The sequence below is a fragment of the Hippichthys cyanospilos genome, chromosome 21 (assembly GCF_059441005.1).
Source record: "Hippichthys cyanospilos isolate Australia breed blue-spotted pipefish chromosome 21, RoL_Hcya_1.0, whole genome shotgun sequence".
Taxonomy (NCBI): Eukaryota; Metazoa; Chordata; class Actinopteri; order Syngnathiformes; family Syngnathidae; genus Hippichthys; species Hippichthys cyanospilos.
Window position 1 is genome coordinate 13,269,315 of NC_142389.1, and position 144,179 is coordinate 13,413,493.

General features: G+C 38.1%; 5 protein-coding genes and 1 long non-coding RNA gene across 12 annotated transcripts; 3 read left to right on the plus strand and 3 right to left on the minus strand.

Annotated features, from left to right (window-relative positions):
- Positions 1–23,446: 23,446 nt before the first annotated feature.
- Positions 23,447–28,832, minus strand: e2f3 (E2F transcription factor 3). The gene is made up of 6 exons (XM_088405148.1): positions 28,391–28,832; positions 27,462–27,567; positions 27,104–27,335; positions 25,344–25,477; positions 25,151–25,263; positions 23,447–24,231 (listed from the first exon to the last, which is right to left on the minus strand). The coding sequence occupies exons 1-6, from the start codon at positions 28,595–28,597 to the stop codon at positions 24,037–24,039; spliced, it is 987 nt and encodes a 328-aa protein (XP_088261274.1). The 5' UTR covers positions 28,598–28,832; the 3' UTR covers positions 23,447–24,036.
- On the plus strand, positions 28,033–33,565 carry LOC148406660 (uncharacterized). 3 transcript variants are annotated; one of them, XR_015864011.1, is made up of 5 exons: positions 28,953–29,028; positions 32,392–32,485; positions 33,060–33,074; positions 33,161–33,301; positions 33,393–33,565. It is a non-coding gene; the product is annotated as an uncharacterized LOC148406660 (long non-coding RNA). The 3 variants fall into 3 exon arrangements; XR_015864013.1 differs by lacking the exons at positions 28,953–29,028; positions 33,060–33,074 and adding an exon at positions 28,033–28,086; XR_015864012.1 differs by lacking the exon at positions 33,060–33,074.
- On the minus strand, positions 33,367–38,411 carry srfbp1 (serum response factor binding protein 1). Of its 2 annotated transcripts, XM_088405145.1 has the most exons (4): positions 38,331–38,398; positions 37,424–37,675; positions 36,439–36,897; positions 33,367–35,230 (listed from the first exon to the last, which is right to left on the minus strand). In XM_088405145.1, the coding sequence occupies exons 2-4, from the start codon at positions 37,454–37,456 to the stop codon at positions 34,055–34,057; spliced, it is 1,668 nt and encodes a 555-aa protein (XP_088261271.1). In that variant the 5' UTR covers positions 37,457–37,675; positions 38,331–38,398; the 3' UTR covers positions 33,367–34,054. The 2 variants fall into 2 exon arrangements, with proteins under 2 accessions (XP_088261271.1, XP_088261273.1); XM_088405147.1 differs by lacking the exon at positions 37,424–37,675 and having other exon boundaries at positions 38,331–38,411.
- A 75-nt stretch (positions 38,412–38,486) lies between these two features.
- Positions 38,487–50,653, plus strand: maco1a (macoilin 1a). The gene is made up of 11 exons (XM_088404446.1): positions 38,487–38,715; positions 39,419–39,560; positions 39,649–39,775; positions 39,930–40,053; positions 41,576–41,754; positions 41,893–42,415; positions 43,428–43,586; positions 46,717–46,899; positions 46,974–47,094; positions 47,161–47,335; positions 48,210–50,653. The coding sequence occupies exons 1-11, from the start codon at positions 38,636–38,638 to the stop codon at positions 48,410–48,412; spliced, it is 2,016 nt and encodes a 671-aa protein (XP_088260572.1). The 5' UTR covers positions 38,487–38,635; the 3' UTR covers positions 48,413–50,653.
- Positions 50,654–50,796: 143 nt separating this feature from the next.
- On the plus strand, positions 50,797–62,058 carry LOC148406663 (low density lipoprotein receptor adapter protein 1-B-like). Of its 4 annotated transcripts, XR_015863942.1 has the most exons (12): positions 50,797–51,043; positions 53,991–54,133; positions 54,279–54,391; positions 54,467–54,581; positions 54,687–54,794; positions 54,959–55,031; positions 55,140–55,220; positions 55,887–56,002; positions 56,081–56,115; positions 56,331–56,362; positions 56,614–56,745; positions 61,575–62,058. XR_015863942.1 is itself a non-coding variant. In XM_088404447.1 (11 exons), exons 1-11 carry the CDS (start codon positions 50,959–50,961, stop codon positions 56,658–56,660), a joined length of 948 nt encoding a protein of 315 aa, XP_088260573.1. In that variant the 5' UTR covers positions 50,797–50,958; the 3' UTR covers positions 56,661–57,970. The 4 variants fall into 4 exon arrangements, 2 of the variants coding, with proteins under 2 accessions (XP_088260573.1, XP_088260574.1); XR_015863943.1 differs by lacking the exon at positions 56,331–56,362 and having other exon boundaries at positions 61,575–62,054; XM_088404447.1 differs by lacking the exon at positions 61,575–62,058 and having other exon boundaries at positions 56,614–57,970.
- Positions 62,059–62,325: 267 nt separating this feature from the next.
- Positions 62,326–75,986, minus strand: fndc5b (fibronectin type III domain containing 5b). The gene is made up of 6 exons (XM_088404449.1): positions 75,690–75,986; positions 69,556–69,674; positions 68,180–68,378; positions 67,569–67,658; positions 64,242–64,439; positions 62,326–62,567 (listed from the first exon to the last, which is right to left on the minus strand). The coding sequence occupies exons 1-5, from the start codon at positions 75,754–75,756 to the stop codon at positions 64,300–64,302; spliced, it is 615 nt and encodes a 204-aa protein (XP_088260575.1). The 5' UTR covers positions 75,757–75,986; the 3' UTR covers positions 62,326–62,567; positions 64,242–64,299.
- Between the last annotated feature and the right edge of the window lie 68,193 nt (positions 75,987–144,179).

Below are 144,179 nucleotides of genomic sequence, written 5' to 3' on the forward strand. Positions count from 1 at the left end.
CTGCCATTGTCTGGTGGGGCAGACTAAGCAAGTAACGCTCAGCTAACTTTCTTTTCTTTGCAAGGCTAACTCTCTTAATTGCAAACAGATGAGATATTCGGGGAAAGAAAGGAAGAAAGAAAGAGTTAATATTAGAATGGGTTGTTTGGTATCACAGAATCAAGTTTTGAAGGCTTTGTTTTCACTGCAAGAACTGCTTCTCAACTTGTGCTGACTGAACCAAATCTCAGCCACTTTTTATCCCTTAATTTGGGTACACAAATTAAGGGATAAATTATTATTATTTAAACACATTTAAATAATTGTGCTTGATGACCCTTGTGTAACAATGAAGCAATCAGCTCATTGTCACACAGGGCTGAGCTGACCATTGGGCATATAGGGCAGATGCCTGGTGTGCTGGCACGTTTTTTGTGCTGGTTAATCATTTTCCCCCATTTTCTCCCAAACAAGCAGTCTATGAATGGGTTTACAATATAGACAGCTAAATTAACTCATTATCCTCAATGGTAGGTGGTAGTCAGGGTTGTACATCAGTTGTGTCTGAATAAAAATTCTACAAGAATCTGTCTTTAGAACAGAACGTTTGAGTTTTGTCACTTGTATACGGGCACAATGGGCGCAATTCTCCACTCTTTTACCTGCAAGTCCAAGTCAAGTCCCAATCTTTAGTTTCTAAGTCCAATACAAGTCTTAAGTCTTTGCCCAAAAGTCAGAATTGTTAGGCATTTCATCAAAATTCCTTGAAAACCTTTAGAATTTTACAATATGTTATTGTTATGTTTCCCGAGTCACACGTGAAACATAAGCCAGACTCAAGCTCGTAGTTATTTCTAATTGATAGTACTCAAACAGACATTAATCTCTCCCTGATGATAGAGAATATGAGAGCAAACCACAACAGAGACTCGCACTGTTCACTAGTCCCAAAAGAGGAGTCAGAGTCAAACCTTGATTCCATACTGGACGAGTCCGAGTCTAGTTGCAAATCTGAAATTAATGACTCAAGGCTTTCACAAGTCCGAGTCATTAGACCCCATCTCTTCTATACAGCTGTAATTTTCACACCATAATCAAGTAAACAGCATGACGGAGAAGTAGGCCTGTCGCGTTACTATACTATTACTATATGAAATAATTCAGTGAGAAGCAAAAATGGACACAACATATTTTTGGACTCAAAAAATGGTCATACGGTGACATGCTGTTGCAATAATATTAATGCTAACCATTGTTCGGCCAACAGCAATGGTCGACATTGCTCTTTTCACAATTGTATTCCTTATTTTTGCCTTTTGGGTTCTTAGTGTATTCGCGACAACCGTTAGTAACTTAGAGAGACCCGTTACTGGCGCCAGATACCCATTTTGAGTGCCAAAATTGACAGCAAGTCATTGCAGCATAAAAAGTCTGTGATTACAGGCAGCTAACAAAAAAGTAAGTCTATGTGCATCGGTATCAGACGTATTTAATAACTTTAGCTTATAATTAGAAGAGTTCACATATTCATACAGTAATACATGAAGAAAGTTTCCATATTCTTACTTGGGGTTCCCTAGTATTTGTAAACTTGTGTATGCAAACTTATGAGCACAAATTGTAAATGTCAGTTGATTCTTTTTAATGCAGCTTGATCCAACACCAAATGTATTTTTTTTAGGACCACCTGTCTAATCTAGCTAAAAAGCTGCAAAAATCAAAGCCTTATAAAATTTTGAATGACCATTAAAAATACCAAGATATACCTCTCAAGCAGATTAAACATACATTATCATTCTCAGAAGATTTAGAAAATCACCACTGTCAAATTAATTCTTCATCCTAAGCCTGTCGGTGGTTGTGTCTGATTGGTCTGTAATCTAGTGAATTTAGTGTGGCAGAGGAGTGTTAAAAAACACCGAAACTCAGGAATAAAAAGGGGGATCAAGCGTGTGACAGATGACAGAAGTTGTCCATTAAACCAGCGGAACAGTCCTGGCGTGAATATTGCATTTCCATGTTTACCACAATTACAGGCCTGTTCACCGGTTCACCTCCTCCAACGGGCTCAGAATAGGGCGGGGGGGACAACAATCCTTTGGGAGAAGCACAGGCTTGACCATGTCATTTTCACACACACTTTTCCGTGGTGTTGTCTTTAAATGTTGACTTTCAAGTCACATATGATTTATGTTGCTTTCGCTGAAAAATTTCCCAGGCAATGCAAGAAGTGGAACTAATGAAATAAAATAAGTGAACGGGAGACTTTTGAAAAAGGACAAGACAAAGGCTGTCGTGCAGAGGCTAACTCCTACACAAACCTTGCAAGACAAGGAATGTCCAAGTAATGGGCCTTTTTCTTGCCACGGAAAATCAAGACAGCTTTAGAGATATACACGCAAGGTCCGACTTAATAAGCCCTACCAAAGGAGCCCGTCAGGGTCAAAGGGCAGTTGGATGACAACTTTGAACCTAAGGCCAAAATACCCTCGGCCCCCTGCTGTTAATCCCATCTAATGATGTCCTCCTTTCGGGCTGACATCCATTATGCCAACTTTATTGTCCTAGTGTGTGCTGTATTTTTGCTCTGTTGTGACAGAATGTATGATTCGCATGGTTCCATCTTTCAAAAGAAGCTTAATTTCCCACATGTGCTTCCAAAGTTTGCAAGGAAAGTGAAGTATGATCAATACGACAGTTGATGTCTGCAGTTCTGCAACTTCCTCCTCATCTCGGGTCAAGATAAAAATCAAGGCCATTTGTGTTTTCCAACTTTAGATCAAACCGTCTGAGGTGCTGATGATGGTTAAACTTTTGAGATTATCTCCCATTTCTTTTGAGATGCTGTCACATAATTATCATTTTAATTATTTTTGACCTTGTGTTTCTTTACTTTTATCTTTCTAACCTTCCCTTCACGGTTTCCGTTTGTACATTGTGACATTTGTTCTCGACCGTTGCTTGTGAAACCTGCCTTTAAAAAAGTCATTAATGATGAACAAACTATTTGGGGCGCAGATAGTTAGAACATTCAGGCTGTGATGAAATACTGAGTTTATGTCCTTCTGAAAACCATCTTGTTCATTTTTGTCCACGGTTGTGCCAATTTAGTCTCAACAAGATGGCATTGTTAATTGCACCCTAGACAAACACATGTGGAATATTTGTGTCAAGATTGAATTCAAATCCGATTTTCTGTTGTATGAGTCAAAATGAGTCCAAAACAATTTGAATCAAAATGGTTTGGTTAACAATGATTTCTGCATCAATGTAAAGATTTGCAAAGAATCGTCATGATCTACTAACATTCTGCTTAGATTTATTTATAGATTGATGTATTTATTCATTTTGTCAGAGTTTTCAATAATAAGAGACTGGAGAAAAGGCAAAGACTGAGTCAGAAAACATTCTTTTGCAAAAGAGAGAAATAGCACCAAGGTTGGTAGAGACATGTTTTATTGGCAATAATAACAGTTTTGAGGAGTAAAGCTAGCTGGTCGTCACAGCCGCTGCAAAAGCCAACTTAAGAAGGCCGACGGGAGGCAGACTTGTTTGTTTCGATGTACAAAATCAATTTGGGGACATTTTATATCGATTCTGAATCATAGTAAAGGAGAATCTTGATGTGAATTGATTTTTTTGGCACGCCTTTACTTAACAGTGTAGCTTGAATGAGTCAAAAGATATAGACCAAAACAAATGTTCACTACAGTGGACACAAATGAATAAACTGCATCTTAGGAGTATAAGGGGGAGAGTTTGACCACAGTTACAATAGTGAATAAACAAGCCAATTCTGTTCTTGAAGTAGCCATCAATAGAATCTGTAAAAATGATTGTTGGATATTTTTAAGATTAGTTTTTTGAAATTAATGTTTATAAGTCATGGTTCTTTTTTATTCGGGGCTTTATAGATTTTATTTATATACCGTATTATGCACTATACGAAGCAGTTTCAATTTATATGTTTTATTACAATGACAATAAATACATTCTATTTTTACTACATCCACTATCACGTTGCAATTATAGAAACGATCAATACTATACAAACAATATAACAGCATGCCAAGTATATCATCTGAAGAAACTCAGAATCAATATGTATCTAATGACATGACAAAAAAAGACAATTTAAATAAAATACATCATATCCAGAGGTTTTTTTTTTTTTTTTTTATGAAACGTGACAGAAACTTTATCCCATTCGGGTAATTCTATTGTCATAGCAGCAATATTCACACCAGTTTTATAAAAAAATAATAATAATAAAAAGTCTAATACAAGATCAGCGTTTGGGAGGTACTAAACATAATTAAGTCTCATCTAGGTAGGAAAGGAAAAAAAGGGAGATTAAGGTGCTGCCTGTTGGTCTTTGGTAATTAATAAATGTGGTCCTACAGCCGTGTTTATACAATTATTGCCAAAAGGGAGTATAATATTGACAGTGATAATGGCATATTGATTCATTAAGATGCACCCCATGTGTGTAGAATAAAACCTGCATACACAACATGGCACGTAGAATATTACATTTGAAAAATTAGTATACATTGGGACGCATGAATATGGATAGTATGCTAATATGCACAATATTGGTTTCATAGCCGACTGAGACCTACCTTATTCCTTTGTGTCCACTGAAGTGGACTTTTGTTTTTGGTCTATATTGTTTGACTCATTCGACCTACTATATCAAGTCCTCATGTGCTCAGTAGGAGGACATTCAGGCCTTTCCAGTCACACCTCTCATGTCTGGATGGGATGCAATGAATTGCTCTCTTGGTGAGACAAAAAATGACACAAAGGTGGACACAAATGAATAGGCTGGGTAGTATTACGGTAGTTGTACAGGAGTATTTTTGTCACACACAGTGGATAATTGCTATACTGTATACAGTGAATATATTACGTGTACAACGAAAGAATTCAATGTCAATAACGTCAACTATATTGCACTGTTATACTTTGGGCTGAGTACTGATGCTCTTGCCTACTTTGCATACTTAATAACATGGGGGCTTCCGAATTCACAGCATGCTGTTGGTGAAAGAACCAGCTGCTTTCTAGTATGCGTGCGCCACACACACACTTGCGCACAAGCACACACGTCCATTGCCAGGAAGAGGTCATATTAATGGCTGACTTTGCAGCTCTCGGGCAGACGTTCAAACACACAAACACAAATTTGTGCACACACACTCCAACACGTGCGCGCAATAATTTCCATTTCACTTCTCCCTCGTCTCCACCCTTCTGCTCACTGCCACAGTCGGCTCCAAACCCCTCTCGTTCCTAATTTGCATAATATACTTTCTCCTTCTTAGGCTCAGCGTGCACAAACACACTCAGACACACACAGATCTGACAGATGGCACCACTGGCTCCAGAAACAGTAGAAAGCGGGAATATGAGGCGACTCAGATGAAGAATGTTCTGGTAAAGTAAACACACACACACATATACACAAAACAGCATAATTATCCTGGGCACTGGCCTTGGCACTAACCTGGGGAAAACCCTGATGTGCCAACTCACTGCACTCGATGACCTACTAAACCCAGCAGGGAAGAAACACACATCCATGAAGCGCAAGACTAATATTTATGCAAAGACACGCATATGCAAAGTCAGTAAAGGAGGATGGAAATGTTGTATATATGAGGGAAAATAAACTCATCCGCTTCTCCCAATCAATCCCTTCCTCCCTTCCTCACCACCCACTTTCTCGCGATTGCTTTTTAAAATTCTTTAGAAGGGATGGCGATGGTCGTTAGAGCGTGTCTGTGCTGTCAGGCTGAGTTATCCTTGTACAGCTCTGGGCCTGATTATCCTGTGATGACTCATCCAGGGAGAAGCAGAGGTGAAATCAGTGCACAAGAACCCAACAACCAGGCCACTGATTACATAGCAGAGGGAACGGATGAAGTCCACAAGCATGGGGATTCCAATGTTGAGTAAACATTGTTGAATGGCAAATATGTTCAAACGTATTGCAATTTCATTCAAACGTACTTGCAAATACATTCAAACATATACTTGCAAATATTTTCAAACATACTTAAATACGTTTAAATGTACTGCCATTCAAATGTACTTAAATGATAAATGCTAAAAACATAAAAGCATTTTCTCATAATGTCAGGGGTATTAAATTGCACGTGTCCAATTAAGTACAAAAAAAATACCTTAATTCAATATTTGGCCTACTTTAGCAAAACAAGTTAATTTGGTAAAATTTCAAGAGCAAATGTTATTTAATTTAGATGGCTCATGCATTTTTTTCACATAATTGCACAGGGTATGTGTATGTGCAAGTCAGCATTCAGTGGCAAGTAGTTTAGAACATGAACGCAAAATGCTAAAAACATGTCATGTTTTTCACATCATTCCGTAAGATTTGAGTATTATGGTGAAAAAAATGCTACGTTTTTAGCATTAGCCTTCAAGTACTTCCGAATGTACTTGAAGGCTAAATGCTAAAAACATAAGACTTTTCCTATAATTCCATGGGGTACTGACTTGCGCATAAGCAAGAAAATGAAAAGGTTTTCTTTTTGTATTTTTATTTAGCATTTGGCCTACATTATACCTGTATGTTCTAAAATTAGAAAAGCTCGTTAGTTAATTAGTCACTCGGTTTTATGATGTCCAATGTTTTTGTCCCTTGATGCCACAGTGTTTGTGAAAGGACAAATCAGTATTCTGTGTCATTGAGGAAAAGCAATTATGTTTTTATCATTTACCCTATGAGTAAATTTAACAAGGCAAGTATGCTTAAACATACTTGTAGTCTAAATGCTAAAAACATAGCATTTTCTGTGTAATGCCACAGTAAAGTCAAGTCAGTAAAGCATTTGGCCTGCAATATTACAAAACATTTCAAAATTGAGTATGTAAATGTTTATTGATCATTTCTATAGTTTTAATATGATGTCCATTTTTAGTTTTTTTTCCCCATAATGCCAGGTATTTGTATGGGCAAGTCAATACCATGTGGCATTATGAGGAAAATGTTTTTGCATGAAGCATACGAGTAAATTTTTGCAAGTACTGTACATTTGAAGGTATATGTAACGACTTTTGAAACTACTTGTTTGCTAAATGTTGATAAAAAAAAAAAAAAAACTTTCTTAGCATTGGCTCTACATATACCAGCATGGCAAATGATTAGGAATTGTCTGGTTTTAATGTAATGTCCGTTTGCCTTTTTTTCCTATAATGTCACAGGATATGCACATGTTCAAGTCAATACCCTGTGGCATTACGGGAAAAAATGCTGTTGTTAGCATTTAGCCAACAAATACACGTACATTAAAGCATACTTACATACTTGTAAATATGCTCAAATGTACATGCAACTACATTCAAACATACGTGCAAATTCATTCATATGTACTTGCAAACATGTTCGAATGTACTTACAAATACATTCTGAAAAACCTGAAGGTAAAAAAAGTTGGCTCCACATGAGGAGTGTCACGATTCCGTTACTTAGAGAACGGGCTTTGACGGGCTATTCTTGGCTGTCAACTGTGACAGCTCGACAAGAACCACCACACGTTTTTTGTCCCCTCGTATGGAGACATTCGTCATTCCGCCAACTTCTTGTTTGACTCGTTTATCGTCGCAGTGCAAAAGCGGGCTCTCTGGCTTTCAAGCCGCAGCGCTCTCCGAGCGGTTTCTCACCAAGCGGTACATGTCATGTCATATCATATCATTAGCTTGATAATGCAGTCAAAGATTCACAGCACCATGGAGGAAGATAACAAAAACAACAGGCCCATCTGCAGCCGCCAGCCTTTGTTGACATGCTGATGTCGTTGGTTAGTCGGAAAAAAAAAAGTTGCATAACATATACTGCGCTATTCATAGGGAGGAGGGTGGTGGGGGGGGCTGACATTTGGGATAGGCCAATTGGGAGGGGGTCCTCGGTGGTGACAAATCCATTCTGATGTGAGCATACATAAATGTCTCCTGATTAATTATTAAATTTCATAGACTGCATATACTTTGCGGCCCGAAAGCGTCTATTTTTGCATTGTGGCAAAACAGCAGTCATCGGTGAAGAACATCACACACGCATATCCACTTAAGCTTTCACAGCTGCATTCTTTGAAACTCAAGATTATATACATTGTGAGGCACTTCAGGTCAACTTATAGTTTATCAAGGTGGAATATGCACAATTTGAGCTGAATGTTTCAGCCAACCTTCCAGTAATGTGCACAAACAAACACAAAGACAAGAAAATGCACACACACCTCTTGAGCCTGATACAATGGGATTGGGCAGTGTTCTCGCAGCACCAACTGTCACCGCAGTGAGAGGTCAAGCAGAGACAGTAACACAGCTTATATAAGTCACAATAATGGGGGTGGAGTGGCGATGGGGGGTGTTTGTGTGTGGGATTTTTTTTTAGCAGGTTATATATTAAAGTTTCTTTTGTTTTGTGTTAGTTTTCTTGCTGGGACTAAGTTTAAGGACCTACACATTAAACTTTGCTGAAAAAAGATGTGACTAAAGAAGAGTGGATTGGGAATGCTAAATTGTTAGAAAAGTTACATTGTAATTATTTGTTAGATTCTATTTTCCTGGGCTGCCTAGTGACAGCAATAAAAGTCACAAATCCATTTGAACTGGGCTAGCAGTGAATGAGTTAATATCTGTGACCCATTGCCTTTTAGTGATACAGTATTTTAAAAGCAGCCAAAATTTAAAGGCCTGCCAAAAAAGCATCAAAGACAGATGGGTTGAATGATCCAAAAATCATCATCCAGGATGTTGGGAAACAGAGAAGAAGAAATCAAGACAAGACATTAAATCCAGCAGCATGACCCAACAAAGTTAGATTCGCTTTACAAGAGGATAGCTCTATTGGAAGAAAGTTTCAGAGTTTGACAACGGATTGGAAAGGGGATGCGACGTCACATGGAGAGGACATAAGGACAACAGAGCAGGCGAGAGGGAGAAACGAGGAGGGAAGGAGCTTTTCTATAAGCAGAAGCTAAAGAGGTCAGACTACTAGTTTCTGGGTCACGGCGCATTAAACAGGCGACCGCGCTGAACTGTCGTCCTCGTCCCTGTGGCGACACAGCAATGTGGACAGGCCTCTGCCAAATGTGACCACACATTAGGCACTTACTGGAAGCTATACAAACACGGCTCTGGGCGTCAACACATAAAGTTGCCCTTTACTCTAATCCTCAGCATATAGGGACGCACATAGACCTACATCTGAGAAGCCGACAGCTAGAGTGTGTGGGCGCTTATAGGCGTGCGCACGAACTGTCCCAAGAGAATAGTAAAGGACCGTGTAAACATATAGCAAGGTGTAGGTAACAGCAATGATATATAGTTCAAGTATTTAATATAGTCAAATAGAGCAATTATTGCAAAGCTTAATTAGCCTGAAAATGAGAAGCGTGCTGGAAAAATGCCAGCAACCCTAAAGTTTAGCCCAACTGCAACTAATGGTCAGTACAGAGCAATCCATATGTGGTTAGCATGAAACCTAAACGGTATCCGTTTCATATACGGAAGATCATTTGTGAAGACATTTGGTCAAGTGTATAGGGCCTATTTCAAGCAGGGTCATTGCTCCTGGATGCAAATTTTGTGACTCATAGTAGCTGTGATTTGGGTTTGGTGCTTTGTGATGTTGATGCATTCGATTCTTTATTTGTCATCAATGATTTGGAGAGGGAAGTCTAGGCTTTACTGCTGAAACTGCTGCCCCCACAACCTGACTCCAGATTAAGCCGCAAATGATGGATGGATGGATGGATGGATGGATGGATGGATGGATGGATGGATGGATGGATGGATGGATGGATGGATGGATGGATTTCACTTGACTTGATGTTGGTCAGAAAGTTCAAATGACTTCCAACGCCTTTCTGTCAAACTGCCTAGTTGTCGTCCATCCCTTCTGCATTCATCCTTGCTCACTGCTGTAACTTTAGACTTTTGTGTTTTGCATCCAATTCTGCTATCTGTTTTTACTTTGGATTCTTGTTTTCTGCATCAAGCCCTGCTCTTGATTATTACTTTGGATTCTCATATTCAATATACAGCCATGCTCTCTGATGTTATTTTGGATTTTAATGTTCCGCATTCAACTCTCCTCACTATTTTTTATTTTGCATTTTTATGTCCAGCAGACAGTGCTGTGTCTTGTCTGCTTCTGGGTCCTGCTGGCTGTGATACTTTGAATTTGTGTGTTCCGCATTATGTCTTGATCTCTGTTATTTTGAATTTTTGTAAGAAAAGATTTCTGCTCCTGTTTATTACTTAGGATTTTTGTGGTCTGCATCCCAACTTGCTCTGTTATTTTGGATTTTTGTGTTAAGCATTAATTCCTGCTGATGTTACTTTGGATATTTGTGTTCTGCATACAGGGTTTCTCTGTTTGGATTTCTGTGTTGTGCAACCGCTCCTCCTCCAAAATACTTTATGTCGTATCTATTTTTTTTAAAAAAGATGTTTCACCTTTCCACGTCTGTGTCCTATCTATTTCTGCTACTCACGCAACAGAAATTTTACACATATAGTAATGTAGTGGGTGTTATATGGAAGCATGATATTTAGGACAATTATAGCTTTTGTGTATTTTACTTTTTTTAACAAAAGTAAAAATAGCCAACGGAATATTGTCATGTCAAAATCTTGAGCTGCAGGTTTTAACATAAAGCTCACTGGTCGTCATACCAGCTGAACTTGACTAAGTCCTATCAACAGGATGAATGGCAGTCTTTCTTTTGTATAGAGATATAGGCCTATACACAGTTTTATGTTACATTAATGTGATTACATCAAATTGCTGACGCCTTGCCTCTTACTTTTTTCCTCCCGTTTATTTCCTTTCACAGCCTGTGGTTGATGTTTGAAAGGCACAACAAGAAGTCCATAAACCAAGCACTCCTAAAGAGCCAAATTATGATTGGGAAAACAGGAAAATAATCTTTCATGGGCAAGTAATAGTTCCAGCTGAAGCAAATGCAGCCATTAGACAAAAGAGACAAGAGAAAGCAATAGAAAATGGGCAGTATCTTTCCAATTATCAGCATGGCGCATGTTCTTTAGAGCGAGCTGAAAGGACAGGTTATTAAGCTTTAATGCTTCAAAGCATGAGGACCATTCAAGGCCTTCTTTCTCATTAGACCTACCACCAGGCTCACCGTGTGTGTGCGCAAGTGTGAGCGTGTGCACCAGTGAATGCATAAGCACACATGTGCAAGTGCATGTCCATGGTTAAGCACCTCACAACATGGAGGCACAAAGCCTGGTAATGAGAGTGTGAGTGCTGGTTAGTCAACAAGGGCATTTCCCTATATACTGTATATGGCATTAATGCACTGGCAGAGAAAGAAGCCTTACTTTCCTCATAAAAACACTGCACAGAAAAGATGAAGCATTCTACAAATCCTTGAGCAAAGGAAGAACATTGGATTTGATTGATTTTTTTTTTTTTTTCCAGGACGTACAATTCTTTGAATGTGAGGTAGAAAAGCGCCTCTAAGCAAAAGTATTCCTAGTGGAAAATGGCATGGTAATTTTGTTGCGATGCACACAAACAGCCAAATGAAATTTTAGCTGTAATATACTGCACTGCAGTGGCAGAGTGGTGCTCAAATAGGGGTACCAGAACCCCTGGGGGTATTAGAAGTCATTTCAGAGGTTACGTGGGATTTTAACATGTATCTAAAATGTAGTATTTGTGGAAAAAAAATCTTTTTAAAAAATACATTTTAAATTATGTAAATATGTACAGAAAAACAAAAGTTCATAAAATGAATTTTATTTTGAAAAGTGTATAAGTCTCCCCATACCTGAACGGTTCAAATCAACCTGTCAACCCAGAATCATCTGCCAATAAATTGATCATCATCTTTATTTTCATTACTTGTGGGGGAAATAGCTTTTTGTAGTGACCCCAATGAATGAGACCTTATGTTGATAATCTTTATATTTTTAACCTTTTTATATTTTTATATTGATTACTGTCTTTTGACCACCTGAATTGATATAGTTTCTTTGAACTTTGAGTGACAAAATAAACATTTTATTGAGAACATCTGACCTCTGAGACCCCCATCTGCCCTTTCACACCTCACGGGACCCCACAATATATATATATATATATATATATATATATATATATATATATATATATATATATATATATATATATATATATATATATATATATATATATATATATGTGCATTGGTGTGAGCTGAGCCAGCAAACTAAGATATGCAAACATATGTGAGCTAATCCATCTGCTCATAAAGCTTTCTTACTCCACTATAAATTAAACAGGATAAGAAATGAGGATTGCAGACGATAGTAGAGAGGAAAAACTGCGGTCTCCACGGAAAAGCAGGCACAGCTAAACGATTTGGCCCACGCACGAGACCATTCAGTCAGGTGCTGCCATGCAAGCACATTAGCGGGACAGAACACTGTCTAACAGCCAGTCCAAGTTCCTCGGATCAATGAAGAAGTATTGGCTGCGGTGCTTCTGCTCAGTCGGCCACTAACTTCCCTTCTGTCCATTTCTACATCCGCAGTGCGCACAAGCGCAAAACACACAGCTCGGCCCCAATGGTCCGATGAAGACGATTTTCCATAGATGGGATGATTAATGTGCTTGCCTGAAGATGCTGATGGAGATTGATGCTGCCTGCTATAGTCTCCATGCCTAATCTTTCATCCTTACAATAAATGTGGCACAATGTCCATATGTATGCAAAAAGTGGCTGATTACAAACAGCTTGCGAGCCGTCGTCCCTTTTAACGATTACATCCAAAGGCACTCTCTCTTGTCAAACGGCTGTTTCCCTTAATGAAATTAGCCCATCTCGCCGTCTGCGGACTACGCGGACAAGGTAAGGAGTTTCCACGAGGGTCAGCCATCTAAGTAACCCTCATTAAGTAACTTGAATGCAAATGAGATGCAAATTGGGCTAAAACAGAACACTGCTTAATTTGCCCTCCTGACATTGCAAACAGTCACATGGGGACGGGATGCAAATGACATGCAAATTGCCAATGACAGCCCTTTCTTCCTTTGGCCAAAGGCTGCAGGTTCACGCCTGGTTCTGTCTATGCAAATATTTGATGCATCCGAGTGGAAGGAAAGAAAGTAAATACCCTCTCCAAGAGGAGAGGGTTGGAGTGGTGGCTAAAGGTTTAGTAGAGGCCTCACAGTGCTGTCAGCGCCACCGCTAATGCGGCGGCCTTGAAGAGGGAAAAGTACAAACCGCAAATGCGAAACAAGAAGGAAGTCTACGTCACATTCCAAGCTCTCCGCATTCACCCAAGCCAGGGCCCAGCCGCGTAGAACTCAGCCAAGTCCACAACATCATCTGGCTTCTCACATTCTCTCCTCCAGAGAGTAGTCCTTTCAAGCTCATACAAATGTGCAAAGTTGACAGAGGGCACATCTTAAGCCAACGACTCCTATGAGGAGGTCAAATCTTTGTACAGGCAAACCTCTAAAGAGCATGTGACGGGAAAAAAAAAAAATCACTTCCTCTAATGATCAGCCCATACACCTACAGTATGGATTTGTGCTCTTCATTGATCCCCTCTTTCAAGCATCCACTGGGGTGGAAGGTAAATGAACCACAGCTTCTGCTAAGTACATTACATTACTATCACTGCTTATCTTCTATTCCGAGAGCAGTACATTGCAACACTTTGGTTTCTTCCCCTTTGAGATTGAAGGCAACATAACCAGCTTTTATATTTTAAAGTGGAAGTCAACCCAAGCATTTTCTTTAAAATGGCATTGTCTATCAGGCCTCAAAAGTCTATTGTTGTGTTTACTGAATATGAATTAAGCAGCAAAATCCACTCGTTTTTAATCACATGGGGTGGCCATTTTGTCGCCTACCATCAACTGATCATTCGAAATTCTTCACTTTTCAGTTTACAACCAATCCCGCCTTTCCTGTTTTCTGAGTTTAGTCCCGTGATGTTCGTTAGCTGAGCTGTGATTGGTTGTTACTTAAAGTCTGGGCAACTGATGTCTTTTTTTTTTTGTGAAAAGCAAGTGTCAAAATCGCCGTCCATTAAAATGGATTAAAAATGTGGATTTTGCTGCTTGATTTTCAAAAAACTCAATAATTATCAGAACACAAAATTTAGACTATTGGGGCTGCATAGTACATATTATTGTACTTGAACAAAATCTGCTTGTTTTTATTCATCTTGGTAACAGTCATATATCACAATGTGAACGGCTCTCACACATGAAGGCAGTCATCTTGCCTTGCCTCACTGACAATTTTTATATTATTTTATCCAGCGCATTTTCTTTTTGTGGACCAAGAGGAGCAAACTTTACGGGCAGCATCGACCTTTCAGTCTATTATAATGTATAAATTAAGTTTATAGTTCACAGCGATCATTTTTCCTCAATGAACTTCGCTTTTATTTAATTATTTGAGATTTTGACATCATGATGGAACTAAAACTTTGAGTAGGCTTTACATGTCATTTTTACTTTAGAGATAGAACATAACATGTAAGTTCCTTGTAAAATCAATGTATTCAACTGAGTTGAACTTGGTGAATGGCTCTCTCAAGATGTGGCTAGTTTGCCACTTGCTGTGGATTGAAAATGACAAAATAGGTGCGCAGAACTCAGGTCATGACCAATCGCGGCTCAGTTTGCAAATATCAGATGTCTAAACCTTGGAAAATATGTCAGCCGTGATTGGTCGTTACCTATAACTTGAACACTGATGTCATTTTCAGTCGACAGCAAGTGAATGGTCGCCCCTTGAGATGGATTTTGTGGTAAAATTCATATACCTTTAACACAAATATTAAATCAGAATACTGTGTTTACATTAGTGGAACCACTCATATTATTGTTAACCCAAATCAGGCTTTTTGTTGCGTGATAAACGAAAAGCATACCAACCCTAGGAGGCTAAAATGTTGCATAGTTTGTCAAAACATGACAACTTTCCATATGCCACGCTGCCGTCCCTTCCAAATGCTTGCAGTCGAGAGGTACACCCTATAGGTGTCAAATTTAGCCCTTGTGGGGCTCATTGACTGCAATTCAAAATTGGAAATATTTTCAATCTTGGACATATTGAAAAAGCAATGAATTTTTATGCATGTCCCCCAACTTTTGCATTAATCCTTTCAATGGCAACTCATGAACGGGATGCAAAAGAAATGTTTGTATTGTATTGTAATTTATATTTAACGATGTTATGACCCTTTTAAAGTCAGCCCACGTTGGGTGATAATAAGGCCAGGCTAATGAAAAATCCACGGACATGCAGGGGTTAAGAAAACTTTTGGGTTGACTTGCCCTTCAAGAACATATCATGTTTATGTTTTTTAGTATCCCACATGCTGCTGCACGTCTTTGCAATTTATGTTGTGGTAAACCCCATGAAATGAAAGAAAGAGAAACAACCCCTACAGCCTTCATTTTCCAGATTCTCCCTCGCTCTCTCTCGTGCTTATGAGATAAATTCTATGTACAGAATGAGTCATCAGAATCGTACCTCATATAACTTCTATTCTCTGCATGCTCAAACTAAGGGAATACTCACTTGAAGAGTTCTTAAAATTAATTCGACAATGTTCAATGGGAGAATGGAAAGATAATGATCGGATCATTTTCAATTTGCCGACTACAACTTTTAACTTGGCCCTGCGCGTCTTTCTTGTGGGCATTGATAAATGTTTGTTAACATTCCAAGGAGTTTTTAGGGTCTATTTCAGCAATCGTATGTGCTATTGGACCATTTTTTAAAGGCAGTATTCTCTGGTAAGGCAAGCAGAAAGGAGCGAGAGATGAAAGTGCAAAACCTTGTCTACATTCCCAGCTCTACGCAGGAAGCCAATTCCAGCATGAAGTGGGTGAGCTAGCGGGATCATCTGTTTCAGGTCAAGAAGTTTCAAGCGCTGTTGGAGAACACTTAAGGTACTTGGTTTCAGGCCGTCTTGTCCCCATCAGGATGCTTTTTGACCCCACATTCTCACCACTGCTCCACACACATGCATACCTCAAGTGTTTAAGGGAAATCTTACTAATCTAAAGTTGGCATTGTGATTAATACTGCGTACTCAGGTAATGACCAATCACAGCTTGGCTTGAGAATATTACAAGATGAAACTGAAAAAAAAAGCAGGTGAGTTGTGATTTGTTGTGCAACTGTGATGTCATTTTCATTTGACAGCAACTGACAAAATGACTAGCCCACCAAGATGTTCAAGTCCTTCATCCATATGAAGTATTTAGGCTGGTGCAGCCTCAAACATTATTGTCATGAAACGTTTTTTTTTCCACTTCTCGTTTAACTGTTCAATATACTGATAAATAGGTTGTTGTTCGACAACCACTTTTTTCTGTTTTGTCGTCTCACCAGATACTACAGCATACAACACTATTTTTCAACCTTTAGGAGGCTGTTAACTCATTATTGCCTGCCCTGTAAAAACAATTTGATGTCTGTAGCCATATGTGGCAGTGAATAAAGTGAAATGATTTAGACTTTAGTTTATGCCTTTTCAGATGGGACTTCAGACTTTTTTATACTTGAGTAACCATGCTACCTTTCTCAATTTTAGCCATTCTGCCAGGGTTTTAGGCAACTGATTAATTAATAAAACTTTTATTTGATTAGTTTCATCTTCATCTCATCTAAAACTTGAGGATAAACCCTCATCCAAATGTTTTTTTTCTCTTTAAGATATATCTGCAGATCAAAAGAATGATGTAACATTAATATGCCCTCTTTAAAAAACTTTAAGAAATAAAGTTGTGAACTTTTGTCTTCTGCTGTATTTGAGAATAGTCCCAAGTACGGCCTGCAAACTTTACTTCCGACCATGAGGAGAATTGGTGCTGTTTTTTTCTTCTCAATTACCATATAATTAGAAATTACCTGTAAAATAAAACATAATTTTTTTCCTGTCCAAAGAATTTTGCAACCTTTTTTAGCATTTTTGTTGTTATCGGTAGCGCATTGTTGGCACCAGTGGCGGGTCCGTACATTTCACACTTAGGTCATCAGTGATTCGGCTCTCTCAGAAACACACATACGCATTGCAGGGCTACACAAGCTATTTTCCAGAGCATTTAAACATCAATAAACCCGCATCAGCACTTGAAACTTGTACGTGATACTGACAGAAATTAAAATAATTAATAATCATTTTAAATTATTTGTCCACAAAGTTTTATGAAGTCCACCAAGTGTCATGTCGGTGCGGGATGTTGGCGACGGATGTGGTAAGGTGGATGCAAAATGCAGTGAGGCAGGATGAGATGGGATCAATAAAACAATTTATTATTCGCAGAAGCTGGGCAAAACACAAAACACTAGAGCTACACTAGAGCTGGAACATGCTCAAGACAGGTGACACAAATTACACAAACAACAGACGCCAGGGAAAAACAATACGAACCCAAAAGCAAAATAAGTCAAACTCCACAAAAAGCCACAACAGGAAAAACCCAGACAGATCATGACACTGAAAGCAGGCAAGCTTTAACAAGATTGTGGGGTCACACTTTATTAAAAGAACATCATTTTATTTCTTTACCACTAATTGAATGTGAACAAAATAAAATTCCGAAAACATAATTAAAATGAAAAAAATAAATGCTCAACTCACCAAAACGCGTGTCTCCCACTTCTTTCAATACAAAATCCATTCTTCTTTCTCTCCTCAGAAAGACTTCAATGACTTGCTTGTAGAGTTTCTGCGTTTCATTTCCAATAATAGATCCTTTTGTATTGACATGGATGCCAATGCTGTTTTGTTCATCTTCAGCCATTGTGGGTTAAAAAAAAAAAGAAAAAGAAAGTTGATTTGAATTTTCTGCTAAATGTCGGCGGGTCTGGCTTCGATGTTCACTACACCTAATAGTTGCCTCTAGCTTATGGTTGAGCAACATGTTTTTTCTTTTTTTTGTTGTTTTATCAATAACTTTATTTCACTACTTCCACCATTAAACATGGTGGATCAATATGGTACCGCCTTCGTGCAGTGAGCATTCAGTCATGTCACGTTCAACGTGAGGCCTCTAGATGGCGAACTTATGGCTTAATTGACTATTACAGCTGTCTATTAAGCATTAGGGTCACTGACATATCCATCTACGCTTGTGCAGAAGCCCGTACCGTGTTGATGCGAATGCCCTGGCTTCTGGCAAAGGCAGACATCACACAGTATAGCGACACAAGTTAGCTGAATTCTAATTGGCTAAAAATTCTAACATAAAACTAGAGCACTGCAAGGGGCGTAACCAAATGGACATAAAATGACACGAAAAGAACAGAATATGGAGAATAAATGTATATATAAAACATATATATGTATTTAGAAAAAAATATATGTCAAATGAAATTGGCTTTTATTATAGCTATTATAATTATTATAGTTTATTATAGTTATGATAATATCAGGTTATTTTAAGGTAGCAGAGAAGCCCTTGCTGTCTCTGACATCCCACCACTGGTTGGCAGAATCGCAACTGGATGTGAAGTAGAAGGCCAAATTTGAGCTGCTTCTGTTTTAAGCAAGCGGAATGTAGCCATTGGGCTTTTTTCAAAGTTACATTTTCAATTCCTTGGACAGAAAACCCTCAATGTGCTCCTCATCATCTTGGACTAGCCCTTCTACATACAACAGGAGGCAATCAAGTTATGCCAAACACAATAACAGCCAATTGGTGTCCATTTCAGGGTGTGATGGACTTTTGTTTTTCGTTCTCAAACAACTCAAGCACATGAAACTTGATGCATAAAAATGGATGTAGTCAGCAGTCAGAAGGCACAAATATAGAGATTCGACAGCGGGTCGACATGACTTAAAATAATAAACACAATTACTGCTCGTTAGTTGTGTCAACTGACCACTTGTTGATCTCAGTGAGCTAAAGTGAACCACACTTCATCCAAAGTCACTCGTGTTTGGAAATATTAAATAATTTTAATGCACTAACAGTCATTCGTGGCAGAATTAGTTTTTGTAGAGCGCCATAAGTGAAGTGTGAAAACAGAAGCGACAGGTTTTGCTGAAGCAGACGTTGACAGTCATAGGCCCTCCAGAGGATCTTCACTGAGCACATATTTCTTTGGTGTACTCAAGCTTGATGAATCAAACTACTCCCTGTCCTGCTCTCTCACTTTTGGCTTCATTCACAAACCCAAAATATTTGTGAGGCAGCCGATTGGTCAGCATCATGGCACGCAAAAATACGATGCACTCTTACTAACCAATGCAAGGCGAGTAGTACGTTCTCTCCCACCCTCTCTCTCGCTCGCTCTCTTACTTTCGGGCTCACACTTTCACACACAATCACTTTGTTTGTGCTGTTTCACCCACTGCATGCATGCATTTCAGAAGTCGAAACAACAGGCCGGATTTGGGCACATGTCATCTTTGACCCTCAATGAGACTATGTTTTTGACCACGGGGGCAACTAACATGAACTACATCATCAAATCCCATGAGCATCAATCCTAAATTGTGACTAAGTCCTAGTTTTATTTTGAAACCAGGCTGCGTGTGTACTTTCTCCCCTCTGTGAGATTTGTTTGTTAGCAATGAGGAGATGCACTCTAAAAATGCGACTTCATTGGCAGATTGATCAGGTGATTGACAGCTTTAATGAATGATCTTTAATCATGTTCTCTTGAGGCAGGGGGGCGAGGCTGACGTTAGGCCTAATTCAATATGAGCAGGTTCGATATTCACAGTTGTTTTTGTTTTTTCGTCCTCTCATGAGAAAGATCTTCACACAAAGAGAGACAAAAAACTGAAACACATAAATCAATCACTGCAGTGATCCAGTGACTCTGTGAACTCAAGTATGTTTATAGGGAACTAGGTTGATTGGGTTTAGGGTGGTTTTGAGGAGCAATACTGCCATCTATAGACGAGGGTGGATACTTAAGTCTCCCAATTGATTACATCATCGGGTTGAGGTTGCTTTTTATGTTGACGTTCTTGTTCAGACAAAGAGGAGCAGGAAAAGAAATCTTTGGGTTTTCAACCGATAATTAAAAAAAAAAAATAAAAAAAACAGGTTCGAACATATAGTGTCAGATGTTACTAAATTCCAAATTTACATGAGCACAAAACAATTCTAATCAGACCATTTTAAATGTTTTTTCACTGTCACTTGTGTTTGTGTTTTGCATGTGATTCCTTTATTTTCAACGTATGGAAAACAATGTATTTATAAATGAACACGTATCAACTTATTTGTGATTGTTTATACACAGGTTTTTTAGATTTCATTTCCAAAGTATTACAAGCAGTAGTTAATAACATGTCACGTTCTCACTTTCACAAACTCGCCTGTTCACCATGGTAGCCAAATAAAGACTTGATCCATCATCTTAAAAAAGGGCGCCGAGAACTTTTGCAGTTTGAACGACGAACTGCAAATGAGAGGGTGGGGTTGTGGTTTGCACTTGCAAACAGCAGCCTTGGAATTGTACTGTATACTGTACGGAGTCAGCAAATCTATGGGGTTACATTGCCATCTAGTGTCATCACAGAGACGTATAAAATGCGAAATACCTTTGCTACTCATATATTCTCCAGTTCGTTATTGTTTAAGAGAGTGACCAGCCCAGGCTATGTACACGAGTCCAATTTCCCATATTTTTTGCCCTTTACAGACTAAATGCCATAAACTCTCTTTTATTTAGGTATTTCCGGTTATTGGAAATTAATCACAATTTAAATGAACATAAAAACAACAAACAATAATAAATACAAACAAAATGTTTGTATTTAGATGTATAAACAAGATAATTGAAATTGACAACTTTCAAGTTAAAAAAATTGTATTCCAAATGTGCAGAAAAATGAACATTTTCCCTTTGCGGCCTAATGTGTTAATTTCAGCAAGTCGCTTTACTGACTTGTGTGCCGTCAACTTTTCGTGGGGGGGGTGTTGCGCTCCAATGATCCAAGGAGCTAAGTTGTCTGGGGCTTTATGCCCCTAGCAGGGTCACCCATAGCAAACAGGTCCTAGGTGAGGGACCAGATTAAGTACAATCCATCGACCTCTAATGCAGAATAAATGGAGTTGAGTTTCCCCCGCCGAGACGCGGGTCACCGGAGAACCCCTCTGGAGCCAGCCTGTAGGTGGGGCTCGCTGGTGAGTGCCTGGAGGCCGAGCCTGCACCCATGACGCTCGGCCAGGCTCAGCCTGAAGGGGTAACGTGGGTCCCCCTTTCCATGGGCTCACCACCTGTGGGAGGGGCCATAGGGGTCAGGTGAAGTGCGAGCTGGGTTAGGGTGTGCGGCTTTGGTGGTCGCGGAGCCAAAAAACTCGGGTGTGGTAGGAGTTCGGTGCGGCAATGGAAAACGGCTTCCGGACGCTTTCGAGGAAATTCCGGTCCACCATCTGGTGTCTCAGGGGGGAAAGCAGTGGACCATCAAAACTGTGTACAGTGGGGATGGGGCGCTCCTGACCTCAACTCGGGATGTCGTAAACCGCTGGGCAGTATACTTCAAAGACCTCCTCTATTCCACTGACGCGTTTTCCTCTGAGGAAGTGGAGTCTGAAGGCTCCAAGGTGGGCGCTCCCATTGCTGGGGCTGAAGTCACCAAAGTGGTCAAAAAACTCCTGGGTGGATGAGATGAGTTTCTAAAGGCTTTGGATGTTTGTAGGGCTGTCCTGACTGACACACCTCTGAAACGCTGCGTGGAGATCGGGTACAGCACCTCTGGATTGGCAGACTGGGGTGGTGGTCCCCATTTTTAAGAAGGGGGACCGGATGATGTGTTCCAACTACAGAGGGATCACACTCCTCAGCCTCCCCTGTAAGGTCTATTCAGGGGTGTTGGAGAGGAGGTTCCATCAGGAGGTCTAACCTCAGATCCAGGAGGAGCAGTGTGGTTTTCGTCGCGGCCATGGAACAGTGGACCAGCTCTACACACTTGGCAGGATCCTCGAAGGTGCATGGGAGTTTGTCACAGATTCTGTTCATTACCTTTATGGAGAGAATCTCTAGGTGCCGTCGAAGCGTTGAGGGGGTCCGGTTTGAGAGTTTCAACACTGCATCTCTTCCATTTTTGTGGAAATGTGGTGCTGTTGGCTTCTTCAGATCGTGACCTCCAACTCTCAATGCGGCGGTTTGCAGTTGAGTGTGAAGCAGCTGGGATGAGGATCAGCATCTCCAGATCTGAGACCATGGTCCTCAATCGGAAAAGGGTGGAGTGCCCTCTTCGGGCCGGGGAAGAGGTCCTGCCCCAAGTGGAGGAGTTCAAGTAACTTGGGGTCTTGTTAACAAGTGTGGTTAGGATGGAATGAGAGATCCGACAGGCGGATCGGTGCAGCATCTGCTGTAATGGTGACTCTGTACCAATCTGTCGTGGTGAAGAGAGAGGTGAGCCAAAGGGTGAAGCTCCCTATTTACCAGTCGATGTACGTTCCTGCCCTCACCTATGGTCATGAGCGATCGGTTGTGAAAGAAAGGATGAGATCCCAGATACAAGCAGCCAGAATGAGTTTCCTCTGCAGGGTGTCCGGGCCCTCCCTTAGAGATAGGATGAGAAGCTCGGCCATCTGGGAGGGACTCTGTTGAGCCGCTGCTTCTCTGTGTTGAGAGGAGCCATTTGAGGTGGTTGGGGGATTTGGTTAGGATGCCTCCCTGGTGAGGTTTCCAGGCATGTCCCACTGGGAGGAGGCCCTGAGGATGCCCCAGGACATACTGGAGGGACTATGTCACCCAGCTGGCCTAAGAAGGACTGGGGATCCCCCTGGAGGAGCTGGACGAAGTGGCCGGGGAGAGGAAAGTCTGGGCTTCCCTGCTGAGGCTGCTGCCCCCGCGAACCGACCCTGGATAAGCGGAAGATAATGGATGGATGGGGTTTACAGAAAATTATCCCAAAGACTTAGTCTTATGCCTAGTCGAAGTCGTGCAAAGTAATCTTTATTTACATTTAACGCAGTCACGTCGAAAGATTAGCCTTTACGATCAAACAGGATGCTAAACTGACAATAATGAACGTAATCAACCACTCAGCTGTTTAATTGATCGTTGTTGAAGAATAATACTCGTCAATACTATCCTTCAATTATAATGACAAAAGGAACTGTAATGAACACAGTACAGTATATGTACTGTATCATACTGTATCGTACCGTACTAATGTATATACTAATGTATACCCTCTAGTCGTCGAGTAGCAAATCACAGGTCGGCATGCAGTTTCTCCAAGTGGAATTAGAAGTACACACAAAACAGGTGCATTGTCAAATTGGAGGCTGACACGAAGTGGGAGGACTTAATTCAAAATCAAATGATTGCAAACAAAAATACTCTATCTAAAATATTAGTGGTTGAGGCATGTACTTCGCCGATCCCTGGTGTAGTTTCATTTCATTAAAAGAATCTGTCACTTTTAAATGTGGTTCATTCAGTTAAACTGTTTATGTGGTAAATAAAACAATGAATTATGTATGTCAAGGCACTTTATATTTTAAGCAGGTGCATGGTTATACTATTTGTACATTAGAGACATGAAACATCCATAGTAACGGTCAAAGTCAAATGAACATCTGTGAGTGAACCTGAAAGAGAAAATCAACCGTTGAGGAAAAAAGTCATTTTGAATCTTTCCACATTGAAATATTACATATAGACTGGAAAATGTATACAGTGGACATTCGGTACGATTAACGGTTATGACTTGAAGGCAATGTGTTGACTTTAACAGCAATTTCAGGATAAAATCTTGTACTCATACAACTATTAAAATTTTATGGCAATGATGATATGAATGTGTATAACTAGTCATTTTGATATAACAATTCAGACAACTACAAATGTGATGGAACCCACTCTTTAAAATTGCTAGTCAAACCAGTAACTGCTTTCAGGTACATTCAGTGTCATAGAGGTAAATAAATGTCTCATTTTTCAGTGTATGTGTGCACGTTAGATGGTAATTAAAAAAAAGGAGGCAATGTTCTGTGGATCTTTGGAGTGAGTTTGTTTAAATAACTAAGGTGTTTTGAGTGTTGTTTTTCTAACAGTGGCGTCCTTAAAAACAAGGTTCACTTTTAAGGGGCATCTGAACAAGCGACGTGTATGAGTCATTGGTAGCGCTGTCGGACGTGTGGTTGCTATTGGCTTCGCTGGCCACGATGCCATCTGTGACTTCCATTGGAAGAGGCTCATCTGAGCAGATCAGCACATCAATCGGTCCCCGCGTGCTCTTGAGGTGAACTTGGTAGCGCTGAGGACAGACAGAAGGCAATACAGACAAAAGTATTAACACACCTATTGATAATTTACCGTGTTTTTCAGACTATAAACCGCGACTTTTTCCTCATGTTTTGAGCTCTGCGGCTTATAGTCCAGTGTGACTTATCTGTGCTTTTTTTGTGTTTGCTAGCCAGCAGCAAGCAAATGTGTGTATCTGTTGAGGTGTCGATTTATGCAACAACTGTCAAATAGAACTGAAAAGATGTGAATCAATGGCTGTACTCAAAAATAATTAAAACAATCAATCATTTAAAATATACGAATATGTCTAAGTTTAATAAGAGAATGTATAAAACCGTGGGTAAATTTGTGATCCGTAAATTTTATATACAGTACACAGTATATGTGATTTTATTTATGTATTCATGATTGTATATGAATTATGTACAATGTGTTATTATGTTAACTAAAATAAACTATCAAACAAAGGGAGATAAAAAAAAGATGCTATTGAAGCACTGTTTTCAATTTTGAACTGCTATTTAACTAACAGATATCCATCCATCCATATTCTATAAATATGTTGGGACTAAACATGCAGGCACGTCTAATCTGTTTAAGAGAGGATGTTGCTGTTGCCATACAATTACAAAAAAAAAATTAAATGACTAAAAATCATTATAAACTTCATATACTACATTTTAGCGGAGAAGATCTGATGTTATTACCTCCGGCTTATAGTCCAGTGTGGCCTATCTATAACATAAATCAATATTTTCCTCATATTTTGCTGCTGCGGCTTGTATACCAGTGCGCCTTATTAGTCCAGAAAATACGGGAATCACTTTGTAGTTGGTCCACACATTTTACTCTGCTTTTATGTTTGCTTTGACGTAAAAATGAGATGTATTCTTTGCGCTCAGTAGTACAAATGGGGTTACCAAACGTACTTCTTTTGGATGCGTAACATCTAATGTTGTGTCTTCGGGGCCTTTGATCACAAACACCGTTTGCTCTCTCATTATTGGAATGTTTTGAACATCCTCATAGGTCACATAGGCAAATGTGAAGCTCTTTTTGTCAAGGAACACAAATCAACAATGCAGTGTGGGAGAAAAATTATAACAAATTGTTTTTAAGGATATTTGCAGGTCTGCTCAGCCACACACATTTGATGAATCTCTCCTGTGCAACTTTCGATCAGTTCATCCAGCTTCTTCTCTTTTTCGGCAAGGTCATTCATCATTTCAATTGTTTCTTTGTGCAGCCATCCGCCCCTATCAGCACACGACCACAATAAAAAACACACACACACACACACAAAACACACAATAGAAACCAACTTGAAGAATTTAATAGGTCGACACATCACTTATAAAAAGTTCAACTTGATCAGATAACAAATTCACTCAAAAAGCTACTTGAAAAAATGGATCATAGGCCAAAAAAAAATGTCAAGGAATATCCACTAGAACAGTGGTTCTCAACCGTTTTTCAGTGATGTACCTCCTGTGAAATGTAAAGCGTCAGATCTGTTCTCAAAAACAAATAATTACAAATAAATATTTGTCCACAGAAGAATATTAAATATAAAGTTTCCTCTTTTGAGTTCACAAAAGAAATCTATTCACAAAAATAAATTAACTTAATTATTCATGAATATTTGTTCACATCAAATAATCAACAAAAAGTGTCAGACCTGTTCTCAAAAAAAAAAAATTATAAATATTTGTCCACAGAAAAATGTCAAACATAAAGCGTCCTGTTTTGGGATCACAGTAGAGATGTTCATAAAAATAAATAATTAACTTGACAGGTAATGAGAAGTGGCACATGACAAGTTGGGTCCAACCATTTTGGTATGGAGGAATCTAGGTTTTTACAATCATTAAATTGAATAACCGACCGAACATAATATTTATTTTATGAACTTATATTTTCCTGAAACAATGAATTAATTCAATTATTATCTTTAAAAGATTTTTTCATGTTTGTTTATTTAATGTCGAGTACCCCCAGGGGTACCAGTTGAGAACCACTACTCTAGAATATCTGAAATATTTGCAGTTAACCAGAGTCATTTTAAATGGTGGCACTTGACAAATCTGACAAGAGTTTTATTATGATTGGCTAATTTGAGAGGTGCAACAACTAACCCACGACTATTCAAATTACCTACAACTTTTTTAATAATTATTTAGAGGCAGAAGATTTTCCAAATCTTCGCAATAGTCCCAAAATTATTTGGTAAATGGTAAATGGACTTTCACTTATATAGCGCTTTTCTACCTCAGGTACTCAAAGCACTTTACACTAACTAGTCATTTACCTACTGATGACGCAGCATCAGGAGCAACTGGGGGTTCAGTGTCTTGCTCAAGGACACTTAGACATGGTCTTGATGGTCGGGGGATCGAACCCATGGCCTTTCGGCTGGGAGACAACCACTCTACCACTAAGCCATGCCGCCCCTGGTCTTTGGTCTTTGATTAAAGCAGACTGATAATCATTGTGTTGACTCAAAAGTCATTTACAAATGTCTGATCTCATTTAGGAAAAAATAACAATATTTCAAACCTTTTTTTGATGAGCAAATAAGAGAATAAATCAGATTAAAAATATTTTGTTAGTGCACTTTCTGAACCGACAATCTAAAAAAAAAGGTACTGTTTTTAAATAAAGGACTGGACATTCAAAACATTTTTTAACTGAAGAATTGAGTAATCACAAAATTAATTGACAGATCAATTATTAAAATAAATTCAATATAATTGAATTTTCAAAACAGCCACAGGGTCTACTTATAAGAGGGTACGCACACTTGTGCAAAATCGAATGGCATTTGAACAGGAATTTGTCTTTTTATATCCAATATACGTTCAATCACACATACTTGTACTTACGTCCACTGGATGTGATTTTTATATATCTTTTTGATGAGGTTGATCCCCTCCAGAACATTTGTGACATCATAAATGCGTCTCTTGGAAGTCTTGAGTTCATGGCTCACAATGTTCAGGTCCAAAACGCCATCTTTCGACTGCTCCAGTATGTTCAAAAACTTCTTTGTCAAGTAAACAAGCGAAGTGTCGTTCCGCGACTTTCTTAGCAGCTGTACATCATCATAGGAAGATGCTGTAAAGGAAATAGGAAGGAATGACCGACAAACAATATTTTTTTGACGAAATTGCTATTTAAAACTAGATATAGATATTTTTGTTGTTGTAAAGTAACGGTCAAAAAGTATTAAAAATAAGTTACTTTCTTCGCCTGTATGTGGAGGTATGAGTCTCGTGGGCTCGTTGAAAGCTGGCACCACGCCATCATCATTCTGAAAATCTGGGTCACCATCATCTTTCAACTCCTCCTTTTGGTATGAGAAAATTACACATTTCAAAATGCAAACAAAATATTCTGGAGATAAATGCCAACAAACTCATTTCAATGAAAAATTGCTGCACTCGTAGGAAATGTTATGATATTCCTTGTGTCATAAAAGTTCCAGAACTGATGTCACAAAAAATATTTAAAAACCCAATTTAAAAGTGAATTGTATTGTTCTTAGCCACCAAGAACTGCTTATAACGCAACACAAAACTCAAGTCTCACATCTTCTCGTGCACCGAACTAGGGCTGCACAATTATAATAATGCAGGGGTCACCAACCTTTTTGAAAGTTAGAGCTACTGCTTTGGTACTGACTAATACGAAGGGCATATTGTGCCCCTAAAGCCCCCAAAGGCGCATGCGAAAAATTACACATACTCCTACGGAATATGTGTAATTTGGGGGTATTGCGGTAAACGCAGCAATAAAAACTCCTCCTCCTGCTGTTCGTAGCTACAACAGGCATGGCGATCTCCGGAGATTTTTAATGAAAAACAGTGTAAGTCTTAGTGTCACTTAAAAAAAGGGCAATAAATAGACATGGTTGACCAAACATGATGAATAATCGTGGTTTCAATATCGACCAAAATAACCGTGATTATTATTTGTTATAATCGTGCAGCCCTACACTGAACGAAACAAGACGTTTTCGTAAATCACTCGTTAATACTTTTGAAGATGCATTGTGGGATATGCTTCCTCACACTACACATTCGAACATAATCAAAAGCGATCTCATAATACGGTATATGCAAATTGTAATGACTTAAAACAGCCAATTTCTTGTTTACTTGTTAGTTTACCTTGGCTTTTCCATCAGAACTTTGCTTCGGCCAAGTTATCAATATCAACCGTTGTTGGGGGGCCTGCGGTGCTTCTTGCGTCTCTTCAGACGACTTCGATGGCTCTTGAGCCGTCTCGGATGAAACAACAGATGTCCCATTATCTAAACTTCCAGATGTCTCTTTTGCTGCCTCAATAACTTGTTCAACCATTGCGTTGCTCAGCATGTCCTCGAGTTTTTCAGCAGTTAGTGTTAGCAGCTAACGTGCATAACTAGCACACATGTACAACCTACTTTGACCATTCCAAGCCGATTAACAGCAAACGCGATCGAATATATATTTACAAAGCGCTACTTCTTAAAATTTAATTTTAATAGTTAACAACTTTCGTTTTTGTTTTTTTATTTATGACCTCGTCTCCTCAGGTTTGCGAACCACAATAACCAACGCAGCAAGAAATTAAGTGACGATACATAGTGACGTAAAACTACACACCAATGGGCACTGAGATCTACAGACACGTGACTTTTTTTTTTTTAAATCTTGAGGGTACCCAGTCTCCTCCGATTCAAAGGCTGAAGAAACATTAAAGCTTGACTGTGATTTTTCATTGATGGTAAAAGTACTTAGTGCAGGGGTCACCAAACTTTTTGAAAGTAAGAGCTACTTTTTCTTACTGACTCATATAAAGGGCACCAGATTATGTGAAGATACTGATTATGTTAATGATTTATCAAAATAATTAAGGAACAGCTGGAGTGAATATGTAAATAAAGTACAATATGTTATGTACATGTAATATATGTATAATTGTAACATTCCCAGAAAATCAGAGTGTCTTGTGAGCAATTTGCAGAACAGGCCTGCAGGCACAGGCTCCACGATGGTGACCCCTTATTTAGTGTGTATGTGCGTGATATGATGGTAAATTGACTGTCACTTAGCGTATATAGCGCATTTCTACCTTTGATAATTGAAGCGCTTTGCACTATGTGTACATTATTTACACTTTATTTGCACTATATGTACATTATATACACTATGTATATGATATAAAGTGTTGAGCAAGTTACTTCAAAACTGTAATGCATTACGTATTAGTCATTTCAGAGTAATTTGTTACATCACATTATTACTGTATTTGAAATGTAAGGCATTACACTACTATTGCACTACTTTTATATTACTCTCACCACCATGGAAATATGGATTTGGAAATATGGATTTGACATTCTAAATGTAGCTCATTACACAGCCAATGAAAGGCTGGTTTAACCCAAAAACCGGTAAAAATCATTTAATCTGTACTATATTGTAAACCTTTAAAGACAAGATACAAATCTTTTTTTTCGGAAGAGGGGGGTATTTTAATTCCTTTATAACTTAGCTTCACATCATAGTGATGCATCTTTTAGTGCATTTCACATTGCATTCAAATTCTAGATCAGTTGGCTCAGAGACATGTTTCAAAAACAGATGGTTTCAGTGGGGCTAACATTAGCAGATAGCCTACATCATCGTTCAAGGTGTTCAATGTACTGGCTAACATGAGTTTTGTGTGCTTCATCTTGATACACAATGACCAGAACTATTTATAGACTATTTTTAATAGCAATTTTACAGTCAAAATCAGAATTAGCTTACCTTGTCATTATTGCTAGTTGTGACAGGGATCTTGCTGTCAAGGTTTCCCAATGCTGGTGAATCACTGTGGGAAGCAGTGGAAGTGGAAACCCTCCGCAAGAGAGTGAAATCCTCTGCATGTTTTCTTTTCAGGAAGTTCACATAAATGTGACACCGCTCATAATGGTTTGTCAAATTACTGGTAATATTTGACGAAGTGGACAGCTCTTTAGGTGTCACCCACAAAATGCGCCTATTATATTCTTCTTCTCTTTATCTCTGACGAAACGAAAGTAATGGGCGTACTGTACGTCCATCTTGTGTACATAGTGTCTATGTTCAACCTATCATCTGCTGCTGCCACATTAATTTTTGCTGTAGTAGATACTATCAACACCAAGTAAACATTTTGCCCCGGACTTTAGTCCTCCGATCTTGCATGTTTTTGGCAAATTTGGTGCAGAAAAAACACCACTTTCAGGCTAAAAATGCATGGTAATGCAAAACATTACTCTCTTTTATAACAAGTAGAATATTACTATTTTTGTGTGTGTAATATATTACGCTGGTGCATAAAAGGTAATCCATTACAGTAATTACATTACTTTTGTAATGCTTTACTCACAACAGTGTATATACACACGTGGACAAAATTGTTGGTACCCCTCAGTTAAAAAAGGAAAAAGCCACAATTCTCACTGAAATCACTTGAAACTTACAAAAGTAACAATAAATAAAAATATATTGAAAATTAAATAATCAAAATCAGCCATCACTTTTGAATTGCTGATTAACATAATTATTTTAAAAAAACAAACTAATGAAACAGGCCTGGACAAAAATGATGGTACCTCTATAAAAGATTGAAAACTATTTGACCAGACTGACATGATTAACTCAGGCGTGTCCTTTAATAGACATCACAGGTGTTTCCAAACTCATAATCAGTCAGTCTGCCTATTTAAAGAGAGACAAGTAGTCACTCTGCTGTTTGGTGAAAAGGTGTGTACCACACTGAACATGGACAACAGAAAGCAAAGGAGAGAATTGTCCCAGGACATCCGAAAAAAAAATTATAGACAAACATCTTAAAGGTAAAGGCTATAAGGCCATCCCTAAACAGCTTGAAGTTCCTGTGACAACAGTGGCTCATATTATTCAGATGTTCAAGACCCACAGGACAGTAACCAACCTCTCTGGACGTGGCCGCAAGAGGAAAATTGATGACAAATTGAAGAGACGAATCGTTCGAATTGTATCCAAAGAGCCCAGAACAACCTCCAAAGAAATTAAAGGTGAACTCCAAGGCCAAGGTATATCAGTGTCAGATCGCACCATTCGTCGTTGTTTGAGCCAAAGTGGACTTCGTGGGAGACGACACCACTGCTGAAAAAAAAATCATTAAAAAGCGAGACTGGAATTTGCAAAAAGGCATGTTGACAAGCCACAAAGCTTCTGGGAGAATGTCCTTTGGACAGATGAGACCAAACTGGAGCTTTTTGGTAAGGCACATCAACTCTATGTTGATAGTCAAAAACCAAGCATACGAAGAAAAGAACACTGTCCCTACGGTGAAACATGGAGGAGGTTCAGTAATGTTTTGGGGCTGCTTTGCTGCATCTGGCACAGGGTGTCTTGAATGTGTGCAAGGTAAAATGAAATCTGTAGACTATCAAGGCATTCTGGAGAGAAATGTACTGCCTAGTGTCAGAAAGCTTGGTCTCAGTCCAGGTCATGGGTCTTCCAACAGGACAACGATCCAAAACACACAGCCAAAAACACCCAAGAATGGCTGAGAGAAAAGCGTTGAACTATTCTAAAGTGGCCTTCCATGAGCCCAGATCTGAATCCCATTGAATATCTGTGGAAGGAGCTGAAACATGCCATTTGGAGAAGACATGCATCAAACCTGAGACAACTGGAGCAGTTTGCTCATGAGGAGTGGGCCAAAATACCTGTTGACAGCTGCAGAACGCTCATTGACAAATACAGAAATCGCTTAATTGCAGTCATTTGCCTCAAAAGGTTGTACAACAAAATATTAAGTTATGGGTACCATCATTCTTGTCCAGGCCTGTTTAGTTAGTTTTTTTAAATAATTATGTTAATCAGCAATTCAAAAGTGATGGCTGATTTTGATTATTTAATTTTCAATAAATGTTTATTTGTTACTTTTGTAAGTTTCAAGTGATTTCAGTGAGAATTGTGGGTTTTTCCTTCTTTAACTGAGGGGTACCAACAATTTTGTCGATGTGTGTGTGTGTGTGTGTGTGTGTGTGTGTGTGTGTGTGTTTGTATATATGTGTGTATATATATATATATATAATCAGCCTATATGTGTGTGGGAGAGGGGTAAGATGAAACGCTGTGAAAGTTGACCCACCCCTTGTATCTAGGCAACCATGCCATGTGTGGTCATGTGATCACAATGGCAGGAAGCCCTCACCATTGCAATCTTGCTGTGGTGAAAGGAAGGACATTGGAAAAGAGGTAAGCCTATTTTTCCTAGAAAAGTTTTTTTGACAGTTTTTTGACAAAGTAAGTTTTCTGCATTTGAGGTAAAACGAGAGTTATGTCAAATAAGATTATCTGAGCCTAAAATTATATGTTACACACATTAGTGTATTTGTAAAGTGTAAAAACATGTGAGTCACTTACCACAAAATTAGACAGGTTTTTTAAGAATACCTGCTTTTCACAAACTGGTGGGTATGGGTCAAATTGAGCTTAAGGCTTTGGGGTAAATTGAGCCTGTGGTTCGATTTACCTCATAAGGCACTGAAATTCATATGAATCATTGATGTAATAAACGCTATTTTTCTGAAGTACGCTCAACTGATTTGCTGTGTTTATATTTTAATCATTGGTTACAAGAAATAACATTCTCACCCCTAACAACTGGACAGAGAAAGGTTTAGCCGGTTTACCTCATAAGGCACTGAAATTCATATGAATCATTGATGTAATAAACTATTTTTCTGAAGTACGCTAAACTGATTTGCTGTGTTTATATTTTAATCATTGTTTACAAGAAATAACATTCTCACCCCTAACAATTGGACAGAGAAAGGTTTAGCTGGTAAGAACTAAAAAAAACATTTCCTCAATAGGTTAAGACCAAGCTTATTATTTTGTGTTACTCAAAGCAATAGTTTCTCTTTGTAGGTGAAGACTGGTTGAGGTATTTTTTGACACGCCATCACCTCTCCTGCCGTACACCGGAGGCAACATCTTTGGGAAGAGCCACTGCCTTCAATAAACAATGGTTGGGGAGTTCTTTGACCAACAAGCTAAGGTGATGGACAGGTGATAGATTTAATATATTTGAAACTATTAATAGCTACTGTAATAATTCATGACAACTAATAGCATCATTGTTCTGTTCTTTATTTTACAGGCACAAATTCCCTCCAAACATGATTTATAATTGACGAAACAGGAGTTACAACCGTACAGAGACCAAAACAAGTAGTGGCAGACTAATTCTTTCCCAATTCTCAAAATACAGTATGACCATTTAAGGCTTAAGGTTGGTCATCTTTAAGTAATTTTACATATTACTTATATTACTTTGTGTGTGTATATATATATATATATATATATATATATATATATATATATACACACACACCGCACACCGCACATAGACAAAGTAACATGTAAAATTACTAAGCCTTAAATGGTCATACTGTATTTTGAGAACTGGGACAGAATTAGTTAATAAACTATGTCCAGAAACCTCTCTCTCATTTATGTACCTTAAAAAATAAGAAAAAATAATAATTTCCAAAATACAGGTTAATTCATAAAAGATTGCCTGACCTTCGACTAGTAAAAAAAAGTTTCTGTATAATCCTGCTTTTCATTCGATGAATATATGAGCTTCCCAAATAATCACAATTTTCTTCTGTTTTGCATTTTACCTGATTTTTTTTTTTTTTTTAAATAATCCTACAACTTAGATTCAGTCATTTTCTGGAAATACAATGCACAAATGAATCTGGAAGGTCCTCACAATTCATTCCACAAAAAGTCATTAAAAATTAATTAAAAAAACTCTTAATCATTATCGTCAAATTTAATTTTCTTCCCTTGGTAAGCCAGAATTTGGCCTTGCTGCTCTTTTCTTTTTTTACTGGCTTCCCAAGATGGATGCAGTGTCTGTTCTGGTGCCTGATGGAGACGGCGACGATCCTGCTGATTTCTAGCATCGCCTCGGCCACGCCCCCTTAAGTTTTTTCCCTCAGAATCGTAACGTCTGCTGTCAGGCCTGTTGAACTTCCCTGTTGGTCCTTTCTCTTCCTTTTGGAACTTGGTCTTTTCATCCAAATCTACATGACCTCTGCCCATCGGTTTCCCTTGACCCCGAAGGAACTTCCCTCGATTTGGTTTAGTTTGCGACAAAGAGCAGAAAACAGTCTGAAGTTTGGGCGGTTTTGTTTTTAACCGCTTTTCGAGCTCATCGAGTTGGCACTGAATCTTGTCGGCAGGCTTTAATTTCCCAGCTGAATCCTCTTCAGTCGTGTCTTCAGTGTTTTTACCCTTTTTCTTCTTAAATTTGCCCAGTTTCCCCACAAAAAAGTCATTATCACTGTCACTCTCCTCCTGGGACGACTGCTTGTGGAATCTTTCCTCAGTACTGTCGTCGAAATATGGGTTGTCCTCGTTGTCTGAGAGTTCTAAATCGCTTTCTTCTTGTTTTGTAGGCTTGGCTGCCATTTTTGGTTTATGTTCCTGGGCCGTAGCTTGCACAACTTTTGGTTTGTTTTCTTGAGTCTTACCTTGCGGTTTCTTTATTGCATGTTTTGTTGGTTCACTCTTTTTTAGTGGTACGGGTTTGGCAATTTTAGTCCCAACTGCTAATTTCTTTACCATTGTGTCCTCAGCTTCAGAAGTAGTAACCTCATTTTTTGAGTTTTTGTCATCGTCCTTTGTCATTTTCTCCACTTCTTTGGAGATATTTTCTTCTTTTGGCTTCTTTTTCTGTTCTACTTTTTTAGCCTTGTCATTCGGTGGGCACTGAGCTTTAGTTCCTTTCTCCTTTTGTCTTCTTTGCTTCTCTGCGTTGCGTCTCTCATCACTGAATGCTTTCACAGCGGCCTGGATATCCTCGATCTTTTTCTTGAACTGGGGGTGAGAGGCAATGCGAGCTAAGGCTCTGTCGGACATCGTCGACTTTGGGTTCTTGCACACCTCATTGAAGTCGAGTGTCTTCTGCAAGGCGGTCTTTGTGACCTACAGATGGATAAAAAATAGATGTTTTACATTTCTTGTAGTTACAGTAAAACTTTGCATTGCAGTTGGCCTTCATCTATATGTCCCAGAGGCATTATTTTTGACAGGGGATGCATAACTTCAAACCTAGACAAGTCCAAAAGTGCCGCAGGCACCGTTAATTGACGTCAAAATATTAGTCATCATCCATTTACTCTTTTATTAACTCTTTTTTGTGCCAAGCATTATTGAAAAAGGAAACCTCTAGAGGGCCAGTATATTTAGCATATCCACTGAGTTTTTAAGGCCAACGGAATATTGTTAGCTATGTCTATGTAAACATGGGTGCTGCCGTTGAAAGATTGACTTCCATTCTTCAGTTACACTTACTGTACATGTAAGTTACAGCTGTGTTGTAAGTGTGGAAACACTGCCATCCAATGATCATTTATCACTACAGTGCTCGACTGGCTTATACTGTATTAGGTAAGCATTAGTCATGTGTGTCAGCTCCTATCCATAAAAAATGTATTTGACCAGAATTTTATGATTTATTATTGCTATTACTATTTTAAAAGATGAGAATTCTGATCCATGGCACTGAATAAGCAAAACTTGATCACTTACAAACACGTTTGACAACTTCATCCGCCAGGTTTTTTTTTTTTTTTTTATCTCGCAGGGGGACGTTTTTTTTTTTTTTACCCAAAATCTTGTTATCTATCTTCACATGCAGGATGTCGTTACGTGAAAAAAATGCGCTCTATAAAAGTGCTTTATCCTTAACAATGTTGTAAAACAATGATGTAAAACAATGTCAACTCAGCAATGTATTTCGGATCAGTGACAAGTCAAATATTACACAATCATGTAACACTGTGCCAGAATGTAAAAGGCAAAATTGAAAGGCTTCGAAAGATTGAGAAGCAGATCAAAACAGACATATTGAAGTTAAACAAATACTCAAAGTAAAAAGCAGACTTTTCTACCAAAATGGACTCAGTTATATCAGTGCTTGCAATATGGAGATGATGATGGATGCTACATGTAAATGTAAGTTCATTTGTTAATATCTGCTGTTAGTTTTTGTTCACATCTTATAAATACAATTTGAACCTTAGACTTAGTTTGTCTATTTTATTGTGCAATAATTTCTGCTTTTTAATATTGAGAGTCCCCAGGATCCAACAGTTTCCAGGGTTAAAATGAGCACTGTTGCATATACATACAAGGTCCGGTCGTAGGGCTTTCATTGTGTGGATCTCCTCTAATAACCTGTTGATCCTCCTGTGATTCTTCTCAACGGCCGCTTGTGTCCCCTTTTTCTTCTTCAGCTCAGCAATCTGACGAATTATTTTCCTGCTGAGTAGGACCCTCACTCTCCTAACCTCTTTTCTCATGTTCACCACTTCATTGTTCAAGTTCAAGACCTTAGGCTGTGGTTTTACTTCATCCTGGTCAGGCTTTTTCTCCGTTTCAACTTTGGGCTTTTCTATCTCCTTCTCTTCGTTAACTTTTCCTTCTGAATCTTCTTCATCTTGTTCCTCATCGTAGACATTTTTTACATCCCCACCTGATTCTCTTACAGTCTCCTCTATGTTGTCTACATTTCCATTATTTGACTCTTCTCCTGTTTCTTTCTCCTTCGTATAGGATGCCATTTTCTCTATGTCTGTAGAACTAGTCATCTGTTAAAAAACAAACACATTAAATCAGAGAAAGAAGAAAAAAAGCCAAAATGCACAAATAACTAGAGCCTGAAAGATTATTTCTTTTTTAAGAATCCCATGATTCAAGGTGCACTGTGTTTGTAGTTTTATATTTTTCATTTTTGTTTGAACACATTTTTTTGGTTGTGTGTAATTACATGTAAAAATTGCTTGTAAAATTTAGCATTTTGAAAGGCAAGTCCACAGAATGACCTTATCAGCAATTTCATGATATAAAGATAGAAAGTTATGACATAGATATGTGTATTAAAATACACCAGTTACTTGTATACAACTGTTGTAAATGGTTATAGTACATTGAGGTAAAAAGTTACAATAATCGGCAAATATCAGCAATTTGGCTAATTATTTTTGGCTGATGTTTTAACAGCCAGTATCAATTATTTATTTGGCCAACTGATTCATCTGTCAGTCTCGACAATTAACACATGTATGAATCATCTATCCGCCAATCGATTTTTTTTTTTTATCTGCTAACCCTCACATTCAGCAGTCGTGGGTTCGAATCCGGCTGCATGCCATGGAGTTTTCATGTTCCCTTCATGCCCACAGAGGTTGTCTCTGGGTACTCTGGTTTCCTCCTGTATTTCTAAAACATGCATGGTCGGTATATTTGATGCTTCCAATTTTTACAGCACTCCAAATGGTTGTTCATCTGTGTGCCCTGGAATTGGCCGGCAACCAGTTCAGGGTGTATGTCATGTCATGTGGGATAGGCACAGGCAATCCCATGACCCTTGTGAGGACAAGTGGTTAAGAATATGTAACGATGGATATATCATTAGTGGAAGTCTAAACATCTGACACTAGTGGAATGCTGTTAAAAAAATGTCATAAGTTAAATACCTGCCATAGCTCAATAAAAATTGGTAGAGATATAAATAGGCTGCAAATGTGTACTCAATTATATTCTTTGAAATAACTCATGACATTTTTAAATCCATTTTGTCTCTCTATTCCAACGATGTTATTTATATTGACAAGCAGAATAATTACATTTAATTTAATTATAGGGTATAATAAGGAACACATTAGGAACATATAATTGGTCTCATATATAAATAACAATGAATTTAAATGACATTGGTGTTACTGCGTGAGTTTCCTAACGGAAATGTTGATAAAGACGGCTGGTAGGTGTTAATGATAAAAACAATGTCTTAGTAAAAATCTTAAACAAAATGATATTTGGCAACGCCCTAGTATTTTAGATAAGAAACATCGGCGAAAGCTATGTGAGCGCATAAACGTGGCGGCGTGAGCATGGGCACGTTTTGCCGGACTGTGTTAAACACAGTTGCTTAAATAAAGCGTGCGGACGACGCTAAAGTAGCAACCGCTTATATTTAATACAAAGCAAAAAAAGCGCATCTAGCTAGTGCAAGCCTTACCGTAAATAACAGGCATTAAGCTCATAACGTGAAGCGAAAACATCCAACGCGTTAGGAGGCGGCCATGTTTGACGTCGCCCCGCCTCTGATGTCGTAATTACGTCAGACGTCGCGAAAGGGAACGCAGCGTGTCGTGAAAAGGGGAGGGGCCTCTCGCGCACTGTTATTATTTATTTCTTTGTTTCGTGTGTATTTAACAATAACAACGGTGGCTAATTTACGACCTGTGAATTTTTGCGTGAGCGAATGACAGTCCCGTGCCCTTGTTACAGCACCGACACATCGGGAAAATCTTCTGGGGGAGGATGAAGCGGCGCAATGCGGACTGCAGCAAACTCAGACGGCCGTTGAAACGGAACCGAATCACCGAGGGTATATATAGCAGGTACAGAAAAAAATGGATTGTAAGGGACGCGATTGTATAACAATGGCGCCTCGCTCAATGTCGACATTGGTCGTGCCCGTTGTACATCATTCGCGTATAACGATCATGTACATTACGAGACAATGCAAAAGCGAAATTTACGTTACATCTTGTGGGGGGCCCAAACGTGTTTATTTTTCTGGTCCTGGCTAGCTAACGTTAGTTCATTCAAATTTGGCTCCGCATTTAATGTAATGGTTGCTAGAAATTACCCGGTGACTCATCCTACAGAACATGTCTTTTTTCCTTGTTATTTTCTCTCCCTATTTTAGCATTTTAAACGAATTTAGCTAACAGAATAATCACAAAAGATGAATGTTTTAAGACGCACAATCAAAGGTCTGAAATTGTTTCGTAAAAACGTCAATTGCAATGCTGTGTAACACCTGTTTACAAAAAAATATATATTTTTTTTACACAGAAATGTAGCTTCCATTATATGTAGTGATCCCCAATGTTTTAAGTAAAACGTTTTGAGCATACAAGAAACACAACATAATCATAATAATATCATGTTTTTATCTAATGATTTACAATGTCAAATAATTCTGATCACCATTTGGTCCAAATGCACATAGAAATCCACACTAGACAATTTTAAGCATCGTGTACTTGTACCAAATATAATTATCGCAGAATGTTTTATGTCTTTATCTCCCTGCAGTACATTCCTGTATCTGAAGTTCTTGGTTGTGTGGGTGTTAGTTCTGCTGGCTGACTTTGTGTTGGAGTTCAGGTTTGAGTACCTGTGGCCCTTTTGGCTTTTTCTTCGCAGTGTCTACGATTCCTACCGATATCAGGGATTGGTAAGGGCATTTTCTTGTGGTTTCGATAACAGATTAAAAATCAGTGCACATTGATTGCATGATTAACTTTCTCTTCTTTGTTTTTCAGGCGTTCTCATTCTTTTTTGTGTTTGTGGCACTCACGTCAGATATCATCTGCCTCCTCTTCATCCCTGTCCAGTGGTTGTTCTTTGCCGCCAGTACATATGTATGGGTCCAGTATGTGTGGCACACAGGTGAGCTCTTTGGGTTATTGTATTTCTACCCTTTGTTTTTGTGTAGAACACAGATATTTGTATTTGGAATGAAGGTCTGGCCTTAGACATCTAAAGAGTCGTGTTTTGTGCCAAAACAAAATCTTGACGTTGCATCTCTATGTGGTCCACCCAGAGAGAGGAGTGTGTCTCCCCACTGTGTCATTGTGGATCCTGTTTGTGTACATTGAAGCTGCCATCCGCTTCAAAGACCTGAAGAACTTTCATGTTGACTTGTGTCGACCTTTTGCAGCTCACTGGTAAGTCCTTTCAGTTACTCTGCAATGCATCCATATTCCAAACAGAATGGGCTCTTCAGCAGTTTAGCTTTACTGCTATCAAGTGCAATAAAGCACACACAAGCAAGAATCCTCAGTGCCAGCAATTTTTCAGACCCTCCTTTACACTAATGCTTGAAAATAAATACATACGTGAAAAAAATACACAAATAAATCCCTGGAAAACAAAACACAAATACATGAAACAAATTCTTGAACTATACTTAAAAATGTCTTTCGGATTGAAGGAGTTCTTCAGTGTAATCAAGGCACAACTGAGCACAATGAACTTTTGAAGAACAGTAAAAAATGTCTTTGGGGTTGAATGAGTTGGCACTTTGGTGTAGTAAAGTTGCAAAATTAAATAAAACATCTGAGAAATAAATGAATAAACTAAAATAAATACCCGGTCAAATGCCTAAACTCTTGAAGGATATGTAAAAATACATTTCAGGTGATTGAATGATTTATCTACAGTGTATAAAAGGGACAAAATTAATTGTAAATTAATTTACAAATGCCATCAAAATCTTGGTCACTAAAGGACCTTTGGTGAAAATAGACAAGGAATCAAGTATTACAGCAGTCTATATGACATTGTGTTCTGCATTGTACTGAGAATGAAGTAGACAAATGCAGTATCATTCAATTACTTAGACTTCACATACCGTATTTCTCGGACTATAAGCCGCAACTTTTTTCTCATGATTTGGACCCTGCGGCTTATAGTCCAGTGCGGCTTATCTGCTGTTTTGTTTTTTGTTTTTCCCACCAGTCAAGTGGTCAAGTGTTTATCTGTTCAAGGAGTCCGTTCATGGAACAACATAGAAATAGAACTCAAAAGATGTGAATCAATGGCTGTGCTCAAAACGTTTTAAAATATATCATTACAAATATTTAAAAAAATGTATAAAATGGATAAGATCTTGTATAAAAGTTTGTGACGTGTAAATTTTATATATGGTATACAGTATATAGGACTGTATTTATAATATTATGATTGTATATATTATTTATGTGCAGTGTGTGCAATGTTCACCAAATTTATTTATCAATTAACTAATGGGAGACAGAATGCTGTCAAAATGTTGATTTCAAGTTTGACCTGCTATTTAACACTGCAGTATTCTATTGGTGATATGTAGGTAATATCGTTCCACCCATTTTCTATAAAAATAATGGTGGGATTAAACATACAGGCATGTTCAGTCTGTTAAAGAGAAGATGTTGCACTTGGTAGACCATTAAAAAACTTTCATATACCACCTTTTTGCATAAATATCTGATGTTATGACCCGCAGCTTATAGTCCAGTGAGACTTATCCGTGGCATAAGATGTGTTTTTACTCAATTTTTGCTGCTGCGGCTTATACGCCGGTGCGGCTTATAGTCCGGAAAATAAAGTAATTTGTCTCCCATACTTTTTGATGGAATCAATAGTGATGATTACAAAGCAAAACGGGTGCACTTTCATCTATAAATTGTACTTTTTGCTTTATGACAGTATCGGCTATCCAGTAGTGACACTGGGCTTTGGCTTCAAGAGCTACGTGAGCTACAAGATGCGGCTTAGGAAGCAGAAGGAAGTGCAAAAGGAGAACGAGTTCTACATGGAGCTACTCCAACAGGCGCTGCCCCCTGAGCAACAGATGCTGCAGCGGCAAGAGAGGGAAGCAGAGGAAGGTGAGATGTGCACACAAACTGGATAATAAAAATATTGACATAAGCCAATGAAAGTTTGCAAAGAATGAAAAAATAAAAACATTTAAAAAAAAACATTTTCGTATGTAATGTTACTTTTCTCTGTTCCTCTTACTTCAGCCAAAGCGATTTCTGAAACAGAACCTTCCATCGGGTCTCAAAACGGAGGAATCCCCAATAAGAAAAGCAACTCAGTCCCACTACCGGAACTGGAGTACAGGGAAAAAGGGAAGGACAGTACTCCAAAAGAGCGTGAAGGCAAAAAACAAAACACAATTGGAATCAATAACAACATTATTCACTCAATGGACTCCAAACTACAGGAGACGGAATATATAGAGAACTACATCAGGGCAAAGAAACTGAGCAACGACATGGCGGGAGACAACGCGCACAGCGACTCCAATTCCCTTGCCTCTTCCAAAGAAGAAGTGGCGACAAGCGGGAAGAATTACAAAAATACCTCCGGCGTCTGCAACTCATCGCCGAGGAATCACAGTTTTAGTAATGGCAGCATTCCCACGGCTGGTTCATCGTCGAGTAAAAATGACAAAAGGCAGAAGACGGGTGGGAAAAGTCCAAAGGATCCACTCGAAAACTGCATCCCCAACAACCAGCTTGGGAAGATGGATGCTTTAGTACGGTAAGAAATAGAGATGTTGGTCAGGGAAAGTGAACCCAAAACCTTTTTTTTTTTCTTTTTTTTTTTACATTGTGTTCTATGTGTTTTAATAGTCTGAACCAGGATTGTCAAACTCACTTTTGAAATCAAAGGCCTGTAGAAACTGATCAAAGGGTGATTTTTTTTTATTATTATTTTTTTAATTTGAAGACAACTTGCAAATTGAGCATTTTAGCACTTGGAAGTCATAATTAGCGTTGATGTTGAGTTTGACACCTGTTGTGTAAATATTTTGTTCAGTTTTTTTTTTTTTGCTGGAAGCCTTATTGAGGAGTGCCAATCAATTAGTTTTTTTTTTTTACTTCTTTTTTTTATTATTATTATTTTGAGGAATGGACCAAGAAAGAGCTTGGGAAAAAAAATAACAACAAAAAAATACACTTTAGTCACAAAGGTCGAAATTGGCTGTCAGGCTTTCTTTTTCATTAATCTGGCTGCCATTAAAATGTTTCATATTGTGTGTGTGAAATATGAATTAAAGCAGCAAAATCCACAGGTTTTCATCCATCTCAGATGGTGGCCATTTTGCCACTCGCCTGAAAATGGAATCTGAGTTACTCGGTGATCGGGTGGCAAACAATCACAGCTTCCTGGTTTTCCAAATTAGGTCATGCGATAGCAAGCTGAGCAGTGATTGTTTGTTACCTGAGCAACTGTCATTTTCGGTCATCAACCAGATGGATAAAAAAAACATGCTGCGTTATTTATATTCCACAAACAATATCAATCAAATTTCCAGGTATAAAATAGTGGGGCTGCATAGAACATTATTGTGAAGTAAAAAAAAAAAAAAAATGGGTAGACTACCCCTTTAGCTCATTCAATGCAATTGATGCTTATAGACATCAAAGATCCATATTAATTAAATTATTCATCACCAGTGACCGCTAAATGAGTCAAAAAATGCGCGAGGGATGAATGATCATGAGGATATGAAAAAAAATGAATAAATACCTGTCCCTTGTGTGAAAAGGATGGAGCAGGACGTGAAACGCCTCAAGGCGGACCTTCAGGCCAACCGGCAGGTGGAGTCAGATTTGCGGAGTCAGCTGTCCTCTCTGAGCAGCCAAGACCGCAGCCTTCGCTCTGAACTGGGCCAGCTCCAACAGGACAATGAACTGCTCCAGAACAAGTGGGTCAATGTATAGACAAGCTGTGCATTACTCATTTTACAGAAAATGGCGTGTTCAAATTCGAAATGTTTTTGAGCCTGGTCAAGAATTTTAAAATAATTGTCCATAGTAAACACTGAACTACAGTACAATCTATGTCTCACAATAATATGTTGTTTAACTCAAACTGGAGAGTTTCAATGCATTTACTCACAATTTGTGAGGAGGTCAGGAGCCAATAAACTATATTTATCTCAAAGCTGAAAAAAATGTCTAATAACCTTTTGAAAGACCTACCCTAACCAGGAGTCCGGTTTTCATGCCAAGTCAATTGCCTCATTGTCCACACACAAGACTAAAGTGTCCATCTTGCTTTTAACCCTTGACTGGAGCTAGGACTGCACACCTGTAAACGTAGTAGCTGTACATTGTCAGCGGGGCATGCTAAATAATATGACAAACTATAGGCAAAACATCAACCGAACTGTTGTTCTTCATGATAACAAATCAATTACCGTATTTTTTGGTCTATAAGTCGCGACTTTTTCCTCATGTTTTGAGCCCTTCGGCTTATAGTCCAGTACGGTTTATCTGTGTTTTTTTTTTTTTTTGCGCTAGCCACCAGCAAGCAAATGTGTATATCTGTTCAAGGTGTCAATTTATGGAACTATCAAATTGAATTGAAAAGATGTGAATCAATAGCCGTGCTCAATAACTGTGAAAACAATATATTATTAAAAATATATATATTTCTAAATTTAATAAGAGAATGTATAAACTTTGGGGTAAATTTGTGACATGTAAATTTTATATACAGTAATCTTTTGTTTATCGTGGGGGTTACATTCCAAAAATAACACGCGCAAAATGAAATCTGAGAAGTAGCCAGCTTTATTTATTTTTTTATCATTTTACAATGCAATACTAAACTATAGAATAAAACCAAAAATAAAAACCTGTTTTAAAGCTCCAAATGTGTTTAAAACAATCATTTTAATATCGTAATACAAAGTTGGAAACATTGTCACTCACGTATTTCACAGTCCCAGCTATGCCTCTTCCTCCTGAACCTGCACATTGTTATGCATAGTTGTTGAGCTCTTTTCTTTTCTGAGCAAGAAGATTTTATAAACGGATATGCCCGGACATTGAACTAAAGTGAAGCCTCTTATATCATAACAATGCACTTGAAATTTCAATTTATTACAAAAGAAATCTAGGTAAAGGTCAGATTGCGCATTTCTCCGTTGCTCTCGGTAGAAACACAGATGTGTGCATTTCCTCTCGGCACACCTACGAATCACGTGATTGGCTCACAGAGACCAAGCTATCAATCAATGTGCTTACTAGCACGTTTGTAACGTGTGAGCTGAGCTGAGTGCAGACGGGCACACGAGAGACACAGGAGAGATGAAAGCAAGCTTTTGGATCCTCTTGTCTTTTGTAATAAATTGACAAGTGAAAGACCAATACAGTATAGCGTCTATTTTATTTCGAGACAACAGTAAAGCCCCTTAGGCAATCAGGATTCAGAGCACAATGCGCTGCAAAAAATATCCACACTGTAAAAAATCCGTGAAGCAGCGAACCCGTGAAAGATGAACCGCGATACAGCGAGGGATTACTGTACAGTACACAGTATATGTGATTTTATTTATGTATTTATGATTGTATATGAATTATGCAGAATGTGTTATTTTGTTCACTAAAATAAACTATCGAACAAAGGAAGACCAAATAAAGATGCTATTGAAGTATTGATTTTGATTTTCAACTGGTATTTAACGAACAGATTATCCATCCATTTTCTATAAATATGTTGGGGCTAAACATGCAGGCATGTTCAGTCTGCTAAAGAGAGGATATTGTTGTCGGCAGCCAATTAGAAAAAAAAATTAAATAGCTAAAAGAAATAATAAACGTCAGATGCCTTCTTTTTGCGTAAAGATCTAATGTTATTACCTGCGGCTTATAGTCCAGTGCGGCTTGTCTGTGACAAAAAATCGATTTTTTTTTGCTCATATTTTGCTGCTGCGGCTTATGTACCATTGCGGTTTATAGCCCTTAAAATATGGTACTTTTTATTTTGCATACAATATTTCTTCTGAGATATCAAATACTAACAAATGAAAAATGCAAACATTTATGGGGCCTGTTAGTATACTACCATTTATAAGTAAACCAATTGAAATTAGTATACTACCATTCAATAGTAAACCAATTGAAATCTATTTATTCAAATTAGAATCATTTTGACGATCAATACGTTTTGAGAGTTATATTTGTTCTTTTAGTTCTTCATGAATCTTGTGTTCAATGAACATTAAATATTTGGAAATGAAATGTTTTCAAATGATTATTCAAGACAACAGTCAACAGATTAATGTGTTACTAGAGTAATCATTAGTTGCATTTTAGTTCTTCATGAACCTTGTGTTCAATCAATATTAAATATTTGGAAATTAAATGTTTTTCAACATATTATTCAAAACAACAATCAACAGATTAATGTGTTATTAGAGTAATCATTAGTTGCATTAGTTTCATTTACAACTAGGAATATTCGATAATCAGTTTTTATCCGACTGAGTTTGAGTTGTCACTGACACCAAGAACTGATACTACCAGTATTTTCAATAAACATAATCTACCCAAAAAACAGCTCATTTTGAGAAAAGACATTTTCCAATACAGAAATTCCACTTAAATTTCATTAAAACAATGACAGTTTTGTATTAGAATTTGTAATGTCTAGTTTGCGATCATAAAACTGAAATAAGGCCAGGTATTGGGCAATACTGCTAGATGAAACAAGTGGGAAATTATATTTACTTGAATAAATGTGACACATTTTTTTGTGCAGTATTTTGTCCAATCCTTTTGATCTTTACAAAGGCGCTTTACATCAAAGGAAAAGCATTGAAAGAAATGACCCAAAAATGATCAAAATACTGCACAAGAGTTAAATTACTTCACATTTTTACAGTGAATGTGGTGTTGGTTTTTGCACATACCTATTTATTACACTTTTAATTGAAACCCAGTTTAGTATTAGTATCAGATTTGACTTTTGTGTATATTTAGCAGGCTGAAAAAAAAAGGACATCTCACATGTTTTTTAAGGTTTCATGTTACACCTTGCTCCCACAGGCTCCACAGCTCAGTCCAGGCCAAGCAGAAGGACAAGCAAACCATATCCCAGCTGGAGAAGAGGCTCAAAACTGAGCAGGAGGCGCGGGCCCTGGCCGAAAAACAGCTGGCTGACGAGAGGAAGAGGAAGAAGATGGAGGAGGCCACGGCTGCCAGAGCCGTGGCGTTAGCTGCCGCCACAAGGTACTCATTCCTGAAAAAGAAGCATTCTAAGCCGTAAAGAAGCCCACAAAGTAAGATTTTGGTTTCCCTATCAGAGTGGAGTCGACAGATTCCCTGCGAGGTCGTATCAGAGAGCTGGAGACCGAGTGCAAGAAGCTCAGCGTGGACATGAAAGTCAAAGAGGAGCAGATTAGAGATCTGGAGGGAAAATGTCAGGTAGGATTCAGTTGTATTCAACTGTTATCATTTAACATAAATTGACTGGATGTATTTTGTCTCCAGGAGTTGCGCAAGTACAAAGAGAACGAGAAGGACACGGAGGTGTTGATGTCGGCGTTGTCGGCCATGCAGGAGAAGACGCAGCACCTGGAGAACAGCCTGAGTGCTGAGACCAGGATCAAGTTGGATCTCTTCTCTGCACTGGGCGACGCCAAGAGGCAGCTGGAGATAGCACAAGGTAGAACTTTGGAGTCTGTTTTGAAATTTAACGGGGCTCTAACATGAATAGTCAACTTTTTGGAGCTTTTAAACTTGTTCCAATGTTGATTTCTCATCCTCAACACTCCTAATGTGTAATTTTCCTTCGATGATGAATTTCTAAGCATTCCTTGTTTATTCTACACTCTCACACTGGCCCCGCCCACGCAGATGAAAACGGCTTGAAGTTCGATTATGACAAGTAGAGCACTTTTGATTCCGGAGCTGAGGAGGAGAGTTTTAGCACCAAGTCGGTCATATAGACAGCAATGTTCCATTTATTAGCTACAACGTTTGAATGTAGAAAATGCTGAAGTGGCCAAAATTTGTGTAAGGGAGCACACAGCCTAACAATCAACGTCAGTAGTAAATAATTCACCCGTGGGCGGAACTATCGTTGAGAATACTGGGTTCCCACAAGGACTGATTTGATAGGGGGAACGCATCTTTAGTGTGAGCGGTGTATTGATGCCATTGTGTATCTGTCAGTAAAATGGCTGTTTTTGGCTCCCGTTATTCACACTATTGGAATAGTTTCCATTAGCCGCGAGCCTCAAGAGGATGAGTGGTCAAGATGATGGATGGATGCATGTTGCGTGGCCTGCAGGCATTGAGGAACATTATGAAGGGGGCAAGGCAGCCAGACGGTAAGAGGTGCAGTCTCTGCAAACAAAGCATTTTATTTCCTGGTTAGAAATGTCGGTACAATAAAATTCATATTTTAATCTGAAATTAAATCGCAGGTGTGCCAAATGTAATTTCGATGCAAATATTTTACTGTGGAAAGTATAAAATATTATGTTATAGGCCATTTAATCCAACGCTTTCAACTTCTGGCTCTCCTATCTATTCAGGCCAGATCCACCAGCGGGAGCAAGAAATAGCCGAGCTCAAGCAGAAGATAGCCGAGGTGATGGCAGTGATGCCCAGCCTGTCCTACTCCGCCGACAGCAGCAACTTGAGTCCGGTGACCCCACACTACTCCTCCAAGTTCATGGACAATAGTCCCTCCTCCCTGGACCCCAACGCCTCGGTCTACCAGCCCCTCAAAAAATGACTGGACTGATGTGTTTTTCTTTTCATTTTCTGTTTTTTTAAATGTTTTTTAAAGATCTGTTTCAATTCGGGTCATTCTGAGTTTACAAGCCTCTGACAGCACTGAGGGACACAGCGCCTGCATACATATCAACATTTGAAGGTTTTTTTTTTTTTTTGTGAGGGGTTGTGAGGTTTAACTACAGAAGAGGATTAGCAGGGCAGGAAGAAAAAAAAAGCTTGGCAGGATTCATACATGTGTCTCAGAATTCCCATGGAAAAGTCAGGATTCTGACTATATTTTCACACAACTTATTTTACTCAGAATTCTGACCTGTCAAAGCGATAAAGTATGACCAGAATTTTATTGAATTGGTTTTCTAATGAACATCTAAACAGTACGAGTGAAAAGAATAAAATAAATTAATAAACATTGGAAAAAGAAAGAACGTAAAATAGTAGAAGTAACTGTTCAGCAGTTTATATGTTAAAAGGGAGTAGGAAGAAGTTAAAAAACTTTGGGTCCTACCCCATGTAAATTTTGTCTAAAATCAGACAGTCGGTCACACCTTTTCAAATAAGAATTCTGAGTGAAGTCACAATTCTTGCTAATTAGTCTAAGAATAGTCAGAATACAGAGAATAAAGCCAGAATCCTGACTTCAGAATCAGGCAGAATTGAACTGGATTATGAATTTCAATTGAGAATTCTGATTATATTAGAATTCTAAGAATCGTCGAGTTCTGAAAATAGTAAACATTCTGAGGGGAAAAAAAAAAAGAATTCTGAGGAAGTCAGAATTCTGACTAAAGCGGTACTTCTGGACTTCATTTTGAGATTAATCACAATTCTCAAAAGAGGAACTTGTCATTATGGGGTCGCAATTCTGGCTTAATGAAACAGAATTTTCTTTTAGAATTTTCAGAAAGGCAAAATAAACACTCAAATAAAGTTTTAAAAAGTCAATTTTGTGACCAAAAACAATTGTGTATTGCCAACTTTTGTTTCCTCATAAAGCCTATTTCATCATTCAAGCAGATTGATTAAAATAAATGGTGAGAAGAGGAATAGTTTCTTGGCCAAATGAAGAGATATTTGTGTGTCACTTTTTGTCACTGTTTTCCTCAGGTTTTTGTTTCTTATGAGTCAGTTTAGGCTTTAATTTTTCATATTTGACGTAAAGTCACCTAAGACGTTTGAAAATACATGAATGTAAAACATGCTTCGAAATCCCTAGTGTTTGTTTTATAACCCTTTCAAAAGGATAAACATTTGTAATTTACCCCCTCAATTAATCGAAATGCTGTAGTTCAGATGGCACTGCCCAAATATCGTGTTTGCTGCAAATGTTTTTCCTTTCCGTGTGGACCAAATTGCAACTTTTCAGGCCATAACCAATGAATTTAATGATGTCTGGGTAACTGGTTGCTGCTGTTTTTTTGTTGTTGTTTTTTTGCAGATTTCACAGTGCCTTTCAATTCTGCAATTTCTCTAAAAGCTCAGCTAGATGCTTTCAGACATTTTTTGAGGATCTGAACTCAAATGCTATTGTCACCAGCTCAAACAATTTGTTTTGCGATTTCCAAACTTAAATGACAGCCTGAGTTTTATCTTAAAGGGAGAAGGATGTTGTTTTTTTTGTGACAGTCTTGGTTTGCCAAACAACCAAACTGATTATCTCTCCATGTCTAAAAATGGCATCTCTTCGTTTACTGCAATGTACATTAACTTACGGAGGAATGTTGCTTTGTTTAGTTAAGTGCCAAGTGTTGTGTGTATTCTCCATTCTTCGATCTATGTAATTAGCATAACGTTTTTTTCAAAAAGGTGCTGTTCGATTGTTTTTGTGTCACTAGAACGTATCTAGGTGGTGTAGCTTTTACAAGGCTGATTGTGATGAAGCAGCAGGTTGTCACTTTGATTGTGTTATTTCATTCATGTATTTATTTGTGGATTTAATTATGAGACGGTATTTTTGTATTTCTTATATTTACTTTGCTCTATTTTTCAACCAGGCGGGATTTTGTGAATGTGAACTACAGTATTTTATTCACGTTTGTGTTATCATTTGACCTACCTGGAACACTTGTTGTTGTGGATCACGCTGGCTTAGTGAAATCTTTGTGAGAAAGGAAAAAAAAGAGGTAACACTGATCTGTATTATTTTTGTTCTCTTTTCCCCATATTTCATATGAGTCAAATGTGGCGTTGTCACAATTTTCAGTTTCCCATCACGATTAAATTCTTGCTGGAGGCAGTGCAAGCCGTTCAGACTTATTTTTGTGTTGGCAGTTTCAGATAAACTGCACGAAAACAGTTTGACGATGTTAACTCGCTCAAGTAAAGATGACTACCTAAATATAAAAACGTATTTTAGACCTCAAAGTAAAATCCAGCTCGAGTTCCCAACATATTTACCCAACTTTACCATCTTTGTTTTGTTATTTCACGTGAGTTGTAAGATTTCGGCCAGCCCCTGAATGCACCACCAGAACGTACTGGCCCTCAGCTGCTCGCTGGTCAACATTTGCGAGACTTCTCCGGACTTTCTGCACTTAGTATACAGATATGGATGTCCTGAAGTCAGCTGGTAGAGCCATAATCCGAAGACCCAGTGCGGCGAAACAGTCTTGGACTGCTAGAAGACATAGAAGTAAGCTGTACATGTTTTACTTTTCATTCGAATAAATGCCATGATCATGATTCATTAAGCATGTTTCAATCAGCTTTTCTTTCATTGCGTAAAATCAATTATTCTTCCACTTTAATGCTTAAAAAGCAAATCTCAACGATTTTATGTTAACGGTGTGTGTCCCTTCAAATAATAAAATGAGTTTCCTGATTAAATCACTTGCTATTTATTACCTAGTTGGGATTTGGTTTTCAATTGTAGATACATTTCCACTTTCGATTTACGACTAAAAGTTCAGAGGTTAGGGTCTGAAAGAGCAGGCGGTGATTTTTGTGCCTTACACTGAGGCCTCAGTCCAGTGTTTTGGGGTCTTAATCTCCATCAAATTCATAAAGCCTCAGTCCTCCTTTCTTGCTTTTCAGAAAATATATAAGAAAAATAATCACATCATGTCAGTCCTTATGTTATCATTTTACTTTAAGTGGCTACATTGTTTTATTCATTTCTTGAGACATTTTATGGCTACTATGTTGCTCAAAGTGATTATTAGAGGAATTAAGGCTTCCTGGTAAATGCGACTACTGACCCACTTGTTGTAAAAGCAGCACATTGTGGTATAGATTACAGTACAGGATTGAATTTTTGGTAGCACATTCCTCACCAGCGCCGACCCATATTGACTGTCCTGACTGTATTGACGGCCCATTTGATCCACTTTCACTGGTTAATTTGCGCATGTTAATCAATACTTAGCTGCATACATTTACTTTTGGCTTATGGTATGTTTGAATGTTTGTTTAAATCAGAAACATTTGGCTTGAGAGGTGTATGGACACAGTTGCTGGTTTCCATGGCAATTGTGTGTTTAGCCAATTGTCTGCCCTTTTGGACCAGCATGGAAATAGATGCTCCAGAGTCTAAATTAATGGATAGATAATAATCGCTAGCTTCTATGTCACTCTTTTTTCTTTTTTTTTTTTGTATAGTGTTTATTTTAGCTGCTAGCACATTCATGTTTATAATTGCTTGTTTTGGTCTCAGTCCATGCTGTGGTGTTGCTGACCTTCGGTTTCCTGTAAGCAGGATGTTATCGAAATGTTTCCGTTAAAATAAACTGTTTAAATATACCACACAACTTTCAACCATCCGTTTCCTAAAACCCATGAGATACTGTATTTTCTGTCACAAATTTTTACAGTTAACTTTTTAAGGTTTCTGACAAAGCTTATCATTTCTCCTTTCTCCTTCGGCGCCAGCTGATATTCATGACATTAGTACTTTCTAAATGAAAAACACAAGGTCAAGATGCTTAATTTGTACTTGAGAGAGAACATGTGCCTACATGCATGCAATTGTGGTATGCATTGTTCCCCAGTGAGGAATTGGTAATTTCATGGTAATCGGGTTGTTTTTCTGCTCAAGCCTCTTCCCACTGAATGCCCTTTTCGCGTCCATTCTTGCTCGGAGGAAATGTATGTAAACACAGATCCAGGGTCAGGGTCGGACGGCACCACAACTGATAACTACTCAGCTGCTCCTTCAAGCTGTCTCGGCATGCTCTTCACTCTTTTCTTGGTTTGATCGTGTTATGTTGCTTTGTGAGATGTACTTAGACACATATCTTTCATGCTACTGACTCTCTACCTTTAACTACCAAGGATTGCAGAATTTGTTGTTTGTGGAGATGATATATTGACTTTACAGTGACAGTACCTGTGACATACTATAGATATGATGTCCCTGCTCACTCGCCTCGATATAGACGTAGCAGATAAATTGTTATGTACATCTATTTACTTTTTAAATGTTGATTATACTTGAGATATACTAGAACAGTGGTTCTCAAATGGGGCTACTTGTACCCCTGGGGGGTACTTGAAGAAACTTCAGGGGGTACTCAAGATTTTAAATGAAACGAACAAACATCCAAAAATCCTTTAAAAATAATTATTGAATTAATCAATTGTTTCAGGAACATACAAGTTCATAAAACAAATTTTATGTTCAGTAGGTTAGGGTTAGTAATTTAATTATTTATTTTTATTGAACAGATCTCTGCTACTTTTAAGTTGAGTATTTTTCTGTGAATAAATATTTATTCATAAGTATTTATTTTTTAGAACAGGTCTCACTTTGACTATTCTTTTGGGGACAAATATTAATAATTAAGTTAATTGTTTATTTTTTGAACAGCTCTCTACTGTAACCCATAAACAGGACACTCTAGGTATTTTGGGATTTTAGGTATTTTAGGTGTATTTTTTTTTTTAGAACAGGTCTGACACTTTAAATTGATTAATTTTTAGTGGAAAAATATGTATTAAAAATGAGGGAATTTCTTTTTGATAACAGATTTCTTCTATGTGGACCAATGCAAATGAAGTTTAAAAGGGTCTAAAGTTTAATAAATCAAACACTGATGGTATGTATTATGTTGTTCTTTTTTTTTTTAACCCCAAAACACTTTACACTGGTTCAGGGGTACTTGGCTGAAAACATATTTCACAGGGAGTACATCGCTGAAAAAAGTTTGAGAACCACTGTAAAAGATAGTAAAACCAGTAACCATAACCAGAAATGGATAACTTGAGTTACATGACTTGACTCTGTTCAGAATCACGTCACCAGTTTATGCACTTGAGTCTGGCTTGGCAAAAGAAAATCAAAAAGATCAAAATATCTTCCGATAAATTATATTTTTCTTTTTTTGGCATTAGGCTTGATGTGTGTGCGCAGCTTCATGTGTTTTCATGCATTTTTACACCATCTAAATTAGCATAATTTGATATGTAAACAATATGTTTCCACAGCAACAACGTTGAACAAAATAAAAAGTCTAGCTGCTCTTGCCCAAATAAATAGTATGAAAGCTGGTTTTGCACCAAAACATCTGACTTATTCCCACTTCTTCCAAAACATAATCATTCATTAATTTGGTTGGACGATGTCATTATTTTACATCCAAAAGAGCTTCCAGAAAACTGGACAGACACAAGAGAGACCATACTTGAGGGGATGACCTTTAGCCTCCGTCATCTCGGCATGACCTTAGTGGACCAGCCCAAAGGCGAGGAACTTGCAGCAGCAGCAGTGAAGAGAATTGTTGCCACGGTACGTGTGAAATATTAGAAAATAATCCCAAGATTTGAGTGTGTGTGATGTGGTTTTCTAATGCACTGCAATGTTTGTACACAGAAGACATGATGCTGAAAAGTTCTATTTTAAAATGTAAATTTCAAGTTTCTTTTGTTGATAGGCTAAAATCAGTGGGAAGAAAGCACAGAAAGTCTACCTTAAAGTGACTCCTCAAGGGATCAGTCTCTATGATAGTTCCAACAACAGCTTCGTGGAAATCATCTCCATATACAGGTGCAAAGCCGTGCAAATTGTCATCCTGTGGTATCTATGTGTGTCTTCACCTCTCATCGCTGGTTTATGTCCCAGAATATCCTATTGTACTGTGGACAAAGTACATGACAGAGTGTTTGCATTTATCGCCCAAAACACCCTCAATGGGACGCTGGAGTGCCATGCCTACCTGTGCTCCAAGAGGAAAGAGGTGAAAATGGTGCTCTCATTACTTTGTGAGTCATTATATGGTGCCGTGAAAAAGTATTTGCCCCCTTTCTGATTTCTGAAAATTATGGTGTGGTGGTGGTGGCAGTATGATGGTCTGGAGCTGCTTTGCTTCTTCAGGACCGTGACAACTTGCTGTGATCAATGGAAAAATGAATTGTCACGTTTACCAGGACATTCTGAAGGAGAACATCTGGTGATCAGTTTGTGGTCTCAAACTTTAGTGACATTGAAAGGGCAGTTCATGCTTGAAAATGCTCCAACATGACAGAGTTGAAACTACAAAGAAGAGATGAAATACTTTTTTACACCAATGTATTTGGTTGGTGTCATTGTTATTCAAGTGTTCTTCTTCCTCAGGCTCAGGCTGTTGCTTTGACAGTAGCTCAGGCCTTCGGAGTGGCCTTTGAACTGTGGCAAGTGACCCGAAAAGGTAAGTCTTAGACTCAGGATCAAATATTTTTAACTCATTCACTGCCAATGACGGCTATAGAAGCTCCGTTTCATCTGGGCTGTCAGTGAATTCTTGTCCGTGTTTTAGAGAAAGGAAGGGAAACCGAGCCCGGTTCAAGTGATGAGCTCAGCAGTAGTTCGCAGTTGGAAGGATCTTCCAGCCCCAAAGGTAAAATTGCTGCCACCTAGAATCCGTTTTGTTAAATAAATACCGTATTTTCTGCTCTGTAAGGCGCAACAAATTATAAGGCGCACCCTTAATTAAACACATTTTTAAACGTTTTCCATATATAAGGCGCACCGCATTATAAGGCGCAACAGTAAAAGCAGTCAAAGTTTATGAGTAGATTACAAACCATCTTTCTGACAACTGCATTCACTCCCAAAATGAATAAACAACTGTCTTATGTTTTATTTTATTTGTATTTCCGTGACAGTTTATCTTTTAACAGCAAGTATGTTGCATGTAGTGTAACATTTATACCAGTAAATTGTTACTCCAGTGCAATCACAATATAGTAATACTCAAAGTAATAACAATAATAACTCAAATAATAACTCTAAACTCTTAAGAGCATAATAACTCAATGTCAATATGACCAATCTTGTAGAAAAAAAAGCTTACTTTATCAGTTCATTCCCCATCTACAAATCCCAATCTCAATATTGATCCATATATAAGGCGCAACGGATTATAAGGCGTACCATCAGCTTTTTAAAAAAAATGAAGGCTTCGATGTGTGCCTTATAGTGCGGAAAATACGGTATCTCCTTGACAGTATTCTTCCAAACTGAGCATTATTTTGTATATACGTATTGTTGTGAACCATGCAAGATTTTACCACGGTCACCTTAATGGACATTGAGGACAAGGTGGTAGTGGAGAACAATGGAAATGTTGAGCAGATGGAGGACCACAAAACATCTGACATCAATAATACTCCAGCATTGGTAAAATACAATGACACAACTATACACAGGAAAATTGTGATGACTGAAAATATGTATATATTTTTCCCCCCAAATTAGGAACTAGAAGATGATTTGGATGAAGCCTTCTCCAGGTAAGGTTAATGTGTGAAGTATTTTTATACTGTATATGGCAAAACTAATTCTTGTTGATCCACTCCAATAGAATCTGCTTAAAATTTGAAAATATTCTCATATTGTAGTTTGTGGATATTTTGCTGGGCCCCTTGCACTTGATTCTCTGTTTTTATATAATAGTAGTTAAAAGAATAATTTCACTAGCTAAATATTGGTATGTTTGTGTCTTCAGCTGCGCTCTGGACAGCTCTGTTTCAGTTCCAGGTGATGATGAGTATTGCTGTCAACAGTTTAATCCCAGTGATCAACCCAAATCATTTTGAATCACTGACATAAATTTGCGCATGTCGTCTTTGCTCGCTTTTATGCTGTGATCCAATTCATTTTAATTTCCTGCAAAATGAGAAAAATAATCTGTCACGTCGCGAAATATAATCTTATTTGAGTTCCAAAGGAACAAAATATGTTGCAATCAACATTTTCTTTAGATGTGACTTTTGATTTCTCCACCTCAGACTGGCCATGTCACGTACTAACCCCCAGATCTTGGACATTGGGCTGATGCTCCTAGACTGACTGAGTGAACCTGCCAGGGACAGCGCCAATGGAAACAGTGTCTCCGTGATCACCTTTTTCACAAGGATCAGGTTCACATACAGTAACATCATGTGACTTTATGCTTTATTATAAGAGCTAATGGGAACTTTACTGCGTTTTTGGCTGGGATGATGATATTAAAACAACAAAGTTACAGTATAATAATGGTGCTATAACAGCCATAAATATCGATTCCCACCAGTTTCAATGAAAACTAATGGCTGTAATTAAGTGTGCAGAAGTAAATTTAAATTTGGTGAGCTCAATGAAATTCCTTTTCTCAATATAGTTTGCCTTATTGCCTCCTGAGACGCAGCCTATTTGTTTCCACTCCAGTCGAAACTTCTTTTTTTTTTTTTTAATCGCAATTTTTTTGACTCATTGGAGCTACCCTACTAAGTCCTACTGTGCTCAGTAGAGGACATTCCATCCTTTCCAGATGTCTCATGTGATTGGGTGAGATGAAATTCACTTTGGTGTCTTGCAGATTTAGCAACATCTAGTGGTATACCAAAAAATATTTTAAAACCCGCAATAAAGTTCAATCTTGTGCCAAAAAATATGTTCTATTAAATCAGTGTTTTTCTTTACATACAATCATAGGTCGAGTAATCTCTATTTACAGAGGTTTACATGTTTCACCACCATTTTCGTGCTACAGTTACCTGAAGAAGAAAAAACTTTTTTGAATACAGTATTACTGCAGTGGTAGTAAACTTGCAAAATGTGGTCTCTCTGAGGCCTTGTCTACATGTAACCGGCTAATTTAAATCCGCATAGACTCCCCCTCGTCGTCTTTGTTTGTTTATTTAAAAAAGTCGTACTGCGGTTTCACATTCATGTACAAGCATGCCAAGCTGCTAGGCGGCAGGAATGTCGCAAATTCTGTCCAATCAGAAAAAGTTTCCGCCTCTGACTTGTCCTATCAGAAATAACTTTCACCTCTGATGTCACCGGTATCCGCATCTTCGGCGGGAAAAAAAGTCGCGTGATGACACAAATCCCCGATTAAGCTGGTCACACGCAACCACGAAACTGGAGGCTTGAACAAATCTCCTCTTTCTCGGGAGGTTTTGAAACATTCGGCTTTGGTAAAAAAAAAAAAAAAGGCCGGCCACGTTTCGCAAATAGGGCAAAACGGGAGACATTTACTGCCGGTTTGCAAAAACCCCGGCTCGGTGTCGATGACGCCTGAGACACAGTTCGTGTGCATGCTTCAAAATTGTTGCAGTCTCTTAGTTCACCGTTAGATGGCACTAAAGTCACCTTTTTTTTTTTTTATGACGAAACACTTTGCAGTAGCTGACATCTGCGTGATACTAGTACGACAAGTGAAGCGCTAATGCAGTTTTATGTAAGGGCAGCTAGTTAAATGTCATATAGCAGTTTATGGTAAATAAATTACTATTCAGGTTACCTGCGGACTAGTAGGCCAAAAGTGGCACGAGCAGTCAGTAGAAAATCATTGTAATTTTATTGTTGCACTCTAGTCAGTGAGAACAAAGAGCAATCGGATAAAATGATCCTTTCCAGATACACACGTTGTCTTTTCACGTTCTGCAATTCTGGGAGGCTCAAAGTCACGTGGTCCATGCCTCACACATGCTCAGTCTCAGCCAATCAGTGTGTCAGGGACATTGTGTGCCACCCATCTTACTTAACCACCTGCATTATTAAACATGCTTCCTTCATGCTTAGATTCATGGAAGCGTGCATGCATACCGAGAAGAAGGAAAGACAAAATGGTCACTTTTTTGTGTCGAGAATATGGACAAATGCTCATGACTCTAGCTATGTGGTACATTTAAATGTTAACAAAGGACAAGAGGCCTCAAAAGTCAAGTGAGAATTGTGTTAAAAAATGGTATTGAGGCAGTACTTGACCCCTTCCCGAAAAACACATAGGCCTAAGCGTACACTGAAAATATTTATTTCTTGATAATGTAATATTGTACATACATGGACATTCACATTTTCTTGGAAAATAGGGTGAACTTTTAACTTCATTTCCTCACTTGACAATGGAGAAAATTAATTAAATTGTTTTATGGTGATGTTTTAAGTTCATATAGCTATGTTTTTTTTCAACAACATGTTTTACAATTATTTAAACGAGGTATGGGATGGTACTAACAACATGTACAGACCTTTTCTTGACATATTGGGTGATTTTATGGATGCCGATACCAGTTGCCTTTACTACTAAGTCTTTCTAGTTGATGCTGCACTGCTGTCATTTGACACATCGGTGAATCATCACAATTCACTCATTGAGCTAACTGAAATTTTATGATATAGGTAATTGATACAGGTGAGTATGCAAGAGTGAACATAAAGTACAATACTACAATGTTTTATGCCATGACATGAATATTACATTTGTCTTTTCAAATTAAGAGTACCTTAATTGGAACATGAAGTAACTTATTTCTAAATTGCGTCATAGTGACTCCTTTGCAACGCTGAACGACTTTTTTTTATGTTCTGTAAAAATTGAATTTATTGCTTTTTAATGCCATGGCAGGAACAGTTTAATTGTCTTTTAAATTTAAAAACAAATAATTGGAAAAGGAAATGGCATGTGGCTTACTTTTGTTATAGTGACTCCTTTGCACAATATATTACTTTAAATGTTAATCATATATGATAAAATGTAATTCAGCGCTTTTTACTGACATGACCGGGATATCTTTTTTCTTTTCAATTTGAGAGCAAATTGATTGGAACATGAAGTAACATGTTTCTAACGTTTGTTATCGTCACTCCTTTACAAAATGTTTTATTATTATTATTAAGTGTTTAACATACATCTGCAAATCAAAACGAATGATTTGTTTAATGTCATGGCAAGAATAGTACAGTTGTATTTACAAATTAAGTGCTGATCAACTGGAACATGTAGCAATGTATTAAATGCGATACTACTACTATCGTTCTGGGAAAAAAAAGTTGAGCATCCCCAGTTTTAAGCAAGTGAACATTGCGGGAAGTGATTTCTCAAAAAGAAAGGAAAAATATTTTACACAACAATGGAATCAAAACAATCGACAATCGATGTTACACAATAGACACTATTTAGGGATAAATTTTTCAACAGCTTATACCCCCAAAGTTTAGGCTCAAACTGAAACATTGCTTTTAGCCTTAGCAGAATTTGTTGAGTAATACTCAACCAGTCCTAGCTGAGGTCAAGTCCACCAAAGTTTGGCGGTGAGGGCAAATGAGGCAGAAAAGCGCTGATGCGGAGGCGGCTAATGGAAGTCGCAGCCGAGAGCGGCTATAATGAGAAACGGGATTGTGGCCGGGCTGAGATTGGAGAGGGGTGACTCACAGAGACGCAACAAAGCAGGAGGTGATGCTAAGCCATTTCAGCCTTTGGTGGAAAACCTACTAGTGCTTTTCCATGTACGAGTATACTCTTTGTCCTCTCTAATAAGACAATTTGGCACTCAAGTGGAATGGCTAGGGGGCTCTATTAGAACTTGCTTGTGCCATTTTCCCTCTACTTTAGGACATTTATATGGAATGACTTGTCTGCCATTGTGGGAATACTTAGGTGCGCAAGAACAGTGGTTCTCAAATGGGAGCGCATGAAGACACTTTTGAATAGATTTTAACACTTGTGCAGTATTGTGTCCATGTTTTGGACACATTCTTGCACTTTGTGATAACAAAGTGATCGTGCCATGTTAAACTTTGGACATGTTGTCAGAATCGGGGTGACATTGCTCCCTTGTGTGTTGTTCCAATGTGCTCCCTTTGATGTGAAATGACTTTTAGGTAAAGATCAAAGGATTGGACAAAATACTGCACGAGGGTGAACAGAATTTCTGCAGGTGATGCTGAATTAAAGAATGTAACATTGTCCTTTTGTATTTCTGCTTGTTTTCCAGAGAATTATGCCACGAATGGCAATGTATGCATGTAAAGGCACATGCAAAGGAGTCACTTTAATGCAGTTTACCAAAAAGTTTTTTCATGTTCCAATCAATTAGCTTTTATCTTGAAAATACAAATGTATAATTCTTCCACGGTATTATAAAGCATTTCTTCATTTGCCAATTTATTTGCTCTTAATTTGAAAAGACAAAATCCGTTCCTGTCATGGCATTAAAAAGCATTGAACTTCAAGAACAATTAGTGTCCTCATGTTCCAATGAATTTACTCTTAGTTTGAAAAGACAAATGTACTCTTCTTGCCATGGCATTATAAAGCATTAATTTGGATTTATTGATATATGTACTACTTAACAAAATAAAGACATCCAACATTGCGCAAAGGAGTTGCAAAACAATTTAGCAATGAGATAAGAGACATTACTGTGATGGCATTAAGTAGCATTGAATCCGATTTGTTGACATATGAATAACACTCAAAGGAATGGAATATTTTGCAAAGGAGTCACTATTACAAAAGTTGGCACAATGTTGCTCCATGTTCCAATCAATTTGCTCTTAATTTGAAAATTGAAAACATAATTTGAAAACATAAACTGCTCCATCCATGACATTTAAAAACTTTTAGATTTGCTGATATACAGAGTGTAAAAATTGAATGCTTATGTTTTTTTTTGCAATTTAGCAAGAAGATGATTCATGTTCTAATTGTTTTATTATTAATTTAATTTCCTCTTAATTTGAAAAGACAGGTGTTAAGTTCCTGTTATGGCAAAAAGGGCACATTTATTATTATTTAGATATGCAAATAAATGTATAAATGTTAACTAAAGGCATAATATGTTTTTGCAAAGGAGTCTAGATAAAAACCTTACATAAGTTGCTTCATGTTCCAATTAATTTGCTCTAAATTTAAAAAGACAAATGTACTGTTACTGTCATGGCATTAAAAAAAAACAAAAACATTATATTCAATTTTCAGATACCTGCAGAAAACCTGTTGAAGTCTCACACAACTTCACATACCCCCATCTGAGAACCACTGCCCTAAAAGAATGACTTGGACACATGAAAAAAACAAGTAAATGTTATTTTCTTTTTTGCTGTCAACATAACTGTATTTTTTTCCTCCATCATATAAGTGAATATTAAGTTGGGATATTATTTGGGATAGAGTGAAATTCTTTCAGCACAATTCCCCATCGGCTTTTGTAAATACATTTTGCCTCACTGAAAAGCAATAATTCATACACAAATATACTGTAGATAGTATTTTATCATCTCATTGCCACAATAAAAAAACACTGAAGAGCAACCTCAAATCTCAAGTTTGTTATGTGTACATTATTCTACTCCATATACCTATTGCATGCCCAATTTACTTATTATTCCATTATTCTCCATCCAATGTAGGCCATTTAATCATTATGCGTGTAGAAGTTAACTTCTGGACATCAAAGTGCATGGAAGCTTGTTCAAAAATTGGTGAGGCGTCACTTTTCAAATCTATATGACGGATTCCCGTAACGATCATCAGAATGTGCCATTATTGGACAGCGAGGCAGTGCTCGTAGGAGCAAAATACGTTGTGCTGTAAGAAAAAAAAAAAAAGTCACATTTTATTCCTGAAATGTCAAGGGCACTCACAAGCCAGAAAGATGGCGAGGAGATGCATTACAAGTGGTGACACAAAGTTCAAGCGAGGCCAACAGCGCCCCCCCCCCCAAAAAAAAAAAAAACCACAACAGATGGAACAAGCAGGAATCCGATTTTTTTTGCCCAAAGTCAAAATGTAAGCACAGAAAGGGCTACTTTTGATCACAACAAAATATCCTCCAATATCCAATAAAATATCCTCTTCCCTTTTGTAAGCGTTTGATTCCACTTTTTTTCCAGCGATTCTTCTTTGTGCCAAGAGGAGTTAAACGTTGAATCTGTATTCCAGCATGTTTGGCTTCAAAATGGCTCTCAGGCTCTGAAGCAAGAAGAAAATGCAATGGCAGCAATTTTATAATCATCTTTTGAAGGCTTATCATGTTTTTCTTCCCTCTTAAGCTTATTCAACGATTTACCATTCATCCTGCTTGCTAAGATAACTCTGGAATATTTATTAAGTCGACAGTGACGGATCATATTACCTCACCCAAGGAGATTGTTTCCCTCCCCATTTGCTCGTTAGCTGAATTATTGCCCAAAGTGGATTTAAACAAAACAGGAGGAAAGTAAATTTCATGATATTTTGCTGCAGATCCAAAAAAAGGTGAATGTTTCTTTTTTTTTAATCCACTAATGTTAACAGAATGATTTTTCATAATTTCTTGCACACATACTTGAGTATTTCTTTACATAAAGTGGATACACACATAGTATAATTACACTACCAAAAAATAGTTTGGAAACACCCATTGAATCTTTTTTTCGTTTTGTTTTGTTTTTCTTGTTTTAAAGAAGAAGTCAACCACCAAAATATCCATGTTTTTTTCCATCTCAGGTTGTGGACATTTTGCTGCTTGCTGAATCATTACAGATGTTCAAAGGCTCAGAATATGACCAATCACTGCTCATTTGTTTACTGAGCCTGGTCATGTGATGTTTACCCAAGCCCTGAGCAGCTGTGATGTCATTTTTAGTCGACAGCAATAGACAAAATGGCCGCACCGGCGATGCATAAAAACAGGTGGGTTATGCAGCTACTTTCCACAAATGCAATGTTAATAAAAATGCCATGTTTACAGAGGAAACATAAATTATTGTAAAGAAAATTTTGGGGTTGACATCCCCTTTAAGCCTTACCCTAACAGAACATATTTTATAATATTGATTCTTAAAAAATAGGCCTAGAAAAAATAGAAAAAAATTTTCCTCATGATTTGAGCCCTGCCCCCTCGTCCAGTGTGGCTTATCTGTATTTTTTTTTTTTTTTTTTTTTTGCCAGCCACCAGGAGACAATGCACCGGTCGAGAAAATGTTGAAGGTCTTAATTTATATAACAACCATGAACTAGAACTGAAAAGATGTGAATCAATGGCTGAACTTGAAATAGGTTTTAAAAATAAATCATTAAAAATATTTTAAAAATATGTCTAAATTGAAAAAAGATTGTGTATGAAAGTTTGTGATGTGTAAATTTGATATAAGGTATATTTGATTGTATTTAAATATTTATGATTGTATGTATGAATTATCTGCAATGTGTTTGTATGTTCACTAAAACAATCTAGCAATTAAACATTGGGAGACAGAAGAAGATGCTATCGATGAAATTGTTTTGTGTTTGAACTGCTATTTAACGCTGCAGTATTCTGTTGGTGTTATGTTTAAAATAATCCACCCATTTTTGCATAAATATGTTGGTGCTAAAAATGAAGGCATGTTGAGTTAGTTAAAGAGAGGATGTTGCTCTTGGCAGGCAATATATTTTTTTAAATTAATTATAAAAAATTAAAAAACTTCCATACAAGAAGCATTCCATACATCCGTGACAAAAATTGTTTTTTTGTTCAATTTTTGGTCCTGTTCTTTATATACCGGTGGGGCTTATAGTCCGGAAAATACAGTATTTTTTTTAGAGCATATGTATTGTATATACATATATTAATTTCCCTCTCATTCAATTGTTGTGTATGGGGAAAAAGGCACGAGTCGTCACCTGTCCTGAGATTGGACTGGGTGTCGTTATTGCAGGGTGTGCAAATGGCGAGCGGCTGTTAAACATTACTGCGCAGGAGTCCTCCCTGCGGATGCTCGGGAGTGCTGCACTCCGATGAGTTCTTGGCCTTGTCTTTATTGTTATTGGGCTCGTTGTCTTTGATGATGTCATACTGACGACAGAACAGCGCAATCACGCCTGGCAAACAAAGAAAGGGTTGATGTGTCAAAAGCCAGTCGTGTGGACAGACGGGCAAGATTAAAAACACAGGGGCATAGAGAAGAGAGGATGTGTGCAGAGGAGATTGACACAGGCGGCGAGGCAGAGGAATAATTCATGATATGGATGGTGGAGGCTGGAGGCCATGTTTCAACTGACGTTGCCATACCTTGAGGTCCAATTAAAGATGGAAAAAGAGTGTGTGTCCTTAAGCAGCTCTTCCCCTCCAAGATACTGGGTATCTTGTTTTGCTTTTACTGGCACAGTTAGCCTTGACATTAGGGTTTTAATTTGTTCCGCGACCACACTTTTAACTCAAGACACATTTATCTCAAATAATCATTTGCCATCGAAATGACTGGAGATGTCAATAATGACTTTCACACACACACACACACACACACACACACACACACACACACACACACACACACACACACACACACACACACACACACACGCACACACACACACACACAAACAATGTAATGTACTGCTTAATTAAAACATTTCCATTTTATATTTATAAAAATCTACATACCAGTCAAATGTTTGGAAATATCCTCTAATTCACTGTTTTTTTCCCTTTATTTGTTAATACTGAAGTCATTGAAATTATGAAGAGATTTTGATGTAATTATGTGGTTACAAAAAATTAAATATGTTTTATAATTTAGATTTTTGAATCTGAATTCAATGACAGTTTTGCATTTATTAATATTTTCACTTTCATGATGTGGATGATGCTTTATGACTGTACTGGCTTTCAGCTCATTTTGATTTGAATGATGCTTTATGTTTTTTTTTTTTTTGATGTGGATGGCGCTTTATGACTAGAATGACTTTTAGTTCATTCTAATGTGGATGATGCTTTATCGTTTGGAATGACTTTAAGTTCCTTATAAAGTGGATGATGCTTTATAGCTTCAGGTGACTCAGTTCATTATGATAGAAAATGATGCTTTATGGTTTGGATTCACTTTCAGTTTATGGTGTGGATGGTGCTTTATACAGTAGTTTGAGGTGTCTCAATTCATTATGATATAAATGATGCCTTATGCTTTGGAATGACTTTCAGTTCATTATGATGTGGATGATGCCTTCTAGTTTCAGGTGACTCAGTTCATTGTGTGAAGGCGAAAGCCTTCACACGTATGTTATTCCTCTTTTTTTATCCCGCCCTTTTTTTTGACACATTTCAACTCATTCCCAGTTCATTTTCCTTTCAATATTCCAACATTCCAATATATCCAATGGGAGATTTAAAATTTCACATTTGGAGCTTTCCCATTACACATTCACATCGTTTAACTCATTCATTTCGCCTTAGGGACCATTTCCACCGATCCAAAAATTCATAAATATTCAGATTTTCCCATAATTCCATATTTTTCACCTATAATAATCCATCATTCTAACCCTTCCCAATGTCATATTTAACATTTCACATTTGAAGCTTCCCCATTTCATATAAACATCATTCAATTCATTAATATCACACATTCCAATAATTCATAACTATTTTAATATTATTATCCATAATTCCTCATTCATTCCCACTGTTCTCACCAAAGCTTTGTAACCTTTCTTCTTTGCTATTACTCATCCGATTTACACCGCTCCAACTTTAATCGATTCCCCCGATTACCGACATTCCATGGGTGTATCCGTTTTCCTCTTCCCACAATTCAATTTTCCTGCAATGTTTACACTTTTATCAGTTTTTCCCTTGTATCGTCTACAATATTTGGCCTATTCAAATTGATCCAACGGTGTAATATTCAGAATACTTCACAGATTTAAGCCATTCAGACATTCCACATCATTCCACCATTCAACGCATCTCCTTTCAGCGTTTTCCCCTTCATATGCAATTTCTTCAGGAATTGCACATTTTCTAGTTATAATATAAAATTATGATTCATAGTTTGTATTGACTTTCGGTTTCTTTTGATGTGGATGATGCTTTATGGTTTGGAATGACTTTGAGTTCATTATGATGTGGATGATGCCTTATAATTTCAAGTTTCTCAGTTCTCTACAATATACTGTAAATGATGCTTTATGGTTTGGAATGACTTTCAGTTCATTATGATGTGGATGATACTTTATAGTTTCAGGTGATTCAATTCATTATTATATAAAATGATGCTTCATGCTTTGGAATGACCTTCAGTTTATTATGATGTGGATAATGCTTTATAGATTGAGGTGACTCCGTTCATTATGTTATAAATCAGTGGTCCCCAACCTTTTGATCACCGCGGCCCAATCAACGCATTAAATTTAGACTGAGGACCGGGGTTGCTTTAAAAACCACATCACAAACGTACTAAATATTGTGCTGACAATGCTGCGCTATCGTTAGCTTAGCACAGTAACTATGGTTCAACAACTGTTAAGTGAAGCAAACGCTGCACATACCAATTGTCCCAAGTTCTCGCTCCCGCCTTTCGACAAGCCAGGTGAGGGCTCTTGCTTGGCTCTGTTTCGTATTGAAAGCTCCGCGGACCGGGGGTTGGGGACCGCTGTTATGAATGATGATTTATGGTTTGGAATGACTTTCAGCTCACTCTGATATGAATGAAGCTTTGTGACGAGGAATATATTTCAATTAACAGCTGTGCATTTTCAAGAGAGAATAAACCTTTGACTATTTCAATTTGATGGTGTGAGGTAGACACATTTTGGCCAAGATTTGCACATCATAATTATTTCTCACTCAACTTTATGACAAGAATGTTAAATTATATCACTTCACCTCTTAATGACTTTGAGATTTTAATTTATTTCCAAACTTTTAACTGGTATAATGCGGGTGTATATGAAGATGATAGTCACAACTTCTCTTGGACTGTTTGTCGACATGTGTTGCCCCAATCTTTCTGTTGCTATTTCTTAGCGATGAATTTTGCATTATTTAGTAGCATTAAATTAAATAGATTTTAATAACGCAAAAGTTTTAGGATTGTTTAAAATGTGTTATTTTAAATTTAGTCCATCTACCAAACTGCTGCTTGTTGTGACATGAGTTTAGTTCTACCATACATTGCTTGTATCGTATACATTTGTGTTGAGTGATGATGCTCATGTGTGTGAAGTGGTTACCTGCCCACATGACAAGAACCACTGCGATGATGATGACCTCGCCAGCTCTGAGCTGAGCAGCCTGGCCCATTTCTTCCAGTGTGAGCTCATCTAGGAAGAAAACATAAAGAGATGACCCCAAAGTGTTACATTTCCTCAAGCACATGATACAGACAAAAGTATTGAGTCAGTGGCTCATTTCAGAAAGTGAAAAGGATTCTGTATTTACACACATCCTTTATAGTATATTTGAACCTTAAACTATTCCTCCTCCTTGGGGATGTTTCTTTGAGAGATGTTGCTCCCCACTTCACTCTCTTATCACCCCGCTGCTGATGAGCGTTTAATATCAGCAGGGTTCCTCTCAAGCGGCCGCTCTTTACGTTCTAACTGGGTCGGGCCTGATAAAATTGGAAGCACTGCATGCGGCGTCTGCCGACAAAGCCTTTCCTCTGCATTCGAGAGGAAGATGAGTATGTGAGGGCGGGGGTTCGAGACAGCAATTATGGAGCAAGGGAGTGGTCAAATAGGCTTCCTATTTACAACGCAATGCAAGTATCAGGACTCTTTCCGTCTCCAACTGTATTGGTAAAAAATAATTTGCATTTATGATGCAATTTTCTGTCTCTCACCTGGACTCTTGGATGCCAGCTTCTCGGATTCTTTAGGGGTTCGGAAGAGAACAGGCTCACTGGGGGGACTGCTGCCTCCCATGCTTATGCTCTGCACATGAACGATGTATTCCGTGTCCTCATCCAAACCCCACAAGGCACACGAGCGTGTGGTGGTGTTCACCTCTTGGATGAACCGCAACATGCGTACATCCTTTTTCTGGGGAGCAGGATACAAGTATGAGGTTCTTATACAAGGGTGAGGAAAATTATTGCGTCAGGACACAAGGGGACTTTTTGACATGCAACTCCTTCTACATAGTTCATATAATTCACATCATTTTAGTTTTTACATGTTTCAAAAATGCACACAATGCAGGCTAGTACTTTTCTTATTCTAAATATGAACGGTTTTCCTCACATTTAAATTAGGTCACTTAAAACTTCACCATTCATTCCCATTGTCACATTTAACATCATACATTTAGATACTTCTCATTTGTAATTTGAATCATTCAGCTCATTCAATTGACCTTGTGAATGATTACCAACATGTCAAGATTTCAAGTTGACCAAAACTTCAACATTTTCACTTTATGAACTCCTTCAATGTCAGGGACGTATTTTAACTTTTTTTTTTTAAGAGTCCAGGCATTCAATCCCATTTACAAAACTATTGGTTTAATACTTAAGTACATATCTGGAAATTAATGCCCTTAATGTACTTAAGTATCGATTGTCCGGACTATTAAAAAAACGTGAAAATACGTCCCTGGCGTTGAATGAGTTTTAAAAAAAAAAAATCAACAATCAACAAAGGAGATTCACTTTCTTCTCATTTGAAATTTAAAATCATTCAGCTCATTAAGTTCACCTCTGAAACAATTTTCAACCTACCTATTTTTTTCATGTGCCAATAATTCACAATATTTTCAAAAGCCCCAAAATAAAAAAACGCTCAGCAACTATTGTCCTGCAGTTTTTACAAATATTAACCAATTCTAACCAGCTCAATGAGCTCAATCCAGCTCAATCAATATTATTCCCCACCATTCCAAATCATTCGTGAACTTCAGTGTTTTTTATTTCAGCTTCCACGCCTTCACACACATTTTCTCCAGAAGTGGCAAATGTCTATTTCTCATCATTGTACTCAAAGCGACCAGCTACTTAACTTAAAACTGTCAAAATAAGATACGGGAATAAAAAATTACATTACAGTGAAATTCATTCTTTACTTAGAATCAGTACTTCTACTCTTATGAGAATATTTGATATTTCACTCAAGCATCTGTATGAAATTCTAATCTACAGTATCTGTGTGTGCATACTTTTGTCATCTCTGCCAAACTGCCACGCTTGGCTAAAAATTTTAAAGAAATTGTGGCTGGATAAACCTGTTGAGTGATGGCAAATCCGATGACAGGGTCTCCCTCCAGAGTCTCCCATGTGACCACGGCCGAGTTGACCTCAATCTCCTTAATGGTCACATTAAGTGGAGCTGACAGCAGGCTGTCTGATATGGCAAAAAAAAAAAAAAAAAAAAAAAACAAGTGCAAAACGGATTGAATAATGACATGTAATATTCATGCATGTAATATTCATTTTTCTGTAATTTATATTTATATTGTTTCTGTGTTCGGTACATGCAGCATCCACTTCAACCTGTGGGCCTGGAAGGGGGCTCCTCCCACCTGTGGTCCCTTCTGGAGGTTTCTGATTTTCCCCAAATTGGGGTTTTTGAGTTTTTCCTTCCCCTTCTGGGAGCTTTGACAGGGGATGCTGTTGTGTACCTTACATTGAAAAGATGTCTCTGTATGACCTCTTTTCATTCTGTGAAGCCCTTTGAGACTTCGGTGATTTAGGGCTATATAAATAAAATTTGATTGATTGATTGATGCTCAGTATGACCACATGGTCACTCAGTGTGTAAAATTGTAACTTCTCTGCCCCACCGGGTGATCTTTCATTTCCGTTAATATTGAGCTTAATGAACCACACCAAGACCTTTTGGTGAGTGCCAGCTTTCTCATTAGTCTTTTAATCTTCCTGCTTCAACATGCACATTTCTTTACTGCTGTTAAAGAACCATGCTCAACAGAGAAGATTGTGCTATAAAGTCAGCGTACTTTCCCAAAAGCAATCATATGCAGCAGTTGTGAAAAATAATTGCTTGACGCACTCAACCACACTGATGTGAAGTTTATAGGGACCAGTTCTGCTTTTTTCTCCCCTTGTATTGGCATATTAATGTTTCTACTCTTTTTTTTTTTTGTTTGTTTTTTTTTGTTTTTGTTCTTTTTTTTGCATTCAAAGTGCGTCTATAGGGGCAGCACTTGTTTTACAATACATCGCTGCATCGATGGGCAGCGAAATATGGTAAGGTCAATGTTCTACAGTACCGATACCAAAAGGCCTGTGAACAACTAGGAGACCATAAACCAGTTGTTGGGGACCATTGTCATAGAGCAGTGATCCACAATAGGGGGTATGTGAAGGTACTGTGATTTATTGAACATATAAACACCAATTTCATTGAATTAAACAAAACTAAAAGAAAGGATCAATACATAATAATTTGTAATAAATTATATGTTCAAAGGAGTAAGAAGAAGTTCACAACTTATTAAGTCCTACAAGCTTGTTCCCTATGAAAGAAAAAAAAAATCGTATCCAGTCATTGTAAAGGTGACGGATAAATATAATATATGATCCAAATAAATAAAAGAAATATTATGGATGGAAATTAAAAATGAAGCATGAAGATTTTGTACAATTTATTAGGTTTACAATTGCTGATGTCTTTGTAGCATCGTACTTTTTTAACATTGTTTTTGACGTAGTAATACTCTTTAATTATTTTAACTGAACATTTTATTACCAGGGGTGTCAAACTAATTTTTATCGTCGGCCACATCACAGTAATAGTTTCTGTCAGAGGGCCAGTATGACTTGATTTTAAGTATGTTCGTCACACATTTACCTAGTTTTGAAATCAGAGGCTGGCAAAAACTGTTCAAAAGAGAGATTGGTTTAGTATTTTAGCCAGGACCCTGAAGTCAAATTAATGGGCTAATTTCATGGGTCACATAAAATTTTTGTGGTGGGCTAAACTGGCCCCTAGGCCTTGTGTTTGGCATCTCTTCTTTATACTGAAACACAGGGGTCTCAAACTCCAGTCCCCAAGGGCCGCAAACCTGCATGTTTTCCCTACTGCTCTCTTAAACACACCTGATTCAAATGATTAGGATCATTTTCAAGCTCCTGCAGAGCTTGCTGATGAGCTATTAATATGACAAAAACATCAATAACATGCAGGATTGCGGCCCTCGAGGACTGGAGTTGGAGACCCCTGCTGAAACACATGCAGTATTTGGTTTGTATTTGTGCTTGTCTTTGTTTTATTGGAAACACCTTGGCCTCTTAGCGCGTAACAACTCTCCCTAATCTTGAACAGCTTTTGGACACTGCGACAAGATTATTTCTTGTACACTTTGTACATGAATTGAGACGTTTTATATTCAACAAGGTCATAGACTTTAAGAAAATTTAATTTGATAAACAAATGGTTTGTTGGCTCTATATAATTTGATTGGTTAATAAGTCAGGGAGTATACAAGATTTCCACAAGGTTCTTTCAAGTATCAGAAACGCTATTTTGTTTTCAAATTAAGGGAAAATTAATTGAAACATTAAGTAAGTTATTGCTGGATTGTGTTGTACTTCATTTGTGTTCACTGTTGTGTCTATTCTGCCTCTGCAAGACAGCGAAGTACAGTGGGCCCCCAGTTTACGAACCCCCTGTTTTACGTATTTTTCATCTTACAACGTGGACCGCGGCGTTTTTTTGTCCCGCTCTTATGCACAAACCTTTCGTCTTACAAACCATCCAACATGCCGGTCAGTGTGTGCACACTATTTTTTTCGCTCTGCTGCATCAACAAAAACAACTTTTCTCGCATGTCACGGAAATGCCGATATGCTATTGGTCAATTAAGGTCACAGTCACGGTCTCAGTCACGGAGATCCTGATATGCTATTGGCCGGCGTCACGTCAATCACAGAAATGCCGATATGCTATTGGCCGAACGCCCTCATCTAGCTTGATGGCACGAGCTGGTCGCTGTGTTGTGAAGACTTTGCAAACTTTATCTGTTAGACATGGCTTCTAAAATTCCAAGTGGCGGTAAAGGAAGAAGTAAGAGGATGATGACAATAGAAACGAAGCAGGAGATAATAAAAAAATACGAAGGAGGCGCACGCATAGTTAACCTTGCTAGTGAGTATGGCCGTAATTGCTCGACAATCGGTACAATTCTCAAGAACAAGAACGCTATTAAAGCAAGAAAGTCTTCTATGGGCGTGACTTTCCGTGCCTTCGGACGGACCTTGGTCAACATCAAAATGGAGAGGCTTCTTCTATTATGGATTAAAGGGAAGGAAACCGCCAATGATATGTTCTCGATGAAGAAAAGTTCTCGTTTAAAATTAAAAAAAAAAAATTCTGCGGGTTCGCTGCTCCCCTCCGCCTCCACTCACCACCATCTCAAGTCATGTCGCCCCAAAGGTAAATGTCATTTTTCCTTTGTATATTTATGTTATTTAATTTAACTGTACAGTAGATTATGTTACTAATTTTTAATATGGATATAAAGTCGTGATGTTTTTACCTAAGCTTTCTGCACACGTTGCACGCATTCACTAATTAACATAAGTTTGGATTGCCCGTCATACGGCAAATTCGAGTTACGAGCCTAGCCGCTGAACGGATTAAGTTCGTAACACGGGCGCCCACTGTAATTCCTTCAAACCTGAACACCTGAGCCATCATTGGAAAGGATCGAATGTCCTCTCCTGAGCACACTGGGACTTAGTATTGTAACTTGAATGAGTCAAAAGGTAAATACCAGCAAACGTCCACTACAGTGGGCAAAAAATTAATAGGTCAGATGCTACATACCGTATGAAGAGCACTCAAATTTCCTGACAAGGCCAAGATGGTCCTATAATGGTGTTCTACAAAGACAAATGTACTAGTCTCACAGTTTCTTTTCTCAGTTCAATACTAACACCATCAAGAGGAAAACTGCATTACATAACACACACATAATTGAATTTTTCAGGGTGATAAAATGCTGTGTGGCCATCATAAGTCTTTGACTGTTAGGATGCAGTGTTCAAACATCATTGGGAGTGCTGGTCTCAGCACGTATACAATTGAAAGAAGGAATTGCCTCACAAATCACACACTCCTAGAAAATTATAGCCAGGAAGGTAACATTAAAGACATGTGACATTCCTTTGAAATCACCAATTGCTGTGAACTGTGGAAATTGTCTGTTTAATTGTGTGAAAGCTGAGCTCCAAGTCATTCATAAGTGAATGTTCATCAAAAAGTTGTAATCCCAGACTAAAAGAACAAAATGTGTAGCTCATTCTAGATGAGTCAACCGTTCATATATTAGGTTTAGCAATTCAGTTGTGACGCACACAGCACAAAAAAAAGTGGTATTAATTAGGGCACAGCTGATTAAATCTGCCCTTCAACCATTAGCCAAAAATAATTGGAAAATATTTAAGTGTTTTCATTTCTAACCATTTACAGCAGTAGTATAAAAGTAACATTGTTATCACTATTTATTACAAATAAATCCACACATTAACCTTGTATCCTTCATCATATATCATAGAATTTATTGATAAGCTCATTCCTGTTATTCAATATGAAGCAAATCTTCATTTTTACGATGCTTAGCTGAGCAATGCAAGGACCTTGTGCAAAGAATTGATCTGGATGTCATTACTTGACCTAAAGTCACAGCTTGTTTAAAAAAAATCATAAAATACATAGTGCAACATAAATGAAGCATAAACTTGTTAAATATGACACCCATTCAACTATTTATGACAAGGTTTAATGCTCTTATAACTTTATTAATTGCACCAAGCAATGCATTCTGTAAACTGAAACTTATTTTTCAACAAGATATTCTCTGATAACACTGCTTTTTGTGACCAATATGCGAATCATAAAATCCCGCATATGACTGGAAGTAGATGCTGTTTTACTCACAATAACTTTTTTAACTCATCCAATGCCAGGGACGTATTTTCACTTTATTTATTTATGTATTTATGTATGTATGTATGTATTTATTTATTTATTTATAAGAGTACAGACATTCAATCCTAGATACTTAAGCATCTATTTAAAACTTAAGTATCTGGAAAATAATGCACCGTATTTTCCGGACTATAAGGCACACTGGTACATAGCCGCAGTTGCAAAATATGAGCAAAAAAAAAAGATTTTTGTCACGGATAAGCCACACTGTGCAATAAGCGGTAAGTAATAACATCAGATCTTTACGCAAAAGATGTTATTATGAAGTTTATATATATATATATTTATATATATATATATATATATATATATATATATATATATATATATATATATATATATATATATATATATATATATTTATATATATATATATATATATATTTATATATTATTTATTTTTTTTAGTTATTTATTAATTTGTAATTGTCTGACAACAGCAACCTCTCTTTAACAGACTGAACATGCCTGCATGTTTAGTCCCAACATTTTTTTTAGAAAATGGATGGATGGATGGATGGATGGATGGATGGATGGATGGAGATCTGTTAGTTCAATATCAGTTCAAAATCAAAACCAATACTTCAATAACATTTTTTTCTCCCTTTGTTTGATAGTTTATTTTAGTGAACATAACACATTCTACATAATTCATACACAATCATAAGTACATAAAAAAATCACATATACTGTGTACTGAATATAAAATTTACAGATCACAAATTTACCCAAAATTTTATACATTCTCTTATTAAATTTAGACATTTAACTCTTTTTGAGCACAGCCATTGATTCACATCTTTTTAGTTCTATTTGATAGTTGTTCCATAAATTGACACCTCGAACAGATTCAGAATCGGCATTGGCCTAAAAAATCCAGTCGGGTCCTACTATTGACAAGAAATATCACATTAAATACTCGTCAAAAGTTGAGAACCACCCTTCAATTATTATTATTATTATTATTGTTTTTTTCATTTTTCAGTCAAAATAGAATAGGTTTTAAAATTAGAGCCTTCAAAGTAGGCACCATTTAGCCTTGATTAAGGCTTTGCACATCTTGGTATTTTCTCAGTCAGTTGACCTCTTGATGTGTTTGAGGTTATTGTCACAATTACCTTTTTCATTCTTGTTTTATGCCACCGTGTCTTCCTACCAACCACCCATTCCAGTTTTTTATGATATCTATGGTGTTTACAACCTACAGAGGGCATATTTGCATAATATCCGTGGACTTGAATGCATATGGTGACTATCATTTACTTGAGCTTCTCAAACACTGATTACACTTGACATTCGCTGTACTCGCATCTTCGGAAAATCTATTTTGAGCAGTTGACATGTGCTCCCTCGAGCAACACGTGTTGTAGTGGTGCACAAACGTCTGCATGTGAGGAGCTTACTCACCAGCTCGGATGGGGGACACGCACAGGAAGCCGAGCAGGACCACAGACGGCCACAAAGACCCAATCATCCCTCCCGCGTCTTCGCTCTTTTTTAGCGCGTCTTTCCACGCTGTGTGGTAGAGGGTCCCCTGTGGGACGCAGACATCATCCCGGGCTCCTTGTGTTTGCGGTGGAGATGTTGAATGTGGTTCGCCGCAGCAGGAGAGTAGCAAGGTGCATAGGAGAAGGATGGTGATGAGGAGGAGGAGGACGAGGAGTGTCCAGCTGTTGGAACGTAGCTCAAAGTAAATAGGATCGAAGTGGTGCAGTCTCTTTCTCCCTCTGTCTCTCTCTCCCTCTGTCTCTCTCTCTCTCTCTCTCTCTCTCTCTCTCAATTGGTAGTATGGCATTCATATTAGCTTATCATTCATTTATGATGGAAGGAACAGCTGCGTATATTCTTTGCCTATTAATTTGTGTCCACTGTAGTGGACGTTTGTTTTTGCTATATATCCTTAGACTCATTAGAACTGAGGGGTAGTCTGTCCTCCATTAGGGGACAGTGTTTCATTAAGTACATTGTCTTTTGGTACAGGAACAAAGCACAAAGAACATTTTTCTCTGTGCCACTTTTGACAAAGAGGTATGTTTATGTTGTGGCATTGTGACCGTTGTAATACTGATTATTTGTCTTCACTGTGTTGTGTTAAGTATTTATGGTCGGTTTGCTTTGGTGCGGGGCTTCCCCATCTTTATCAATAAAAGTTATGTTGAAATAGAGGAGTATTATTCGTCAAGGACTCCCTTAGCAAGTCCTAGTGTGCTGAGTGAGGACATCCTTGTCTCCCATGTGTATGGACTTAACTTGTCTTTCGGAGACAAAATGGACACAATCTTGGGCACACATGAATAGGCTAGGTTTTAGGGGGGTATGCATTATGCGTGAGAAGACAATAAAGAAACATTTTAACATTTTAGAATATATGACGTTTGAAGTATTGTCTTTGCACTTGTAAAAATTCTGCCAAAATTATACGTAGAGTGGGCCCCTGCTTTACGAATTTATTCTGTTGTGGGGTTGGGATCGTCAGGCAAAATCGTTGTATGGCGGACAATAGAAAACTTTGGTAATTAGCTAATACATATAAAACCCCAGGTAAAAAGAAATTGTATATACATAATAGAAGTTGGTAACAAAATAGTACAAGTGCTACTAATATATAATATACATGTATACAATTAAATAACATCATAAATAAAAAGTATATAAATAAAAAATGACATGTTATTTACCTTTGAGTGACGTTGACTTGAGCTACTTACGCCATAAACCCTAGCGAGGGTAGGTTAGCCTAGCCTAGCCTAGCCTTCTTGATTATTAGCCTTCTGGATTATCTCCAGCTTCGTTTCCATATAAATCATCTTCTTATTCCTCACTTTAACATCACTAGCAATCGTGGGACCAATGGCTAACCAATTAAAGTTTGAATTCAGCACTAAAATGCACAATAAATATGATGTTGTAAACATGCACACTAGATCACGTGACAGCATCTTTGTGACACTTATGACACCGACCAATCTTAGTGACGCGTTGCAGCGCAGGAAGTTTGAAAATAAGAGCAATTACCTAAAAATGCCAAAAGAGGGAGGCAACATAACATAAACACAGCCAATCCCACAGGGCATGACAGATTTTGATGCCGGGAAAAATGCTGTAAAGAGGGGACAAAAAAAAACCCCGTAGTATTCCACTTCGTAATGTGAAAAAAACGTAAGCCAGGGACGCCGTAACTCGGGGGTTCACTGCACATTGAAATACTCATAGCTCACTTCCTGTACATTTTAGGATATGGCTACTAAAACATGTTTGTACGCCTTGGGTTGCTGTACGTTTGTCCCAATTATAGGAGCCCTATGACGAGCTAATCAATATTGAATCTTTCTAGAGGGCACTACAGATCGAGTTGATTTGTACTTGTGTGTGTCATGTTTAAAATACATATTTTTTTGCTAGTAAGTTTTTAAAATGTTTTAGGCATTCGAGAATTCAATTGGTTATGAATATTAATGATAAACACAAGGTTAATTATACTTTCAGTAGAACCTAATGTCAGTGATGCATATTTAACACTGTATGTGTGCAGTATACAGTCTCCTCCTGAGACCCAGGCTATTCATTTGTTTCCACTGTTGTGTCCCATTTTGCAAGACAGCAAAGTGAATTAAATCCCACCCAAACACTTAAGTCCAAATTGGAAAAGCCAGGATGACATCTACTGTGGATACTAAGACTTAGTAGGGTAGCAATAATGAGTTAAAAGATAAAGACCAAAAACAAATTTCCACCAATGAACTGTTGTGTCCATTTTGTCATCAAATTAAATATCATCTGACCCAAATGCAGGAGATATCATAATAAAGGACAGTGTGTCTTCTATTGTGCACGATAGGACTCAGTAGGATAATGTAAATGACTTAAAAGATGTAGACCAAAATCATACTGTCCACAACTGTGGACAGTGTTCTGAGACACATGAGACATCATTGGAAATTAGGGGATGTCCTCTACCAAGCTTCAATGAGTCAAATACCCAAAACAAATGTCCACTACAGTGGACACAAATGATTAGAATGTGTCTCATAAGTCTATTCTATTCCCATCCAAACACAGGACATAATTGGAAAGGACAAGATATTCTCTACCGAGCGCACCGGGACTTATTCGGGTAGCTTCAAACAATATACAGTAGACCCAAAACAAATGTCTACAAGAGTGGACAACTGTTGTTGCAAGAGAGTAAAATGCATTGCATCCGACCCAAGCACATGAGACATCATTGAAAATTAGGGGATGTCCTCTACCGAGCCCACTAGGACTTAGTCAGGTGGCTTCAATGAGTCAAAGACCCAAAACAGATGCCTACTACATTGGACACAAATGAATGGAATATGTCTCAGAAGTCTAATAAAAATGCCAATATCTTATTTGTTAATATTGTATATATTTTATGTAAATATGTGTCAGTGCACCCGGGAAGAGAGTGAGAGTGATTCTTTTTTTGTTTCTTTTAAAATAACAACACAGCACTAATTGCTAAATCAGTGGCAACAAAAGCGGCTACACCCATTAGTGAAAATTTCCAAATGAGCCATTTTCCACATGATGTTACAAGGTCTCAGAGAAAATGTGGAGCAAATGTATTAAATGTGATGCTCATTCTGCTCACTGGAAGTTCATTATAACATGTCCAGTATGTTAGAACTCTAAAAGGTCATGGGTTTTAAAAACAAAGGGTACGTGTCCTCCTGTAATGTGAACGAATGACCGTCATTGCTCTCACGTACACAGGCGGGGAAACCAATTCCGCTGATCGATAAATGATTAACATTCCTCACAGAGTATGTGAAAGTATGTTGGATGGCCTCAAGGAGAGCAAAGGAAGCAGAGTTTCTCTTTCTCAGTGCCCTCAAGGTCAGAAGAGCCATTCCGGACGAGTGCCGTGATACGTCTTCACTTTCCCGCTGACGGTTTTATGACTCTTATTTCAAATCAAACGTGAAAATCTCTATTAATGACCGCCGCCAACAGCACCCCGCCTCCCACTCAGAGCCTTCCAGCATGCAAATTCCACTTTGATGTTTAAAGTCATTAGTTGTGATAATAGGGCATGTTTATGTTTCAGTATAAATGTGACTTTACAGACATTTTTATTTGAAAGCAATCCTCACCGCCCGTAGGCGTAAATCAGGAAATCACATCAAGAGAAAATCTAAAAGCTGATTCCTTGGGGCAGTGACAATGGAGCAAAAGTAATCTGAATCTGACTGAATGCCTTGGCAAAGGCTTCAAAAAACAAAAAAAAGTATTCAAAGATTCCAAAGGATAGATCAGATTATTTATGGTTCGTCAGGCAAAAATTTGTCACTAATGGCAATGCACAGCCATAGAAACTTTAAAAAAAAAAAATACAATGTTTTGCGAAAGAATTGATAATAGAGTTTAGCAATACGTAGCAACATGCTCCCATTATTTTTCCCTTCACTCACCCCATTTGAGAATCACTGTCTCTAAATGATTGCAAATACATTAAATATGCTGTTACTTTTAAAATAAAAAAGGCATCTGAACGAGTAATTGAGTATAAAATCAATTATTTGCTTTAATTGATTAATTTTTTTGGTTATAACAAATTGAGATACAGTGGACCCCCATGTTACAACATCCCTGGCTTATGTTTTTTTCATGTTGCGATGGAGAATACTGATTTTTTTCATCCCCTCTTTATGGTATTTTCTCGGTTTTGCGACATAAACAACTGTCATGACCCTAGGGGCTTGGCTGTATTTGTGTTATTTTGTCTCCATCTGCAGGCGTTTTTAGGTAATTGCACTTATTTTCTGTCAATGCCTCCATCCAACGCGTCATTACAATGCTGGTCTGCCATTGGTCGGCATCTCCTCACGGAGATGGTGTTCTGCTATTGGTCGGCCTCACTCTTGTCAAAATGGCAGAATGGTAAAGCTTTGTTCTATCATGAGTGAATACAAAGCTGTATTTGTAGTGCATTTTACTGCTTAATTCGAACTTGAACTGGTTAGCCATAGGTCCCAAGATTGCTAGTGATGTTAAAAAGAGAAGAAGATGATTTATATGGAAACGATACTGGAGAGAATCAAGAAATATAAAGCTAACCTAGCCTAGGCTACCCTTTCTAGGGAATATGGGCATAGCAAGCGCCACGCATAGGTAAATAAATCCTATCTATATTTTTTATTTATGATGTTTTCTGATTGTATACCTGTATATTATATATATATATATATATATATATATATATATATATATATATATATATATATATATATATATATATATATATATATATATATATATATATATAGCACTGACTATACCGTTTTGGTACCAATTTTTAATATGTATGTACAATTTTGATGTTTTTACCTGGGGTTCCAAACGCATTAGCTATTTAACATAGGTTTGAATTGCCCACCATACGGTGAATTAATTTTACGAGCCCAACCACGGAATGGATTAATCTCGTAACACGGGGGCCCACTGTATTTAGTTCAGATAAGAATGCCGCTACAAAAGCTTCCATTTTATATGAAAGGCCCTGATGACCATTTAAGTCATTTATGAGGGATCCTTGGAAATGAAGGGTTCCCACTTGATAAGATGCTGGACATAAAATGTGCAAGAACCCTTGTTCTCATTTAACCCAGCTTGATGAATGACTCAATTGTTCATTTATGTAGCTCACTCGACATGGCTGTTGCATTGTGGGAAGGTGAGAGTGAGAAGTTGGCAAGGACTTATTTTCCTAAGTGGTCCCAAAATGTTGGCATCACTTGGTGTGACTGTCCTCACCAGGAGTAGAGGACAAACCTACAAGCTGAGTGGCAAAATAGAAGCAATGCATGTTTGTGATGTCAACTTTTATTTTTTAATAGCATCATCTTACAAGGTCAAGTACAGGTACCCGATATTGCAGGTCCAAACGTTTGCTACCTACTGATAGTGCTTCTTTCTACAGTAATATTTTGACAACAACTAAGTGGACAGGACTACTTACAAGTCTCAAACTACATGTACTGGTATTTTCCATGTGAAAAGTGATAACGGAGTAATAAATATTATACCATATTTTTTGCACTATAAGGCGCACCTAAAAGCTTACATTTTCTCAAAAGACAATGGTGCGCTTTACACAGCGAATAAACCACGAGTTTCCACTTTTGAGGGACAAAAGAATAAAATAACTTAAACACCATGTAAATTCTTCAATGTTTCACTCTGCGTTTGAGTTCTAAATGTATATTTTACAATTGAAGATTTTATAACACTCTGTTTGAAATTTTGGTATGCTCTATCTATCTATCTATCTATCTATCTATCTATCTATCTATCTATCTATCTATCTATCTATCTATCTATCTATCTATCTATCTATCTATCTATCTATCTATCTATCTATCTATCTATCTATCTATCTATCTATCTATCTATCTATCCCCCTCTTACGCACAAACCTTTCGTCTTACGAACAATCCAACATGCCGGTCAGTGTGTCCGCACTATTTTTTTCGCTTTGCTGCATCTACAAAAATAACTATTCTCGCATGTCACGGAAACGCTGATATGCTACTGGTCTATTAAGGTCTCAGTCACGGTCTCAGTCACGGAGATGCCGATATGCTATTGGCCGGCGTCACATCAATCACAGAAATGCCAATATGCTATAGGCCGAACGCCTTCATCTAGCTTGATGGCACAAGCTGGTCAGTGTGTTGTGAAGACTTTGCAAACTTTATCTGTTAGACATGGCTTCTAAGCGTGTGGCGGTAAAGGAAGAAGTAAGAGGATGATGACAATAGAAACGAAGCAGGAGATAATAAAAAAAATATGAAGGAGGCACACGCATAGTTAACCTTGCTAGTGAGTATGGCCGTAACCTCTCGGCAATCGCTATAATTCTCAGTAACAAGGAATCTATGAAAGCAAGCAAGTCTTCTAAGGGCAAGACTTTCCTTGTCAGGGGACGGACCTCGGTCAACAACAAAATGGAGGCTTCTTCTATTATGGATTAAAGAGAAGGAAATCGCCGGTGATATGTTCTCGTTTAAGAAAAGTTCTCGTTTAAGAAAAAAATCAAATAAATTCTTCGTCTGCTCCCCTCCGCCTCCACCCACCACCAGCTCAAGTCATGTGCAAGGTTAATGTCATTTTTCTTTTGTATATTTATGTTGTTAAATGTAACTGCACAGTAGATTATGTTACTAATTTTTAAATATGTGCATAAAGTCATGATGTTTTTACCTAAGGTTTTTGGACGCGTTTTCACTGAAACATGGCTAAATAGTAACATTCCGGACTCCGCTAGACAACTAGAGCAGATAACATACTACAGATCCGACAGGGCAGAAGAGCTAAAAGATGTTTTTACAGACATCTTTAACACCTCCCTGAGGCAAGCCATCGTGCCATCAGGCTTCAAACCTGCCACCATCATACCTGTGCCAAAGAAATCCTCCCCATCCTGCTTCAACGACTATCGTCCGGTGGCACTGACACCCATCATCATAAAGTGCTCTGAACGACTAGTCCTGTCACACATAAAATCCATCCTGCCCCCCAGCCTGGACCCATATCAGTTCGCCTACATCAGGCATGTCCAAACCCGGTCCTCGAGGGCCGCCTATCCTGCATGTTTTTGATGTTTCCGTCATCCAATGCAGCTGATTCAAATGATCAGGTTTGTTGTCAGGCTTCCGCTGAGCTTGCTGATGAGCTGATCATTTGAATCAGGTGTGTTAGGAGGACAGAAACCTCCAAAACATGCCGGATAGGCGGCCCTCGAGGACTGGGTTTGGACATGCCTGGCCTACATGGCAAAGCGATCCACAGATGACGCAATCTGCTCTGCCCTCCACCCGGTACTCACCCACCTGGACAAGAAAGACTCATATGTGAGAATGCTGTTCATAGACCTCAGCTCAGCGTTCAACACCATAATACCACAACAACTCACCTGCAAACTGGACAAACTGGACCTCAGCACCTCACTCTGCAACTGGCTACTGGATTTCCTAAGCCACAGGCCGCAGGTGGTGAGTGTTGGCAACAACATCTCAGGCAGGATCACCCTGAGCACGGGGGCCTCACAAGGCTGTGTGCTCAGCTCCCTTGTCTTCACCCTATTGACACATGACTGCACAGCAACCCACAGCTCCAACCACCTCGTGAAGTTTGCTGACGACACAACACTGGTGGGCCTCATCTCCAGCGGCGACGAGACCCACTACAGGAAAGAAGTGGAGCTTTTGAGCAGATGGTGCAAAGATAACAACCTCCTGCTAAACATCAGCAAGACCAAAGAGATGGTCGTCAGCTTCCAGAGAGGCCGCACCAAACACCCCCACTGACCATCAACGGTGCTGCAGTGGAGAGGGTGAGCAGCACCAAGTTCCTGGAGGTGCACATCAGCGATGACCTCTCCTGGACCACCAACACTGCATCTCTGTCCAAGAAAGCAGAGCGGCGTCTCTACTTCCTCCGCAAAGCCGTCACGATTGTCACCGATACAAGCCACCCTGCACACACCCTAACCCATCCTCCCGCCCTCCGGAAAGAGGTACAGCCTCCGCTCCCACACCACCAGACTCAGGAACAGCTTCATCCACCAGGCCGTGAGGCTACTGAACTCTCCCCCCTTCCCATCCGTGAAACTGCTGAACTCTCTCTCTCTCTCCCCTCCTCCCTCCCACACTCAGCCCCGGCCAGAAGAAACACCTTGTTGGCAGACGAAGTTTAGGTCGTTGGACCCCCCCCACCTAAACTCAAACTTTGCTCACGCAGACTTGCTGCTGCCATATTTATTTGTAATTGTTCTTCTATTGCGCTATCGATTACACTTAGAACTATAACAACTACCTCAAATGCACACAGCTGGGACAACCACAATCAGAGTTGTCTTGCTTTTTTTCGTACTGTTGGATTGTCTTGTCATATGCTGCTACTTATTTCTTGTCTTTTGGTACTCTTGCCTCTTGTTTTTTTGTATTTAGTTTTTAGTTTTAGTTATTAGTTTAGCAACATAAAGCAAAATAGCCCTAACATATTGCACATTACTATAGATAAGAATCTAGTTTTAAGGATTGTCTCGTCTTGCGCACCTGCACTTTGTTGTTGTACATTTAAAACGCAGAGGATAGTGAGAAACACAATTTCAATTCCTTTGTATGCTAAGCATATGTGAAGAAATTAGAATAAATTTGACTTTGACTTTGACTTTGACTTGAACATCTCATTAACTGGGCCCGAATGAACTTCAAGCCAGCCAAGTCCAGGTCCCTGGTGGTGAGGAAGGGTAAGTTTTCAGACAGGTTCCATTTCTCAATAGGAGACACCCGGATTCCATCAGTGGGAGAGAAGCCAGTTAAGAGCCTGGGAAAGATCTATGACTGCACCTTGAAGGACATTACAGCACTCCACGCGACAATCTGGTTGACAGCCGTGGACAAATCAGGGCTGCCAGGCAGGTTTAAAGCCTGGTCATACCAACATGGCATCTTGCCACGAATCCTCTGGCCACTCCTGGCCTACGCTGTGCCAATGACCATCGTTGAGGTCTTTGAAAGGAAGTTCAGCTCTTCCTTGCGGAAGTGGTTGGGCCTACCTATATATATATATATATATATATATATATATATATATATATATATATATATATATATATATATATATATATATATATATATATATTTATATATATATATATATATAGATATAGATATAGATATAGATATATATATACCGTACTTTCTGCAGTATAAGGCACACCCAAAAGTCTTAATTTTTTTTAAAAAGCTGATGGTGCACCTACAGTATAATCTGGTGCACCTGACTGCATAAACTATAGTTTATGCCTAAAAAATCCAGTTCGAACCGACCTGGCCCGAGGGTATTAAAGCCCGACTCGGCCCAACCGGATTAATTAACTTGATCTGCAGGCCCAACCCAACCCATTTTTTTTTTTTTTCATATAGTGTGTGGCACCACACTCGTGATTGTCTTTTCAATTTTCCTGACTTTTGTTTATTCATAACTTCTTGCTGCTCCATATTGGAATGGCAGGTCAAAAATATGTAATGCATGCCGAGGGAAAATGAAAAAGAAGGTGTTACCGCACGTTCACCTGCGCTTGGCTCCTCACTCAAACTGTGGCATGTTTGTCGTTTAAATTCCCCTGACATTTGTTTATTCACAACTTCTTTGTGCTCCATATCGAAATAACGGGTCAAAAATATATAATGCATGTCAAGGGGAAAATCAAAACGATTGCTGTGCCACGCGTTCACGACTGCATGGCTTGATCTGGATCTATTCTGCGCTCTGCCACTCCTGTTTAGAGGTTAAATAGTAATTACCAACACATTCTCTGTTTTATCTGAATTTTCTTTAGTAACAAATATTCCTTAGTATAATATCCATACAACGCTTATATTGTATGAATAAACTTTATATTCTAAAAATAAAGTTTGATGACATTGCTGATTGTTTTTAATACACACACACACATATATATATATATATATATATATATATATATATATATATATATATATATATATATATATATATATATATATATATAGGATCAGGTGCTATGCCATGACAGCACTTTGCTTGATTGCAGAGCAGGTGATGCACCTTAATGAATTGAGCAGCACCTGTTTTTTACTCTACAAGCAGGAAAAATAGCGTAAAATTAGATTCTAACAAAGACATAGAGATCAGGCTTAATCAGTGGAGTTTGTAGTTTTCTACATCTCTTAACACGACTTTAACGCCTTTCTGGGACTTTATGTGCTGATGTTAGTCTTTTAGCACTTTAATGGTTCTCATTTATAAACTTCATTCTGAGTCAGTTGAGCGAAGATTGTTGCCAAGGCGCAACAATCTAAATTTGGATTCGAAGCAAATTGTGCATGTTTACAACTAGGCACCTATGGCATATGATTGAATGTATTGTTGGGATTTAAATACAGTATATGAAATGTTGTGGTGACTGGAAACTGGAACTTTTATGATTCCAATGCTTTGATACATATCATACATCAAAAACTTTAAAAAGCCCGAGTTGGCTCAAAATTTCCCCCAGAGGTTACAGGGTACTTGGATGAAAAAATATTTCTAAAGAAAGATTGGGATGATCACAAATACAAAGATGAGCATTTTTATTAAATGTTGATTGGGTTTTCATTGGGTATATATTGCGCAATACTATATATAATAGAAATATTTTCTTTTGTTCATGAGTAATTTCTACAAATTTTGCACCATTGCTGCTGCTGCAAAAAAATCCCCCATCATTTTTTTTTAAAGTAAACCTTTTCAGCTGAAACTAAATGATGGTCAAACAGCCTCCTTGAACATTTTGAATTTTTGACTTGTCTTTCCTCCTAACCCAAGTGTAATATATTTGCAGCTGTGCTCGTCACACCTGCAGCTCTTCTTTATTCGCCATCATTCAGCAGGGAACAGAACTCATGAAGGCTGTCACCACCAAAAGATGGTCTCGCAGATGAATTACAATGGCTGACGCTCATCTTTTATTCCTTGGGTACACTAGTGTTGTGGCGCTGAAAAAAAAGGGAAAGACCCATTTAAGCGGATGCCATTTTGGAATTTGGACAGCTGTGCGGCATCATAAAACACAAAGGTATAGTCGCCGGGGTGAGACGAGATGAGACTGAAGCTTCTCCAGCTTTAACTGAGTCGAACGTGAAAAATTATACACACCCATCTGTTTAGCTCCACAAATTTTACAGCGGATACAAAAGAGCCATTTGTGAAATAGTGGCCTCGATTTTAATTAATGGCAGGTCTCAATTATTTGGTGAACGGCAGAGTATTTACTTAGCCACTTCCACCAGGGTTAATATTTTGTCCATACAGTGGTACCTTTACTTATGAACTTGTCTTGTTATGAAAAATTCAGCTTATTCGCCTCGATGGAAAAATATTGTCTCTGGTGACGAGAGAAAATTCAAGATACCAAAGTCGATGTTGTTGACATATAATATGAGACACGAAACACCAGCGCTCACGCCAACATGACTGTAATGTAATTAGGGCTGCACAATTCATCGAATTTTAATCACGATCACAATATTGTCTGCCAAGATGAATTAAGCTGATCCTCAGCGATATTACCATTTAAAATGTCTACTACCGTACATGTCAAATCAAGCACTTTGTCATCCTACCACCAGGGGACAATGTTTCCCACATGCTTGCATGCACCCTAATATTTACCAGAATGAAATCACATTGAGTTTCTCACCGGATTCCTAATTTATACATTGGTAGTTGTCAATTGAGACCCAAAAAAATTTGAATTAATTTGGTTTGAAATGACCGAAAATTACATTTTGACTGCTACTTGATTCAATTTTGCTTAAAAGTAAATAATGTGCTTGGTTCTAAGAAGGCTTCATTTGTTCATTGGTGTGCACTCAACGAGCAAGTTAGCTGAGTTGCCCTGTGTGCCAAGTTTTTCCTATGTCTTGGGTGAATTATGATTTACTTTATTTATTAATTTTAGTTTATTGTTATTATTAGTAAGTATCAAGCCTTGAAACCTCATGCTAGTTTAAAAAAACAACACAATAAATAGACATGTTTGACCAAACATGATGAATAATCGCAATTAATAATCATGATTTCAATATTGACCAAAATAATCGTAATGAATATTTTGGCCATAATCGTCTACAATTCTTGTTACAGTTTGTAATGCATTTTTATCATTTATTAATATGCCAGTTTGCCCACAAACGAGACAATAGTTTTTTGCATTGTTGTTTACTGTGGTCTCCTACATTTCATCTGTACTTGTTTCACCACATTTCACACTAACAATTTACACTGTAGAACTACCAAACAGATAATTGACATTAGCTATGGCTAGCAGTGTGCATAGTCACATAAAAACACATATGTAACATACCATTTTGGGTCAGGTCTGACATTAGCCATATTAGCACATTAGCACTTTAGCAATGACAACATACAGGAAAACTTCCCATGACACCAAACTAAACTTAAAGTAAAAAGCAATATGCAGCAGTGAAAGCAGCATTTCAACACCACTATGTGGGAAAACAATGCCGTTTTTGAACGAGCATAGTTTAACTCCAGACGACAACAAGATGTGAGATTGCTGAATCGTTTATCACAGCTGTACACACACTTGCTGAAAACTGTGGATTCGGAGTTTTTAAAGAAGAACTTATAAGAGACAGGATTGTAGTTGGAATATAAGACAAAAGACTGTCAGAACAGCTACAAATGGACTCAGATTTAACACTTGCTAAAGCAATACAGAAAGTCAGGCAGATAAGATGCAGCAAACAATTTTACACAGCAATTCTACAAAGAACAGTAAACTGAATGTGGACACTATAAAAGCAAAAGTTCCAAAAAGAAGACCTCAATCGTGGCAAAAAGGACTAATTCTGGAAAGCGACTAGGAAAAGAGTGTGGCCGGTGTGGCCACAAGAATAATCATTCATGGAAAGATTGTCCAGCCCGTGAGGTCCAGTGTAGAAAATGTCAGAAAAAAGGGCATTTTGCTGTAGTGCGTCGCAGTGGTGATGCTGTAAAAGTAAGGGAAGTCACAGAAAACCAAAATGATACAGATGATGAAAAATGTGTGTTTTTGGGAGAAGTCGATGCTCGGAAGTCAGACCCTTGGGTTGAAGACGTCAAGTTAAATGAGGAAAATGTCCAGTTTGAACTTGACACAGGCGCTGGTGTTACCTCTATTCTGGAGAGGATGTACAAGCCAGAAAGAGATGAAGATGTTCACCTGCCAAAAAATAAACCGCTTGGACCTGCTAGTTACCCACTTAAAGCAAAAGGTTATTTTTGGGCGCAGTTGTCTCCAAGAGGGCGTTGCACAACATGTCTACCTTGTTGCAGGGTTAGTTCAACCACTGTTAAGTAGACCAGCTTGCAGGGTGCTATACCTGTAGCTCTTTCCGCCCCACGGTGCGTTCCACTTCCCCTCAGAGAAGCAGTCAAGGGAGAGTTAAGGAGGATGGAAGACATGGGAGTTATTTCGAAGGTCACTGAGCCAACAGAATGGTGTTCAGGCATTGTTGTAGTTCCCAGGCCAGCAAACAAGCCACCGAGAATTTGTGTGGATCGCACACCCTTGAATACAGCAGTGAAAAGAGATCGACACCATTCTTCCTGCACTTGGACCAGTTGCTTACAATGATGAAAGATACAAAAGTCTTCATGAAGTTAGATGCTTGCTCTGGATTTTGGCAAATTCCACTTGCTCAAGAGTCACAACCTCTAACAACTTTTATCACGCCTTTTGGGAGGTATCAGTTCAACCGCCTTTCCTTTGGCATAGCATCAGCACCTGAGCATTTCCAAAGAAGAATGTCGCAGATGCTAGAAAATTTTGAAGACGTGATCTGTCATGCTGATGATGTGCTGGTGTATGGCAGAGATAGACAGGAACACAATCAGAGGTTGCATGACGTGCTCCAAAAGTTCCAAAAAGAGGGCCTCACTCAAAAATGAGAAGTGTGAGTTTGCTAAAAATGAGATCATTATTGTGGGACACAAAGTTTCAGACAGAGGCATTGAGGCTGACCCTAATATGGTGCAGGCTATTCAGTAGATGCCACAGCCGAAATGTGTGGAGGACATTCCTCGGCTTATGGGCAGGGCTAACTACTTAGCCAAGTTCATGCCACAACTGGCTACTATAACAACACCTCTTAAAGAGCTGCAAAAGGAAAGGAATGAGTGGATATGGGCAGAGCCACAGAAAAAAAGCATTCAAGAAATTGAAGGAGATATTAAGCTCTCCTGAGGTGCTTGCTCAGTATTCCAACACAGCAGAAACAAGAGTTGCTGCGGATGCATCACAATATGGTGTTGGAGCAGCTCTCACTCAAAAGCAGTCAGATAGCACGTGGCGACCCGTGACTTACATCTCGAGAGGACTAACCGACACTGAGAGACATTATGCACAAATAGAAAAGGAAGCGCTCGCTGTCACATGGGCGTGCGAAAGACTTTCATCCTACCTGATGAGTCTTCGCTTTACCCCGATAACTGATCACAAACCACTGGTTCCTCTCTAGAGCACTGGAGGTCTGGATGACCTTCAACCACGAATCTTAAGATTTAGGCTTTGGCTGATACGATTCTCATTCCAAATCATGCATGTTCCAGGGAAAACTCTGGTCATGGCAGTCACATTGTCTCGCGCTCCAGTGGGAGGTCCTTCAACGACAGCTCTACAACTGGAGAAAGACATAGAGATTTTCGTTAGTACTGTTGTATCCAGTTTCCCGGCTACAGACAAAAGGCTGGAGGAGATCAAGTCAGCACAGGAAGAAGATGAGCTGTGCAGGAAAGTAAAGGGCTGTTGTCTTACAGGTTGGCCAGAAAAAGCATGCTTGACCCACATATTAAGGCATACTGGCAATACAGGATGGACTTAAATGTGTGTCAAGATCTGCTGTTGAAAGGAAACATATTGGTGATACCACCATCTTTGAGAACAGACATTTTGCAGCAACTGCATGAAGGCCATGAAGGAATTTCCAAGTGAAGGGCTAGAGCTAGGGAATCTGTGTGGTGGCCCGGCATCTCTACACAGATAGACACTGTGGTGGCCAACTGTGAAAAATGTCAAAAATACAGATTACAGAAACGAGAACCATTGTTGTCTACTCCACTTCCAAAATGTCCTTGGCAAAAGGTTGGGATAGACTTGTTTGAGTGGCCAATGAAAAATTACATTGTCATTGTCAGTTCACACATGTCACTAGCAGCCCCAGGTATCCACAAGCCAATGTAGAGGCTGAACGTGCAGTTCGCACCATCAAAGACATGTGGAAGAAGGACACCGATCTGAATAGAGCGCTGCTGGCATACAGAGCTACACCATTGGAACATGGGTTCTCGCCAGCTCAGCTGTTAATGGGAAGAAACCTGAGCACGTCCCTGCCTCAGGTCACAACCAAGTTACATCCGAAGTGGGCGGACTTGCTTGCCTTTCGAAGGAAGAAGGAGAATGGCAGGCATGAACAGGAAAAACATTACAATCAGAGACATAAGGCAAGACCTCTACCACAACTTGCAAATGGACAGAGAGTTTGGATTGCCACAGAAGAGTCGAGAGGAGAAATACTCAGACCTCCTGACACTCCCAGATCCTATACGGTATTGTAGAAACTGACAATGGGGTTCTGAGGAGAAATAGGAGGCACCTTCGACTGATAGGGACTGTTACGAGGTCACGCAGAAGCCTCGGGTGCGATTGAATTTGTGAATGATGTTGAGTGTTCAGATAAAGAGAAACCAAAGTTCAAAAAGTTTATGAAAAAAATACATGTTTCCAACAGTTAAAATGTTTATGTTGACAAACACATTATTCTTGCCTATTCAAAGGTTAACTTTAGCTAAAAGAAGGAGGTGTTAAAAGGTTTGAAGAACTACATTAACCACAATGCTTAGCGCAGTTGTGGGATGGGGACTTCCGGTTTGGGATTAAAGAACAAGTGTTAACGAGAGCTCATGGTTTCTGGTGTGATTATTATACAGTTTGTCCATGTTCCATTTCCAATAATGAATCTTTTTGTATTGACATGGACGGCAATGCTGAAAGTCGCGTCAGTCCAATTTCCATTTTGCTTTTCTCTATGTGGGTTTAAAAAAAGTCTGCAGGTCTGGCTTCAATGTATGCTAATGCTAATGTTAGCTGGTTGAGCATATTTTTTTTCTTTTTTTCTTTTTTTCAATAACTTTAACTACTTAAACATGGTGAATCAATATAACACCGCATTCCGACAGTGAGCGGTCCAGTTACGTCATGTTCTACGTAAGGTTTCTTGAAGGCATTTTTATAGGTCGATTGGCTATTGCAGCTGTATAACAAATATATGGGCCCGTACACAATATGTCATTGCACACTGCACAGAAGCCTTCAACTGTTCAAGTGAATGCCCACCGCCTCCGGGCTCAGGCAGACATGAGGTCTGCCATAAAGTCTGCCTGGTGACACACATTAACTCTCCACTAAAACTGTGGCATTTAGGAGTAATGTAACCATATGGATATGACATAAAAAAAAAAAAAACAGAATATGGAGAATAATTTTGTATATAAAATACATATATTTAGTTAAAATAAATTTAAAATGAAATGGACTTTTTTTACAGTTATTATAATTATTATAGTTTATTATAGTTATGATAATGTCAGGTTTTAGTAGGCCAGCAGAGAAGGCCTTGCTGGCCCTGACGGCCCACCAGTGGCGGGCCGTGACTTTCACATGTATGCCTTCAGTGTTGTGTGACTCTCGAATAACTCTCTCATCCGCACACGTAAGCATTACTGGGATACACTGTCTCGTTGCTACCTTGATTAAACAATTGAAGTTTGCATATCCAGTGTAACTCTAAACACCAAATCGATCCTGTGAAAACAAAAGGCATTCCCAGCAGAACTATTTGCCAGGGTCAGCTCACGCCCCTGCTAGCCCAGTCAGAAATATGACCAAGTGGAGACAGGTTAGCTAATAGCTACGCTATGCATCTAAAGCAATCAGCCAAAGCTAACACTGTGTAGCTTGCTTGTTGAGCATCACACTTGCCTTCTTGTAGTGAGCATCCACTCACATTACGTTAAACGTGAGGCCTCTAGATGGCGATGTTATGACTCGATTGGCTATCAGCTGTCTATTAAGTTATACGGCTGCTCACATATCCATCTGCGCTTGCGCAGATGCTCGCAACTGTTGTAGTGACTACCCATGCGCCTCCGAGAGCAGGCAGATTACATATAGGCTGGTGACACATGTGTACATCTAAACATTCTAACTTTTCTCCCATCATGGCAAAAAATATGTGTATGTGTAAATAGTTTGGGGAAAAATGCTACTTTTGGCATTAAGTGCTAAATGCTTTTTTTTTTTTTACTATAAATCTATGATGGAAATTATTTGTATATGCAGTATGTTCAAATGTATTTACAAGCACATTCAAATGTATATACAAATTAAAAATGTTTAAACCATATTGGCAGCTCCAAACTTTGGTACAAAACAAAATTGACAACCACTTTTGTCAACGGAAAATGAACGGATTCACTCTATATGTATTTGTATTTGATTCAGCTACATTATAAAAAGTTTCTACCACAAAGGAGATGCAACAGATGCAACACATTTAGGGTTTAACAAATGTATATATATATATATATATATATATATATATATATATATATATATATATATATATATATATATATATATATATATATATATATATATATATATATGACCAGCATGTTGGATTGCTCGTAAGACGAAAGTTTTGTGTGTAAGAGGGGGACAAAAAACACCGCGGTTTACGTTCGTAAGATGAAAAATACGTAAAACAGGGAGTTCGTAAACCGGGGGCCCACTGTGTGTGTGTGCCCCCATGTTACGAACTTAATCTGTTCAGCGGCTACGCTCGTAACTTGAACTGCTCGTGTGACAGGCAATCCAAACCTATGTTAATTAGTGAATGCGTGCAACATGTGCAAAAACCTTAGGTAAAAACATCACGACTTCATACACATATTAAAAATGAGTAACATAATCTACTGTACAGTTAATTTAAATAACATATACAAAGGAAAAATGAAATTTAGCTAGATGAAAGGCGTTCGGCTAATAGCATATCGGCATTTCTGTGATTGATGTGACGCCAGCCAATAGCATATCCGCATCTCCGTGATTGAAACCGTGACTGTGACCTTAATTGACCAATAGCATATCGGCATCTCCGTGACTGAGACTGTGACTATGACCTTATAAGACCAATAGCATATTGGCGTTTCCGTGGCATGCGAGAATAGTTATTTTTGTTGATGCAGCAAAGGCTGCAAAAAAATTGTGCGCACACACTGACCGGCATGTTGAATTGTTCGTAAGACGAAAGTTTTGTGTGTAAGAGGGGGACAAAAAACACCGCGGTTCACGTTCGTAAGATGAAAAATACGTAAAACAGGGAGTTCGTAAACCGGGGGCCCACTGTGTGTGTGTGTATATATATATATATATATATATATATATATATATATATATATATATCGTATTTTTCCGACTATGAGCCGCAACTTTTTGCTCATGATTTGAGCCCTGCAGTTTATAGTCCCACGGGTCAAGCAAATTTGTGTATCTGCTCAAGGGGTCGGTTTATGGAACAACTATTAAATAGTACTGCAAAGATGTAAATGAATGGCTGTGCTCCACCACAAATGGATATGTGACATGAAAAGAACAGAATATGGAGGATAATTTTATATATATATATATATATATATATATATATATATATATATATATATATATATATATATATATATATATATATATATATATATATATATATATATATATATATAAAATACATAATATTTATTTAGTAACAATGAATTCTAAATAAAATTGACTCTTATTATAGTTATTTTAGTTTATTATAATGATGTCAGGCTAGCAGGCTAGATGTTAGGCGCTCATGGTGTCGGTTCACTCAGCGGGAGGCAGATCTGCCTGTGCCAACCAGATGTCCTGTTTGACAGGTGAACCATGTGACGTGTGCCCTTCTTTCCCCTTCATCTCTCTGCACTAATTACAACAGCAGGGATTGTGTGTGCTGGCTGGAAACGTCGTCTCAAAGTCACCAAAGGACAAAACGCATCACATTTGTTGAAATGCAAACAAACTACTTTGCCTTATGTTGGAAAGATCAAAACAACAGCTTGTTCTGGACGTTATAGTTACCTTTTAAAAAATTTAAATGTAAACAGCTGCATTTTACTTCAGCCGTAAATCCAATCACATGAGGAGCTAACTGCTCATGTGAATTAGGAAATTGTTGATGACCTGCAGCCAGAGGTGTGCATTTTCACCATTGCATACTATACCTATGACTGAGCTCCTTCAAAGTGATAAGGGCAATGAAACGCTTGCACTAGAGTGAGTTTTGACTGAAGAACGAAGCGAGCGCTCTCTCTATCGACAAAAGCTTGACATCGCATACCGGTAATCCAAAATGTAAGATTGAAACCTATTAAAATTAGTGGAACAATTTAAATAACGTAGACTTTACTCTTCAACTTTTTAACACGATTTTTTTTCTACTGTGTAACTCACATGGTTTTGATTGAATTGTATAGGTCACCGTTTGCGTTGTATCTATGTTCTTTAACTTGATTAAAAAATAACGACAATGGGAAAACAATTATTCAGTGACCGGTCAGTTTCCATCTTCAACATTTTTCTCCACAATTTTTTCATTGTCTAAGTCAATATGTTTTTGCATTCTCTCCGTCACTCTTTTGTTTTTATTATTTTGTATATCTATAATAATTTGCTCAATTAAAAAGAATGATATTGGGCAATTTAAATAACAGTGAATAGTTGGCTTTCGTCTAACTTTTTTATTGTCTTGGCCACCAATTTTATTGCATGGCCAAGGTCAACTTTTATTTCTTGCAATATACAATATGTTAATTATCTTAGTTAAGAACATATGGTCGCCATCAACCTTTGTACACTTCGCTGTACACTATACATTTTTTCGTTGCCTTAGTCACCATATTTTTACGTTAATTTGGTTCTTTAAAAAACAACAACAAGAATGTAATAATTTACATAATATAAGTGCAATGTTGGCTTTCATTGACATTTTTTGCCCATTTTTTTTATTGTCCAAGTCACTATTTTTATCAGATTGTTTTTAGGTCGCAATTTCGTCGTCTTTTTTTTCCTGGACCGTACTTGTATTTTTATATTAATTTCATTTACTCACTGGTCGTTTTCCCAGCGGGGATTCCAAAGACCACACATCCTAAATAAAAAACAATTTATGTTCAAAGGATTAAAACAAAACAAAAAGGATGGTTGTAATTTTCTTCCCTTTTTCATGATCTGACAAAAAAAAAAACGTGTTTTCAATAGACGAAAGGCTTATTCATCTAAAAAAAATGTTTGATAAAATTGTGTCATTCATGTTGAATTAGACATCTTTTTCGAAAATATTTTCGCGAAAATGCTCAGTGTGAAATTGAAGTACAGTATGTGAGGCGAACTCCTATATGGTTATTTCCACCAGAGGGCAGTGTAGACTTTGAAATCCATCCCTATTCCCCAGCCGTTACCCCTCCTCATCCTCATATTCCAGCTCAGTGGTCCCGACGCGACAGTCAGAATCTTCTCGCCATGCCGGTCACGCCCCACACAGATATCAGCCCATTTCTCCACAAAGACATGCTGGCATGAACAGCGTGCACATGCCATTCCGTGCGCATCATATTCTGTAGTGGTAATTGTACACAGACTCCATGTAGGCCTTCAACAATCTGGAGCTCTTCACTATTGTACATCCCCACCCCCAGCCCTCAACCCATCATTCAAATTACTGTTGGAGAGATGAGCCCACACAAAACTATTTTTAACCATTATAACAGTCATCAGTGAGTGAGATCTTAATAGCGATGCTCAAGTGTAGAAAACACTGGTTCTTAATAAGTCCTTTTAGACCAAATGGAAACTTGTCACCATGGTGGACGCAGCCCCATTTATTACATATTGTGTGCTGTGTCTGCAATGAAATACATTTTAATTTAAAGTCGTGACAGGATCAAGACTTGAAATCTGTCTTGTTCTCAATGACGTCTGCATTCCGGCAACCCCACCCTGACCCCCCCCCCCACCCCCCCCCCCACCCCCAAAATGGCGTGTTGTAAAATACCACTCATTTTACAACACGCTTACATATTACGATTACAACCCTGCAGCAGGATTTATTTACAGTATTGCCAAAAAATAAACACAGTTGCTGCGAAAAGCTTGTTATTTATTGAGAAAAATGCCATTACACAAACACAAATGCACACGGGCAGTTTTTTAAGAAGCAAACCCGTACGTGGCGGAGACAGAGAGAACATCACCATGGAAACAAACGTCATGTAGCCCCGTCTCCAACCCCCCGCCACCGACATCCCCTCTCCTACCCAATATGAACTGCCCCTTCGTCTTCCTCCATGTTGCTGCCGCCTGCATTTCTGTTCATTCATCCACCTCTCCATTTATCCATCTATCCATCATCTGTCAATGGGTATCGAACCAGCGGCCTGGTTTGGGCTGATAATTGCACCGCTAGCTTCCATTATAGTGCAACAGATGAACCGTATTTGCCTTCCTGCCAGTTCGCAGAGGTCAGAGCGGTCGAAAGGGTCTCTCTCACGCTACACCAGTGGTTGTCAAACTGGGGTTCACAAGCTGTAAATGAGCATCGCAATATTTGCAAAAAATAATGTCATCTTAAAAAACGCTAACAAAGATGAAAACTCAAGACGGCTCACTCTGTGTCAGTGCTTCTCAAATAGTTAGGACAGGCTCCCCTGGCATCGATGGATGACCCCAAGGAAAAAACTATTTTTGTTGTGTGAAGTGTAATTGCAATAAAATAAGATTTAGTTTATTTTATTTATTTTTTTTTAGATTTAGGCACTTTGATGCACTTGGTTATTATTTTCAGTTCTAGACTAAGCCAGGGGTGTCAAACTCTTTTTTTTTATCGTGGGCCACATCATAGTAATAGTTTCTGTCAGAGGGCTGGTATGACCGATTTTAAGTGTGTTTGTCACACACTTAACTAGTTTTGAAATCAGAGGCTGGCAAACACTGTTCAAAAGAGAATGGGAAGAAAAAAAATGCTTGTTTTCCCCCCAAAATTTTTGGAGGCAGCATGGCTCAGTGGTAGAGTGGTTGTCTCTCAGCCAAAAGGCCGTGGTTTCGATCCCCCGACCATCAAGACCAGTCTAAGTGTCCTTAAGCAAGACAGTGAACCCCCAGTTGCTCCTGATGCTGTGTCATCAGTAGGTAAATGACTAGGTAGAGTAAAGCGCTTTGAATACCTAATGTAGAAATGCGCTATATAAGGGAAAGTCCATTTACCATTTGAGTTTGACACCTGTGGACTAAGCCGTAACTTGTATAAACACTGCAAAAAATAATGAACAGTTGACAATGAAAGATTATTTATAATCCTTTTTCTTTAGTTAATGTTAAAAAAGATTACATATACCTATACAATATCTATCGATAATAATGTTATTTATAGTCATCGCGTGGGGGGGGGGTGTCTCTCTCCTCGGGAGGGCTTGGTAAAACAATCATTGAGAAGAACTCACTTTTATGAACCAATCATGTTATTTTTCTTTACATCACATGCATAACGTTGAGCTGCATTCACAGTGATTAAGGCTTAATGTCCATTGTTTTATGATGCACAGCCTGATGCTCACCGTGGGATTTACAGTATTTGCATTGAGGCGCATATTGTTTGACTCCAATAAACATAGTATACCTGTATGTATGAAATATGAACATCAGATGTTTTTAGTTTCCAATTACTTAATTGGCGAAAATTAAAGTACTTAAAGGTGAAGTTTAAGTTCTCAAATTCTTGTTTGCATCTACAGTTGATAAATAAAGATAACACACCCTTGTTGAAATGCCAACATTTTGCAATACATTATATCCTCCTGATAGCAGTCTATACAGTACATTTGTGTCCACTGTTGTGTCCATTTTGTCTCACCAAGACAGAATAATTTGTCATGCCACCCAAACACATGTCATCATTGGAAATCCCAAGATGTCCTTAACTGACCATGCTAGGACTTAATAGGCAAACTCTAATGAGTCATTAGATATAGAACAAAAACAAATGTCCACTACAGTGGACATAGGCTAGGATATAGGAGAATAGGCTGCCTCTCAGCAGGTGGTGAGTGATTTTAAATATTCATTGCCAGCCCATTAAAAATGAATCTTTGACGTCTATAGCCATCAATGGTACTGAATAGGGTTTTAATTGTACTTTTTAAGAATAGTTTTAATTTATTCAAGAGTTAACTAATTCACTGTCAGCCCAATAAAAATTGATCTTTGACGTCTATAACCGTCATTGGCAGTTAATGAGTTAATGTGACCTTCTAGGGCGATGATTTTATTAATCTTTTCAAGTGGGGGAAGTAAAAATAATCAAAATTTTTCCACATTTGCTGTCAAAAGTTAATTTGTAGTCATTGTAATAGCTGTAATAGTAAGATAAAACCACGGTTGAACTTTTTGACCGTTGTCACAGAGAGGAAAAAAAAACAAACCCATGGTGAAATATGTTAATTGCAAGATGAAGTTTTGTGACTGTGTTTTGTTTTGTTTTTAGCAGGAATTCGGGATTTATTAACTGTTAGTCCTACTAGAACATCCAACATCAAAGAACATCGCTTGGCAGACATACATTGACTCCTGTTAACTAATTCTGATCACAGCACCATCCCAGTTATGAGGGTGTACACACTTCTGCAACCACATTATATCAGCTGTTATGCTATTTGTAGGCCGAATTTATGTTGGAATTTTTAAAACATGATTCTCCACATAGACCCAATAACATCCTAACATTATGATAAGCACTTCATTAGTCCTGTTTTGTAAAAATACATGGAAATAAAAATGTAATATAGGTGTGAGTCATGAAACATATTTATATACACTTCACTACTTTTAATTATGATTCTCCACATAGACCTAATTCATAACACACTCAATTAGCATCATAGATTAGCAGGAAATTAATTTGACTAAATAAGAATGTTGGATAGGTGTGAGTCCTAGTAATTAAACCTTTTTTGGCACCCTGACCTGCCTTTTTTGTCCTTCATTGAGGCTCATTTCCTCCAAAGCATTTCCTATCTCTTATTTTTGACATCTCGTTCGCCCTGATCTATTACGAGTCCTTTCAAAGGCCTTCCATATATTGTGGCAATGCTCAGGCATCATTTTGCTGTCTTCTCTCAGAGCAGAAAAATCCCTTGAGGGTTTGAAGGAAGCGGGCAAACAAAAAAATTAGAACAATCATCAGTTACATGCAAAAATATTTTTGTTGTATCCATTAGTGTTTACTTTCAAACATTTGAAAAAGAAGAAAAAGACAGAATAGGAATAAACATACATTTTATATATATATATATATATATATATATATATATATATATATATATATATATATATATATACAGTGGTACCTCGGTACTCGACCGCCTCTATACTCGACCAAATCGGTGCTCGACTAAAAAATTCAAGTAGGTAATGCATCGGACCTCGAACAGATTTTCGGTTCTCGACTAGCTGAGCCGAGCCGAGCCGAGCCGAGCCGACCCGAACGCGCTCCTCGGCCCTTCTCGGCCAGCGGGTAAGCGCCAGTTCAACTCAGACCGCCAGCGGAGTAAGACGTTTGTTCGAGTATTTCTTCCCGGATTTAAATTTTTCGTGTTGCTCTAGCCCTTAATAATGGGTCCAAAGAAAGACAGTGATAAGGGGAAGGCAAAGAGGAAAACAATGAGGACCACTATTGAACCGAAGAAGGAAATTATAGCAAAATATGAACGCGGTGTACGAGTGTCCGACCTCGCGTCGCAGTTAGCTAGCGTCATCATGGAAGGAGTAACTCCCTCGTCGGCCCAGGACGAAAGTTCGGTTCGTGTGGCGTTAAGCGTTATGTCCTCGGACGTTCCCGTCTGGTTCGAGATCACAGGCGGTAACTATGACAGCCGCTTCGACTTCTGGTTCGAGATCACAGGCGGAAACTACGACAGCCGCTTCGACGTGGGTAAGGCCAGCGGAACCCTAATTGTGGCCAGGCCGCTGGACGCCGAGCAGAAGTCCAACTACAACCTGACCGTGGAGGCCACTGACGGGACCAGGAGCGTTAGCACGCAGAATACCCTGACCTGTTTGCGCTCATTCTGATGCTCCTGCTAACCGGCCTGCTTGCTTTCGGCGTGAGCGAATCTGCGCTGGTCAACAAGATCTTCACCGGCATCAATCTGGTGGTGCTGGGCTTCGTCATCATCTCGGATTTGCTCCGTTTGGCCTCGCCGGCATCCTGTCTGGTGCCGCCACCTGCTTCTACGCCTTGGTTGGCTTTGACTGCATCGCTACCACAAGCATGTCTAATTATTCAGTACTACCACATACATAAGATGGCGGCGCGTGTATACGCAGCGGCCACTCGCTCTCCCGACAATGCGTTGTCTTGTGTACATGTAAAACGCAGAGGATAGTGAGAAACGCTATTTTGATTCCTTTGTATGTTAAGCACATGTGAAGAAATTGACAATAAACTTGACTTTGACTTTGACTTTGACACATACTTTCCATTATTTCTTATGGGAAAATTGGTTTCGGTGTTCGAACAAATCGGTGCTCGACCACCACCTCAGAACGGATTATGGTCGAGTACCGAGGTACCACTGTATATATATATATATATATATATATATATATATATATATATATATATATATATATATATATATATATATATATATATATATATATATATATATATACATACTGTGTATATATATATATATATATATATATACAGTCAGCCCCCGGCTTACGAGCACCCTGATTTGCGAACAATTCGCCTTACGAGCACCCTGATTTGCGAACAATTCGCCTTACGAGCGTGGATCAGGGAGATTTTTGTCCTCCGCTTACGAGCAAACCTCTCGTCTTGCGAGCATTCCGACAAACCAGCCATTGAGTATGTAGAAATGTTCTCGCCTAACTGCGTCAACATATTCAGCAGTTGCGTCATCTACAATCATTAACAGATACTCATGGCGGTAACGTGAACGCTATTGGTCTTACAATCTCACACTGACTGTCTCACTCACGGTGTCTAAATATATTACCATTTAAGTGTAGTGTTTGTACAGCTAAAGGGAAAAACAGCTGACATGAAATTAAATGTGCCGATTGCAGGACAAAGAATTGTCATTGGTTTAAATGTGTGTTTTTTTTTAATTAATTGTCAATACATTCCAACCGTTTAAAAAAAAGTGTGAATAATTATCAGTCAGTCAAGGAGACGCCAATATGCTATTGGTCGATTAAGGTCACCCGGTCTCACTCACGGAAATGCTATTGGCCGGCGTCACACGTCAATCACAGAAATGCCGATATGCTATTGGCCGAACGCCTTTATCTAGCTTGATGGGACAGGATGGAAGGAAGTAGACAAAATGAGTGAAAAACGGAATGTTTTGAAGACTTTGCAAACTTTATCTGTTAGACATAGCTTCTAAAATTACTAGCAGCGGTAAAGGAAGAAATAAGAGGATGATGTTTTAGTATCTCCGTGATTTGCACCATGACTGAAAGAGTTACTGTAACGCTGTAAGACCAATAGCCTATATACGTCGCCGTATTAACTCAAGTGGTTAATCTCTGCACCCTGTTACGGCTGGTATTACAGTGCCATATATTGGTTGTTTGACAAAACTGCATGTCATGTTAGTCGGCGACCTCCCGACATGCTTTGGGACAGCGCCATTCTTGCAATTCTGTGAGTTGTAACCAACGGTGAACTGACGCTCGAACAAGCCATAAGTGTGGTGCCTAGTAAATACAACACACACAACCTCCCCTCCGCCTCCACCCAACTCAATTCACGTCGGGAAAAACAGCTGACATGAAATTAATTGTGCCGATTGCAGGACAAAAAATCGTCACAGGTTTAAATGTGTTTTAATCAATAAGATGTCAATACATTCCAACCGTTTAAAAAAAAAGTGCGAATAATTATCAGTCAGTCAAGGAGACGCCAATATGCTATTGGTCGATTAAGGTGACCCGGTCTCACTCACGGAGATGCTATTGGCCGGCGTCACACGTCAATCACAGAAGTGCCGATATGCTATTGGCCGAACGCCTTTATCTAGCTTGATGGCACAGCTGGTTGGGATGGAAGGAAGTAGAGAAAACCCTGACTGAAAAAGTTACTTTGACACTGTAAGACCAATAGCATATCTGATTTACCGTATTGACTTCGAGCATTCATCTCTGCTCATCTCTGCATATCTAAGCACAAGTCACGTCTTTCCAAAGGTAAAAGTCATTTTTCCTATGTATTTGTTATTTAATGCAACTGTACAGTAGATTATGTCACTTAATATTAATATATGTATACAGCGTGATGATTTTACCTAAGGCTTCTGCGCGCGTTGCACGCATTCACGAATTAACATGGGTCTGGATTGCCCGCTATACGAGCAATTCGAGATACGAGCGTAGCCGCTGAACAGATTAAGTTCGTAACACGGGGGCCCACTGTATATATATATATATATATATATATATATATATATATATATATATATATATATATATATATATATTTTTAATATATGTATAAAGTCGTGATGTTTTTACCTAAGGTTTTTGCACGCGTTGCACGCATTCACGAATTAACATGGGTCTGGATTGCCCGCTATACGAGCAATTCGAGATACGAGCGTAGCCGCTGAACAGATTAAGTTCGTAACACGGGGGCCCACTGTATATATATATATATATATATATATATATATATATATATATATATATATATATATATATATATATATATATATATATATATATATATATATATATATATATATATATATATATATATATACAGTGGGCCCCCGGGTTACGAACTTAATCCGTTCAGCGGCTACGCTCGTAACTCGAACTGCTCGTATGACGGGCAATCCAAACCTATGTTAATTCGTGAATGCGTGCAACGCGTGCAAAAACCTTAGGTAAAAACATCACGACTTTATACATATATTAAAAATGAGTAACATAACCTACTGTACAGTTAAATTAAATAACATAAATATACAAAGGAAAAATGACATTTACCTTTGGGGCGACGTGACTTGAGCTGGGTGGAGGCGTAGGGGAGCAGAGACCAACCCGCAGAATTTATTGATTTATTTTCTTAAACGGGAACTTTTCTCAAAACTAGAACATATCACCGGCGATTTCCTTCTCTTTAATCCATAATAGAAGAAGCCTCTCAATTTTGTTGTCAATCGAGGTCCGGAAAGTCTTGCCCTTAGAAGATTGCTGAGCGGTTACGGCCATACTCACGAGCCATGCGTGCGCCTCCTTCGTATTTTTTTTTTTTTTTTTATTATTATCTCCTGCTTGGTTTCTATTGTCATCATCCTCTTACTTCTTCCTTTACCGCCACTTACAATTTTAGAAGCCATGTCTAACAGATAAAGTTTGCAAAGTCTTAACAACATTCCTTCCTTCCGTTTTTGACTCATTTTCTCTCCTTCCTTCCATCCCGACCAGCTGTGCCATCAAGCTAGATAAAGGCGTTCGGCCAATAGCATATCGGCATTTCTGTGATTGACGTGACGCCGGCCAATAGCATCTCCGTGAGTGAGACCGTGACTGACACCGTGACTGAGACAGTGACTGTGACATTGTAGGAGCAATAGCGTTCCACGTTGCCGTGTCAAACTTTAACTACTAATTTTGATGACGTGGCAAAGCGAAAATATATGAACAAGTTCAATAGCCGGCATGTCAGAATGCTCGTAAGGCGAATGGTCTGTACGTAAGTGGGGGACAAAAAAACTCAGCGGACCACGCTCGTAAGTCGAAATGTTCGTAAAAGAGGGTGTTCGTAAACCGGGGGCCGACTGTATATATATATATATATATATATATATATATATATATATATATATATATATATATATATATATATATATATATATATATATATATATATATATATATATATAAAATTGTATTCTGTTATATTCTGCTCTTTTCATGTCATATTTTATCCATATAGCCATACGATTACATTCCTCAGTGCCGCAGGTTTAGTGTAGAGTTTTTAGCCTATTAGAATTCTGTTAACATGTGTCGGCAGGCAGACTTCATGGCAGAAGGCTTCTGTGCAGTGTGCAATGACAATGTGTTTGGGCCCATATTTTTGTTGGACAGCTGCAATAGCCAATCGATCAAAAAAAAAAAAAAACACCTTCAAGAAACCTAATGGAGAACGTGATGTGACGCTTACTGCAGGAAGGCGGTGCTATATTGATCCACCATGTTTAACGGTGAAAGTAGTTAAATAAAGTTATATAAAAAAATATAAGAAAAAAAGAAGAAAAAAACATGTTGCTCAACCAGCTTACATTAGGATTCGTGTACATTGAAGCCAGACCCGCTAACACTTTCTTGTTCTTTTTTGAACCCACGATGGCTGAAGAAGAGCAAAAACGGAAATTGCACTGACGCGACTTTCAGTATTGGCGTCCATGTCAATACAAAAGGATATATCATTGGAAATGACAAACTCTACAAGCAAGTCATGAAAGTTTTTCTGAGGAAAAAAAGAAGAATGGATTTTGTACTGAAATAACTTGGGGACAGTCGTATTGAGTGAGTTAATATGTTTTTGCTATTTTATATCATTCATATTCAACTGTTATGTTTGGGTTTGGTTGTTGATATTTTATGGGGTTTTGTTCATGTTTCTGTTCCACTCACATTTGCCTTTTTTGTCTGCATTCTCGTTAGTTTGATTTGGTACACCTGTCTGGTGATAATTTGTCCAGTTTTGCTCCCGGTTTGGTCCTGCTTCATTTCCTTGTTAAAATTCCTTTTTTGAGCCACATATTTCTCAGTTTTCCCTGCATTTTTGGGTCCCCTTATTTCCTCCTCCAAACTCACCATGCCCTGATGTGACATCCATCCATCCATCCATCCATCCATCCATTTTCTATAGCCGCTTATCCCCACAGGGGTCGCGGGCTTGCTGGCGCCTATCCCAGCTGGCTTCGGGCAGTAGGCAGGGGACACCCTGAACTGGTTTCCAGCCAATCGCAGGGCACACAGAGACTAACGACCAATCACGCACCCAATCACAGCTAAGGACAATTTAGTATGTCCAACTCACCTGCCATGCATGTTTTTGGGGAGTGGGAGGAAGCCGGAGTGCCCGGAGAGAACCCATGCGGGCTCGGGGAGAACATGCAAACTCCACACAGGAAGGCCGGAGTCAGGTGGATTTGAACCGGGACCTTTGAACTGTGAGGCAGACATGCTATTCACTGCGCCACCGAGCCGCCCCCTGATGTGATAATTACATTAAATTGCCACTAGTAATTTAGCGTAAATCTTGTTATAGCCTGCCTGCTCTTCGTAGACTTCAAATAATTTGAAATTATTACTTATTCTAAATTTTGGCATGTAGAATGCTAAATTTTAATTGCTGATGCGGGTTTATTGATGTTTAAATGCTCTGAAAAATAGCCTGCGTAGCCCAGTAATGCGTATGTGTGTGCATGGGGCCCAATCACTGAAGGCCTAAGTGTAAAATGTCTCAAATGTAATATGTCTCATACTATATAACTTTTTGAGACTGACGAGTTTGTTAAATGTTTGAACTGTTAAATATTTGAACAAATCAACATAAGAATGAATCGTTATTGATTGCATTAAGTGCACAGGATGCCATGCAGCAGTATACACACAAATGACAACACACATGCTCCGACCCCCTGGCAGGCGTCTAAATAAAAATCCGCCAACCATACCGGATGTGCATCATTGGTTGTCATGGCCACCAGGGAATTTTCCTAAGGGTTGCCAAGGTAACAGCTTGGGGAAAGCTTTGCCATGCTGTCACTGGTCTGAGGACAGCAGTGTGCCAGTGATTTTTTTTTTTTTTGGGATGACAAAATGTGTATACACATGATTAGTGGAGGTGTTTTGATTTTTGATGCCGACTTGGAGTTGCAGTGAAAATATGTTTACGTACACTGGACATATTGGTGTGTGTGTGTGTAGGAGGAAAAAGCATACATCCGTGTGCTGGCATGTGTGGTGGTCTGTTTTTCGTCCGAGTCGAAGAGAGACACGATACCTTTGTGATTTTTTAATTTTTTTTTTTTATATCAAAGCATCCAACATTCTTGCCAACACACAGGGGATGAAGGGAAGAGAAAGAAGGACCTAGTTGCCATGGTGACGCAATCAGAAATCAGCTTTCCATCCAAGCTAGTCTCTTCCTAAGCACTGTCAATGGTTGGACTCCCCTACATGATCACAAACATACCAAATATACACATACCGTATGTGATTGATGCAACCTATCTTTGATGAGAGCAATGTGTCATACTCTCGCTTGTTTTTGTCTCTCACGCTCTCCTCGTTTCTCCTGCCCTATATTCATACTCTAATCTGGTCCAGTCTGTCTTCTTGTCTGACTCCAGTAATCTTGTCAGGACAGATGGTGCACACACACACACAGCAGCAGCATCTGGCGGGAACTTTAGATTACATCTTTGAATGAAAAACCATTCCACAAAATAAAATGAATATAACAGAAGATAAATGTGAATGAGGTAGGGTTGCCTTGCAAATTGTGCTCTTGCCATTCTGGCATTAACGTTCATTAGATCAGCCTGTTGCACTGTCAGACTATAGTACTACTGTACTGTACTCATCACCCGCTCAATAAGGAATAGAATTATACAGTAAATAAACACCCTTTTTTTTCCATTTACAGACAACGGTCTAACAAAAATGTGTAAAATTCTGTTATACTGTTATCCATTGCCGTTTCCATTCTTCGGCTGTAGTCGAGAGACACAGAGGGCCACAGATACCCTCGGGTACCAGCGCCCGCATGTCGACCTCTGATGGAGCCCATAGCTGAACAAACGTGATAACTCAGCATTCCAATTGATTACAACAGCACTCTTTGGAACATCAAGCAATCAATCAGTGAAGTTTATTTGCATAGGCCTGAATCACCAAAGTCTCAAATGGCTTTACAGATGAAAAGAAGTCATACAGAGACTTCGTTTCATCATATATACACAACAGCATCCCCTGAACGAAGCTTTCAGAAGGGAAAGGAAAAACTCAAAAACCCCAATTGAGGAAAATGAGAAACCTTTCAGAAAGGACCACAGGTGGGAGGAGCCCTCTTCCAGACTCAACAGGTTGAAGTGGATGCTGAATGTATTAAAAAAAAACCACACACACACACACACAAAACCAACAACATTGTGCCTTATTAAGTAGGAAGTGTTTTGAGCAAAGATGTTTTAATAGCAGGCAAAGCCATTGGGTAGGATCCTTCTCATAGTCTTGCCGAGTGAGTCCATCCTAACAAAAGCGCCGCAGAGGATGTGGCCCATCTCATAACCCACGATGGTCGAACAGCGCAGGGCCAGACAGTGCCGTTCAAATCATCTCTCACCATCTTCACAACATTCTCTTCCGTCCTCAACTTATGCACTTTTTTAACTGCATGCCTCATGCACTCCTCTCTCACTCACATGCTACACATACTGTAGCTTTGTCACATAACGGCACGATACCCCCAACACTACTGTAATTACCACTAAAGAACACTGCCAGAGGAGAGGCTCTCACTTGACTCGTAGAGACGTAAGGTTAAGGTTTACTCAAGAGACAGCTGCTGGATATTTACTCAAAGAGACAAAGACTGACGAGACAATCAGTCAATCAGCTCACCGTCACTCCTACAAGATGCATGATTGGCTCCCAGCGCTATAATGTCCAATGAGGGCAGGAGTGGATTACAACTCCTGGCCAGGAGCCAATCAAGCGTCTTGTAGGAGTGCCTGTGGCATGTGCAATTACAGTCAACTCATCTCTGGTATGCAGGGAAACCTTCACAGCAAGTCTTTCTGCAATATAGCTTTTTTTCTAATGGGAAAAAACCCCACAAAGCATTGAGGGCATGAAAGATGAAGCACAAAGTAGTTGATATGTATCCAGTAGATGTGAAAGTGCATACAGATGTCATCAAAGTTCAAAACTCTATCAACTGCAAGAAAAAGGAAGTGTTGTATGTAGCAAAAAGCTCCAGGCTTGACGAAACACAAAGTGACAGGGAAAGTCGACCTTTTCACCAACACCTGAGTGTGTATGTGTGGTCGTGTTTCTTCTACGGGGCTTGTCTACCTAATAACACGATGACAAGCTAAGCGGCACTATCAAACAGTTTGAGCTTTTGCGCTATTCCTTTACAGAGTTTCTTTTAACCCACATGCTCTGCACATACACACGCACAGCCACACCCGCTGGTGTATGACGCTGAAAGTCCTTGACAACCATATAAATAATCCATAAATTCAGTCTCCCACCGGTGTTAGCTTTTTTGCTAGCACCCCCTCTGAGCAACCTCCTACCAACTGTCACGCTCTGCGGTTGACATGGCAACATGGAACAACGTATACACCTCATCTGACGACTTGTGATGGATACATGCCACAACTTCACAAGCTGACACACAAATAGAATTGGCGTAGAAATTGTAAACCTAAAGCTCAGTTAGCGAAAGAGCGCCATTTTGACACTTCAAGTGCTTCCCAGCCGCGCTCCAATTTCGGCAGCAAATTTCCAAGGTGACAATCACTCAACTTACCTATTAGTTGAGCCATTTCACAGGACCAGGATCAGACTGTGCCTCTTTTGCTGTTAATATGAAGCATAGTTAGCATGGGGCGTATTTAAATTGCACAAAATTGCAATGTCACACAAATTCAGCTCAAAATTGGCATTTGACAAACTGACTTTTATTTTACCCACTATTTATGATTTAAAATGATTTTACCTATTTTGGTTAGAGAACATTACATTCATGGGTATGAATGAATGAATGAATGAATGAATGAATGAATTTCATATTTGTTCAAAATGATGTGCTATTGGTCTGTCTGCACGTGAAGGTATTCTTTTGTTGATTATTGACCGTTACAAAGTGTTGTAAAGTACCTGCTAATGCTCATGATCTAAAGTTAACAAATTGGCCAATTTTGGGGTCTCTTCAAAAGTGATAGTTTTAGCTTTATGAGGATTCCGTCTGACAGCAATGATATTTCGGGGTACTTTACACATTGGTCAAAAAACACATTTGCACATTATATACAGCTTATTTAAAAAAACAAAAAACCCTCATGAGCAAGGATGTCCCTTTATAAAAGAAACCTTAAAGAGTATCTCAAAAGAATTTAATATCTAGGTGGAGACCATCTGCATCAGATTTTTTTTTTTTTTTTAGTTTTTTCTACCCTCTACACAGAGAGTAGATAGAGAGAGAAAAGAATACAAATACAGTTAAAAAAATCAGTGCACTCAATTTTGCAATCTAAATCCAAGCTTCAAAAATTGTAGACAAGAAAATGGAATTTCACTCTTTCACTGCCAAAGTAAAATAATGGCACCAAGCAGCATTTGCTCTATGCGTTTATCTCATTTTTAACAATGGCCTTTTGTAATGTGATATCATAAATATAAAAAAAAAAAAAACATATACCCAATTAGTTAAGACAAGCACAACTACATCGATTAAAATGTGTTAATGATAATAAATTACACTAATATTACACTATAATGCAATGTTGTCTCTCTAATAACATGTCTCGCTGATGTTCTTTTTTTCTATTGTTCTTTTGAAATTGGTTAAAAGTGCTTGTAAAAAAATTACCAAATTGACCAAAGCACATTATTATATCTAATTTTATTATATCTATTATATTCTAATATTATAATTGATTGCTTTTAAATCACCATTTTTGGACTATGAACTATTTATTGCAGAGATCTAACTCATTCAAATGAATTTGGAAAATGTAGACAATTATGATATTAGCATGGCAAAATATATTTATTAGGTTTTGAATTGAATGGTACGGTCAACCTTACACAATGGATAATTTAAAATCTAACTGGTGTTGGGCAAAAACCCAATAATTCACATTACGGTGATTCTTCTAGTGACTGTTTGTTTTCTTGTATTTTTTTTCCCAAAGAAATCTTTGACCAATTTAAAATGAAAAGGCACCATTTTTTTCCAAACGGAGTGTTAACAAACTTGCAATTATTTGATTCCCCTTAAAGGTGAAGATGATTTTTTTTTTTAAAGAAAAATAAATATGGGCTTAGAATCAAATCACTGACTTAATTTTCTAAGAGCAATAAGTGGACTGTAATGACTTGGTTTTCGAAAGCAAATTTCCTAAATTTGTTGCGATTGCCAGATATTTCTTGGCACAGAGGTGAAGTGCTATTAAATGTCTTTTCAGTGTACATTCAGTGGCATTTAACTCCACCATCTATTGAGTGCGTAATTGAAGCGGGTCTATTCGATCCAAATGTTTTCCCTCTCTTGACGCCATGAGAAGCGAAATGGAGCGAGTGCCCGTCTGTTCAATTGCGGCTCTTTTAACAACTGACAGCCCTCTAATTATATCATGAGGTGCAAAATAAAAAATACAAAATAGTGAAAATGTGTTGCTAAAAAAGACCAAGACTTGAAAATTGCAGGCGAGTGGTTGAAGTGAACATGCTGAGAGGAGGAGAGCGGCAGAGATCTACGCTTGAGCAAGCGATGCTGCGTTGCTATGGCAGCGATGTCTCTCTGGTCTCCTTGGCAACGGCTGAATCGTATTGCAGCTCGACTTTGCCCCTGGGCGAGAATGTTAGAGTGAGGGGGAGAGGGAAACGGGGCGTGGGGTGGGGTGGGGGGGGGGGGGGGGGGGGTGGGGGGGTGACAAAAGGGAGAAGAAAAACAGTAACAGACTGGCCGTGAGTTTAGCCCAGGGCATTTGGGCTGACCTGGAAAATGTTGGGCGTGAGCTCATTCTCTCTTTTTTGTCTCGCCCATTGTCTCCCTTTAATCTCTCTCCCTCGCCATTCTTTGTCAATTGTCAGCCCCGGCAAGACAGACAATTTAAAGACGAGCGGCATCACCGGCAGAACCACAGTTTTGCTTCTTCTACACTTCAGCATGAAGAAGCATCACAACATTGACGTTAATCATCCCAAATGCAGCCTGTGAGAAAGCCTTTGCGATTTAAAACGAAAAGCTTCCATGACAGTAGGTAATATCAACTGTCAGCATTGTAAGCGCTAAACGTGCTTTACACATGATTTATAGGGAGCTTTGCCGGCAATGTAATCGCCCATTTTCGGGTTTGGCGGATAAAAATGCAGAGTAGTGTCGGGAAAAGCGTAATCCATGTTCTCTTTCCGCAAATAAACGTGACAACATCCTATCAAGCATCATCCAAAAACCTCCCCCGACTGATTAAACACACACCCACTCCTGCAATGCACACGCCAGCCTCCATGTTTGTCTGTTTGTGTGTTTATTTGTTTCTGACTCGGCTCCAGCCCATTTACAGAGCATAAGTAGCCCTATTAGTTGGCCAACTAGCCAAGAAAACAGATGATCCGCTCCGACAGAGCTCCTATTGTTACGGCCACTGTGGAACAATGGCGCCCTTTCTCTGCGTCACAGTGCTCGATTCAGTGGCGCCTTCAGCTGCGGCTCGCTACTCTATAAGCCGAGAGCGCAGGGAGAACAGGAGGCCACTCACAGCCGAGGTTGCAGTCGCGCAATTGTTGAACATGTTTGATTTATGAAGATGTTGCGGTATTATTGCATGTTTATGGGTTTTACCTCATAGTCTTTGATGGCTTGTTTCTTTACAGCGACATTTGCTCTCACTAACAATGTAACGGGTGCTGGTTAAAGAAGAGGGCTATTCTTTTCTTGATGTGGATATCTCATTTACACCATTGTCATGCACAACAATTTAGGTTTTTAGACCAGTGGTTTTCAAATGCGGTACTTGAAAGAACTTCAGGGCGTGCTAGAGATTTTAAAGAAAACAAATAGAAAACAAACAAACAAATATGTAAAAAATAAATGTAAAAATAATGTAAAAATAATTATTCCATTAATTGTTTCAGGAAAATTCACATTCATAAAACTAATTTTATGTTCAGTAGTTTATTCAATTACATGAGTGTAAAAAGCCAGATTCTCCCTCATACCAGAAGGGTTCGACCCAACTTGTGTGCCACCTCTTGTCACCTGTCAAGTTAATTCGATTTATTTATATTTATTCATTATTATTTTATTTTTGAGAAAGGTCTGACACTTTATGTTGATCTATTAATAATCAAAATGTAGTCGGGGGTTCTTGCAAACGAGTAAATGTCTCCGTTTTGCCCAATTTGCTATACGTGGCTGAGCTTCTTTTTTTTTTTTTCATCAAAACCAAATGTGTCAAAACCTCCGGCCAAAGTAGATATTTGCCCAAGCCCCCGGTTCTTTGGTTGCGTGTACCCAGCTTAAACGAAGATCGCTTATACTCGCTACTCTTTTTGCCCTCCAAAGACGCGGATACTGGTGATGTCAGAGGTGGAACTTCTTTCTGACTGGACAGAATTTGCGACATTACTGCATTACTAGAAACTTGGCATGCCTGTACATGAATTTGAAACCACACTATGCGGTTTTGTATGAACGCGACTTGTTTAAATAAATAAACAACAATGACAAGGAGAAGACTATGCAGATTTAAATAAGCCTGTTACATGTAGACGAGGCCTGAGTTAATGATTTATTTTTTGAACAGATCTCTACTGTAACCCCAAAACAGGACGCTTAAGTTTAATATTTTTCTGTCGACGAATATTTCTTTATGATTTTTTTTTTTGGGGGGGGGGCAGGTTTGACACTACGTTGATTATTTTTGTGGGCAAATATTTATTAATAATTAAGTTAATTATTTATTTTGTGAACAGATCTCTACGGTAACCCCAAAACAGGACACTTTGTTTAATATTTTTTTGTGGACACATATTTATTTATATTTCTTTTTTTAGAACAGTTCTGACACTTTATATTCATTATTTCTTTGTGTGAAAAAATATTTATTAATAGTTGTTATTTCTTTTTGATAACAGATTTCTTCTATGATCCAAAAGGGGACACTTTGAGTTGATTACTTTTTTGTGGACTATTATAAATGAGGTTTTAAACAGTCTAAAGTTTAATAAATCAGACACTGATGTCATGTTTTAAGTCTTTTATTTATTTGACTAACCCCAAATGCTTTGCATTGGTTATGGCTGAATTTTATGAATTTGCCCCAAATGAAAGAAAAAGAAATGCCCTATACTATCTTAATGCTACCATAAATTAGAGTCAACCTTGTATTTCGTGTTAACTGTTGCATCCATATGCTTAGATGATAGATTATATGGATGTATAATGTATGGTAATGTTGAGCACAACAATATCCGTTTTTTAATGATATCATGTGTTTCTGGTGTTTCTTTATATTTGTTCCATTCGAAAAACAAATGCAAGGCCCAAGCCTAACCCTAGCATGATGCTTACATGTTGTAATGTATGGGTGCCCTGAGGGTGGGGGTGGTGAGCAAGTCTCCAAATTTAGAGCACAGTGCTATCGATAATCTAAAATAATATGCCTTCAGTACATCTCAGCAACATAAGTAAAATGCACACTAATCGGTGTTACCAATATTAGTGGTCCTTCTCTCCAAAACAGTGTTGTAAGTGAAAAGATTGTGTTGTTTTGTTAAGGGCCAATAAAACAGATAAATAGCATTTCCCTTTAATTCATTGAAAATTGATATGATACTAGATCTTGTCTATGCGATCCAGTTTTTCCCCTGATAAAACCACAATCTCCACAACTATATTACGCCTTCAAACTAGTCAAAGTCACAATCCATGGCCAAATATTAAAGCTACTGTTCATCCACTACTCCACCAATCTAACACCTGTAAAAGATTACAACCCTCAAGGCACATCTTAATTCAGGGTAATCTGAATTAAACCTGACAAATGCAGCTCGCATGTGATGTCAGGATTTGAAAGTTGTGCTGATGAACCAACCGGCTAATACATTACCCAAATTACCCCACAAATCCTCAAACATCCAGCCAATGCTATTTTCTTTTCCCCGGGTTCCCGTTTTGATGTGATTTTCCCTCAAGTATGACAGTGGCGGCCTTGGAAATAATAAAAAATAGCACACTTCTGGAAATGATGATCACCCTAAACTTCTTCATCAGGTTCAGTTATGAAATAAACGTGACACAAAGGATTTGACTTTATGACACCCATCTGTTGTTTTTGGGTCCGTGGACTTACTATCAACAAATCACCTCTTTTCGTTGTTTTACATTCCACAAATCTCCAAACAAAGAGTTGTAAAACAGCAGGGCAGTGTGCAACTTGCACAACAGTGAACGATACAGTTGTTCGTGCCTTCAAGAGAGATTTGCCGCTTTGTTGTGTGTGCAAGCGACTCCAATAAAATTACAGAGGCCTTGTCCGTGGTAATGAAAGTGGCTTTTGAGACCAGATCAGTTCTTCTGAGATAACACTGTAATATTCCGGGTTAGCAAGACTGACAACACACATCATTGTTGCTTTTGGTCTTTTGAGTTTTCATACGCTTTTGTTTTCTATAAACAAGAGCGAGAGGGAATCTTTTTTTTATGGGCTGGGTTACTCATTTGACCCGTCTACTTTTCAAATGAGGCGATTATAGGTCATACTATATAAACAGGCAGTTACAACTGTCATTCTAACTAATATGAGTTTCATGAGACGGTATATATATATATATATATATATATATATATATATATATATATATATATATATATATATATATATATATATATATATATATATATATATATATATATATATACAGTGATCCCCCCTACTTCGTGGTTAATGGGGGCTGTCAACCCCCCGCGAAGTCTGAAACCCGCAAAGTAGGGTATCAGTTCCTAGATTTCTATGTACGCCCCAATGTAGCCGCAGTAACCATAAATAGTCCTTTTTTTTGCCTATTTTAGTGTCTTTCTCTTATTATTTAACATTACATTATCCTTATTATTAACATTATTGTATATTCATTAAATAACTAATATTACTTAGTTTGTTAAGAATTTGTTCTCAGGACTGGTTTTCTGCACTAAGACTCCGGTGAAAGAGTACGCAAGTCATCACGTTGAACTTCACATTTATTTTGGCTCATGTATGGTGTATCATGTAGTATGTTGAATAATAAATCAACAACAACCTGAAAGCAAGTAAAGTGCAACCTCTACACAAACGAACACATAAACAGAATAAACACTCATCATTACTAAACATAGGCAGTAGCGTGCGTTATCAACATAAAAGATAATAAACTATAAATATGAGCTTACGTTGTCATTCACTACGTCACTGTAACGAGCCGAATGACACACAGAGAACATAAAACAAGAAACGGAAATGCAACGCGACCCGACAAAATAAAAGCATGCATTTCAAAATAAGATAAAAACGTCACGAACTCTAACGCTTGAAGAATTTTTAACATAGTTATTAACTAATATTACTTCATTATTTGATTAATGATGATTAATGATTAATGATTTTTTTTTATTTTGAAATACATTTCAAAATACATTTTGAAATATACATATATATATATATATATATATATATATATATATATATATATATATATATATATATATATATATATATATATCCCACATTGTGGCATCCCTCCACCAGCCTACTATACGTCAGGTAATGCAGCAAGCTGGTACCACGTCAGCCAGCCAGCACCCCGACAAGGGTCCTCTCGCCCGTCGCCCAGTCCCTTGGCGGACCAGGGATTGAGCCAGCCAACAACAGGCTGGTACGGGCGCTGGTGAGAACGGCTGTGCAGTCCAATTTCTGGGCGGCCTCATCTACTACCGATGTCCGTCCGGCCTCAGCAGTAGGCCTCCTGCTGAGGCCGGACGGACATCGGTAGTAGATGAGGCCGCCCGGCTGGAAGATCCCGGTCGACAGCCAGGGACTCCGAAATTGGACTGCACAGCCGTTCTCACCAGCGCCCGTACCAGCCTGTTGCTGGCTGGCTCGATCCCTGGTGCGCCAAGGGACTGGGCGACGGGTGAGAGGACCCTTGTCGGGGTCCTTGTCGGCAGCTTGCTGCATTACCTGACGTATAGTAGGCTGGTGGAGGGATGCCACGATGTGGGACGTTTGCGGTGATTCCTCGCTGAAACATTCTGACGTCCAGGGTCACCCATGTGGCGAAACTACATCTCCAACAGCCTGACGAAACTTTCTAACGTCTGGGATAATAATATGGCAAGATGACCCATCCGGGGTCACCCATTATCCCAGATATTATCCCATATATATATATATATATATATATATATATATATATATATATATATATATTTCACATCTTTGAAATGACTTGGAACCTGATGCCTGTACAGATCAATTCAGCATCCACCATATTTGTCTGCAGCGCACACATGCAGTGAGGGAAGCAGGTACAATTTCAGCTTCCATTTTCAGCCTCCGAATCTGAATGTTTAATCATTCCGAGCTCTTTGCTGAGACCTTGCATGAATTTTTCACAGTGTGGAGGAGGGAGGGCATAAAAGCAGGCGAGCAAGCATGGAGCCTTGTCGCCGAGAGCACTGGTTGTGTTCTTTGGTTTTTCATGCTATTTCTTATCGCCATGCCAATATTCATTTCAAAATGTCTTTGTTCAAAAATAAAATAACACAAGACAGCTGCTTTGCATCACTTTGCTTGAAGCAATTGGCTCTTTCGACAGGAGCCAGGAGCAGAACTGTGTATCAAAATAGCTGTCAACATTTTCGACTCGGAGTGACAATTTGTGTAGAGTAAAAATATGAATGCGGTCAGCAAGGAAGAGGTCTGCAAGGAGCGAGGTCTACACTTTTCAAATTCATGCATCAAGTGATTAGTAGTGTTTTGTGTTGTGGTCACTTGGAATCACCTTTTAATTTCATTAGCTAGACATAGATAAACATACATGTGCACATTCTGTATGTATACAGACATGTGCGTGCCAAACATTTAATTACATCTGCAGGGATGTGTACTCGTAAACCCTGGGTGAACTTTGCACCACTACTGCAGCTTCTAATCAGCAAACATCCACATTCAAATGGCAAAACTTGAATTCAAATCATATATTCTACAGTATATCATATATTCACTATCGCTAGTTCTGAGCCATTTAATGCTTAAAGGAAAAAAAAAGTTGGGGGGGGGCTTGCAGCTTTGACAAATGAATTGAAATCAAATTTTTTAACACTCGCACACAGATTGGGTATTTATGACCTTTACTGCAATTTACTGGTACCTGGCACCAGTTTTGCATCCATGAGATTTAGCAGCCTGCCAGAAACTGTAATGTGAATATGAGAAAGAGTCTGAAAACTGCTGAGGCAGCTAAACAGTTTGGAATAGTATAGGCACACACACACACACACACACACACGCACACACAGAGGCAAGAAAGTTGGATTTCTGAACCAAAAAGTCAATATACCGTCAAAGGAGCCAGCCTATCCATTGGTGTCCACTGTAGACTTTTCTTTTTGCTCTTTATCTTTTGACTCGTTAGAGCTACCCTACCAAGTTCTATTATGTGCACTAGAGAAAATTATGGCCTTTTCAATGATGTCTCAATAATATGTGTGATGCAATTAACAAATGCCACAAAATATTTTTTTTTGACTGTATATTTGAAATTGTATGTGCAACACCAATGTACTCACACAATTCCAGCCCAGTTGAATTGGATCTTTGGCTTCTACGGCTCTCAGTCGAAGAGCTGACTGGATTCAAATGTTACATGGAGTTACAGGATTTTTTTTCCTGGAATATTTACACAACTGGATAATTATTATTTTTTTTTCCCATAAATGATACCTTAAAATTGTTTTAAAATCTCGTGTGTCCCCTGGAGGGCCTTCACGCACCCCCATTTGAGAAGCACTGCTCTATTGTATGTCATTGCAACCATGTTTTGCCAACAGTGTCACTTACAATTATAATCTTGGCAGCAAGTGTGAGTGTGAATACAACTTGCCAAACTCCCTCTTGAATTCTTGGAGGATACTGTTGCCATGGAGACATCGTTTTCATTTTCTTCGGACATTGAATCATCAAGGTGAGAAGTGCTGGGAGGAGAGGGGGTTTGTGTTTACTGACACTTTCCAGCCCACCACAAGATGGAATAAGATGCAAACAGAGATGTCTATTTACATCTCTTCTATTTTTCAAATGCATAATATAAACACGGAATATGACGACAAGGCACATTAGGTCAAAAACAGGAGCGTCATTGACTTTGAGAAGACATTTATTGAGCACGTTCTAAAAACTGATGCAGTCAGACCAAGTGTTCAATTCATTAGTCAGCATTTAGCCTCTTCTCTCATATGGCAACTCATACGTCAACTCCTGGTGGGATTCATTCAGTCCCGGGGCTTTTCTGGCTAGCTAACCTTTAACCCTTCTTCCCCTCCAGCTCTCTCCTCACTAATCTCAGTGGGAAGCTCTGAAATTAACCGCCTGTTTCAATCAAGTGCAACAAGACTCTGCCCTCTTGTGTGACCCGCATACAGTGTACAGTAATCACAGTATCACACACCACCCTGGCACTGATGAAGGGAAAAGCTTCATTTTTAATCAAGCATGTAAGCGACATCGTGCTCTTGGTGTTCAATGGTGCTTTCAGTCAACACGGAGTCATTTCATTACGTGGCACTAACATAACTAACGTCTGTTGTGACTAACGTCTGTTGCGACAGAATATGTGTCCAATATTCGTTCTTCATGCAATAAATACAATCATCAAGAATTAATATATATATATATATATATATATATATATATATATATATATATATATATATATATATATATATATATATATATATATGTTACATCAAGTTAAGAGATGTGGAATACTGAGTTTTGTCATCCCCTATTTAAGGCATTTATCCCACTTTTTGATTAACATCAACAACTGTCCTGATCCGTGGCGTTGGTTGTTTGTTGTTTTGCCTCCCTCTTGAGGCGTTTTTAGGTAATTGCTCTTATTTCTTTTGGCGTCAAACTGCCTTCACTGCAATGTATCACTACAATGCTGGTCTACTATTGGTCAGCGTTATGGTGTCACGGAGATGCTGGCCTGCTATTGGTCGGCGCATGGGGTCACAATGATGGCTGCCTGAAGACTTGATTTCATGTGAGAGTGCTTTATATCGTATTTATTTTGCATTTAGTGCTGAATTCAAACTTGAATTGGTTATCCATGAGTTTGCTAGTGATGTTAAAGAGAGACGTAAGAAGATGATTTATATGGAAACAAAGCTGAAGATAATCAAGAAATATGAAGAAAGCTAAGCTAGCCTAGCCTAGGCTACCCTTACGAGGGAATATGGCCATTACAAGCGTCACAGGTAAATAAATCCTGTATATAGTTTTTATTTATGATGTTATTTAATTGTATGCACATATATTATATATAAGTAGCACTTACTATATTATTTCGAAATTGATTTTTAACATGGATATACATTTTTTATGTCTTTACCTGGGGTTTTGCATGCTTTTGTTAATTACTTAGGTTTGGATTGCATGCTATACGGGGAATTTGTGTTACGATCCCAACTGCAGAACGGATTAATCTCGTAAACCGGAGGCCCACTGTATATATACACATACACACACCAATACCATGTATGATTACCACGCATACATTTGAGAAACAAAATCTCCCCTGAAAAAGCAATGACAGACCTACTCCAATATAATAATAGGGTTATGAAATTGTATTTTTTTTACACTTCTAATATTTTTTATTTCTCTTTTTTTAACTTTAAACTTCCCCAAGAGAACAGCTGATGCTACTATAAGATGACATCGCAAATACTGATACTTATATAAAAAATACATAATAATATGAGACTTATATAATACGGTCCTAATTGTACGAAAAATACGGTCATCACTAGAGAACAACTTATCAATGTGGTATTGTATTTGAAGCCACACAAGAAAATTGCAAAATCACCCTAATGAAATTCTCCTCTCAAACTAAAGTGCATCCATTCAATAAAATACGTAGGTTTCCCGTACATTAATAGAACACATTATATGGCTGATTGAGTAATATTGATGCATGAAAGTGGAGTCCCTTTAACGATTGAGCTCTACATTACAAAACATGAAGCTAAACGTCAATAGCGGCTTGTGCGGACTGCCTATGAGCAAAAATGCATGATGGGGTATTTGCCTGAATGAGGAGCTGATAGCTGTGTCAACACAGCTCAGTTGCCATGGAGACAACAGGGTTCCCGTCAGCGCACTTGCTTTTCCCAGTGACCCAATTTGAGCTGTTGGTGATGGCATTGAAGTCGTACAAGAGCTCTTAGCCTTTGCGGCCATGGCTTTTACCTTGTCGTAGAATGCAGCCAATTGATGTGTGATTTAAATAAAGGACACAAGGAAAAATGTTTTAGATGAACTAGGTTGGGCCTCTTCATTTTAAGTGGTCGAAACAGCATAAAAAGACATTTTCTACAACAGTAGTTCTTAATCTCCGTAAAATATTCACTCAGCCAAGTCCTTACCGATGCAATGCGTTTTGGGTTAAGACATTGCCATTCAAGTTTGAACATATTTTATTCAACAAATCCAGAAAGCAACGTCGGTTTTATTTCTGGTATGTTTCTCAAAATAAAATAAAAAGGGGGGGGGGGGGGGGGGGGGGGGTTTATAATGACATAGCAAATCCATATAAAACCTAACCAAAAGAGGCAGACTGGTTTTGCAAAGAGGTCCTTTTAGAACATTTTAGTGATGAATCGCTTCATGTTCCATATAATTTGCTCTTAATTTCAAAATAAAAATGCACTGTTTCAGTCACATCATTAAAAAACTTCATTGGTGCCAAGTATTTTTGGTTGAACAAAGAAATACTCTAAATATTGCCATTGATGTCTCATACAGTATATTACATTTTGGAAATACATTTGTAGTTGGTAATTCTAGGCATATTTTTTATCGTGTAACTTCTGTTTTAATTCTCAAAAATATTGTGTCACTAATGACAATAAACTAAACTTGCATTGGAGTGACTAACAAAATTTAGACACGTAAATATGTTCCAATTACTTCATTCTTAATTTGAAAAAAATAAATTGCACAGAATTTAAAAGCATTAAATTAGATGTGCTCAGATCTGCAGAAACCCTGATGAAAACATCACATGCCTAGAAAAGGGCCCCTTTTTTCGAAATAATTTTTCTAGCAGGCTTAAAATATGAAAACAAAGCATTAAAATATAGAATTAACTTATTTTCCCACAAACGCTAAGAATATTTTTTTTCTTAGAAAACTTCATGGCCACAGCTGAGAAACAGCAAAAAACATCAATAATGATCATTGTTCACAGGAAATAAGCAGACCCTGGTTGTAGTATCAGAGAAATGTGACAGTTGGTGTCTTCTTTGCCACTGAGTCCTTTTCGCAGTATTTACACAGTATATGACGTCAGTTCCAATTTCATACTTGTATGTGGTTGGACAAAGGTTGGATATTTAAATGTCATTCGGGAAAACAAAGCACCTTCGAAGTGCTTTAGTGTTCATAAGAAGCACAATAAGAAACGGCACAGTGTGAGATGTGGAAAGATTTTAGCGTAAAAGCATGACGCAAAGCCGTTCGAACTAGAGTATGGAACACTTTGGATAGCGTGCCCAGCTTATTGAACGGAATCGTCGAAAGAGCATTTGAACTGTTTTAGTACTAAGCATCATCGAAAAGGAAACCTCTGGATAGCCAGTATATTGAGCATTTTCAGTCATCTTTCAAGGCAAAAAGAGTGTGTGCTATGTCTATGTAAATATGGGCGATATCATATGTTGCATGGGGGGAAACATTGTCATCCAGTGGTCACAGTTAGCACTACAGTGCTCAATTGGTTTATATTAGGTAAGCATTAGTCAAGGGTGTCGGCTACCCTCCATAAAAAAGTAATTTGACGAAAACTTTCTCACAGCGATCCCTCTTGCCTCGCGGTCTCAGATATCACGGTCTCAGTACTTCGCGAGTTTTTTCCAGGAAAAATTAAAAATATTTCAAAATGAAAAATAATTTAAAAAATGCGTAAAAATGGAAAAAAAATTAAAAAGCAAAAAAGTATATTATACAGTACTGTATTCATCAAATTACTAAGTAATATTAGTTAATAACTATGTTAAGAATTCTTCAAGCGTTAGCGTTCGTGACGTTTGTTATCTTATTTTGAAATGTCTGCTTTTAATTTGTTGGGTCGCGTTGCAACTTTGTTTCCTGTTTTACGTTCTCTGTGTGTCATTCGGCTCGTTACGGTGACGTAGTGAATGACAACGTAAGCTCATATTTATAGTTTATTATCATTTATGTTGATAACGCACGCTACTGCCTATGTTTAGTAAGCGATGGGTGTTTATTCTGTTTATGTGTTCGTTTTGGTAGGGGTTGCACTTTATAGTTTGTAGTTGTTGTTAGTTGTTGCTAACCCGCTAATGTCGGCTAAAATTACAGTAAATTCATAGATTAAAGTTCGGCAAGTGTTTATATGTTAGTTTACCGACTTTAACATTGTTGATGATTTATTATGCAACAGAAACTACATGATACACCATACATGAGCCCAAATAAATGTGAAGTTCAACGTGATGACTTGCGTACTCTTTCACCGGAGTCTTGGTGCAGATAACCAGTCCTGACAACAAATTCTCAACAAACTAAGTAATATTAGTTATTTAATGTATATACAATAATGTTTTTAATGTTAATAAGAATGATGTAATGTTAAATAATAGGGCAAAGGAAATAAAATATGCACAAAATACAAAAAAAAAAAGGATTGTTTATGGTTAATGCAGCTATATTGGGGCGTACATAGAAATCTAGGAAGTGATACCCTACTTCGAGGGGTTTCAGACTTCGCGGGGGGTTGACACCCCCCCCCCCCCCCCATTAAAAGCGAAGTAGGGGGGATCACTGTATTTATTAGTGCTATTACAATTTTAAAAGATAAGAATTGTCGTCCATGGCACTGAAAGAGCAAACAAAAATACACACTTTTTTTCCCAATGGCACTGTTGTCATATTCAACTGTTTGTTTTCAATTTCAAACTGAGTGTGTTGGCGTCCTTAACCTTATCTTGAATATGATAAGCATTTATAATGTCTCTGCTGGTTGTTCAGCGAAATTCCAAAGCTTGCGATGTCTTGTGACACCAGCAACACAAAGGTTGGCCTGAAGGCAGTCACCTTCCTTAGTGCAAGAGCCGTTGAGAGACATAAGTGTCTACAACAGCCTTCGAGATGTTCATAAGTCACAAAAAATAGCTAACAGGTGTAGGCCAAGGGTATTGTTTGGGTTTTCCCCCCAAATGCACTTGATTGTCTTAAAATACCTCCCAAACACACACACATAAATGTGCCATGTCACTGGTTTAAGCCAAATGAACCATTGGAACTGGTATACAGTATATATATATATATATATATATATATATATATATATATATATATATATATATATATATATATATATACAAAAGGTCTTCTATAACTTGAATGAAATTGTTTTCTTAGTTCTAAAGGGGAGAATAATGTTATTAAGCTTTTAGTTTTTGCGAGGAGTGCTTCCATTTGTCCAAATTAACATTAAAAATGTTTGTTTATTGTGCTTATTTTTATTTGAAATAGTATATCATCTGAGGGTTTTTGTTCTCCTAAATTATACTTGGTTGTCTTTAAACACTCATAAAATTAAAATAGAATACCAAACACAATGTGCCTTGTTACTGGTTTAAAGTGACACCGTGTAAAATTTAGACCATTTTACCACAAAATAAAGAACATAAATCATTAAATGATTATAAAAAAAACTTGCAAATAAATGGGTTCTTAACGACCAATAGTATGTTTTAAATATACTGGATTTTCCACACCCTAATACGCACCAGGTTGTAAGGTGCACCATCAATGAATGAGTGAGTTTCTTAAATATGTCAGAGAACAGAGAAAAACAGAGAATGCGTTATTGGTAATTACTATTTAACTACTAAACAGGTGAGGTAGAGCACAGAATTGTCACGGGGGTGCGAGGCGGGTCGGAAGGCTGGCGTGGTTGCGGAGGTGGAGGACCCAAAAGCAGGCGGGCGTTGAGACAGGGGCTTCATGAAATCCATATTTATTAAGGAACGGGAACAAAAGCGGGAAAAACAGGTACGGCAAAAACTCTTAACTAAGGGCGCAGGCAGGCTGGCAAAAACAGAAAACAAAACACGAACGGACGGGCGGCAGAAAAACACGGAGCTGAGGGACGATGGGCGAGACGGGACCACAAGACGACTACGAAAATGCGACAGAGACAATGAGACAATGACATGACAATGATCCGACACGGGCTGTAACGAAAACCAGGTTTAAATACATTCACAAACTAATCATACTAACGCACAGCAGCTGGGCAGGGACAATAGCCAAAGGGAGCGGATTGGAGGACACACGGGGGGCAGGTAACATGGACAGGTGGAATAAATCAAAACTAACGCAGGGAGACAGGAGAGGAGCAGAAACAGGAACTATATACGTAAACAGAAAGGAACAGAACCCCACAAAATAAACCCACAACCCAAAATCCAACAAACCATGACAAGAATAGATCCAAATCAAGCCATGCATTCGTGAATGCGCGGCGCCACAATCCTTTTGATTTTCCCCTCGGCATGCATTATATATTTTTGAACCGCTATTATTATGGAGCACAAAGAAGTTATGAATAAACGAATGTCAGGGAAATTTAAGCGACAAACATGCAACGGTATGAGTGAGGAGCCAAGCGCAGGTGAACACGTGGCACCGCCGTCTTTTTAATTTTTTCCTCGGCATGCATTACATATTTTTGACCTGCTATTTTGATATGGAGCACAAAGACGTTATGAATAAACGAATGTCAGGGAAATTTAAACGACAAACATGCAAAGGTATGAGTGAGGAGCCAAGCGCAGGTGAACGCGTGGCGCCGCTGTCGTTTTAATTTTTTCTTCGGCATGCATTACATATTTTTGACCTGCTGTTCTGATATGGAGCAGCAAGAAGTTACGAATAAATGAAAGACAGGGAAATTGAAAAGACAAATTAATTGACAAATGAGAAACGGTATGAGTGAAGAATCAAGCACAGGTGAACCTGCAGTGCTGCCGTATTTTTAATTTTTCCTCCGCATGTATTACATATTTTTGACCTGCTATTCCGATATGGAGCAGCAAGAAGTTACGAATAAACGAAAGACAGGGAAATTGAAAAGACAAGCATGTGTGTGGTCCTGTATACTCTGAGTCCTCAAAAAAAAAAAAAATCGGGTTGGGCCTTCAAATCAAGATCATTAATCGGGCTGGGCCGAGTCGGGCTTTAATACCCTCGGGAAAAAGGAAGAAGTAAGAGGATGATGACAATAGAAACGAAGCAGGAGATAATAAAAAAATACGAAGGAGGCGCACGCATAGTTAACCTTGCTCGTGAGTATGGCTGTAACTGCTCGGCAATCTCAATCACGGAGATGCGGATATGCTATTGGCCGGCGTCACATCAATCACAGAAATGCCGATATGCTATTGGCCGAACGCCTTCATCTAGCTTGATGGCACAGCTGGTCGGTGTGTTGTGAAGACTTTGCAAACTTTATCTGTTAGACATGGCTTCTAAAATTGCAAGTGGTAGTAAAGGAAGAAGAGGATGATGACAATAGAAACCAAGCAGGAGATAATAAATAAAAAAAAAAATACGAAGGAGGCGCACGCATAGTTAACATTGCTAGTGAGTTTGGCCGTAACCGCTCGGCAATCTTCTAAGGGCAAGACTTTCCTTGCCAGGGGACGGACCTCGGTCAACAACAAAATGGAGAGGCTTCTTCTATTATGGATTAAAGAGAAGGAAATCGCCGGTGATATGTTCTAGTTTGAAAAAAGTTCTCGTTTAAGAAAATAAATAAATAAATTCTGCGGGTTCGTCTGCTCCCCTCCACCCAGCTCAAGTCATGTCGCCCCAAAGGTAAATTTCATTTTTTCTTTGTATATTTATATTATTTAATTTAACTGTCCAGTAGATTATGTTACTAATTTTTAATATGTGTATAAAGTCGTGATGTTTTTACCTAAGGTTTTTGCACGCGTTGCACGCATTCACAAATTAACATAGGTTTGGATTGGCCGTTATACGAGCAATTCGAGTTACGGGCATAGCCGCTGAACGGATGACGTTCGTAACACGGCCCACTGTATATATATACATATATATGAATGCTAGTTAGATTTTATATATTTATACACACAGTGGACCCCCGCCATACGATATTAATCCGTTCCGGTGTCGGAATCGTAAGGAGAAATCACTGTATGGCGGGCAGTAGAAACCTAGGGTAATTAGCTATTGTGTATAAAATCCCATATAAAAAACATCAAAAATGTTTATACATATTAAAAGATTGGTGACAAAATTGCATACTAAGCGCTACTAATATATAATATACATGTATTTATAATCACATTATAAATAAAAAAAAAATTTTAAAAAAGGATTTATTTACCTTTCATTAATGTGACAAGTTTGTTCTGGCCATATTCCCTAGCGAGGTTAACCTAGCTTTCTTCGTATTTCTTTAACATCACTAGCAATCTTGGTATAGATGGCTAACCAATTAAAGTTTGAATTAAGCACTAAAATGCACAATAAATAGGATATTGTAAGCACTCACACGACGTAAACCGGGGGTCCATGGTATATCATAGTTTTTGGAGCAATAGAAAACTGCATAAACAAACATTTCTGGATTTTTCAGTGAGATATCTCACGTTGTCAAAAACTTCACTTAAGATTTTAGAAAAGCACAACCAGCCTGAATGTCTCCAAAATGGCCAACGAAAAAAAATAAGTCAGTGCCTTTTAAAGACAAAATCAAAAACCACAAAATACAAAGATAAATCCTGAGACATATTTTGTCCCACAGAAAGCTCAAAATGCCGCTGGCTAGCTTTTGCTTAAAGGAAACCTCTGCTTTAGTTCCTTCTAAACACATTCCTATCTTTAAGACACTTAGTCACAAGAGCCTAACTCAAGTTATGACATCAAAAATGTCTTTGAAATGGCAGTCAGTGTTCAGTTTTAACACAACTATCAACATGACCCCACATCTAAACATAGATAATAAAGACTGGCTTTAAAGTTCCTGGAAATGTTGAAATATTCCCCTAAGTAGTATACATTGGCAGGCGATATACAGTTGAATTAGCAGCTCTGATATAATAGGGTCGCCAACCAAGCATCATCTGTCTTTGACATTGATGTACAATTACTTCCATGTGTTGATGTTTAACCTGCATTATTCCTTCTATAGTAATACAGTATATTCATTTTGGAAACACTAAAAGATCATCTGATGGAGAGAGAGGGAAAAAAAAGGGCCACCCTCATGTTGTTTTTGTTAAAAATGTTAGCATGTATTAGTCAGGATGGCATAAAAAAAAAATCTCAAGCATGTTTATAATGCCTTGCATATTTACAGGGATCTGATTCCCGTGGATCTGGTTGTGTGCAACAAATTGAGTGTGACAGAAAAAAAAATTACAGTGATCCCTTGTTTTTCGCGGTTAATGGGGACTGGAATCCCACCGCGAAAAGTAAAACCCGCAAAGTACCGCCCCCAGTTTAAACCATAAATAAATAAATACATGATTAAATGTGATAACAGTGGAGAGTCTACACATGAAAATACATTTTTTTAAAAAAGAAATCTGGGTAAGAGATTTCCAATAGTCTGGTGAAATTCTGCTCCATTGTGGTTCTGCCTCCACAGTCTGTGTGCGTGCGTGTGCCTTTGCTGTGGTTGCGTTTGATGACTTACATGGCACATCCCTGGGTGTGTAAAAGCGGGAGTTGGGGCGGGAGTAGATTGCAACTCCGCAGGGACGTGCCGTGTAACTCATTAAACGCACTCTAGCACATGTTGTTGTCAACAGGCAGGAAGGAGAGAGAGGAGCAAAGACGACATCCACCAGACGGTAGGAAATCTCTTCCCTAGATTTATTTTATAATAAAATGGTATTTCAAGTGTAAACTCTCCAGGCTTGTCATGTTTGATCATATACAGTTCTGACTTGAATTCAACATCCAGGCCGCTGCTAAAATGACCGCAGCTGCGGAGGCTTTAAAGGAAAGGGCTAACAGTTAGCCCTGATCAGTTAGCCGCTAACTGATCACTTACTGTCCACTGTATAAAGTTTAATCATTTCAGACTTAAGTAAATATGTGTACTCCACGTCCGAGGAGGACCCGTGGCAAGTGCATTAATAGTTACCTCGTCTCTCTGGCACGCAAGAAACCATTACAGCATGTCTCTCAGCAATACAGTATTACCCCCCCCCCCCCCCCCAAAAAAAAAAAAAAAAATCACAGAAAGACAGAGGGCACGAAAATCAAAGAGCAAAGTAGCGTGTAATCATTGTATACTTTGTGTATGTACTTTTTTAAAAATAGCGACTCCAGCTGAGATTATGAGCCACATGTTACATAAATCGTGTTAGTATTCTTACATTTCCCGAATAGAAGCCTTGTGCTCTTCTTTAAGGTAACTTAATCAAGTTACTCAGCTTCATAAGTGGAATTCTTTCCCCCCATTCATAAAATAATTGCCTTATGTGTTATTCAACTTTTTTAAATGCCCCCCTCCTCACAAGTTAAAGGTGAAGCCTAGTCCATCAATTTATGTCCACTGTTGTTTCCATTTTGTTTGAGTAGGACAGCAAAGTGAATTGCACTCAAACACGAGGCATTGGAAAACTCATGATGTCCTCTAATTAGGACATTGGGACTGACTATGGTAGCCAGTCAAGTCAAAATGTACAGACAAAAAAAAACAAGAAATGTCCACCACATTGGACAAAAATTAATAGGCTGGGTCTCGAAAGGATTTGGTCTCACTAATTAGCTTTCCTCCTCCTGAGACCCAGCCTATTCATTTGTTACCAATGTTGCTATCGTTTTGTCTCCGCTAGTCAAATTGATTGCATACCACACAAACACATCATTGGAAAGGTCAGGATGTCCTCTACTGAGGACCATGGGACTTCATAGATGAGACACAGATATAGCCCAAAAATCAATGTCCATTACAGAAGACACATGTATAGACTGGGTCTCAAGAGGATATTTCTATTTTTGGTGGTTAGGTATTTTTTATTTATTTATTTATTTATTTATTTATTTATTTTTATTCATAGCAATCCTTTTGCTAGTTCTTTCCAAATACTACTTGCTACTGCTTCACACATTTTGAATTTGAATTTGACATGTAGCTAAATTGTCTACAATGTTTTGTGCGTGTCCTTCAACTTGCATTTGGGACACCCTGTGTACTTTTTGTATTTTTATTATTTTTGGAAGCACATCAAATGCTTCCCATTATCCAGATAATGTTTGGAAAATCCAACAATATCCAACCAGACATAATTTTTTTCCACTGATGTTTTTAAATTAATTTATTGACTTAATCTGAAAAAGAATCATGTCATGCTGTACGCCAAATTTCAAAGTTTAACATCATTGTACTACTACTTCCCATGAAAGGGACATAGTATTAACATCCCTTGTTTTTTGGGCACAAAGTTATATGACGAAACAATGCTTGTTATTTTTATAAAGACTTATTGCTATCTTTGAAAATAAGTGTGCCTAATTGGCTTATTTTGTCTGTGATGAAGAGATAAAAATTCAAGAAACGTTGCTGCGGTTCAGCATTTGGTCATTTGACACCGCCGAAAAATAAAAGGGCACATTAAAGGACCAAAATAGATTACGAGCCAACAAAGATTCCATTCAAAACTGAGATGACACATTTAGCAAAGTGTGTTACACTACGTTAGGAGTTCAAAGATAAGAACATTGAATTACATTTGCGTGCCGCTGTGAATCAATACCAAGTTAAGGGGGTAGATTAAAGCGTGTGTCTCTTCTATCCATCCAAACTTCCTGACCTTGACTGAAGGCTCGCAGGGCCGATTCCCTGCAGCTTTGAAACAACATAGTCCATTTTTAATTTAGCAAGCGATCGCAAGGTTGTTTGTCACTTGGTAATGACAAAGTCAAGCCAAAGGCATTTCACTGTCAAACGTGTGCTTGTGCGTGAAACAGAGGAAGGCGTTGGAAGGTGAAAGGGGAGAGTTCAAATCTATCCATGCGGGTGTGTTGAATGACTTTGAAAATTTTCCATGTCATTCCACTTTCTGAAAACATATTCAAACAACAAAAGACTCTTTGTTTGTGTATGCAAATTGATTTATGTGCACTCAAGTAGTCTAATGTAGTGTGAACCCCCCGCATGATGCAAACTTTTGGTGTGACCGTTGAATGACCATTTGTTCACAACGCTATCGCTACTTTTGGCCAGTTGCTTTGAGGTTGTCCAATTCTCAGGATCATTTTCCCTGTAAAAAAAAACCAAAACAAAAAAAAAAACTATATATATATATATATATATATATATATATATATATATATATATATATATATATATATATATATATATATATATAAATTTATATATATATATATATATATATATATAAATTGATAGTGTTTATTAATACAGCTTTTGAATTTTTAATACATTATTTATGTATTTATATTTATGCTGCTAATCTATTTGTTTAAATTGTATTACATATTTTCTTAACTATTGAAATCTAATCAAGGTAATATAAACCTTAAATGTATTTTATTGTATTCATGTATTTATTATATCATTAATAATTAATATATAATTAATATTATAGTTAGCGTTTTCTTAAAATAAATAATTGTTTATTTTATTACTATATTTATTTTTTCATCATGTTTATTTTGTTAAATGATTTGAGTTTTATTATTTATTGCTTATGAATATCAATTCATTTTTATTTGAAAATAAATAGTTTTACGTTATATTTGCATATAATTAATAGTACCAATAACTAATTTTGTTAATATGTTGATACATATAATATTTTACCATCCAACTAAAATGAATAGCCATAAGTGTAAACAGATGTTTTAAAAGTTACTGTTGCTAATATTTTCTGAGGCACGTTGAAGAGCATTATTCATCCTTTCTCTTTTCCTCTTGCTACTGATACCCACTTATAAGGGTTAACCCACATAAAATAAAAGAAAACCAAGTAAAGCAAAAATGACGATCAAGAAGATTGATTGAATATTTGAAATATTTGAAATTCTTTGAATATTTGAAATTTGATTGCATATTTGAAACAGCCTTTAAAGTCCCAATTTGTTCAGCCAGCAGTTTTTTAAAGTGTGCTTACAGATCTACAGTAAAAAATGTGTATATTTTTTTCCAGTTGTAGGCTGTATGTCACTTTATGTTTTCACTTTCACAGCTGATGACCAAACATTTTCATTTTAATTCTGAGGTTCCATTCATGGCATCATGACTAAAAGAGTGAAAAGTGAAAATAGAAACATCAAGCTGTGGATTTGTTCTCTCTTTTTTTTTTTTTTTTTTTACTTGAAATACTATTTGCAAAATAGACGCATAGTTTTGCCTAATCATGCGGACAAAGCCAACTGGCCTTTTCAAAGTTAAAGCTTAATGCTGTAAGACTGTAGGATATTTATGGGTTCCTGTAAGGATTTCTAACTAATCTATAATGATCTAATGTGAGTTAGCTAGTGAACTAAAATTGTGTTTTAAAGGGATACTGTAAGATTTGACGTTTTTTTCATTACGGTGCTGCATTTACCATTGTACGTAGCTATAACAAATATGGCAACATGCCCTCCATGTAATATAATTTAATGATAACTAGACCTACGATTATATTTTACTGTTGGTTGTTAAGAACACATTTATTTGCAAGGTTTTGAGATTTATGATCATTTACTTTATTCAATTTGAATGAAAAACATTCTAAATCTTACGTAATGTGCCTTTAAGGGGGAAAAAAACCCAAGGTTTTTTTTTTTCCTTCTCTCCCACTGCGATTTACTCTTGCATGATTTCACTGTTTGCTTAAAAATGATTCAATCCTCTTGCACAGGGATGGGCAAGTATTGATACCACGTATTGTGCCTTATTTCAAGGTATTGGTACTCAAGATGGCAGCCAATACCATCATAGGCTGCTTTACAAATTATAATAAAAAATTAAAATTAACCTCATTGAATTGTGATTAAAATTATATATGGAAAGAGTTGGGCCTTTAAAACAATTTGTTATTCAGGGCAGTTTTGTGTATCAAAAGTACTGTACTAGTGGTACCTGTAATTAGTATCGATTTGGGTGACAAAACTATGGAGTATAATGATATTTCTCTGGCATCCTTATGCAAAACCATCAAACATTTTATAAAAGTTGGTTTTCTTCTATTTTTAAGCTCATAGAAAATAGTCACAGAGTGAGAGAGAAACAAAGATCAGTTCTGAATAAAAATAGCTTTCAGTCTCTGTTTAATTATTCTTGCAAAACTCTCTAGCCTCGCAGCACATCCTGTTGTGTGAGGTTGTTTTTTTAGCAGTTGCTGCAAAACGAACTTTATAAAAAAATGCTAAACTAAAAAAACTAAATCTGTCCCTGTAGATCTGTGATAACAAACAACATGGCAAATAATTCTCTCTGCAAGCATTCACTACATGGTGAAGACAATGCATCCTGTGTGCAGAAACAAAACAACCAATACAGAGGCAGAATGAATTACTTTTATTCTTTTTTAAGATCCCAAAGTCCTTTTTGAGGCAGCAACATTTTCCATGAGCAATGAAGAAGCCTTAAGCACTGCAAGACAGTAAATTAAAACCCTCCTGCTACACTCATGGGAATTTTGGAAACTGATTTGTTTTTTTTAAGTCAGACAGTATCACATATTTGGCCTGTTGTGTTTATGTCTTTTCTGTTTACTCTCTGAATGTGCAGGGCGGGGCAATCATGATCTTTACGTTCCAATTTGTTAATTTTGAATGTTTAATTAAAAGAATAATAGTGGAATCTATCTTTTGAATTTGAGCAAATGGACTTTTCATACACACATACACACACACGCACACACACACACGCACACACACACACAGACACAACACACACCCACAAACACACGCACACACATACACACACACGCACACACGCTGAATAAATCAAAAGAGGAAGACCCGACTGAATGTACACCACAGCCCAAGAGAGGTTTCATCCTCGAGATACGTGAGCGCCATTTAAAATGCTGCATCCACACACAAGCCCCACATCCGCCTGACTACGTGAGCGCCATGCCGAATTCATGACGGTTGTCATGGTGCCCACATAGCAACCGGCTATACATGCAGTGGTTGCTGCCTCCTGTCCCCTGGATGATGCAGGGTCGGGGGAGGTGGGCCGAAAAATGATAGATAGGAGATGTTTGGCAAAGAGTTTGCTTGTCGGGTAACGAGAGGGATGGAAAGAAAAAAAGTGAAGACAACGGGGGACACGGCAGTATCAGCTGGTCTGCAAATGTCCGCCGAGGAAGATAAATGAGTAACAGAGTGATGTGAGGGCCAGAGATGATAAAAGTCAAGCACTTTAATCATGAAATATCCTTGAACAATGATGACAAAATCTCATAATATGACCGTAATAGCTTGTAATACATGAAAACTACCATTAAAAATCGAACTGCAACAGCATTTTTCAGCATAACAAGATTGAACATACCTAAATGTAAAAAATGTTGTAATCTTGTGCTCAAAGGTTGCATATGCCGGGGTGAGCACAAACACAATGTAGATGTCTCATATACAACATATAAAACAATCTTTACACACATGATCTTAATAATAAAAAAAAACAATAAAAGGCCTCAGAATGTTGACGAACACCCCCATTTAAAGTTAAGGGTCTCGTGTCAGTCATGGTTGAAGACCCATATGCAAGATGTGTGGTTAAAAACCAAAACATGTTAATCTTCCAAAACAAAACATGTTTATTTTACTAAACAAGCAAAGAACTCAGCTATCAAATGAGTAGCTTTTAACAAAAGCCTAAAATAAAAAAAAAAAGAAAAATCAAATTCAAAATCAAACTGAAAAAAAAAGTTCTAAAGTTGACTTGAGGTGGAACACGACAAAACAAACAGTAAAAGCACCAATGAACCAAACTGAACTCATTGGAGAGCAACCAAGAAACTCAGAGCATGCTAGCTGACTAGCCAAGGCAGAATACCTGGACCGGACGCAAGTGAGTGAGGCAGTTGATTGGTTGACACAAGGGCAGGTTGATATGTACAGATGGACATGATCAAATTTAACAAGTCTGCTCCGGAAAAAACACCAGGAAAACAAAAAAAAGGAAATTGAAATGAATGTAAACCCTAATTCACAAAATGTGACACAAACACATTGCATTACAAAGTTTCTATTTAAAACATCCAAACAACTATTCCTTAATAATGCCCAGCTATCTTAATTAATAGACATTATTGACAGGCTAACTCTTTTTGGGATATTTGTGGTTTTATAACCCTTTAAGTATGTTTGGACACAAATGGTGGCACATGTTGACTGACAATATAAAACGTAAATATTTTTATCTGTAAAAATGTAATCCATTTACATTCATTTCAATGACAAAAGATTATTTCATATGAGTATATTGCGTTACAAGTGTGATCATAGAACAAATCAAATCCTTTTATAAATTCAGTTATTTGGCTTTATCAGCTGCAACAGATTTCAAAAGTGAAATATTCAAAACATGAGCTCCATGCATTGCTATGGTGATGTTATGGTTCTTAAAAATTCCACCTCCTCAGATGGTCACGTGAGTGCCTAGTTCATGGGTAATAGATGCAGCAAGTCTTATTTTAGGGACAAAATCAAATGACAGGTCTTTCCGCATCATCTGGCAAAGATAGAAGGCATGGTGGTGGTGGTGGGGGGGGGGGGGGGGGGGGGGGCAGAGCAGAGAAGTACACAAAGATGCCGAGCCGCCTACCCGCGGCACCACTTCATTCTACACAATCATGAAGAGATGCACACTCACCACAGACTGTGAGTGTGTGTGTGTGTGTGTGTGTGTGTGTGTGTGTGTGTGTGTGTGTTGGGGGGGCATACACATGAAGTCACTCTCACACAGAGACACGGGCTCTTATGCATGAATATTTCAGTTTGCTGGAAAAGGTGCAACGCAACCACCGCCCATCCCCCCTAAAATCTAAACTCTCAGCCTGGGTAGCAATGAAGAACGGTCTATAAATGATAGAGAGGGAGCACGAAGCAATAGGGCTGAGAAAGGGGGGGGGGGGTGCAAATAGAGAGTGGAGAGACAGAGTCTGACAGCCTGGAAACTCATCAGGCAGAATAAAAGTGGAGGGTGGGGGAAGATATGGAGCGAAATAGAGTCATCAGGGTAGAGTGACAGCTCGGCTGAGGGAGACAGCGGTAAAAATGACTGATTCCGATTAATGTTCTGCTGCCTCATCTTGCAATTAAAACCAGAAAAAAAAAAGATCTCCCTGATGGTTCGCCGTTGTAGCAACCAAGAGTTTATTTGCGGAATGATCCCAAGGGAGTGACTATGTTGCAACCACTGTACTATGATTTAGTTGTTTTGGTTTCAAGAAGTAGCTGTTGGAAATAAAAGTAATTTCAGGTTCTCATTTACCAAATTTACGGCCATAACAATTCAAAGACATGACAATATAGATGACTTTTTGCTTGGGTCAGTGTTTGTCAAAAGAGGGTATGCGTACCCCTGGGGGTATGTGAGACTTTTGCAAGGTTTCTGCAGTAATCAGCAAATGTTATTCTTTGTAATGCCATGGCAACAACAGTACATTTTCCTTTCAAAATAAGAGCAAATTGAGTTGCACAAGAAACAATTTCTGACTAAATCATTTATAACGTTAATGTTAAATGCCTTTATTTTGGTAAGTTTTACTACGGTTAAATATTTTTATTCTTGATGCAATTTTCCCGCAGACAAGCCATAAATAAAACAGAAGTTGTTACAAGATCAACACCCCGCAGTTGCTGAATAAAATATCTTTGCAGATATCACTTAATATATAAATCCGAAGTGTGTTCACACAGACCACACTCAGCATTTTTCCATCCAAAATGCTTTGTGATGGTTTGGTGGTACTTGACTGAAATAAATATTTCACTAGTAATACATTATTGAAAAAAGATTTCAGAACTACTGATCTACACAATGAAACAAAGACAAGTGATGGTTGATCAATAACCTATTGGGAAATTATAGCTAAAAATAAACTCAACTAACGATTTTCTCTGTAGTCAGTGTTTATCCTGTTGACATTTCATGACTCTTTTCCATCTTCACTTGGCCCCACCTCCGTGATTCATTTAGCAAATCAAAAAAAATATTTAAATTAATAACACTTAAAATATATTTCCATGTGGTTCAGAATGGTAACGCCTTAACTGCCTCTTTAACATTATTGCAAAAAAGGGGAAGATGACACACCTAATAATCATCTGTGGTGCATTCCTTTTTTCTTTTTTTTTATAAGAAATGACACATTCTTCCTCACTTTCAATTCCAGGAAGGGACAGTTTTTACCTTGGTCAATGTGGTTGGACCCAAAAGGGAAATGTGCCCTCCATCCATTGCCAAATCAACCAGTCACCGACAGAATGCCCACCTATGGTGACATGAAAACATACATAGACTGAGTACTGATGAAAATGGTTTTACGTCCGTCGACAGGCGGTCCTTCTCAGACCATTGACTTTTTTGAAGCTTCACATAATAAAGCAACTCGCCAAAAGTTGAAAAAGCTTCATGCCTACGCATGAAATGTTTCCACTTTCATCCTCAAAGTTTTTTGTCCTTTGTGAGATGATTGGTTCATCAACTAGACACTTTATAGGCAAGAAGTTTCGCATTGTTCCGATCTAGGTGAATGTAAGGTCAACTGTCTTTAGGGGAGTTGAGTTCTCCAAAAAATAAATGAAATTTTTTTAGATTCATGACCTGGACCCACACTATCATCTAGTTACTAGTTAAGAGAAACTACTAGATTCTAGTAGTTTCTCTTTTGGTGCATTAAATACTTGGTTAGGCGTTTTTTCTATAACTATGCCGGGACTGGGCGACATTGCCAAAAATAAAATCTTGCATTTTTTTCACAAAACTTTCCATTTTTTCATGATTTTTCAGCCTCTTATTTTTTGAAGGAAAAGAGGTAAAAAAAAAAAACAGAAAATTCAATAGTTTTGCTTTTATTTTAGATTTAACATTCATTACTCCCTCTCACAATTCAAGTGCAAAACATCTTTCCTGCATGAAATACAAAGAAATGCAACATAATAGTCCACAGGTGTCAAACTCAAAACCGGGGGGCCAGATCCGGCCCGTCACATCTTTTTACGTGGTCAGCGTAATGCTAATTATGACTTCAAGTTTCTGGCAAAAATACCAAATTTGCATTATGTCTTCAACATTTAAAAATTTTGGCCTGAAACAACAAGCATTTTTCTGTTACCAATTTAAGAAAAAAAAAGCGTAAAAAAAAAAATAAATAAATAATATATATATATATATATATATATATATATATATATATATATAAATATATATATATATATATATATATATATATATAAAAATATATATATATATATATATATATATATATATATAAATATATATATATATATATATATATATATATATATATATAAAATATATATATATATATATATATATATATATATATATATATATATATATATATATATATATATATATATATATATTGACTATATAAAAGGGTCACGAAAACAACAACAAAAATTGGTGATGGTGGTGATTTCAAGTTTCTGGCTAAAATACCAAACAAAAAAAGTTGTCTTCAACTTAAAATTTCTGGGGAAAAACAACCCTTTGGCCTCTGATTTCAAAACTAGAGTGTAACAATCACCCTTAAAAGTTATTTGATTCACAGTCATTCCGGCCCTGTGACAGAAATTATTACTACATTGTGGCCCACGATCAAAATGAGTTTGACACCCCTGTAAGTCCCTTTTATCATATGTGCTTCCTTGTATCAATGACTCTTGCATACCAAGCAGATTTTTTTTTTTTTTTTTTTTTTTTTTAGTGTGACGTGGACACATTCTTGTTCTCCTGGAAAAGCCTATCATTTTATATACTTTCCAGGTCCTCTGTTTTAATTGCTGAAATGAGTTTGCAGTGCTTCTTTTTGTTGTCATGGACTTTAAACAAATGTTGCAGCATTGTGGTACTTGTTCCACGTCTGCCACCGCAAAACCCAAATCACTGATGATAAAATGACTTTCTCAGGAAAAAAAAACAGTTGGCTTTCTTTAGCTGAAGCTATTGTGCTAGCCAACTGTTTGACATGCTGAAAAAGCTATGGAAGCTGAGGGAGAAACACGCCGCAGCAACATGGGAGGAAAATATCTTTTTTTTTTGTTTTAAATAGTCCATAACGTAAAATTCAAATTAAAGAAACAAACAAACGAAAAACAGTATCACCCAGGCCTAATTATGACAGTATGTCATATGTTCCTTATACCCGTTGTTCTTCAAAGGACCGTACCTCCGCACCAGCTGACTTCCTAAAACCCTATGGCGCTCATCAGTGTTCAGGCAAATGTTCTCGTGCTTTTTGGAGAAGAGTAAGCGTACGGGCCCACACGTGTAGGAGTTGGTGATGCAAGCTTGTGAAACATGTGGCTGCGTGCGATAAATGGTGAAAAAAAAAGCAGACGGACTCTTCGTCATCTGCAGCCGTGGTGCCAATGAAATGACACGAAATGGCACATCGCTGAGTGGAGTGAATTTTGGAGAATGTTAGGCATCATAAGACTGCTGTAATCCCATGCAGAAAAGAACTTGAAGTTCTCCCTCCTTCTAAGTACGCTGTGCATTATTCACTTGACACGGTTAAAGTACAGACAGAGCAGATTGACAGTGGACCCCTTGAACTCTAATTTGTGAGCACTTAAACAAAATTTCAACCAAGAAAAAAAAAAAACTGAATTATCAACACAAATCCAATATACTACGTGTGACATTCAAGGATCCATTCATTATCTATCCTGCACGTCACACACCTTTTATCTCATCCACAGCTTTCCATAGTCTCCATCCTCATTGCGTAATTCTCCAACACATGTTCACACGCACCCTCAAATGTGACGGGGAGAACCTACACCTTCCACCCTGTTGCATCTCTCGCTCCATTTGCACTCATCAGGAGATAATGACATCATTAGCACACATTAACATGTCCCTGTTATCTTACATTCATGGCCCCAGAGTACAGATGTGTGCCTGCGCCGAGATGTGAATGGGAACAGGGTGTGAACACAAAGCTTTTCAGCAATTGGAGTCCATCGCGTGTGTCACCGAGGTGTGTGTTTGGAGGCTAGCGCACAAGTTTACACGCTCATCACAGAATATCCGCAGCGTCATGTACTTGCTAACAGCACTCATTATGTGGTTGTGTAGCACATATGTGGAGGTTGCACATTATTGAGGATGAGACATGGTGAAAAATGTTGTGTTTGTGCCTTATAGTGAATTTCTGCAACCATATAAATATATGTGTGTATATATATATATATATATATATATATATATATATATATATATATATATATATATATATATATATATATATATATATATATATATATATATATATATATATATATACACACATATATTTATATGGTTGCAGAAATTCACTATAAGGCACAAACACAACATTTTTCACCATGTCTATATATATATATATATGTGTGTGTGTGTGTGTGTGTGTGTGTGTGTGTGTGTGTGTGTGTGTGTATACAATCTAAAATTGCTCTACAACGAAATGTGCAAAAAAATCTCTGTGTGAAGGGAAACAAAAATCTATGCATTGAAGCCTTTCCCTCTTTCTTACTTCCTCATACAAGGGAATTCCCCCTGTTGCATAATACAAAATGTTTTTTTTTGTTTCTTTTGTTTTTTTTGCATTTGCGTTGTACTCAAATTCACTATGGCGAAAACAAGCCTGCAGGAAAAGTCTAGTTTAGTTTATAGTTAGTTTATACTTGACTTGCTGGCACACGTTTTGCAGCACTATATACTCGGAGCAGCTTTTCCTGCAGTCAGACGATATTCTCCCATACTATAGATGGCAATAAATGGAATCTAAAGCATGCAAACAACACTACGCTATAACAAAGGTAGAGAATCAAGGTAGATTCAAACAATCTTAGATAGACTCCTCATCTCTCCCCAAAGTGGTGCTTCCATAAGCAATAGTTCGTCCGCCATGTTGTCCGTCGTAAAATAATTCTGGAAGATATGTGTTGCGGAAAAACTGTTCCGCGTCGACTCCGCGCGGAGGGGCGTGGTTGCCGAAATAACGTCATGGTCGGGTCAGGGTCAGTTCTCTCAGGCTTCCTCTCACACTCCAAAAACATGCATGGCAGGTGTATTGCACATACTAAATAGTCAGGTGTGATTGGGTACGTGAATGGTTGTTCATCTCTGTGTGGCCTGCAACTGGCTGGCACCAGTTCAGGTTGTCCCCCTCCTACAACCCAAAGTCAGCTGGGATAGGCACCAGCAAGCCTGCGACCCTTGTGAGGACAAGCAGCTATAGAAAATGGATGGATGGATGGATCAGTGGAATTATTACACAGAAAAAAGCAAATAATATTTTGTGCCTACAAATATGATATGATCCTCTTAGTTTTATCTTTCTAAGCCGCGCCTATTTGGAAAAAACTGCACGAAAGCACTGCCGGCCAGTTAGTCATGATCGAGAGTTTCACTTCAAGTGTGAGAGCTAAGCTGGCTGAGTGTGACTGTCTGCTTCAATGAGGGCTGCTTGCATTCACACCCTGTAGCTCTCCCGTCTCCTTCCCTCTCCATGACCCCTTGAACGTTCCTCAAAAACCTCTGGCCAGGACCCTCTTGGTGCGCGTCCCATCTCGGCAGCAGTGTGTGTCCGAGCTAAAGCGGCTTCTCACTGCGTGACCTCGCCGTGCCTGCCTTCCCGGACCTTAATCCTAATCAAGCATGTCTAGACCTCTCATTACCAGCACATAATCAGGGGTAGAGCAAGGATGGGGCTGGGGGCCAAAGAGAGTGTTGCATAGATACTACGAGGAGACAGGAGGATGCGGGGAAAAGTGCCCCGGAAAGTGACCCAGACATAAAATGCACCTGTTTACTCCCTAAGCAACTGTTTGGAGGGTGGGGCAACAGATGCAGACACTGGATTAGACTGGGAATTTTCATCCAAACTGATTTGAAAGTCTCACTAATCAGGAGAGGGAAAATGAGTTAGGGATACATATTCTTTCCACTTGATTTCTTCAGGAATATATGAATGTTAAAGACATTTCAGGAAGTGGGTAGCTATGTGAAGGTGTACAATTTGATGCAAATTAGAGGATTATTATCTTTGTGCAGTTTTCCTTTTCATCTTTTTTTTTTTTAAATTTAATTAGGGTCAAACAGCGGTTAATAATTGCCCATATATACTATATATATATATATATACATATATATGTATATACATATATATATATATATATATATACATATATATGTATATACATATATATGTATATACATATATATGTATATACATATATATGTATATATATATATATATATATATATATATATATATATATATATATATATATATATACACATATATATATATATATATATATATATATACACATATATATATATATATATATATATATATACACATATATATATATATATATATATATACATATATATATATATATATATATATATACACATATATATATATATATATATATATACATATATATATATATATATATATATACATATATATATATATATATATATATATATATATATATATATATATATACATATATATATATATATATATATATATATACATATATATATATATATATACATAGGAGAGGCTCATAAGCCTCTTCTTTTTCTCCACGGCATACTTTCCTGGTAAGTTTGAGTGACACCTTACAACTCTTACCACGGCCACCGAGGTTTTTAACAGTGTTGAACCTCATGTGGTTGTTTATGATGCTCTGGACAGTTGCCACAGGGATACCAAAGCCCTTGGAAATGGACTAGTAACCCTTTCCCTTGCTGTGGGCACACAAGATTCTAACACAGATTCTCCCACAGGTTTTTCTTCTTGACCATGGTCCAGAAGCCGAGTATGACTGGGATCCTTTTTTTTTTTTTTTTTTTTTAAATCCATACTCTATTTTTTTGTTTGTTTTATAACATCTTTTAAAACATGCATTTATTCACCTGGTGACATTGTGAAATAACATTTAGCATCAAAATTTACACATTTGAGACAGTTTTGTTGAGATATTGACAGGGGTATGATTAATTTTTAACATAACATTTTCTGGAAATCTATCACTACTATCACATTGAAAGCAAGTATCTCTTGAATAATGTATTGTTTTCTTTCATTTGTTTGTTGGTCACATAAGACTCACAAAGAAACAAAGAAAAAATGAGTTTCATCACAAACAAAAAAAAAACCCTTAAAATTCACAAGGGTATGAATAATTCTGTGGACAAGTGTTTAGAAACTTATGAAAGTAGACACATTCCTTGAGACTACACCTAATAACCCGGTGCACTTTGTAACCCAACGTGACCCAAAAAAGGGTAGAGTTGCGTATTAGGTGTTCCTAAAATCATGAAAAGTTAGTGTACTAATGGATATACATTTCTTCAATAATATCCCCTGGACTGCATGACAAAATGGCTGCAGAAGCTAAAAATAAGTAATTCAGCTCCCCTAAAATCAGAAACCAGGCTGTTCCAAATTGTGCTGCAGGCGTTTAGTTACAGTATAGCATGCAGCATTCTGCACTTTTTTTCCATAAAATAAAAAAAAATAAATTGGAGCTGTTCGAGGCTATAATTAAAACAGTGGAAGGCAAATCAGGTTAGCAGAGCCTCTGGTTGCAGACCATTTAAGCTCGAAGCAATTGAGTTTGGAAGTGATTCAGATTGGTTTAAAAGCATAATGTCATCCAAGAGGAGGAAGACTGTGATGGAGAACACAGTGAAATACTGCTGATGTGACTGGGTTTAACATGATGAGCTCAATCCCATTACCACACACATGCCCGCAGCTAAGCCTATGTGACATGCTGAGATTATGGCGCATG

Coding starts and splice junctions, on each gene's coding strand:
- e2f3 (XM_088405148.1), bottom strand. CDS start 28,597: ATGCTGAGCAACGCAATGGTTGAACAAGTTATTGAGGCAGCAAAAGAG. Junction 25,264..25,343: donor GGCTGAGCAGACCTGCAAAT/ATCCTTAAAAAC, acceptor AGAGCTTCACAT/TTGCCTATGTGACCTATGAG. Junction 24,232..25,150: donor ATGTTACGCATCCAAAAGAA/GTACGTTTGGTA, acceptor GTCTGTCCTCAG/CGCTACCAAGTTCACCTCAA.
- srfbp1 (XM_088405145.1), bottom strand. CDS start 37,456: ATGCAGCCGGATTCGAACCCACGACTGCTGAAT. Junction 36,898..37,423: donor CGAACCCACGACTGCTGAAT/GTGAGGGTTAGC, acceptor GTTTTTTAACAG/ATGACTAGTTCTACAGACAT. Junction 35,231..36,438: donor AAGCCCTACGACCGGACCTT/GTATGTATATGC, acceptor ATCCATCTGTAG/GTCACAAAGACCGCCTTGCA.
- maco1a (XM_088404446.1), top strand. CDS start 38,636: ATGAAGCGGCGCAATGCGGACTGCAGCAAACTCAGACGGCCGTTGAAA. Junction 40,054..41,575: donor CGACCTTTTGCAGCTCACTG/GTAAGTCCTTTC, acceptor GCTTTATGACAG/TATCGGCTATCCAGTAGTGA. Junction 47,336..48,209: donor GCAGCTGGAGATAGCACAAG/GTAGAACTTTGG, acceptor CTATCTATTCAG/GCCAGATCCACCAGCGGGAG.
- LOC148406663 (XM_088404447.1), top strand. CDS start 50,959: ATGGATGTCCTGAAGTCAGCTGGTAGAGCCATAATCCGAAGACCCAGT. Junction 51,044..53,990: donor GACTGCTAGAAGACATAGAA/GTAAGCTGTACA, acceptor TACATCCAAAAG/AGCTTCCAGAAAACTGGACA. Junction 56,363..56,613: donor CAGCTCTGTTTCAGTTCCAG/GTGATGATGAGT, acceptor TCTCCACCTCAG/ACTGGCCATGTCACGTACTA.
- fndc5b (XM_088404449.1), bottom strand. CDS start 75,756: ATGATTGGGTCTTTGTGGCCGTCTGTGGTCCTGCTCGGCTTCCTGTGC. Junction 69,675..75,689: donor CGTGTCCCCCATCCGAGCTG/GTGAGTAAGCTC, acceptor TTGCCATATCAG/ACAGCCTGCTGTCAGCTCCA. Junction 67,659..68,179: donor GCTGGCATCCAAGAGTCCAG/GTGAGAGACAGA, acceptor TTTTCTTCCTAG/ATGAGCTCACACTGGAAGAA.